The following is a 144,179-nucleotide window of genomic DNA, read 5'->3' as shown; positions in this document are numbered from 1 at the left end:
CAGCAACCCATGCTGGATCATAGCCAACTTTACCCGATCTTCACGTGATTTAACCATGGTTTGGGGTATCCTAGGAATTTTAATACCAAGTCTTGGGTTAGTTTTCCCCTATAAATAGAGGATAAAACCATAATAAGAAGACTTTGGTTCTACGTTGATTTGAGCTTAAAAGTTAGAGAGAGAAGGTCTTACTTTTCTCCGTCAATCCTACTTGCCGTGGCATTTCTCCTCAACAAGCCTGAGGGAGTGGTGTTATAAGCATCCGAGAGGAGCTAGTTTGCTGGGGGCAGTTTGTGGTGGTCGAAGGAAGCTCCGACAGTGCACGTCGAAGGCTTTTTCTCCTTCCCTTAGTTCTTTGCTTTCATATTTTGTTATTTGGGTTGTAAGGAACGGATAAAACTTGCTTTGTGCTTATTTATTTCAAACCCCACCATGAAATAATCCTATTTGGTGGGAGTTCATTTGGATATTTAAGTTTTATTTCAATGAATGGTTGCTTTTCTATGCTATAATATTTTTTGTTTATGAAACTTAGTGCCTTGAGGTTGTAGGAGCTACGAGAGTAGCCATTCTTTAGAAGATTCTTTGGGTTCGAGAGAATACCGAGATAACACATCCTTAGTGTTCGAGAGAAACTAGGGAGGAATTATATAAACAAGGGGTTCTAGGTAGTAACTAGGCCTAATCCACCTTAAAAATAAGGCTAGGATTTCATTCGACTAAAAGGAGTTGTGCATGAATGATAGGTTAGATGTTAATGCTACCACAAAAAGGTATTGCCAAGACATGTCCTGTTATCTGGACCAATAGGATCACTGCAGGGTTTTACGCCAACCGGTTTTGCCAAGGCATCTTCAATCTGTTGAGTTCCTTACTAGAGATAGCATAGGGCACCTTAGTATACTCTGTCGGGTAGAAGAGGCATAGAGATAAGAAGATCATTCTGAGAAGTAAACTTAGGTTTTCCAGAGTGACTCCTATCACTCATTCCCATGGTAGCTTGTCGTTTGAGAAAGACAAAGTCCTATTAATCAGTTCGTATATTTACATTTTATTTTGCCTTGACATTTCCAATTGTTTGCACTCAACACAATTTAATTTGCCACGACATTTCTATCCAAATTACCACGACATACCCATTTGCTACCATATTACCACCATTCTATTTCCACATCAGTCATTCAATTTCGCCACATCATTCACATTTGTACATACCATTACTAACTTTACTTAGGTGACAAAGTAAAGTGCTTTGACAAACTTATTTAATTTTCTCTAATCTCTGTGGAGACGATACTCACTTATCATTGTATTACTTGTTTGATTGTGTATACTTGCACACATATCCGCACCCATTTATAGTACTAACAAATAACGGACAAGTTTTTGGCGCCGTTGCCGGGGATTGACAATTGGAAGTTAAATTGTTCTGTCATAGCATTTTAATTTTACTTGTTTATTTTTCTTTTATACATAGTTTTTCTTTTTATTTTTCTTATCTCTTTCAGGTTTTTCTTGGTGTATGACGAGAGGACATCCTGACGAGCCATTAGAACCGGTTGAACTTGAGATCGAAAGGCTTTTTAGGAGAAGAAGACGTGCTCAACGTGAATATGTATCAAATCGGAAATCAAGGCATTGGTAATGAGGATGATCAGAATGCCGAGGCAAATCCAAATGTTGGGAATACAGGCATACCTCGTGCCATTTGTGATCACTTAAACCCTATATTAGATGACTTAAAATCCTGGAATTGTGGCACTAGAGATTCAAGTAGCCCACTTCGAGCTCAAACCTGTCATGTTCAATATGTTGAACTCCATAGGGTAATTTGGGGGCATGCCAAATAAAGATGCCAGGCAACATATTAGTAATTTCTTGGAGGTGTGCGATTCTTTTCATCAACAAGGAGTACATGAATTTGTGTTGAAGTTAAAATTATTTTCATATTCTTTGCGTGACCGAGCAAGGGCTTGGTTGAGTGGCGTTCTAGCGGGTTTAATAGAGTCATGGACTGATCTGTTCAAGAATTTTTTGTTGTGGTATAATCCTCTAAACATGAACACCCAACTGAGGAACGACATCACTTCTTTTCCTCAGGCTGATGTTGAGTCGACGTATGAATATTGGGATCGTTACAAATGATTGCTTCGCAAATGTTTGAATCATGGTTTTCAAGATTGGACACAAGTGGTGATGTTCTATAATGGAGTAAATGCACCTACGAGGATGATGATAGATGCCTCAGCAAATGGGACATTACTCGACAAATCACCAGCAGAGGCATTTGACATTCTGGATAGGATTGCCACCAGCGATTATCAATTTCCATCCACAAGGCTTGAACTTGGGTGTAAATCACATTCATCTTTCGAGCTAGATTCTAAGGATTCGGTGTCTGCCCAATTTGTTGCTATCACCAATATGTTGAAGAATTTGCAAAGGCCAAGCGAAATTAGAGAAGTGAAGGTAACCAATTCAACATGTTTATTATGCCACGACAATCACAATGAGAGTGACTGCCCGACCAATCAAGAATCCATTAGGAAACTTCAACGGAGGCAACAATAACCCTATTCCAACACATATAATCCTGGATGGAGTCAACATCCAAACTTTTCATGGGGAAATCAAGGAACCAACAATGCTCATCAACTAGCTCTGCAGTAGAATTTCAATGATTCCCAGGGTTTTCAGTCGAATATACCATGGCATAATTCTAACAAGAAAGGGCCATGTTCATCTAATACCAGTTCTTTGGAGGCCACAATGCAAGAATTCATAGCAACAATAAAGACAATGCTGCAAGACCATGCTGCAAGACCATGCGAACTCCATCAAAAATCAAGGAGCCCTGCTTCAAAGCCATAGTTCATCTTTGAGGGCGTTAGAGAGTCAGGTTGGTCAAATTACCGCGGCATTACAAGAACGAAGACCAGGACATCTATCGAGTGAGACTGAAGTCAAAAAACCTCATGGCAAAGAACAATGCAGTGTGCTAACTCTACGAAGTGGTACAAAAATTAATGTTGAAGATACGTTTGGGGGAAGATCAAAGGTTAGTTCACCCCTGTGATAGTACAAGCTGATCAAGAAGTGTTAGAAGAAGCACCAGTAGAAGAGGATAAAGATGAGGGCTCATCAGGTAAAATGACTGATGGGGCAAACAAAAATGCCAAGGCAACTTCTGTTCACACCCCATCAGTACAAGAAGTCAGACCCCCACCTCCTTTTCTGCAAAGACTGAAGAAGCACAACGAAGATATTCTATTCAAGAAGTTTGTTGACATTCTGAGTCAACTTCAAATCAATGTTCCTTTTTTGGAGGCTATAGAACAAATGTCGTTATATGCTAAATTCCTCAAGGAAATTGTTACCAAGAAGTGAAATGTTGAGCAGTATGAGACAATTGCCACGGCAAAAGAATTTTGCTCTTCTTTAAGCAAGCTACCACCAAAGAGACATGATCCACGCAATTTTATCATCCCATGTTCGATAGGAGACAAATTCGTTGGGAATGCACTATGTGACCTTGGCTCAAGTGTGAACTTGATGCCTAAGTAATTTTCCTAAAGATTGGGATAGGAAATGCAAGACCTACCTCTGTCTTCTTGGAATTGGCCGATCATTTGCATGTTCATCCCGAAGGGCGAATCGAAGATGTCATCATACGGGATGACAAATTTATTTTTCCTGTCGATTTTCTGATTCTGGCCTGTGAGGTTGATGCCACAATACCCATAATCTTGGGGAGACCCTTCCTAGCTATCGGTCGTATTCTCATCGACTGCGAGAGGGTCGATCTGACCATGAGAGTGGCCGACCAATGTGTCACTATGAATGTTTTCTGATCTATAAAATACGTGGATGATTCTGAAGAATGCCAGAGCATTTTAGAAGTGGATATAGTAATTGCAAAAGAAGCAGATCAATTTTTCCATGACAATTTCATTCAATTGGAAAGTGATGAGAGGCTACTGAAGACTTAAAGGCTGAAGAGCCTATTGATTTTTCATCAAAGGAACATCAGGCTAGCTTCCTCAAAGCTAGCCCAGGTACGCGCTTTGAACCTTTGAATTTTGAAGAGTTTGTTCCTCCTAAGCCCTCATTACAGCATGCTCCTACCCTAGAACTAAAGAATTTGCCACATCATCTTAAATATGCTTATTTGGGTAGTAACGAAACCTTACATGTGATTATTTCCTCTGCCCTTACTCCTAACCAATAATCTAGTTTGTTAAGTGTTTTGTCACAACATATGAGAGCGTTAGGATGGATGATTGAAGATCTGAAGGGAATAAGTCCAAAATCTGCATGCATAAAATCCTGCTGGAAGAATGCCATGGCAAATCCATAGAGCAACAATGAAGATTAAACCCAATCATGAAGCAAGTTGTGATGAAACAATTTCTCAAATTGCTTGATACTGGACTGATTTACCTTATTGTAGATAGTTCGTGGGTGAGTCCTGTCCAATGTGTGCCAAAGAAAGGAGGCACGGCCGTGGTGGCAAGTGAAGACAATTTTTACCTACACGTACTTTCACCGGATGGCGTATCAACATGGACTACCACAAACTCAACAAGGCCACCAAGAAGGATCACTTCCATTTGTCGTTCATCGATCAAATGCTGGATCAACTTGTTGGGAAGGTATTTTATTGTTTCTGGGAAGGATACTCGGGCTATAATCAAATTTCCATCGCAGCGGAGGACCAAGAGAAGATAACATTTACGTGTCCCTATGTCACTTATGCTTTTCAAAGAATGCCTTTTAGACTCTGTAATGCCCCGATAACTTTTTAGCGCTGCATGCAAGCCATATTTTCTGACATGGTTGAGGATTTTCTGAAATTTTTATAGATGATTTTTCTATTTCTGGAGATGACTTTTAAAAATACCTTGGCGATTTGGCGAAGGTATTGAAGCGATGCGAGGACGCCGATCTCATGCTGAAATGTGAAAAATGCCACTTCATGGTGACTGAAGGCATTGTTCTAGCTAAAAATTTATGCAAAGGGCATTGAAGTGGATAAAGCCAAGATCGAGGTGATTGAGAAGCTACTCTCACCAACTTCTGTCAAGGGCATTCAGAGTTTCCTTGGACATGTTGGTTTTTATAGACGATTCATCAAGGACTTCTCCATAATATCCAAGCCCTTGTGCACCCTGCTGCAATAGAACCAGCCATTTGTGTTTGATCTGAAATGCCATGGCGCATTCAAAGAGCTGAAGCAAAGACTTATCTCTGCACGATCGTAGTTCCCCCATATTGGACGGCACCGTTCGAGTTAAGGTACGATGCAAGTTATTTTTCCGTGGGAGCTGTGCTTGGGCAACGTAGAGGTAAAATTTTTCATGTTATATATTATGTTAGCCGTACCTTGAATAAGGCACAACTAAACTATACTACCACTGAGAAAGAATTACTTGCCCTGGTATTTGCATTTGACAAGTTTAGGCCATACTTGATAGGCACCAAACTCATAGCTCACACCGATCAATCGATCATAAAATACTTACTGAACAAGAAAGATAACAAGCCTAGACTGATTAGGTGGATATTAATACTGCAAGAGTTCGACTTAGAGGTAATCGATAGGAAAGGTACTGAAAACCAGGTTGCAGACCATTTATCTAGGCTAGAAAACATTTCAGAATACGATGACATTTTTTATATTAAGGAAGAATTTCCTAATGAGAAAATTTTATATGCCATGACAATTCCGTGGTACGCTGACCTTGTTAATTTTCTTGTTAGTGGTGTTTTTCCTTATTAATTGAATAGCCAGGGAAAAAGAAGTCTCTGCATAATGCCAAGTTCTATTTTTGGGACGAGTCGTACTTGTTCAAACAATACACCGATCAAATGATTCGACAATGTGTCCCCGAAGATGAGCAACGAGAAATCCCACACCACTGCCACACAATACCCTGTGGAGGGCATTTTGGAGGTGCGAGGATTGCTGCAAAGGTCATCCATTTAGGCTTCTATTGTCCATCACTGTTTAAAGATGCCCACGAGTTTTTCAAAGCATACGATAGATGCCAGCTCACTGGGACCATTTCCAGATGACACGAAATGCCACTGCAAAATATTTTGGAGATAGAGCTCTTTGACGTTTGGGGCATTAATTTCATGGGACCATTCCCATCTTATTTTAAAGACTTATACATCTTGCTTGCAATGGATTACGTGTCTAAGTGGATTGAAGCGATTACCACACCGAGGAATGACTCTATGATGGTTCTCAAGTTCATTCACAAGAACATCTTTACTCGATTTAGAGTACGAGAGACATCATCAGTGATGAGGGCACCCACTTTGATAATAAGCTAATTGCCAAGGTATTACAGAAATATGGAGTGCGACATAAGATTGCCACGACATATCACCCAGAAACAAATGGGCAAGCTGAATTGTCCAACCAAGAAATCAAGCAAATTCTCGAGAAGGTGGTGAACCATAGACAAAAAATTTGGTCCCCAATACTGGACGAAGAGCTCTGGGCCTACCAGACAACATTCAAAACACCCCTAGGAATGTCGCCCTTCAAGATGGTATATGGAAAAGCCTACCACCTGCCAATTGAACTAGAACATAAGGCATACTAGACGATCAAAAAGCTAAACTTTGACACACAACTAGTTGGGGAAAAATGGTTGCTCGATCTGAATGAAATGGAAGTGTTTCGAGCGCAAGCATATGAAAATGCCAAGCTCTACAAAGAAAAAACCAATTAGTGGCATGACATAATGCTTTTGCCATGGCATTTTAATATTGGCCAAAAAGTTCTCTTATTTAACTCTAGGTTCAAACTCTTCCCTGGCAAACTGAAGTCACGTTGTTCGGGACCATTTGAAGTCCACCATGTTTACCCTTATGACGCTGTAGATATCAAGAACATGGACGATGGGTCCATCTTTAAAGTCAATGGCCAGTGCCTGAGGGCTTACTAAGGAGTCCCACCATTGCGTGACAAGTCTGCGCTTCTCTTGCACGATGTTGATACTTGCCAAGCATCTTAAGATGCAGTGACATTTTATATTTCCTCCTGTGCATAAATAATTTTTTTTTGCTATTATTTTATTATATTTTCTTTTAAGTAATTTTTTTATTTTGTTTTGTTGCAAGACCTATCCATGTAGCCGACACATGAGGCGTACGGTGAAAGCAAATGAATTTGGGTGGCAACAAAAAGGAAAAAAGAGGGAAAACTATTTTCATTTTTTACTTTAAGGTTAAGTTTTTCACTTTTCCTTTGACTTTTTCCTGCCTATACCCCACCGACTAATTAAATACATCCCCCCCAAAATCTTTTTTTTGTTCTTATCTCTTTTTCTTTTTCACTTTACTTTTAACTTCACTTTCTTTCATCTTCTTCTTCCCTTCTTTTTTACGCAGAACCCTCTATAGCAACCAAAGCTCCAAGCTTTTAACTCCTTATTTGTTTTGTGCTATCATAATGGTGCGATCCCGCCTCTCCACTTTCGTTGCTACCTCTCCACCACACTTCGTGGATAACGTTGCTCGAGATCGGTTCTAAAACATCAAGAATCGATAGATATTTTTCGAATTGGGATTTGTCTTCTCGGATGAGGAGGATGCCGATTTAGGCAGTGATGTGTTGCAGTCGTCAACACACACAAGTGGCAAAAATTTACGAAGCACCCTGCAAATGTAACGCGTCGTTGGTGAAGAAATTTTACACCAATATCACTGAGCCAAACCAACATGTCGTTGTGGTTCGTGGTATTTTCAAACTATTTACTACCTCTGCTATTATCGTTACTTTAAATTGCAGGCTGTTGAAGACCGTCACACCACTTTCGTAAGAAGAATATAATGAAACATACCAAGGCATTATGGAAGACCTTTGTCTTCCTGACACCCAATGGAATGGCTAGCAACTGAGCCATAGGATGCTAGACCGAGAAAGGTTGCTGCCGCAAGCCAAGTTGTGGAATCACTTTATGAAGCACAAGCTTCTACCCACTTCCCACAACACTACTGTTTCCTGTCAGCGGATGCTTATCTTGCATTCAATTATTTTTGGGCATGCCATTGACGTAGGGAAAATCATTGTGGAGTAAGCTCACTTATGCCTGAAGACCGCCATAGGATGCTAGACCGAGAAAGGTTGCTGCCAGCAAGCCAGTTGTGGAATCACTTTATGAAGCACAAGCTTCTACCACTTCCCACAACCTACTGTTTCCTGTCAGCGATGCTTATCTTGCATTCAATTATTTTTGGGCATGCCATTGACGTAGGGAAAATCATTGTGAGTAAGCTCACTTATGCCTGAAGTGACCTGCAAGTGGTGGTATTTCTGAATCTCATCACGACTTTATGCCATAAAAAGAGAGGTACTGAGAACATTTCTACAGATTTTACCTGGCATCGCTGGTATTACCAAGGCCAAGATCCCTATGTTGTTGGGCTTGAAGGAAGCCAAAGGGAAAGAGAATGAGGCGACCACGTCTCGCGCTGCTACAGCTCCACTTGCCAAGGCAAAACCAGATGCCCTCGAGGAGGCCATTCAGCGTACTCTAGAGCAAGTCAGGCAGTTGTCCGACAAACTGATGACCTACTCTGCATACGCCAGCAAGAAGATGCATTTCTCACCTACGCCTTCTGGAGATTCTCCCGCATACCAATATCAACATCCTGTCTTCCCTGAAACGCTTGTTCCACCAACTGAGAATGCCAAGCATCCGCAGATGTTCCCCATCCTGCCATTGACGATGCTCACCAATCGGCCAGTGAAAAAGTTAACTAGCCCACCAAGCAGAAGATCCCGCTGACCCTGATCCATTCCATCCTGTGTCGCTAGCTGAAGATCGAGAAGCCAGCCTCCAACTCGCACATGTTTCCATATCCCCGTAATTGTTGAACCCCTGGCGGTGGAACATCCTGACATACCGTAACCTACCGAGCTAATGGAATAGGACACCCTGAAGTACCGCAGCTTACCAAATCAATGAAGGAAGACCATTCCAAGATGCCACACAAGTTCCTTTATGAAGAAGCAGACGCCACTTGAAGAAGGCATCTAAGCGCAGGGAACCCCAGCTCTCAACCTGTCCCAGAAGTCCCAGTACTCCTCTAGCTGCACCAACTTCTGACTCTGAACACTCTAGCCCCGCAAAACTGAGAAAGCACACCCGTCTTACGACCACTGCCCCCACACACATAAAGTCAGGTACCTTGCATTGCATTGCATTTTATTTCATGTAGTTTTTTCTTAGTCTAGTCAACATTGAGGACAATGCTTCTCTTAATTTAGGGGAAGTAGGGTTCTCAATCATTGCATGTATTATTAAAATAAATATGCCATGACATTAGTAAGTGTTTGAATAGTTTTTGGAATTAGTTAAGGATGCCCGATGATAAATTCTTGTTGGATAGAATAAAATTTACATGACTGATTGAGGAGGATAAAACACACTCTAGGATTTCCTTCTTTGAAACCCTTGAATACACGATTGTATGTTTTCCATGCTTGAAAAACTTAGAATTTTTTTATAGAGAATTCTTAAATGTCGTGGCATAAAAATGTGAATGATGAAAACCCCGCATAAAAAAAATGAATGAATGAGTGAAGTTATAAATAAATGCCTCGACATATCTGTAGAGGGACACTCCACTATGCCATAGAATATGAGTGAATGAAAGTAGTCACGGGATGACTCTACCTAACTAGCTCGAGGGTGGAAGGTATGCTCCCTGGGATGGTAGGTGTGATAGGTTGACTCCCCTCGTAGCTGAGTTAATGAAGGAAAAGAAAACAATATGGGAGTAAAATTTGTAATTGTCATGGCAAATTAAGAAAGCTTGCTTAGAAAAGTTTTAGGTTTGTTAAGTATGGACTGGATACAAACACGTACACACCCACATAAAGAATCATGCCCTAGGGGACAGTACTTGATTTCTCAACTTAGTCTAGCATGTTGAAGCCAAATGTGTTGAGTGCTGAAATTTTATCCCATAAAACTATTCTGCTTCTGAACTTGTCATGGTATTTTTGTTTTGCTTAATACTATCCATTGCTTAAGGATAACCAATAGCTTAAGTTTGGGGGCATGATAACTCCGTAAAAAGGTCACATTTTGGGACATTTTCACTTAAGTTATTGAATGTGTAAGAGCTCATTTAGGACCATGTAGATGCATTAGAAGTATATAGTTGCATGTGGTGGAATTCAGTTTGCAGCGGCATTTTATTTTGTAAGCGGTGCTGCCTTATGGGAAAGGTGCTTGTCTAATGATGTGCAAGAATTGAGAGTAAGGAAAAGAGGAAATGAAATGCCGTGACATAAGGAGATTACTGAGCATAATGAAAATGACGAGTTGGATTGGCATTTCGAGAACGAACAAAGTGAAAGAAGATATTTTTGAAGCCAGTTATCCCCTACTTTCACGACACCTCTGCCAGAGAAATCTACCTCGAAGATCCGCCTGGAGGGATTAGCGCTGCTACAGCCGATCTTGCTGACTGTGACGCATGCTCTGCAGATCCTGTCTGTCCTTGAGCTTCTACAGCGGGATTATGCCGGGTACTCAGCTAGCAACCCATGCTAAATCATAGCCAGCTCTGCCCGATCTTCACGTGATTTAACCATGGTTTGGGGTATCCTAGGAATTTTAACAACAAGTCCTAGGGTTAATTTTCCCCTATAAATAGAGGATGAAGCCACAATAAAGAAGACTTTGGTTCCCCATTGATTTGAGCTTAAAATTAGAGAGAGAAGGTCTTACTTTTCTCCGTCAATCCTACTTGTCGTGGCATTTATCCTTGACAAACCTGAGGGAGTGACGTTCTAAGAATCCGAGAGGAGCTAGTTCGTTGGGGGCAGTTCGTGGTGGCTGAGCGAAGCTCCGACAGTGCACGTCGAAGGATTTTTCTCCTTCCCTTAGTTCTTTGCTTTCATATTTTGTTATTTGGGTTGTAAGGAACGAAAAACATTCTTTGTGCTTGTTTATTTGAACCCCACCATGAACTAATCTTATTTGGTGGGAGTTCATTTGAATATTTAAGTTTTATTTCAATTAGTGGTTGTTTTTTTATGCTATAATCTATTTTGTTTATGAAACTTAGTGCCTTAAGGTTGTAGAGCTACGTGAGTAGACATTCCTTAGGAGATTCTTTGGATTCGAGAGAATATCGAGATAACACATCCTTAGTGTTCGAGAGAACTAGGGAGGAACTACATAAACAAGGGGTTCTAGGTAGTAACTATAATCCACTTTGATATAAGGCTAGGATTTCATTCGACTAAAAGAGTTGTGCATGAACGATAGGTTAGATGTTAATGCTGTCGCAAAAGGTATACCGAGACATCCTGTTATCTGAAATAGGATCATTGCATGGTTTACGCCAACCGGTTTTGCTAGGGCATCTTCATCTGTCGAGTCCCTTACTAGATAGCATAGGGCACCTTAGTATACTCTGTCAGGCAAAAGAGCATAGAGATAAGATCATTTTGAGAAGTAAACTTAGGTTTCTAGAGTGACTCCAGTCACTCATTCCCATAGTAGCTTGTCGTATGAGAAAGACAAGTCTTTTTAATCAGCTCGTATATTACATTTTATTTTGCCTTGACATTTCCAATTGTTTGCACTCAACACAATTTAATTTGCCATGACATTTCCATCCAATTACCATGACATACCCATTTACTACCACATTGCCACCATTCTTCTCCACATCTCATTCAATTTTGCCACAACATTCACATTTGTACATACATTACTAACTTTACTTAGGTGACAAAGTAAAGTGCTTTGACAAACTTATTTAATTTTCCAATCCATGTGGAGACGATACTCACTTATCACTGTATTCTTGTTCGATTATGTATACTTGCACATATATCCACCCATTTATAGTACTCACAAAGCGGACAAAAACAAAACAAAAAGAATAGATGAAAGGTAATTGAAACGATCAGTTTTTTCCTTCTTCTTCATTTTTTCATTCGAACGAAGGGTTTTTTTTTTCTTCTCTTTTTTCTACTATTCGAAATAGTGAACAACTTTGTTTTTTATGGATCAAGAATGATAAAAGATCTCAAGTCTCAAAAGGGTGTGAAAATAGAGGAAGAATAAAAGAAAGGCTTCAGGTTTAATTATGAGGTGTAAAACAAAAAATGGGAAATAGGCTCAAATGTGGTTCACTAGTGGATATGTAAATAGGTAGGCTTTTTTGGAAAAGTGGGTTTATCCTAGATGCCCCTATCACTTTAAAACATTATGCCAAACATGTAGTATCGATATGCATTGTGATTACAAGTTCTAGAATATCCTAATTAGTCTGGCACACTTAAATAAAACAATGAGCAATAAGAAAATGTATGCTCGTTAGGCTTGAATCTCACAGAAAAGTTTATATGAACTGAGTCAAGTTCATCTCCATCAACAAATCATGAATTAACTATACTCAACAAAAAATCACCATCTATACCAATCACCATCATGTAAATTAAATTCGATCAAAACATGTTCACAATCCAAATGAAGCAAGTGTATAAAGTGGAGTTCGAGACTAGCAACCAACAATCCCAACATCAATATTATAATAACTCAATTTCAAACAATCAAACAAGTCAAGGAAAATTTTGATATGCTTATCTTTCCCCCCTCACTTAATATGTTTGTCCCAAAACATATATCAAATTTAAAAACAAAGAGAGGGAAAAGGAATACTCCTAATCTAGTGGTGATCACGACCACGACCACGTCGATACGAGCCTGAGCGAAGATAAGAAAACCTCAGCAAGTTTGGATTCAATAGTGTTAAGGTGACTAGATACGCCTTGCATCTCCTCTCGTATATCGGTTGTGTGCTGGCTGCCAGAGGTGGTTCAGTCCTCCCAAGTAAACACACCCATTACAAGGTGTAATAGTGCTGAGAGGTATAATGTGAAGGTAGGAAGTGCCTACGAGAAGTCCCATTGAGTACAAACATCTAACATCAAGTGGATCCACAGCAAAAGCATGAGTAAAATTCACAGTGTCAAAGGTTAATGGAAATACGAGATGCCAAATGTGTATATAAGGTCCAAGGATCAAGGATCGATTGGTTCATACAACTCGCGCGAACCCCGAGCGAACCAATATCCTAAATCTACCTTTGTTCCGATTTACATACACCTTAAGAAAAAAAAATTCAATCTTAGACAAGATGTAATATCATTACGACCAAAATAGTTGTAAGCAAAATCGGTGTATGTAACGGACCAGGGTCGTGAATATGCCATACCCTTGTAATGCGTGCATTGAATGCCTGCCAAACCTATAAGTACTTTATAAGCCATATCAGTATCGAAGTCCTGTGAAATATCATGCAAAGATGTCAGAAAATGGTTTGTGACATCAGTCGTGAACCCCATAGAGAAGTTAAAATCATTTATTGACATCCTAAAGTATTACCCAAACAATAACATCAGGTGTATTCATGGAAATGACACGACGATGTAGAAAAAAAAAGTGGTATAGAACTCAAAGACTAACTTGTAATAAGTAGCACATATAATATTTGAATAGAGAGTCCAACCAAAAGCATCAAAATAATGCATCACAACATCACGTAAATGTAAAGTGTCATGTGTACGAGACGAAATATACTTACAAACTTGAAACCTATGATGAAATGATATCAAAACTCCTTGCGTTGTCACCTATCAAAATCGAGGTAACCTTGCAGAAGCTCCTCGGGTGGTACATAGTAGCTTCGACCTCTTCGATTCCTTTCATCGAAAGGATAAAAAATTTCATCTGGTGGCACTTTAGTTTCATCCGAGCATGCATCAAAGGACGAAGGTTGGGGCTGCCCAGATGAGCTGAGAGGTGAGGAAGGCATTGGTCCATGTGAGGACGTAGGGCTCGGATGTGGTAGTACACCACCCAGGAAATTGAAGTCGTTCTTAAAATCTTCATAATAGCCAAAAATAGGATACGACATTAGTAACGTTCAATACTAACAGGTTAAGAATTTACCTCATGTTGTTCAGGCGTAGCAAATGGTGGGGACTCGACATCTGACGTGGAATACATTCCCGAGCCCTATCACATTGAGTAAAACATCAGAGATGCCAAATAGTTGTTCTTGGATTGTTTAGACCGGTAACATGATGGTGGAAGGTGGAATGGCCGATTAACGGAGGGGAAGTGACGATTTTGGGTGTACGTGTTGGGGTCCTCGGTGGTGATCCTTGTGCCATCACTCACCATGTTGAGGAGGTGGTGGCGTGGTTAGCAGGTCAGAGCCACTTGGGATGTCGAGGAAAGCCAGAGCGGCATGGTGGTGCATCCTCCAAGGTTGAGTGGAGACATGGCGCCTTGCTGTTCTTGGTTGCGTGTTCGCACCATGGTGAAAAGAAAGAGAGTAGTCGACGTGTGGGGGAGGCGACGAGCGTCGGTACAACTTGGTGTAACCAGTTGCAGTTTATGGTTTATGGTGAGGTGGCCGATCTGAAAAGAAATAAAGAAAGAATGGGGTGTGCGGCTGGAAAGATTGAAGAGAGAAATTGTTGGGTTTGTTTAGTGGAGCTAGGTCACGTGAGAAATTAAAAGAGAAAGGGAGAGTTTGAATTTGATTCAAACTAAAAAGGTAGAATGGAAAAATATGGGTGTGTTGGGATTGGTTTAAAATTGTAAAGGCGTAGATAGTTATAGATAAAGTGGGGGCCATCAAAAATTTTGAAACAAAATTAACTCCAAGAATTTGGAATTTTCGTAGAAGAGGGAACCAAAAATTTAACTTGGGGAATGCTAACGTGCGCCACATAGGATTGCTCTATGCTAACGTGCGCTTGTTTCTTGTTTCTTTACGTGAGACAATGCCCCTTCATTATGTCGATCGAATTTGAACCTGTTCAGAAAAAAATAAAAATTAAGCATTTGATAAATAAAATAAATTGAATGAAGTAAGTTTTCTAAAAATAAAATGAAATTAAAATGAAAATAAAATGAAATGAGTTGCCTCCCATCAAGTGTCTTTGTTTAACGTCGTTAGCTCGACGACCTAATTTTTCATATGGCAGGTTCATCTAAATTAATTTCTTCTACTATACCAACAGGAGCATTCTCATAATACAGCTTCAATCTTTGACCATTAACTTTAAACTGAACTCCTGAGTTATTTTCAACTTCAACAACATCGTAAGGAATACTTGAGTCACTGTAAATGGTCTGAGCCATTTTGATTTGAGTTTCCTTGCAAAAACTTTAAATTTAGAGTTAAATAAAAGAACCTTTTGACAGATAGTAAATGTTTTTTCTTTAAAAATTCGAGCACTGACATAAGTGATAACTCTGTAAAAGGCCACATTTTGGGGCCTTTTAATTTAAGTTATTGAATGTTTAAAGGCTCATTTAGGACCATGTAGATGCATTTAGAAGCATTTAGTTGCATGTGGTGGATTTCGGTTTGCCGTGGCATTTTATTTTTACAGCGGTGCTACGTTATGGGAAAGGTACTTGTCTGATGATGTGTAGGTATTGAGAGCAAGGAAAAGAGGAAAGAAAATGCCGTGACATAAGGAGAATACTAAGAAAATGAATTTTCCAAGTTCAACTGGCATTTCGAAAGTGCTTAAAGTGCGGAAGATATTTTTGAAGCTAGCTGTCCGAGAGCTCTGCCCGAGAAATCCACCTCGAAGATCCCCTGGAGGGATCGGCTCTGCCAGCTGGTTCTGCTGATGACGCCACCTGACCCTGCAGATCCTGTATGTCCTTGGGCTTCTATCACAGGATTATGCCGGTCACTCAACCAACTACCTAGGCTGTATCATCACCTGTCTTGCCCGACTCCCAAGCAAAGTTAACCATGGTTTAGGGGAAGTCAACTCTTAGTTCAAGGGTTAATTTTCACCTATAAATAGAGGATGAAACCACATTATTAGAGACTTTAGTTACACACTGGTTTGAGCTTAAAAGTTAGAGTGAGAAGGTCTCACCTCTCACAGTTAATCCGTCTTGCCGTGGCATTTCTCCTTGACTAGCAGAAGGGAGTGGCGTTCTGAGCATCCGAGGAGCCAGTCCGCTGGGAGCAGTTCTTGGTGGCCGAGAGGAGCATTGGGCAGTGCACGTCGAAGATTTCTCCCCCCTCTTAATTCTTTGCTTTCATATTTTGTCGTTAGGTTGTAAGGAACAAATGAAACTTGTCTTGAACTTGTTTATTTCGAACCCCACCATGAACTAATCCTTTTGGTGGGAGTTCGCTTGGATGTCTAAGTTTATTTTCAATGGTTGTTTTTTATGTTTTAATCTATTTTGTTTATGAAACTTAATGCTTTGAGGTTGTAGGTACGAGTAGCGTTTCCTTAGAAGGTGTTTAGGGTTCGAGAATGCCTAGGCAAAATATCTTTAGTCTTCGAGAGAAGCTAGGGAGGAACTACATAAACAAAGGGGTTCTAGACAGTAACTAGGCCTAGTCCATCTTAGATAAGAATAGGATTTCTTCGACTAAAACGAGTTGAGCATAACCGATAGGTTAGATGTTAATGCTGCCGCAAAAAGGTATTGCTGAGACATATCCTGTTATCTGAATCAATAGGATCACTGCAGGGGTTTACGCCAATCGGATTTGCCAGGGCATCTTTAATCTTTCGAGTCCCTTCCTAGAGATAGCCGAGGGAACTTTAATAGACTCTGTCGAGCAGTTAAGCATAGAGGAAATACCATTCAGAAATAACTTAGGTTTTCCTAGTGACTCCCATCGTTCATTCCCATTGCTGCTAGTTGTGTGAAAGCTAAAATCCTATGAATTAAATACAGTATTTGTATTTTTATTTTGCATTGACATTTCCATTTTACTTGCACGTATTATAATTTCATTTGCCATGACATATCCAATTACTACCACCACCATCATTCCATTTCCACATCAGTCATTCCATTTGCCACAACTTTATCATTTGTATATACCATCACTAACTTTACTTAGGTGACAAAGTAAAGTGCCTTGACAAACCTATTTGATTTACCTATTTCCCTGTGGAGACGATACTCGACTTTTCACTTTATTACTTGTTCGATTGTGTATACTTGCACACATATCCGCACCCATATTTAGTACTCACAAAGAGCGGACAAGTTTTTTGGCGCCGTTGCCGGGGAGTTGGCAACTGGAAGTTAAATTGATTTGTCATAGCATTCTTATTTTGCTTGTTCATATTTTCTTTTTAGTTAGCTTAATTTTTTTTATTTTCCTTAATTTTTCTTCATTTATTTTTCTAGGTACATGACCCAAGTAATCCTGAAGAGTCATTAGAACCTATTGATCTTGAAATCGAGAGGCTTTTTAGACACAAAAGACGCTCTCAACGTGTAAACATGTACCAACTTGGAAATCAAGGCATTGGCCATGAGGAGGATCAGAATGTCGGTGCAAATTTAAATGATGGCAATGCAGCCAGACCTCGCGCCATTCGTGATCATTTAAATCAAATCTTAGAAGATTTAAATTTTGGAATTATGGCCCAAATATTCATGCAGACCATTTCGAGCTTAAACCCATCATGTTCAATATGTTGAACTCTATAGGACAGTTTGGGGGCATGCCAAATGAAGATGCCAGACAATATATCGTAACTTCTTGGAGGTGTGATTCTTTCCGCCAACAAGGGGTGAACAAAGATGTTATGAAATTAAAGCTATTTCCTTATTCCCTACGTGACCGAGCAAGGACGTGGTTGAGTGGCGTTCCAGCGGGTTCAATGGAGTCATGGACTAATCATGGCAATCACAATGAGAGTGACTGTCCAACCAATCAAGAATCCATTAACTTCGTGGGCAATTTTAATCAAGGCAACAATAACCCCTATTCTAATACATATAATCCTGGATGGCGTCAGCATCCAAACTTTTCGTGGGGAAATCAAGGATCCAGTAATGCCCATTAACCAGCTCGACAATAGAATTTCAATGACTCACAGGGTTATCAATCGAATATGCCATGGCATAATTCTAACAAGGGAGGACCATCTTCATTAAATACAAGTTCTTTGGAGGCCATAATGCAAGAGTTTATTGCGACGACAAAGACAATGTTGCAAGACCATGCAACCTCCATAAAAAATCTAGGAGCTGCTTCAGAGCCACAGTTCGTCGCTGAGGGCTTGGAGAGTCAAATTGGTCAAATTACCGCGACATTACAAGAATGCAAACCAGGATAATTACTGAGTGACACTGAAGTCACTAAACCTCATGGCAAAGAGAGATGCAGTGTGCTAACTCTCCGAAGTGGTACAGAAATTAACTCTGAAGATAAGTTTGGGGGAAGATCGAAGGATGAGTCAACCCCTGTGACCGAGCAAGCTAATAATGAAGTGCATGAAGAAGTACCAGTGGAAAGGAAATGGTTGAGGAGTCTTCAAGTAAAGAAACTGATAGGGAAAAAAGATGCCAAGACAACTTCTGTTCACCCCATCAGGACAGGAAGCCAGACCCCCACCTCATTTTCCGCAAAGATTAAGAAGCACAACGAAGATATTCAGTTTAAAAAGTTCGTTGAACATTATGAGTCTGCAAATCAATGTTCCTTTTCTAGAGGCTATGGAACAAATGCCCACCTATTCCAAATTTTTAAAGGAAATCGTTACCAAGAAGAGAAAGGTTGAGCAGTATGAAACAATTGCCACGACAAAAGAATTTTGCTCTTCCTTAAGTAAGCTTCCACCAAAGAGACATGATCCGGCATCTTCATCATTCCATGTTCAATAGGAGATAAATTTGTTGGGAAGGCATTATGTGACCTTGGCTCAAGTTTGAACTTGATGCCTAAGTCAATATTTGTCAAGCTTGGGATAGAAATGCAGACCCCCTCAGTTATCTTGCAATTAGCTGATCGTTCGCCACGTTCGACCAGAGGGGAGAATTGAAGATGTCATCATAAGGGTTAACAAGTTCGTTTTTCCTATTGATTTTCTGATTCTGGACTGTGAGGTTGACGCCACAGCACCCATCATCTTAGGGAGACCCTTCCTAGCTCTCGGTCATTTTCTCATCGATTGCGAGATGGGCGAGCTGACCATGCGAGTGGCCGATCAAAAGTCACTATGAATGTCTTCCGATCGCTTAAGTACATGGATGATTCTGAAGAATGTCAGAGCATTTTGGAATTGGAGACAGTAATAACAAAGAAGCAGATCAATTTTGCCAGGATAATTTTATTCAGCTGGGACCTGATGAGAGGCTACTGGAAGACTTAAGGCCATATCGCCTCATGAATTTTCATCCGAGGAACAACAGGTTAGCTTTCTCAAGGCTAGACCAGGTACGCATTTTGAACCTTTAAAGTTTGAAGAGTTTGTTCCTCCCAAGCCCACATTACAACATGCTCTTACCCTAGAACTTAAGAAATTGCCACAACTTAAATATGCTTATTTCGGTAGTAATAAAACTTGACTGTGATTGTTTCCTCTGCCCTTAGTCCTAACAAAGAATCGATTTTGTTAAGTGCTTTATCACAGCATAAGAAAACGTTAGGATGGACGATGACAGATCTCAAGGAAAGTCCAATAATCTGCATGCACAAAATCTGCTGGAAGAATGCCATGGCAAATCCATAGAGCCACAGCGAAGATTGAACCCATCATGAAGCAAGTTGTGATGAAGGAGATTCTTAAATGGCTTGATGCGGGAGTAATTTACCCCATTTCGGATAGTTCATGGGTAAGTCCCGTTCAATGTGTACCCAAGAAGGGAGGCATGACCGTGGTGATGAGTGAAGACAATGAATTGATACCTACTCGCACGGTCACCAGATGGCGAATCTGCATGGACTACCGTAAGCTTAACAAGGCCACCAAGAAGGATCTAGGCCACAAGATTTCTGCAAAGGGAATTGAGGTAGACAAGACCAAGATCGAGGTGATCGAGAAACTTCCCCCCACTAAACTCGGTTAAGGGCATTCAGAGTTTCATTGGACATGCTAAATTTTATCGAAGATTCATCAAGGACTTCTCCGTAGTATCCAAGCCCTTGTGCACCCTACTACAACAGAATCAACCATTTTTGTTCGATCAAAAATGCCATGGTGCATTCAAAGAGCTGAAGCAAAGACTTATCTCTACACCGATCGTAGTTCCCCCAGATTGGATGGCACCGTTCGAATTAATGTGCAATGCCAGTGATTTTGCCGTAGGAGTTGTGCTCGGACAACGTAGAGGTAAAATTTTTCATGTGATTTATTTTGCTAGCCGTACCTTAAATGATGCACAATTGAATTACACTACTACTGAAGAAGAATTACTAGCCGTGGTATTTGCATTTGACAAGTTTAGGCCATACTTGATAGGCACAAAAGTCGTAGTTCACACCGATCATTCCACTATAAATATTTAGTGAACAAGAAAGATGCCAAGCCTAGACTTATATATGTATTACTACTGCAAGAATTCGACTTAGAGGTAGTTGATAGGAAAGGTACTGAAAATCAGGTTGCAGACCACCTATCTAGGCTAGAGAACATTTCAGAATTCCATGACATTTTTGATATTAAAGAAGAATTCAGTGACGAGAAAATTTTATATGCCACAACAATTTCGTGGTACGACCTTGTTAATTTTCTTGTTAGCGGTGTTTTTCCTTATGAACTAAATAGCCAGGGAAAGAAGAAGTTTCTGCATGATGCCAAGTTCTACTTTTGGGATGATCCGTACTTGTTCAAGCAATGTGCCGATCAAATGATTAGGCGGTGTGTCCCCGAAGAGGAGCAACGCAATGTCTTATACCATTGCCACACAACAACCTATGGAGGATTTTGGAGGTTCAAGGACTACTGCAAAGGTCCTCCAATCGGGCTTCTATTGGTCATTGTTATTTAAGATGCCCATGAATTTTACAAAGCGTGCGACAGATGCCAGCGCACTGGAAACCTTTCCAGGCGACATGAAATGCCACTGCAAAATATTTTGGAGATAGAACTTTTCGATGTTTGGGGCATTGATTTTATGGGACCATTCCCATCTTCTTTTGGGGATTTATACATTTTGCTTGTGGTGGATTATGTCTCGAAGTGGGTTGAAGCAATTCATACGCCGAGGAACGACTCGAAGATGGTGCTCAAGTTCCTTCACAAGAACATATTCACGCGATTTGGAGTATCGAGAGCCATCGTTAGTGATGAGGGCACCCATTTCGGCAATAATTAACTGTCAAGGCATTACATAAATGGAGTGCGACATAAGATTGCCAAGGCATATCACCCGCAGACGAATGGGCAAGCTGAAGTGTCCAATCACGAAGTCAAGCAAATCCTTGAGAAGGTGGTGAACCCTCGAAGGAAGGACTGGTCTCCCAAGCTCAATGAAGCATTATGGGCCTATAGGACGACATTCAAAACGCCTCTGGAATGTCACCTTTTAAGATGGTATATGGAAAAGTCTGCCACCTCCCAGCTGAATTAGAACACAAGGCATACTGGGCAATCAAGAAGCTGAACTTCGACGCACAACTCGCTGGGGAGAAAACGATTGCTCGATTTAAATGAAATGGGGAGTTTTCGAACACAAGCATATGAAAATGCCAAGCTCTACAAGGAAAAGACTAAGAAGTGGCATGAAAAAAATCTTTTGCCACGGCATTTTCATGAAGGCCAGAGTATTGCTGTTCAACTCAAGGCTCAAACTCTTCCATGGCAAACTAAAGTCACGTTGGTCGGGACCATTTGAAGTTCACCATGTTTATCCATATGCTGTTGATATCAAGACATGGATGATGGATCCATTTTTAAATTTAATGGCTAGCGCCTGAAGGCCTACCAAGGAATCCCACCTACATGTGACAAATCAGCGCTGCTCTTGCATGATGACATGGGTCCGGCATCTTAAGGATGCCATGACATTTTAAATTTACTACTGTGCATAAATATTTTTACTATTCCATTTTAGTTTATCTCATTTTTAATTAATTATGTTTATTTTATTTTTGTGCAAGATACTTCCCACATGACCATCACGTGAAGAGTATGGAGGAAGCTTGTGAAAGTTGGGCGGCAAAGTGAGTAAAATGAGGGAACTTTTTCACTTTTACCTAGGATTAATTTTTTTTTTAACTTTTAATTTTTCTTCTTCCCGCCTAGACCCCACCGTTTCTCCTTTTATCCCCCATAATCTCATTTCTTGTTTTATCTTCATTTCCTTTTCATTTTCCCTTAACTTTTTCTATCTTATCTTCTTCTTCTTCTCTTTGACCGAAACCTCCATAACCGTCCAAAGCCCCAAGCTTTTTCTTTCTTTTCTCATTTTCTATTTTAACGATGGCCTGTTCCCGTCCCCTTGCACAACCTTTGCCACCACGGTTTGTGGATGATTCTGCCCGCGAACAGTTCCAAACAATCAAGAATTGGCGAGTATTTTTTGAGTTGGGGTTTGTCTTCTCCGAGGAGAGGACGCCTTAGGGAGTGAGGTTCTCGACGTTGTTACCACGCATAAGTGGTAGAAATTTTCCAAGCAACCCGCAGCCGTTAACGCTACTCTATTGAAGGAGTTTTACTCCAACATATCCGAGCCAAACTAGCATGCCGTGACGGTTCGCGACATTTCTATTCGTTTTACTCCTATAGCCATTAACCGTTACTTTAAACTGCAGGGTACTGTAGATCATCATACATCTTTTACGCAAGAAGCTGACAATGAAACTTACCAAGGCATACTGGAGGATCTCTGTCTTCCAGACACACAATGGAATGGGCAGCAAATGAGCCGCAAGACCGTGGATCGGGAGAGGCTCCTTCCACAAGTGAAGTTGTGGAATCATTTCATGAAGCTAAAACTTTTACCCCTTCCCACAACACGACGTGACTTGCCAGCGAATGCTTCTGCTTCACTCGATCATCTTTGGGCGAGCCATTGATATAGGGCATATTATAGTGGAGCATACTCATCTGTGCCTGAAGCGCCCTGCAAGTGCCTTGGTATTTCCAAATCTCATCACCACATTATACTTTAAAGAAGGTCCTCGAAGAAATGTTTGATGAGATTTTACCGGGTTTTGCTGGGATCACCAAAGCAAAAATCCCCTTGTTGTTGGGATTGAAAGAAGCAAAGGGGAAGGAAAAAGGCATCCACATCTCGCGTATCACCATCTCCACAAGGTAATTCAGATGCATGGCGCAAGCAGTCCAACGCACACAAAGATCATGTCGGGCAGTCTGAAAACTGATGATATATTTCGGCTATGCCAAATGCCGAGATGAATTTCTCACCAGTGCCTTGATGGAATTCCTCCCGCACACAAACTTTACTATTCCTGCCTTCCCAGACATACTCGTGCCACCGAATGAGAATGCCGAGGCATCTACAGAAGCACCTCGTCCTACCTATACCGATGTCCCTCAATCGCATGGTACAGAGAGTCCCCAACCTGCTGAACATGAAGAGCCTGATGCCGAAGAGACCGATGATCCTGACCCAGTCCATGTTTAGCACCCCTATGCAGATCAAGAAGCCAACCTCCATCTCGCTAATATCCCGGAGCCAGCACAACTTGTTGAACCTTTGGCTGTCGAACAAACTGAAGTACCACAACCCACTAAGTCAACCGATGAGTCACAATTTGAGATGCCACGGCAAGCTCCTTTGTGTAGGAGCCAACGTCGCCTTAGGAAGGCATCTCAGCATCAGGAGCCCCACTCCCCCGTTCCAGAAGGTCCTAGCACTTCTCCAGCCGAACCTGTGTCTGACTCAGAGCACTCTAACCCTGCCAAGCTACGAAAGCGCACTCGCCGTGCAACTGCTGCACCACCACTCGTTTAAAGACAAGGTACCCTGCATTTGCATTGCATTCATAGCATGTATTTTTATTTTCCTTAGTTTTAGTAAGCATTGGGGACAATGCTTCTCTTAAGTTTGGGGGAAGTAGGGTTCTCGCATCACTGCATGATAGTATAGTAAAATAAATATGCCATGACATTAGTAATTGCCTGAATAGTTTTCTGGAATTAGTTATGCCCGATGATGATGAATTTGATGGCTAGAATAGAATGTACATGACTGGTTGAGGATGATAGAACCAACCCTATGACTTGTTTCTTTGAAACCTTGAATACACGATTGTATGATTTCCATGCTTGAGAAACTTAGAAATTTTTTATAAGAGAATTCTTAAAATGTCTTGGCATAAAACTTTGACTGATGAAAGCTGAAAAAAATATGAGGTTATGAATAAATGCCTAGGCATATCTGTAGAGGGACACTCCGCTATGCCATGGCATATAAGTGAATGGAAGATGTCATAGGATGACTGTATCTGACTAGCTCGAGGGTGGAAGGTATGCTCCCTTTCACCTAGTATGGGATGATAGAGTGATGGGCTGACTCCCCTCATAGCAGAAGTAATAAAAGAAACGAAAGGCAATGTGGGAGCTGATTTTAGAAAATTCATGGAAAATTAGGAAAGCTTGCTTAATTTTTTAAAAATTTGTTAAGCATGGACTGGATATAACACACACACACCCACACAAAGAATCTTGCCCTAGGGGATAGTACTAGTTTTCTCAAACCTAGTCTAGCATGTTGAGGCCATATGTACTGAGGGCTGAAATTTTATCCCATAAGACTATTCTGCTTCTGAACTTGTCCTGGTATATTTGTTTTTCTTATTACTATCCATTGCTTAGGATAAGCAATAGCTTAAGTTTGGGGTGTGATAACTCCGTAAAAGGCCATATTTTGGGGCCTTTTAATTATTAATGTTTAAAGGCTCATTTAGGACCATGTAGATGCATTTAGAAGCATTTAGTTGCATGTGGTGGATTTCGGTTTGCTATGGCATTTTATTTTTACAGCGGTGCTACGTTATGAAAGGTACTTCTCTGATGATGTGCAGGTATTGAGAGCAAGGAAAAGAAAGAAATGCGTGACATAAGGAGATTACTGAGCAAAATGAATTTGCCAAGTTCAACCGGCATTTTGAAAGTGCTTAAAGTGCGGGAAGATATTTTTGAAGCTAGCTAATCGAGAGCTCTGCCCGAGAAATCCACCTCGAAGATCCGCCTGGAGGGATCGACGCTCTGCCAGCTGATTCTGCTGATGACGCCGCCTGACCCTGCAGATCCTCTATTGGGCTTCTATCATGGATTATGCCGGTCACTTAACCAGTGCCTAGGTTTGTATCATCACCTGCCTTGCCCGACTCTCAAGCAAAGTTAACCATGGTTTGGGAAGTCAACTCTTAGTTCAAGGGTTAATTCTTCCCTATAAATAGAGGATGAAACCACATTGTTAGAGACTTCAGTTATACACTTGTTTGAACTTAAAAAGTTAGAGTGAGAAGGTCTCACATCTCACAGTCAATCCGTCTTGCCGTGGCATTTCTCCTTGACTAGCAGAAGGGAGTGGCATTCTGAGCATCCGAGAGGAGACAGTCCGCTAGGAGCAGTTCTTGGTGGCCGAGAGGAGCATTGGGCAGTGCACGTCGAAGGCTTTCTCTCCTCCCCTTAATTATTTTCTTTAATATTTTTCGTTGGGTTGTAAGGAACGAATGTAAGTCTTGAATTTCGAACCCCACCATGAACTAACTTGGTTGTTCTTGTCTAAATTTCAATGAATGGTTGTTTATTAGAGTAGCCTTTCTTTAGATGCTGTTTAGGGTTTAAGAGAATGCCTAAGTAAAATATCTGTAGTCTTCGAGAGAAGCTAGGGAGGAACTACATAAACAAAGGGGTTCTAGACAATAACTAGGCCTAATCCATCTTAGAGATAAGAATAAGATTTTATTCGACTAAAAGGAGTAGAGCATAACCGATAGGTTAGATGTTAATGCTATCGAAAAAGGTATTGCCGAGACATATCCTGTTATCTGAATCAATAGGATCACTGCAGGGGTTTACGCCAATCGGATTTGCAAGGGCATCTTTAATCTGTCGAGTCCCTTCCTAGAGATAGCCGAGGGAACTTTAATAGACTCTGTCGGGCAGGTTAAGCATAGAGGAAATACCGTTCAGAGAAATAGACTTAGGTTTTCCTAGTGACTCCCATCATTCATTCCCATTGCTGCTAGTTGTGTGAGAAAGCTAAAGTCCTATAAATTAAATCCAGTATTTGTATTTTTATTTTGCCTTGTGATGCAAGCACGTTTTCATCTATAAATTGGAGTACTCTTGAACATCTTTATATCGCATTTACTTTATACTAGTCTTATAATAATATATGTTATTATAATACATATCATGCTAAAGATATTAGTTATGTAGTTAAAGAATAACTAAGTATGAACACAACATGCACATTGATATTTAAGCATGTTAGAATAGTCTCATAATTATATTAAGCATGATTATCACATATACATCAAGGCATCATACTTATCATTCAATTTTATTAGTTCATAAGCATTCATATTAGCTCCTAGGCTTTATACATTAGTTTACACATAATATGAGATGATATTTAGCTCATGACATGCAAACATAGCTCACAATACCATAATCATGCATGTCAGCAAGGTATTTAGCTCGTCTTAGCTCAATATCATGGACTTACATTATTTCCTTGCACATATAGGTACATATGATGAACATTGAGATAGCTTGGTAGATGATTTGGACGTCCTATGCAGCTCACAAACAGCTCACAAAGGACAAGGCAGCTCATGGAACATTAAGGAAAGCTCAATTCAGCTGGAGGAGCTCAAGGCTAGCTAAACTCAGCTAGTTGGACTATTTGGAGCTAAGTTGCCAAAAGTGATATCAATGGTAGTTGAATGTAGCTGAACATGCTGTTATGAAGCTCATAAGGATTCAGATAGGAAGCTTGTTCACAAAACAACCCATGCTTGCTAGCTAGCTCCATACTCAAGCTAGCTTGGAGGAGACACATGCACGCCTAAGAAGGGAACACATGACCAGTCATCATCCCATGCAAAGGGCTGCACCACAAGGCTCCCTAGAACACCCATGTGCTTTGCATATGATCAGCCCCCATGTGCCTTGCATTTGGTTCATTTAGGTGCCAAGATGAAGAGCTCTGTCCCTATTTTACCAAGCATCATTTCCCATCCAATTTGGCACCAACTTGAGGGGACACAAGAACTATTCAGCCAAGGATTATTTCCCTCCATATAGGACTGAAACATTATGCCATTTAGCATTTAATTATGTCATTTTATAGAGGCACAAGGGCTGGCCGAACCACCATGTATCCATTCGGCCATGCCCCTTCATTTCCTATAAATAGGAAAGCACAATTCATTTGTAAGAAGACCTTTTGTTTAATTAAAGTGAGATTATTCTCTTCCTTAAGTCCTGGTGACTTTTATCGACTTATCAAGTATAATTTATACTTGTGGCATCAACCCCTTATCTTTTCACCTTGATACTTCTGGTTCCTAGTTCTTTATAACTAGTGGGTCAAAGTACTTCATACCACTCCTTAAAAAAGCAATATAAAGTCTGGGTCTTTGCTCTATATAGCATTGGTCCTTCTTTAAGTATTCTTTAAGATATTATCCTCACAACCATCCCTTTGTTTCATAAACCATAACCATAGCCATATCAACCATCTTCCGCTTTCATCTCTCAATTAAACAACCCACCTAATCACCCATACGTTTACCACCCTTAACCATTCTGTTTTGAGCCATTCACTTTGCAGGTTGTTTTGCTTCCTTCCTAGATCCACAATCAATTTGTTAAGGCATCAGAAAAGCCTTACGTCAAGCGGTAATCAGAGCTTTGGTGGAAGAAGCAACGTGCAACAATAACAAAAACAAAAATACAAAAAGAAATGCAAGTGAAGTGCAAAGTCAAAGAAAAAGAAAATCAGAAAAGGAATTGAATCACTCCAAAAGAAAGAAAAAAATTCAGCATTCAAAAAGAAGAAAAGCAAAGAAAAGAAAAGAAAGAGAGTTGAAGCACTCATCAACAATTCTCATCAACAAGCAAGTCAAGTAAGCTGTTTAAATTGATTGTGGTGATAGAAGGTTGTAAAGTGACTTGTGTAAGTAACCCCTTTTGTTCTTTTCTTTCTATTTTTAAGCCACCCTTTCATTATATTTGTTTTTCCTTCCTACTAACCCATTTGCAACCGACGTCAAACAAGTAAAATTTACTTGATATAGTCTTGAGTAAAGTTCTCTAGAACTTGAGAAAAGAGAATCGAGAGGGAAAAGGCTGGAGAGTGTGTGAGATCCGAAGAGGACAAGTAAAAGCCATTAAAGTCCTAGAGTTGCAAACACGAGCAGATTGAGTGACATTCAAGTTTCCTTGGAGTGACTCGTGAGGCTTTGTAAGAGTACATTCTGGTAAGGTCTTTTACACATCTTACTCTTTTCTTATTTTACTAACCATGTCTCGAAGTCCAGGACGAACCCCTGAAAAAGATGCCCCTAATTTGCAAACTCAAGCAATCATGCATGAAATGGCCAGATTGCTGAAATTAGAATTGGAGCCTTTGCATGATCGTATGGACCAATTTGAAGCATCCTTAGGTAACCGAAGAGTAAATAGCCCTAGAATGGAAGAAGAAATCGAAGAAGAGGAAGCTGAAGTAACATCAGTAGCAAGAAGAGATGTTCATCGAAATGAGAATGACAACTTCAGCAACATTAAAGTGACCATTCCTCCATTTCAAGGACGAACTGATCCAGAAGCCTATCTTGATTGGGTAATCAAAAGTGAACACATTTTTGAATGCCAAAATTATACGGAGCAAAAGAAGGTCAGGCTTGCTGCTATGGAATTCGTGGATTATGCTTAGTTTGGTGTGATCAATTGGTAAGTTCAAGAAGACGAAATGGTGAACGCCCCATTACTATATGGGAAGAAATGAAAACTATTATGAGGAAAAGGTTCATGCCTACTCACTATCACCGAGATCTTTATCATAAACTACAAAACATAAAACAAGGAAGCAAGAGCGTTGAAGATTATTTCAAAGATATGGAGATAGCTATGATCCGAGCCAATGTGGATGAAGATAGAGAAACAACAATGGCAAGGTTCTTATCTGGCCTAAATCTTGATATTGCTAGCCTTGTTAAACTTCAGCATTATGTAGAGATTGAAGAGATGGTGCATGTAGCTATGAAAATTGAACGACAACTTAAAAGGAAATCCTATACTAGGAGCAGTCCAAATTCGGCCACCAAGTGGAAGCAGGAACCCATCACCTTCAAGAAACCAATTCTAGCACAAGAAAAGGATCAAATAGAAGTTTCCAAAGTAAAACAAGTGGGAGAATCTAGTAAGGGTAAAGAAAAACAAACCGATACTTTCGAAAGATCCAGAGACATCAAATGTTTCAAATGTTTTGGGAAAGGACATGTTGCTAGTCAATGTCCCAACCGAAATGCCATGATGGTACTTGAAAATGGAGATATTGTATCGGATTCTGATGAGCCTATTTTTGATGAGGAATCTGAAACAGTGCAAGATGAAGAAACTGAAGAAAATGCAGATCATGGTGAGATGCTTGTTTCGAAAAGGTGCCTACAATAAAAAACATCCCAAGAGGATATTCAAAGAAACAATATTTTCCATACAAGATGCCATGTCAAGGATAAGGTTTGCACAATGATTATCGATGGAGGAAGTTGCATAAATGTAGCCAACACTCTTATGGTTGAAAAACTTGGATTGGCAACGTCAAAGCATCATACTCCATATAAACTCCAATGGCTCAATGAAGGAGGTGAGTTAAACGTTACCAAACAGGTTCTAATTCCTTTTTCAGTTGGCAAGTACAAGGATGAGGTGCTTTGTGACATTGTCCCTATGCATGTTAGCCACATCTTACTTGGAAGACCATGGCAGTATGACAAAAGGGCCATACATGATTGTTATCACAATCAATACACTTTTAAGCATGATGGACACAAGGTAACCTTGGTGCCTTTAACGCCTAAAGAAGTACAACAAGATCAATTGCATATGCGAAAGAGTGTACAAGCATGGCGCAAAGACAAAACCCCAACGAAGAATGAAGAGGAACAAAACAAGAAACCAAACTTCTTCATAGAGAAACATGATGGTTCAATGCTGGAAAATGAAGGATCTCCTACGAAAAATGGTGATGTTTGGGACTTAAAGTCACAACTCTTCGCCAATGGTATTAATCTTCAAAAGGTAAGTACCCCTTCATTTGAAACCTATTCTCTCCTCACTTTTCAGGACCAACCACATGAAAGGTCACTTCCAAAAGGAATATCCTTAAAAAAAGATCACTCCCAAAAGGTACCTGTTAGTAAATCATATTCCAAAGAAAAGCCTAAAGGGAAATCTTACGAAAGAGTACCTAATGGAAGAACAAAAACGTTCAAAGGATACTTTCTTTTAGCAAAGAGACGTAAAGCTATGCAAGAACAGAATGAACTCGATTTGAGGACAAATCACCCTAAAGAAGGGGGAATGATGCAAGCACGTTTTCATCTATAAAGGGAGTAATCTTGAACATCTTTATATCACATTTACTTTATACTAGTCTTATAATATATGTTATTATAATACATATCATGCTAAAGATATTAGTTATGTAGTTAAAGAATAACTAAGTATGAACACAGTATACACATTGATATTTAAGCATGTTAGAATAGTCTCACAATTATATTAAGCATGATTATCACATATACATCAAGGCATCATACTTATCATTCAATTTTATTAGTTCATAAGCATTCATATTAGCTCCTAGGCTTTATACATTAGTTTACACATAATATGATATGATATATTTAGCTCATGACATGTAAACATAGCTCACAATACCATAATCATGCATGTCAGCAAGGTATTTAGCTCGTCTTAGCTCAATATCATGGACTTACATTATTTTCTTGCACATATAGGTACAATGGAGTGTGATGAATGTTGAGATAGCTTGGTAGATGATTTGGACGTCCTATGCAGCTCACAAACAGCTCACAAAGGACAAGGCAGCTCATGGAACATTAAGGAAAGCTCAATTCAGCTGGAGGAGCTCAAGGCTAGCTAAACTCAGCTAGTTTGACTATTTGGAGCTAAGTTGCCAAAAGTGATATCAATGGTAGCTGAATGTAGCTGAACATGCTGTTATGAAGCTCATAAGGATTCAAATAAGAAGCTTGTTCACAAAACAACCCATGCTTGCTAGCTAGCTCCATACTCAAGCTAGCTTGGAGGAGACACATGCACGCCTAAGAAGGGAACACATGACCAGTCATCATCCCATGCAAAGGGCTGCACCACAAGGCTCCCTAGAACACCCATGTGCTTTGCATATGATCAGCCCCCATGTGCCTCATTTGGTTCATTTAGGCGCCAAGATGAAGAGCTCTCTTCCTATTTTACCAAGCATCATTTCCCATCCAATTTGGCACCAACTTGAGGGGACACAAGAACTATTCAGCCAATGATTATTTCCCTCCATATAGGACTGAAACATTATGCCATTTAGCATTTAATTATGTCATTTTATAGATGCACAAGGGCTAGCCGAACCACTATGTATCCATTCGGCCATGCCCCTCAATTTCCTATAAATAGGAAAGCACAATTCATTTGTAAGCAGACCTTTTGTTTAATTAAAGTGAGATTATTCTCTTCCTTAAGTCCTGGTGACTTTTATCGACTTATCAAGTATAATTTATACTTGTGGCATCAACCCATTCTGTTTTCACCTTGATACTTCTGGTTCCTAGTTCTTTATAACTAGTGGGTCAAAGTACTTCATACCACCCCTTAAAGAAGCATTATAAAGTCTGGGTCTTTGCTCTATATAGCATTGGTTCTTCTTTCAGTCTTCTTTAAGATACTATTCTCACAACCATCCCTTTGTTTCATAAACTATAACCATAGCCATATCAACCATCTTCTGCTTCCATCTCTAAATTAAACAACCCACCTAATCACCCATACGTTTACCACCCTTAACCATTCTATTTTGAGCCATTCACTTTGCAGGTTGTTTTGCTTCTTTCCTAGATCCACAATCAATTTTCTAAAGGCATCAGAAGAGCCTTACATCACCTTGACATTTCCATTTTACTTGCACGTATTATAATTTCATTTACCACGACATATCCAATTGCTACCACACCACCATCATTCCATTTCCACATCAGTCATTCCATTTTGCCACAGCATTATCATTTGTATATACCATCACTAACTTTACTTAGGTAACAAAGTAAAGTGCCTTGACAAACCTATTTGATTTCCCTAATTCCCTGGGGAGACGATACTCGACTTATCACTTTATTACTTGTTCGATTGTGTATACTTTCACACATATCCGCACCCATATTTAGTACTCACAAAGAGCGGACAATAAGCATTTTTCAAATTTCCTCAAGTTCTTGAATATGTAATTTTCGAGCTTCTCCAACCGCATCCATGTCCATGTTATATTGTTTAACAACCCATTAAGCTATATTTTCTAACTCAACCGGTAAATGGCATGGTTTACCGAAAACAAACTGGTATGGTGACATCCCAATGAGGCCTTTATAAGCGGTTTGATATGCCCAAAGGGCATCCGTTAATTTTAAACTTCAATCCTTTAGGTTTGGTTTAATAATTTTTTGAAGAATTTTTTTAATTTCTCGATTCAATACTTCTGCCTATCCATTTGTTTATGGATGGTAGGTGGTAGCAATTCTTTGAGTTACTCCAGATTTCTTCATTAGCTATTCAATTACTCGATTGATGAAGTGAGTTCCTGTATCGCTTATTATAGCCCGTGGCGTGCCAAACCTGGAAAATTAGTATTTTTCAAAAAATTAACTGTAGTTTTAGCATTATTATTCTGAGTGGCCTTAGTTTCCACCCATTTAGAAATATAATCTACAACTAAAATAATATAAGTATTACCAAATAATGAAATATAAAGACCCATATAATCGATTCCCCAAACATAAAAAATTGCACAAACTTGTATAGGATTAAGAGGCATTTCATTCCTACGGTTTAAATTACCTGTATGTTGACATCTCTCACTAGTTTTACAGAACAAATAAGAATACCGAAAGATGTGAGGCCAAAAGAAACCACATTCAAGAATTTTATGAGTTGTACGTTTTGGCCCAAAATGACCACCACAAGAGTAAGAGAGACAAAATTGTAAAATTAAATCTACCTCATTTTTGGCAATACATCACCGAATTACCTGATCCGAGCAGTGCTTCCATAAATAAGAATCATCCCAAATAATGGTAACTTACCTGTTGAAAATCTAATGGTAACTTACCTGTGTCCAAATAATTAACAATATCCGCAATCCATGGAGTTATGCTTTGCGACACCATTAGTTTTTCTTCAGGAGATTCTTCTCTAAGTGGTGGGTCAGATGTGGAAAGGGGAATTCAACTCAAGTGATCCGCTACCAGGTTTTCGTATCATTTTTTGTCTTTGATTTCTAAGTTAAACTCCTGTAAAGAAGGATCCATCGAATAAGCCTCGTTTTTACTTCCTTTTTGCTCATCAAATACCTAAAAGTTGAATGATCAGAAAAACAATAATTTTAGTGCCAAGCAAATAAGATCTAAATTTTTCTAAAGAAAAAATTATAGAATAAAGTTCTTTTTCCGTAGTTGAATAATTTTTTGAGCCGATTCTAAAGTTCGAAATGCATAGGCTATGACATGTGGCTCTTTCCCTATTTTTTGGCCAAGAACAGCTCCAACGCTAGTATCCGATGCATCACACATAAGTTCAAAGGGGTAATTCCAATATGGTGGTTGAACAATTGGAGCTGAAATAAGCTTTTCCTTTAATGAATCGAAAGACGCCTTGCATTTTGAATCAAAATTAAAATCTTGATCCCTTTAGAGAAGATTGCATAAAGGTTGTTCTATCTTGGAAAAGTCTTTCATAAACATACGGTAAAATTCTGCATGGCCATGAAAAGAACGTATTTCCCTCATAGTTGTGGGGTAAGGAAGTGAGCGTATAATATCTGTTTTAGCTTTATCAACCACAATCCCTATTGAGGAAATAATTTAACCTAAAATTAACCCTTTATCAACCATAAAATGGCATTTTTCATAGTTTAAAAAAGGTTATACTCTAAGCATCTTTTAAGCACATTAGTTAAATTATCAAGATATTTGCTAAAACAATCACCATAAATTGTGAAGTCATCCATAAAGACTTTGATGCCCTTATCAACATAGTCGGAAAAATATACTTAACATGCATCTTTGGAAGGTGGCTGCTGTGTTACAAAGAACAAAGGGCATTCATCTATATGAAAATATACCGAAGGGACAAGTAAAAATAATTTTTTCTTGATCCTCGGGTGCGACTGGGATTTGGAAAAAACCTGAAAACCCATCAAGGCAACAGTAATGAGTTTTTCCAGCTAATCTTTAAATCATTTGGTCTATAAAGGGAAGAGGAAAATTATCTTTTTGAGTAAGATAGTTCAGCTTCCTGTAATCAATACAGGTTCACCATCCATTTTGTACTCTTGTTGGCACTAATTCCCCTTCTTGATTTTCGACCACCGTGACTCCTGTTTTCTTGGGAACCACATGAATCGGACTTACCCAATTATTATCCGATATTGGATAGATTACGTCAGCGTGAAGGAATTTCTGAATTTCCTTCTTTACTACTTCCATCATCGGTGGATTTAAATGGCGTTGTCCTTCTCATGATGGCTTTGCTCCTTCTTCGATTTTGATCTTGTGCATGCAAGTCGAGGGACTTAATCCTTTAATATCGGAAATGATCCATCATATGGCTTCTTTGTGAGAATGCAACACTGTTACCAAAGCTTCTTTTTCTCATTTAAATAATTTTTTCGAGATGATCACTAGTAAGGTTCCATTTTCGCCTAAAAAGGCATATTTCAAATGTTTCAGTAACTGCTTTAATTCTACCTCAGGTGCATGCAAAACAGAAGGTAAAATTTTAGTTTTATAGGAATGTAAAAATAAATCATAATGATTTAATAAATATTTTCAAACTCCTTTTTTTCCTCTTTGTGACAAAGTTTAAGATCCCTGAAAATATTATAAGAAAAATTTGATTCAATATATTCATCAATTAAAGAATCAAAAATATCAATAGAGTTAATTCTTTCAACTCGATTCGGATATTTCATTGCTTTGTAAACATAAAATTCAACGATCTCACCATCAGATTCCATTGTCAGTATACCACTTCTAACATCGATCTTTTTATGTACAGTGCTTAGGAAAGGTCGGTCTGAGAGTACTGCAGAATAAGAATCCAACCTATCATGTTCCATGTCAATGGCATAGAAATCTGTAGGAAAAAATAATACATCGACCTTTACTAAGAATTTTCTATCTTTCCTACTAGATAAATCACAGACCAATCAACCAATTGTATGGTTATTCATGTTTCCTTCAAAGGCTCATTAGTAATCATTTTAGAAATAGAAAATGGAATAACGTTGATTGAAGCCCCTAAGTCACACATTGCACTTTTAATTTTAAAATTACCAATTTTACATGGTATGGTGAGCATACCTTGATGCTTCATCTTTGGCGGGAGCTTTCGTTGAAAAATTCCAGAAACAAGTTCTCCTAAATTTACCTTTTCGTGCCCCATGAATTTCCTCTTTGTAGTGCAAAGTTCTTTTAAAAATCGAGCATACCTTGGTACTTTTCGAATTACTTCAAGAAGAGGTATACTAACTTCAATTTTTTGGAACACCCCTAAGATCTCAATTTTTTCAGCTCTTTTATAACGCTTTATCAACCTTGATGAGAAGGTTGGTGGCTTGATTTCATGAGAAGAAGAAGGAGGATGTGTTGCAGACGTACATTTTATTGCTGGAGGTGGCGTTTCTTCTTGCTCTTCCTGATGTGGGCCTTTTCTTCTAGAACTTCAGGTGAGATGACTTTTTCGGGCAGCCGAACACTCCTTATTCATACTCTTATCAAAATCATCCAATCCAACATCCACATTTCAGTCAAAATCGAAGAAATTAAAAGAAAAGATTCGAACCACTTACCCACGCCGACGACCGATAAAAACGCCAACAATGATTGGTTGGGGCAGGATGTTGGTGCAATTGGGGTTAACGACATTGGTTAAGGTGATCAGACGGAGACATAGTCGGGGGAAAATAGGAGTCAGTGGGGTTTAGGGATTTTGGGGAAAAATAGGAATTTTTTTTGGGGGGTTTTGTTCAAACCCAATCGGGGGAGAAAGAAATTAACCGGTTTATTTTTCACCATTATCAGAAATTGGAAAAATTATGGACGAGGTACCTATATTTTCTGTAACTTCCTAAATCTGCAATAAGTTCCAAAAAACTATAATTTGACCCCTATTTTGGGGTGTGACAATTCTCCCCTCCTTAAAAGAATTTCGTCCTCGAAATTCACTCAAATCACGGAAATGCAGATATGAAGCTTCCATCTGTTCTTCCTTATCTTCCAGTAGCTTTTACAGAAGTACAAATCCTCTACTAATCCTTAATAAGCTAAGTATACTTTCTCGTCTAAACTCAACCTCAATCCAATAAAAGAATCAGAAAAAAATTATCCTTATGGAATCAATTCAACCTTTGTTACGAGGTTATGATCATAGAGTGATAACATATCCCAGTTTCATTTCGGAAGTCCGGTCAAAATTTCTCAGATAAGTAACTCTCATATTACTCTTGAGACCCTTTACAGAATTTAGACAAATGTTATTGATATTCCTTTATGCATAGGTCGAGCCTTAGCAGATAGAAAAATTAGGTTAGCTCGTTATAGGGAGGGGCTTGATTTTGGAGTTCCAGCCTAGAGAAGTACGATTGTAATATAGGGGCATGTACTAACTAGACATCTTTTAACATTTAACCAACCAATATATCTAGAAATGTTTGATACAATATAGGCTATGATACCACTAAATATAACCCCCTCAGACCGATGCGGTGGCCCGATCTGATCCGAGGTGTCACATAAGGGCCACCGGAGCGATCCACCGTAAAAATCTCAAAAAAATAATTTTTTATTAAAACATGTAAAATCATAAAATCATTTATAATTAAAAAAGTAAATTTACCAGTATTAAAAAATAAAAAAAATTTCAGACTCATGTGTAAAACAAATTACAAGCTACATGCCCCTTAATCACATGTACCATACTCCGCAAGCAACGCCGGTGGAAGTCCCCTACTGAAGTTAATAGCTGCACTAGTACAATTCTTTTAACCTGAAAGGTTGAGTAACAAAGTGAGCTTTGGAAAGCTCAGTAATACACTACTACCAGTTGATGCTACAAGACATGAAGATAAATGTAGAATAATAAAATTCCATATTGAATCAGACGTATACAGGTTTTTGGAATAAGCTGGGTTCCCCTGGAAGATCATCGAGTAGAAGCCATGGAGATCTCAGTTCATAAGAAACATTCATAGTATTAAGTTTTCAGGAGATCGAATAAGATATTTAGTTTGTTCTAATCAAAACTAGTGAAAAGATATAAATCTTTTAAAACCATAGTGGAACCCTCCAACCAAATACCATTATGCAATTCCGTAGAACTGCATCCATAAGGGCTTATCCTAAGCCCACATCAAAGGGGGCCAACCTAAGGGTATGTCTTGGGGCCTATGGGCCTTTCCAAGGGTACCCTTAGGCCAATAAGGTCTTACCAATTTGATCAGGGTTGTGCCTCCATACTCCAGAATCCTATCCATATAAAAATCCAGTATAAAGCAGTTTTAATAATAATTCGTAATATCAGGATCGTGATCCAGTAAATCTCATAAGCGTAACCATGAAGTAAACTATATAACTACCCTCAACCCGTACGCAATAAGTAGTCATATGATTAATATAATTGGAATGCCTTGGGGCCTATGAGCCTACCCAAAGGTCACTTTAAGTCTGTAAGGATTTACCTGCTTGATCAGAGTTGTACCTCCATTCTCCAGTCTACCAAGATAATGTCTCAATAGAACAGTTCGAGTATAACCCGTGAAAACAGTAAACCATAGTTCATAAACCAGTAAATTCCATGATTCCATAAATCAAGATCAACTCATATTTTCTAGTGAAAATAGGAAACTCGATAATATATTTCAGGGACTATAATTAATAAACCAGTAAATTCTATGGTTGCATAAATCATGAACAATTCATAGTTTTTGATGAAAACTGAAATCAAATATCACATACCATGTTGTCATGGTTAATAAACCAGTAAATCAATACTTTCGTTAAAACTCATTTCAAAACATATAAAACCTTCATGTAGTACATGTGGAACACACTAGAGATCCAAGTATTTCTTTGAGACACTAGGTAGTTATCAGAATGAATAACATGAAATTGATGTAATTTGATCAGATTCCAGGAACGAGGTCTTTTTGAAGTGAATTGATTACTAACTGATTTAGTCAGACATTTAAGGTTTATACTTTAGAATCCACTATGATTTATGTATATCAATGAGGAACCTTATACAAAATAATTATAGATTCAGATTTATTGAGAGTGATTCCATTACCTAACAATCAGGGGTATTCAAGATTAGGCATTGAATTAACATGATTTTATTCTAATTAAACCAAATGGGGGTATTCAGGATCCTTTTCATATGAGATACTTGTCTGTTTAGATATGACCGGAGTGATTTGAGCTGATAAGGGAAAATCGAAGATTCAAAACATTTACCATTTATATTGATCGATCGGATTATCGAACAACTCCCAGAACTGATGCCTGTTGACTGGCCAATTTCTTTCCCTTATATGGTATTCACTCTTTAATACCAAAAATTAATTGTCCATAGATTATCTTCAGAATCATCACTGAATATATATTAGGGGAACGAACAAATATTCCAATGGTCTTTATTTTATTCCCACGCTGCAACACTATCAGGAAAATGTTAACATACTTGATTCGTGGTTCATAACCCAGGGGGACAATAAACCATATAAGCTCATCAGTGTTTCCAGACTTATCCAAATCACTCACTTAGTCCTAAGTCATTGAGGTTACTTAGGTCATTTAATATTTGAGGTTGATTTATTCTTTTTAGATCTGAAAGTATTATTCAATACAGTGCTTAGATGTTCCTTGGGTCATTTCACACTTTAGGTCATTTTGGTCATTCTACATTTTAAGTATATCATCATAATTCTATTCAATTCTGTTAGTGGCATACTTTTTATACATTAGACTTGAATACAATCTAATTTCTTTAGTGTTCAGTGTATTTTTCTTTTTTGATTAATTAGGTTATTATATTTATTAGGAAACTCGAGGACATTTCAATAATTACTTTCAATTCAATCATATACAATTTTTCTGAAAATTAGTCAAATATATCCTTTTAGAGTTATTCTTCGCCATCCAAAGTAGTCTTGGTCCTTTTCAAGTACAAGGGCATTTTCATAATTTTGTCCCATTTTGCTCTTTTCGATAACTTCATATCCAGTTAATCCTGGTATTTAATCTTTTAAGAGAATTGATCAAACTTCATGGATCTTGAAACGATTCATTTATTATTAGATCAATGAACTTATATTTTCTTTCGATTGATCTTTGAATTTCTCTTTATTGAGCCCTCTGAGTCTTATACCGTTTTCTGTCCTAATTCTAATTTTACACCTGAGTCCATTGATAATTAAATACATCTAATGTATCAATCAATTTCATTCATGAAATTACTGTTGGGACCATCTGCGCACCCCACGGCGCAGCAGAAACAAAACTCGACGGTCTCACCAGCGATCCTAGTACATAAAACCAAAACCAGGAGGAAGGGATGCGAATACTTACAGTGGGTTCCTTGAAAAACAACAAGGACAACAACGACTAATGGTGGTGTCGATCGGTTTGAATCTTAAGCCTCCACGAAATCTCGTCTTGGCTTCTACTTAGTTAACCAGATTGAAAGCAATATTTGTTTTCCCCAAAACTATTTTGAGAAAAATGGCTGAAGATTATGTGTGTTCTGAAACGGCTTCTAGACCTAACACATCCTTTTATATCAGAGTTACCCTAATCATATTAGGGATTTTATTATTTCAAATTAATTAAATCTTTATTTAATTAATTGGAATTAAATATTCGGGATTATTAAAACATATGTATATCAAACATACATATATTAACTCTATATATATTTTTGTAATGTACTACATATTGTACATCTTTGCTCATTTCAATCCTAGGGTGTGACCCTGTAGGTTCTTGTAACGTTAGCAGTAATTATTAGAATAATTCTAATATTACATACAATGAGTGACATCTAGCAATATATCATTGTCACCTAAGTTACAATAAAATATGATTCGACATATCATCTTGGTGATTAACTCTTTTATGTATTCATCCTTATATCCTTTATATCTAGAATAGACACAAGTCTTGGAATAGTCATACTTGTATAGCCCATCTATTGTTTCTTGATATCTAGAGTAGACTTTAATTAACGAATAGTTTGTGATATCTTATATCAACTTATTCGAGCATGGCCATGCGTGTCTAGTCTCACTCAATCAAGTGGCCTGTGATATATTTCCTATTATGTAGGTAGGACAAATCCTATCTTAATCATACACACCCACTACATATATTGAGATATATTTCATAATAGTCTCTATAGATCAACCAGTTACGGAGCTTGTTGAATTGCATCAAAACATACAATAATATATGTTGGGATAGTATTGATATCAAGTCTGAGGATTATACATATAGTCATCACCATGAGCAATGTTATGACTGTCACATAATAATCCAAGACATATGTTAATGGTGGGTCAATCCAATACATTATTCTCTAACAATATAATCATGTATCAATTCTGACATCTCTACGTCAATGACAACTTGTTGTCATCAATCAATAACATGTTAGTCTTAAGCGTATTATTATTTTCCTTGCCCATAATAATACTTGACTAAGGATCTTTTAATAATAACAATTATGTCACTACATGGACTTTATTATCTTCCAGTTTATGTTAAGCACATATATATAACTGAAAATAATAACGACAATGCCTTTATTCAATAAAATCGGTAAATAAAAGTATTATTACAATCATCATATGATTAGTCTTTGGACATACTCTAACAATCTCCCACTAGCACTAAGACCAATCACTCACATATATAATACCGAGTGACTCAGTGTGACGATCATGCCTTTGCTGTGTAAGAGGCTTCGTTAAGGGATCATCAATGTTGTCATTCATGTGTACTCTGTATATTTCCACATCTCCTCGATCTATGATCTCTCGAATGAGATGAAAACAGCTAAGAATATGTTTGGATGGTTGATGAGATCTGGGTTCCTTTGCTTGTGCAATGGCTCCATTATTGTCACAACAGAGTTCTACAACATCTAATATGTTGGGATCAACCCCTAATTCTGATATGATCTTCTTGATCCAAACAACCTCTATTGCTGCTTCACTAGCTGTAATGTATTCAACCTTTGTTGTAGAATCAGCTACTGTGTCTTGCTTCGAACTTTTCCAGCTCACAACACCTCCATTAAGACAAAACACAAAACCAGATTGCGATCGTGAGTCATCCTTATCAGTTTGGAAGCTGGAATCAGTATAACCTTTTATACTAAGCTCTTCATCCCCTCCATAGACAATAAATTTATCTTTAGTTCTTCTTAAGTACTTAAGGATATTTTTAACTGCAACCAAGTGATTTTCACCAGGGTTTGCTTGATATTGACTCGTCATGCATAAAACATACGATACATCTGGTCGAGTACATATCATGACATACATGATAGAACCAATAGTTGAAGCATATATAATCTTATTCATCCTTTCTCTTTCTTGTGGAGTTGAATGAAACATTTCCTTGGAAAGAGAAATGACATGACTCATAGGCAAAAATCCTTTCTTGGATTCTTCCATACCGAACCTTTTTAGCACTTTGTCTATATATGTACTTTGACTCATACCTAGAATTCATCTTGATCTATCTTTATAGATCTTAACTCCTAAGATATACGCTGCCTTACCCAAATCTTTCATAGAAAAACAACTACCTAACCAAGTCTTAACAGACTATAAAGTAGGTTTATCATTTCCTATTATGAGTATTTCATCTACATACAAGATTAGGAAAGAAACAATGCTTCCACTAGTCTTTTTATAAACACAAGGCTCATATTCATTTATGATAAAACCAAACTCTTTGATTGTATCATTGAAAAGAAGATTACAGCTTCGAGAAGCTTGCTTTAGTCCATAAATAGACCTCTGTAGCTTACAAACCTTTCCAACATTTCCTGGAATGACATAACCTTTTGGTTGTGTCATATACATATCCTCTTCAAGTTTTCCATTAAGGAAAGCGGTTGTGATGTCCATTTTCCAGATTTCATAATCATGGAATGCAACTATTGCGAGCAAGGTTCAGATGGACTTAAACATTGCTATAGGGGAAAATGTTTCGTCATAGTCTGCCCCATGAATTTTTCGATAACCTTTAACGACTAATCTCCCTTTTTTATGTTTATACATTACCATCCATGTCAGTTTTCTTCTTGAAAATCGATTTACACCTATAGGTTTGACCCCTTCAGGCGTTTCAACCAAAGTCTATACTAGGTTTACTGACATGGAATCCATCTCAGATCTCATGGTTTCAAGTCATTTCTTAGAATCTGGGCTAGACACTGCCTCTTCTTAAGTCATGGGCTAATCTTGATCCATAAGAAGAACATCTCCATGTGTAATAATGAGAAATCCAAATCTCTCAGGTGCATGACGTTCTCTTGTGGATCTACGCAGTGGTTGTATTTCTAAATCTGTTGAATGCTCCTCAATAACTTGTGAAACATGCTCAACTTCAGGTTCATTGGTCTGTTGTTCTTGAACTTCTCCAAGTTCAATATTTATACCATTCCCTTTCTTTGAGAGAAATTCTCTTTCGAGAAAAACTCTTGTTTGAGCAACAAACACTTTGTTCTTGTTAGGGTTGAAGAAATAATATCTCTTAGTTTCTTTAGGATATAAAAAAATATACACTTATGAGATTTATGTTTGAGCTTTGTAGACATTTGATGATTTACATAAGCTTTACAATCCCAAATCTTTCTAAAAAACATACTAGGACGCTTCCCAGTCCATATCTCGTATGGTTTCTTTTGAACCAATTTAGATAGAACATGATTTAGTGTTAAAGTGGTTGTTTCAAGTGCATGTCCCCAAAAAAAGGTCAGAAGATCACTATGACTCATCATCAATTAAACCATGTCTAACAATGTTTGATTCTTCTTTCATAAACTCCATTCCACTGTGGTGTACCAAGTGATGTAAGTTGTGAGACAATCCCACATTCTTTCACGAGTTAATCAAACTCTATGCTTAAGTATTTTCCACCTCGATCTGATCGTAGTGCCTTAATACTATTGCCTAGTTGATTTTGTACTTTATTTTTAAATTCCTTAAACTTTTCAAGGGCTTTAGATTTATGGCGCAAAAGATAAATATGCCCATATCGACTAAATTCATCGGTGCAAGTAATGAAGTAATGGAATCCACCTATGGCCTGTGTATTCATCGGTCCATATACATCACTATGTATTAACCCCAATAAATCACTTGCTCGCTCACCTTTACTATAAAAAGTAGCCTTAGTCATTTTTCCTAACAAGCAAGATTCACATACATCATATTGTTAGAATACAAACGAATCTAAGAATCCATCTATATGGAGTTTTGATATGCTTTTCTCACTTATATGGTCAAAACGATAATGCCAAATATAAGTTTGATTTGAGTCATTTGTTTTTTATCTCTTAGTATTTACGTTATAAATGGTGTTTTCTTGATCCAAAATATAGAGACCATTAACCAATTGTGTCGAACCATAAAAAACATTATCGAGATAAAAAGAACAAAAATTATCCTTAATAATAATATCAAAACCAATCTTGTCCAAACAAGAAATAGAAATAATGTTCTTAGTCAAACTAGGCACAAAATAATAATCCTCTAAATTTAAATCAACTCCACTAGGCAAAGATAAAACATATGTCCCTATAGCTAATGCAGCAACTCTTGCTCCATTTCCCACTCGTAGGTCCATGTCTCCTTTAGCCAGATTCCTTCTCTTTTGCAGTCACTGTATAGAAGTACAAATATGAGAACCACAACTGGTATCTAATACCCAAGAAATAGATGTTGACAAATTAGCATCAATAACATAAATACCTGAAATAAACGTTCCGTTTGCTTTTGCCTTCTTGAACTCTTCAAGTTAAACAGGGCAGTTTCTCTTCCAGTGTCCGGTCTTATCGCAATGGAAACATTTTCCTTCCTTGCTAACTCCCCTTTTGGGTTTCAATGCATTTTTCCCTTTCGGTTTTGCCTTACCATTGCCCTTAGACTTTGCCACTACATTTTTATTTCCTTTTCCTTTGTCCTTATGGACCATCAGAATGGGCTTAGGTCCAATCTTTTTCATGTTTTTTTTACAGTTTGTAACATGCCAAGTAACTGTGGCAAAGTCTTGTTAATTTCATTCATGTTGAAATTAAGGAAAAATTGGCTAAAGCTATCTGGAAACGATTGCAGGATAAAATCGGTAGCCAATTCATCTTTGAGAGGAAATCCCAACTTTTCTAACGTTTGGATGTAGCCCATAATCTTTATAACATGATCTCCTACAGGAGTTCCCTATGCCATTTTGTATTAAAATAGAGGTTTAGAGGTTTTATATCTCTCTTGACGTGCTTGCCCTTCATATATTTCTTTGAGATTTTGAATCATCTCATATGCAACCATGTCCTCATGTTGCTTTTGAAGCTCAAGAGTCATGGTGGTAAGCATTAGACATCCAACATCTAACATATCATCCATGTATTTCTTGAATTTATCTTTTTAGCTCTTGAAGCAATAGTTGTCGGTTCATCAGGAACAGGTTCTTCAATGACATATTCTTTTCTTTCCTATTTGAGAACAATTCTAAAATTATGAAAGCAATCAAGGAAGTTTATGCCATTAAGTTTATCCTTCTCAAGGAGTGATCGCAGTGATTAAGTGTTGTTTGCCATTAAATTTACAACAATGGAAATATTAAAGTAAGTAAATTTACCGAATTAAAATTCATAAATAGGTCTTTATTTATGAATTACTCCCACTATTTTATTCTAAATTAAAAACCCTCTCAATTTTAATTTCGAAAAAATTCAACGGAAATTTTCTAGTGAGTAAGGATCCATAATACATCAATTTCCTAAATCAGCTTTAGCTTTTCTTTTAGGATATTAATTATTTAGGTAAGTAACACTTTACTAGTTACATATCATGTAACTCCTCTTTTTGGTGAACAACTCTTGTTCAAGTCATCTCATGACTTATCCAAATATTTAACCTCTAGGTTTCTAATCCTATTAGAATAACCTAGTTAAGTTATTACTAATATCTCAACCGGTGAATATCACTTGCTTATTCTTCGCGTTTAACCAAGATAAATTTATGTGCCAATGCTTTGGCAAAGCCCACACAATATCGATCGAAGCCTTAAGAGGGTAAATATTGGGCAGTTAAGTTAAATTAGATTATAAAGAGGGATTTGCGTAATTATCTCATCATTGTTCGTTTTAATATTAGGCCCTTATTGATCTCATCAATATTCATTCTTATTTTATCATTTGATGCATTGAATACATAAAAAATATAGAAATAAATAAGATACAATAGTTAGAGCCCAAAAACAAAACTCGACGGTCTCATCAGGAATCCAAGTACATAAAACCGAAATCAGGAGGAAGGGATGCGAATACTTACAGTGGGTTCCTTGAAAATAACAACGACATCAACAACTAATGGTGGTGTTGATCGGTTCGAATCGTAAGCCTCCACGAAATCATGTCTTTGCCTCTACTTAGTTCACCTGATTTAGAGCAATATTTGTTTTCCCTAAAACCGTTTTGAAAAAAATGGCTGAAGATTATGTGTGTTCTGAAATGGCTTCTAGACCTAACACATCCTTTTATATCCTAATCATATTAGGGATTTTATTATTTCAAATTAATTAAATCTTTATTTAATTAATTTGAATTAAATATTCGGGATTATTAAAACACATGTATATCAAACATATATATATTAACTCTAGATATATTTTAGTAACGTATAACAAATTGTACATCTTTTCTCATTTCAATCCTAAGCAAATTCCACTAAAGGAAAATACATTTCCCATGATTCTTTAAACTTAATCACACATGCCCTTAGCATATCCTCTAATATCTGAATAGTTCGTTCTACTGTTCATTTGTTTGAGGATGAAAAGTTATACTGAAATTCAAGTGAGTACCCAATGCCTCATGTAAGGACTTCCAAAATTTGTTTGTGATATCTCACATCAACTTATTCGAGCATGGCCATGCGTTTCTAGTCTCACTCAATCAAGTGGCCTGTGATATATTATGTAGGAATGACAAATCTTATCATAATCATACACACCCACTACATATATTGAGATATATTCAATAAAAGTCTATATAGAGCAACCAATTATGGAGCTTTTTTAACTGCATCAAAACATACAACAATATATGTTGGGATAATATTGATATCAAGTCCGAGGATCATACATATAGTCATTACCATGAGAAATGTTATGATTGTCACATAATAATCCAAGACATATACTCATGGTGGGTCAATCCAATAAATATTTCTCTAACAATATAATCATGTATCAATTATGAAATCTCTATGTCAATGACAAATCATTGCCATCAATCAATAACATGTTAGTCTTAAGCATATTATTATTGTCCATGCCCATAATAATACTTGACTAGTGATCTTTTAATAATAACAATTATGTCATTATATGGACTTTATTATCTTTCAGTTTATGTTAAAAACATATATATAACTAAAAATAATAGCGGAAATACCTTTATTCAATAAAATCGGTAAATAAAAGTATTATTAAAATCATCATATTATTGGTCTTTGTGCATACTCTAACAATTACCATCAATCTATGAGTCCGAAAAGCATACAAAAGGTACTAGAGTATTACCTCGATTTTTATGCCATACTGATTGACCATTTAAACTCCATTCGATCACCCTTAAACTTGAATTTAATGTCACATATTTCCATTGATACAAAGCAACCAAATTTATGTTAGAAATTGAACTCAATTGAGAAACCATATTGAATTCCAAAGGTAAAACATCGAAAAACGGTTTACCGAGTGCGAATATGGAAAAACAGACTTTGGATTCGGACTCACGACGTCAAAAAACATAAAATGGGACCTTTTCAAAAAAGATGACTTTTTGGTTAACGATCAACAGTCAAAGTAATCTGGTCAAAGTTAACGGGTAAAAGTCAACAGGTTGACTCGGACAAGTTGACTACGACCGAATTGACTCGGTGACTGGACTGGACCAAGCAGGTCGGGTCGGACATTGAGTTAGGTAGGCGGGTCGTCACGATTCTGGAATCTTCCCCAAGCCAGAACAAACCCCATGCGCTAACGACGACGCACGAAGACACATGCGGTGGTGACAGAGGCTGATCCAGGCAGTCGAACACTCCTTGTTCATACACTTATCAAAATCATCCAATCTGACATCCACATTTCAGTCAAAATCGAAGAAATTAAAAGAAAAAGGACCAAACTGCTTACCTACACCATCGGCCGGTGAAAACGACGATAATGATTCGACCAACCAATCGGTCATTTTACAGATCTAAAAGTTTCATTCAATACAGTTTTTAGATGTTCCTTGGGTCATTTCACACTTTAAGGCATTTTGGTCATTTTACATTTTAGGCATATCATCATAATTTTGTTCAATTCTGTTAGTGGCATACTTTCGATACATTAGGCTTAAATACAATCTAATTCCTTTAGCGTTCAGGGTGTTTTGCTCTTTTGATAAATATAGGTTATTATATTTATTACGAAACTCGAGGACATTTTAGTAATTACCTTAAATTTGATTGTATACAATCTGATAATTAGTCAAATTTATCCTTTAAGAGTTATTCTTCGCCATCCAGAGTAGTTTTAGTCATTTTCAAGTACAAGGGCATTTTTGTAATTTTATCCCATTTTGCTCTTTTCGATAACTTCATATCCAATTATTCCTGGTATTTAATATTTAAAGAGAATTTATCAAACTTCATGGATCTTGAAACTAATTCATTTATTATTGGATCACTGAACTTATAATTATTTTTGATTGATCTTACAATTTCTCTTTATTGAGCCGTCTGAGTCTTATACCGTTTTCTACCCTTATTCCAATTTTACAACTGAGTCCACTGATAATTAAATACATATAATGTATCAATCAATTTCATACATACAATTACCATCCATCAATGAGTCTGAAAAGCATACAAAAGGTAGTTAAGTATTACCTCAATTTTTGTGCCATACCGATTGACCATTTAAACTCCATTCGATCACCCTCTAACTTGAATTTAATGTCCTTTATTTCCTCGGATACAAAGCAATCTAATTTAAGTCAGAAACTGAACTCAATTGAGAAACCATATTGAATTTCGAATGTAAAACATAAAAAAATGGCTTATAGGGAGCGAATTTGGCAAAACAGACTTTGGATTCAGACTCAAGACGTTGAAAAAAAAAATGGGACCTTTTCAAAAAAGTTGAATTTTTTATCAATGGTCAACGTCAACGGGTTGACTCAGACTGAGTTGACTCAGTGACGGGACTGGACTAAGCGAGTCAAGTCAAATCGGATAGATGGGTCAGGGAGGCGGGTCAACACGGTTCTGGAATCTTCCCTAAGCTAGAACAAACCCTATACTTATACGACAACGCATGAAGGCGCATACGGTGGTAACGGAGGCTGATCCGGGCGGGCGAACACTTCTTTTTCATACACTTATCAAAATCATCCAATCCAACAACCATATTTCACTCAAAATCGACGAAATTAAAAGAAAAGTTTCGAGCTACTTACCCATACCGGTGGCCGGTGAAAACGATGACAATGATTCGACCCACCAATCGGGTTTTGAGCGGAACCGACCTGAGAACACAACGAGAGGACTGGTGAGACTTGCCGACGGCTAGAACGGCCAGAATCATCGAAATGAGCGGCGATCGGCTTGGTTTCTTCGAAGCTCTCCTCGTATAATTCCCGACGAGCGTCGATCGATATGGGGTTGATGATAGTCGGGGTTTGGTTAGGGCGAGATGTCAGTTTGATTAGGGTTAGTGATATCAACTAAGGTGGTCAGACGAATTTTGGGGGAAATTAGGAAACTTTTTTGGGGTTTTGGTACTATCCCAATCGGAGGAGAAAGAAATTAACCGGTTTATTTTTCACCATTATAAGAAAATTGACAAATTATGGACGAGGTGCATGTATTTTATGTAGATTCCTAAATCTGCAATAAGTTCCAAAAACCTATAATTTGACCCCTATTTTGGGGTGTGACAATTCTTCCCTCCTTAAAAGAATTTGGTTCTCGAAATTCACTCAAGTCACAAAAATGCATAAATGAAGCTTCCATCAGTTCTTCCATAGCTTCTAGTTGCTTTTATAGAAGTACAAGCCCTCTACTAATCCTTAACAGCTAAGTATACTTTCTCGTCTAAACTCACCCTCATTCCAATAAAAGAATCATAACAAAATTATCCTTGTAGAAACAATTCAACCTTGGTTACGAGGTTAGGTTTATAGAGCGATAACATATCCCAATTTCATTTCGGGTGTCAGGTCAAAATTTCTCAAATAAGTAACTCACATTACTCGTGAGACCCTTTATAGAATTTAGACAAATATTGCTGATATTCCTTTATGCATAGGTCGAGCCCTAGCAGATAGAAAACTTAGGTTAGCTCGTTACAGGGAGGGACTAGACCTTGGAGTTTCGGCCTAGAGAAGTACAATTGCAATCCAGGGGCATGTACTGACTAGACATCTTTTAACATTCGACCGTCTGGTCTATCTAGAAATATTTGACATAACCTAGGCTCTGATACCACAAAATATAACCCCTCAGACCGATACAGGTGTCCCGATCTGATCTGGGGTGTCACATTAGGGCCACCGGAGTAACCCACCTAAAAAATCTCAGAAAAATAAATTTTTATTAAATCATGTAAAATCATAAAATCATTTATAATTACAAAAGTAAAATTTATCAATATTTAGAAATAAAACAAATTTCATACTCATATGCAAAACAAATTACAAGCTACATGCCCCCTAATTACATGCACCGTACTCCACAAGCAACGCCGGTGGAAGTCCCCTACTGAAGTCAATAGTTGCACTGGTACAATTCTTTTAACTTGAAAGGGTGAGTAACAAAGTGAGCTTTGGGAAGCTCAGAAATACACTACTACCAGTTGATGCTGCAGGACATACATATAAATGTATAATAATAAAATTCCTTATTAAATTAGACGTATACGGGGTTTTCAGAATAAGCTGGGGTTCCATTGGTAGTTCATCAAGTAGAAGCCATGGAGATCTCAATTCATAAGAAACATTCATATTATAATGTTTTTAGGAGATTGAATAGGATATCTAGTGTGTTCCAATCAAAACTAGTTAAAAGATATAAATCTTTTAAAACCATAGTGGAACCCTCCAACCAAACTCCATTATATAGTTCCCCATAACTACATCCATAAGGGCTTACCCTAAGCACACAACAAATAGGGCCAACCTAAGGGTATTCCTTGGGGCCTGTGGTCCTACCCAAGGGTATCCTTAGGTTCGTAAGGTCTTACTAGCTGGATCAGGGCTGTGCCTCCATACTCCAGAATCTTATCTATATAAAAGTCCAGTAGAAAAATATTTTAACCGTAATTCGTAATATATGGATCGTGATCCAGTAAATCTCATAAGCGTAACCATGAAGTAAACCATATAACTTCCCTCCACCCGTACGCCATAAGTAGTCACATGATTAACTTAAGGGGAATACCTTGGGGCCTAAGAGTCTACCCAAAGGCCACCTTAAGTCTGTAAGGATTTACTAGCTTGATTAGAGTTGTACCTCCATATTCTAGTCTACCCAGATAATGTCCCAATAGAATAGTTTGGGTATAACCCGTGAAAACAAAAAACCATAGTTCATAAACCAGTAAATTCCATGATTCCATAAATCAGGATCAATTCATATTTTCCAGTGAAAACATGAAACTCGATAACACATTTCAGGTACCATAATTCATAAACCAGAAAATTCCATGATTCCATAAATCATGAACAATTCCATAAATCATGAATAATTCATAGTTTTTGATGAAAACAGAAAACAAAAATCAGATATCACATACCATGTTGCCATGGTTCATAAACTAGTAAATCAATAATTTTGTTAAAACTCATTTCAAAACACATAAAACAGTCATGTAGACATGTGGAACACACTACAGATCCAAGTATTTCTTTGAGACACTAGGTAGTTATCAGAATGGATAACATGAAACTGATGTTATTTGATCGGATTCCAGGAACGATGTCTTATTGAAATGAGTCTATTACTAACTGATATAGTCAGACATTTAAGGTATATAATTTAGAATCTCATTATGATTCATGTACATCAGGAAAGTGTTCAGGAACCTATATACAGAATAATTCTAGATTCAGATTTATTGAGAGTGATTCTATTACCCAACTGAACTGATGCATGTTGAATTAACAGGATTTTAGTCCAATTGAACCAAATGGGGGTATTCGGTATCCTTTGCATCTAAGATACTTGTGTGTTCAGATATGACTGTAGTGATTTGAGCTGATAAGGGAGAAACGAAGATTCAGAACATTCACCGTTTATATTGATCGATCGGATTATCGAACAACTCCCAGAACTGATGCCTGTTGACTGGTCAATTTCTTGCCCTTCCAGGGTATTCACTCTTTAATACTAAAAATTTATTCTCTAAAGATCATCTTTAGAATCATCACTGAATAGATCTTAAAGGAACGAACAGATATTCCAATGGTCTTTATTTCATTCCCACGCTGCAACACTATCAGGAAAATACCAATATACTTGATTTGTGGTTCATAACCCACGTGGACAGTACACCATGTAAGCTCATCAGTGTTTCCAAACTTATCCAAATCACTCACTAGTCCTAAGTCATTGAGTTTACTTAGGTCATTTAATATTTGAGGTTGATTTATTCTTTTCAGATCTGAAAGTATTGTTCAATATAGTGCTTAGATGTTCCTTGGGTCATTTCACACTTTAGGGTATTTTGGTCATTTTACATTTTAAGCATATCATCATAATTCTGTTCAATTTTGTTAGTGGCATACTTTCGATACATTAGGCTTGAATATAATATAATTCCTTTAACGTTAGGGTATTTTTCTCTTTTGATCAATATAGGTTATTATATTTATTATGAAGCTCGAGGACATTTCAGGAATTACTTTAAAGTCGATCGTATACAATTTTTCTAATAGTTTGTCAAATTTATCCTTTCAGAGTTATTATTCGCCATCTGGAGTAGTCTTGGTCCTTTTCAAGTACAAGGGCATTTTCATAATTTTATCTCATTTTGCTCTTTTCGATATCTTCATATCCAGTTAATCCCGATATTTAATATTTTAAGAGAATTTATCAAACTTCATGGATCTTGAAACCGATTCATTTATTATTGGATCACTGAACTTGTAATTATTTTTTATTGATCTTCCAATTTCTCTTTATCGAGCAATCTGAGTCTTATACCGTTTTCTATCCTTATTCCAATTTTACGACTGAGTCCGTTGATAATTAAATACATCTAATGTATTAATAAATTTCATTCATGCAATTACCATCCATCAATGAGTCTGAAAAGCATACAAAAGGTAATAAAGTATTTTCTCAATTTTTGTGCCATACCGATCGACCATTTAAACTCCATTAGATCACCCTCGAACTTGAATTTAACGTCATATATTTCCTTGGATACAAAGAAACCGAATTTACATCAGAAACTGAACTCAATTGAGAAACCATAGTTAATTCCGAAGGTAAAACATCGAAAAATGGGTGCGAATTTGGCAAAATGGACTTCATATTCGAACTCTTGAAGTCGAAAAACATAAAATGAGACTTTTTTCAAAAAAAAGTTAACTTTTTGGTCAACGGTCAACGGTAAAAGTAAATGGGTGAAAGTCAACGGGTTGACTCAGACGGAGTTGACTCGGTAACTTGACTGACCAAGCGGGTCGACCCAATTTTGGAATCTTCCCTAAGCCAGAACAAACCACACGCGCATACGACGGCGCGTGGAGGCATGTGCGATGGTGACGAAGGCTGATGTGGGCGGCCGAACACTCCCTATTCATACACTTATCAAAATCATCCAATCCAACATCCACATTTATGTCAAAATCGACGAAATTAAAAGAAAAGGTTTGAACCGCTTACCCACGCCAGCGGCTAGTGAAAATGATGGCAATGATTCGACCTACCAATCAGGTTTTGAGCGGAACCGACCGGAGAAGACAATAGGGAGAGCGGTGAGACTCACCGACGGCTAGAACGGCCGAAATCATCGAAATGAGCAGCGGTCGGCTTGGGTTTATTCGAAGCTCTCCTCGTTCGATTTCTGACCAGCGGTAGTCGATACAGGGTTGATAACAGTCAGGGTTTGGTTGAGGCAGGATGCTAGTTCGATTAGGGTTAATGACATTAGCTAAGGTGGTCAGATGACGACATAATCAAGGAAATAGGAGTCAGTGGGGTTTAGGGATTTTGGGGAAAATTGCGAAAATATTTTTGGGGTTTTGGTTCTAACCCAATCGGGGGAGAAAGAAATTAACCGATTTATTTTTTACCATTATAAAAAAATGGACAAAATTATGGACGTGGTGCCTATATTTTCTGTAACTTCCTAAATCTGCAATAAGTTCCAAAAACCTAATATTATTCTTGATAATTATGTTATTCTTTACAAAAAACCCATGTTGGTGAAATAATCATAACTAATAAGAGCACACACTCACGAGCATCATGAAACTGTTTGAGTCGATTTCTAGTTGTTTTGGGATTTGATAGTGATCAGTAGAATTTGCCAAGGTTTTGAGGTGAAACATGCATGGCAAGTGCAGTTGTCAACAGTTCAATATGTCATGGGCAAGTGTTGTTGTTGCATTGCTTGAGAACAAGCAATAATTCAAGTTGAGGGTTGTCACCTCTACAAAAGGGTAATATTTCTGCTCATTTTGTTGCATATTTATGTTTCATTGCATACATTTAGTGTTAGTTTCATTGTTATTTTTGTGGTATGTGTTTTGTTGTAGTGTGTTGCATGGTACAGATGTGGCATGAGATGTGGGCAATACGAGAGATGCTGAGGAACAGGAAGTGCTGGGAAGCATAGTTTGTCGTGGACAGAAAATGTTGTGGTAATCAAGGGAAGAGAAATGCCTTGTCAAGAGGAGCAGACCACCGCCAGAAAATTGAACTAGTCCAGCTGCATATTTGACCCAATTTTTGGAAGTCAAAACAAGGAACAGTAGACTAAAAAAGGGATAAGATAAAGTTTTCAATTCTTAAAAATATTATCTCCTCTATGAAGCAAGGTACGGTCGACTATTAAAAGATCAAGGGTGTTTCCAAAAATTCTAAGCAAGTTGGATTGGAATTCTTCTATACTCAAGTCGAAGCTCTTCGACGGACACTAAAGGACTTAAAAATCACCTTTTTCTTCATTTTCTAGTTTTTCTTTTTACTTTGATTATGTGTGTTGGTTTATTTCTAAAAACAATATTCACTCTGCCATGAACTAATATTAGTTGGTGTAGGTTTTTGGGATTTATATTTTTGTAAACGTTTGATCGTATTTATGCATGGTTTAGCCCCCTTTGAATGTTCATTCATTGATTATTGTGTTTATGATTGAGTTATTTAGAAATGAATGATTATTTAAATTATTGTTTAAATTAACGAATGCTGGTTTTCAAACACTAGAGTGTTGAGAACTAATCTCCCTATGAAAAGAGAAGAATTTATTCGACTAAAAGGAGTGCGACCTAAGAACGGTGTAATTACTTTGGCTAATGTAAGTCTGTATTACCAAAGGCAATTATTGTCGCAGATCTTCTTCTAGACATTATCAGAAGGGTATTTTTTGTAACTTTGTAAAGCATCTAGAATGACATGACTTGCCATAGGCATTTTCAATCGGAAGCATTAGCATAATTCCATAACCATGCAAATTCACTTGCTGAGGGTATAACCTGTCGGTGGCAATTGACTTGTCGTGACAATTACTTTATTTCTTTATCTTTTAGTATTAGTTTTATTTGATTTCATACAAACCCATTTACTTGTCGGTGGCAAGTGCAGTTTTATTTGATTTGTTGGTGAATTTGATGTTGTAAGAATGTTTCATTTAACATTTTTTGTTTATGAAGATACTACAAAGGTTACATTATTATTTCAGAATGTTAGAAAATATTTATTTAAAAAAAATGTAGATTTTGAGTAGGTCGTATCAATATTATTCTCCTAGTATCATTATTTTTTTAAGCAAAAATTCCAATTTAGTTGATTTAGTATTAGTATGAGCCATTGTATTAGTATCGAATGCAAAGTTTCGATACTAAACTTTACAGTACTATTCGTTTATATTGTGAAATTTTAGGTTTTTAATTACATCCATGCTTGGAAACGACTGATATACCCTTATATATTTGTATGTTTTGTAATTTAGTATTATTTTATGTATGATGAGTATGTTTAATTGATTTTGGGGAGGATTTATTTATTGGCAGAGAAAATAAAAAATATTTGAATAAATACAAGATAAGAAGGTTTTTGTACTCGAAAATATTCTCGAATTAATTCAGAGGTCTAATCATTTAGAGTAATTTGTTTTTTCTCAATAATATGGATTTATTTTGATATTTTGAATTTAAGTAATAATATTTATAAGAGATGAGAAGGAACTTAAATAATTTAAGAAATAAAAAAATGATAATCTCAAAGGAGATTTCAGTCTCAAATGTTTAGTTCGTCAGCTTCTTAGACTCGTCAATTTTTCAAATTTATAATATTCTAATTTCCATGATATTGGTAGTTGGATAACGGACCAAGTGAATAAGGAGTGATCAAAATCATTTAAATTCCTTTTAAAAAAATACATCCCATAACATATTTAAACCCCTTCACGGCCCTTTTTACATCTATATTTATTCTCTCAAAAACCATAAATATTTTTAAAGAAGATTGAGTTATATTACCCATAACAATTATTTTTATTTTCTTTTAAGATATAGTTAAAGGAGGGCATAACTTCTTTTCCTTTGAACACAAGCAAGAAAAAGTCCATTTTGGATTCTAAAGCTCAACTCATCTTAGATTTAGATACACATTTAATTAAACTTTTTTTATTATTTAAAAAATGTTCATTTAAATGTTTAATATTATTGTTTAAAATTGCTTTTAAACCAAAAGTAATAGTTACTCAATTAACAGTAGGGAAAGATCAACCAATGTGAATAAAATTACCATCATAATAATGAGAGCAGTTGAATGATATGTAGGCAATGATGATGCTTGGGAAGAATAGATTTTTTCCCATTCAGTTTAGAAGCAGACAAGTTGGCCCATCTGTACAAAGTAAGGGATGAGAGTTCGAGCAACGAAAACTATGAGCTGATAATACAAAAGAACTGAAACCTAGGCTAATAAGAAATATGTCGAGTCATCTCTATTTCTGCTGAAACAAAAAGTGAATGATTTTTTTTTAAATGTTGCCTCTTTTGAATGCCTATCTCTTAATGTTACAAAAGGTTAAGAATATTGTGTGACCGTACAGTTTTCGTAGTATTCCTGCCCAAAAACAAAATGAATAGAAAACTAAAATGATTAAACAGAATACAAAATGCCATTTCTTGGATGCATAGAATGATATGGTATTAAAATGAACAAGTACAAGAATTCATACTAGCAATAAAGGTCGTGGCATTCACATCTTTGAAAAATCATGTAAAAAATAGAGGTATATCAACATGAAATTTTATACGCCACAGATAACTTTCAAACAACTATGCAACATACTTGATCAAATAAGGCCACAACAACCACATTAAGAAACATTGTTCGATGCATGTAGTGGAAATGAAAATTATGAACTGAATTAACATAATTATGCTAAATAAATGAAATGATTAACAATAAACATCAATGAGCAAAGTACCTGAGATCATTGTCACCAAGTAGACCTTAACTGTCAAAACAACCATTGCCATACTGAACCATTGTTTAGCTGGATATCATAACTTTATCGATCGCTTTGCGTTGGGAATTTTCTATAGAATAAACAAGAAGATTTCCATCTTTTGTCCCGGATAAGAAACATTCTTCTGGAGTCACAGATAGAGATGTTATTATCTTCCCAACCCCACTAAATCGTTTCACAACCTCAAGTGTGTCCATAGTGCGAACAAAAATATGTCCTTGGTCACCAGCACAGACCAAAAACTCGCCACATCCACTGAGTTCAACACAATTGAGGCGCCCATTGGCCTCAGAAGAGGCAAGATGTTTTCCATTAATAGAATAAAGATGTAAGCTAAGATCTCCATCGGCATAAAGTACAATCCGTCCATGCTGAGAAGTTGCAAGTTTTGACAATGCACTGCGAGATGGATGCTGCAGGGATCTTACATATCTTCCATCTCGCAGAGTATGGAAAACACAAATTCCATCATTTGACCCACTAATCACTATGTCAAGCTCTACACTAACATACAAGCACGTAATTATATCATCATGACCAGAAAGAATATGCAAGGGAGTTTCAGCATCTTTGTGCTGTCGAATGCTCTGAACAATTCTTCCATCACTCAAAGATATGACTTGGAAGCTATTTTCCCAATTTCCACATGAAATTAAAAAGTTCTTTGGTGTATGTATTGTATGTGCACCAAGTTCAACATTTTCTGCTATAGGACTCCCAATTTTACGAGGAGAAAGAATATCAGAACCAACTCCAAAGAAAAGATCCTGAGAAGTTTGAAAAAATATAGAGTAATTCAAGACATCCTAATGATTCAATTAAGAAAAAAAAAACAAAGATAATGTCAAAGATAGAGAACCTGAGAACCTGAGAAGGTGAAATTTCCACCGAACTGAAGTTGGGTTGTCAACCACATCTTAACAGATAAAGTAAGCCCCTGGTTCACAATGACAATGTTTGAGACCATTAATCCCACATACAAAGCAGCTGATGTTGGATAACTCGTACAAGGAAGAATAAATGTCAAATTAATAGAATCGGGTGCGAAAGATAGAGGATGAGCAATTGAAATTGGAGCCCTCTTCTTGGGTGACTTTTATAGAAAATCTGCATTGGTGTCTGACCAAAATTTGCAATCTGGTCTTTAATTGCTGGTCTATGTAGATCATCTCCCATGGAGTCCAGATCTACAGCACCTTCGCAAGTTAAATAATAGAAGATATTAGCAGCCTGCAATCCGTTCATTTTAACTGAAATCAATTGGGAGAAAAAGTTGAAGAAAGTAAAGTTATTGAAAGATATTCTTTCCGTAAAATACCTCAACTGCTGGTTCACCACGTTGCTTGTAACCAAACACCAAATCAATCTAGTGGTGGAGATTTGAGCTAACATACTCACTTTATAGGGCCTCTCTATTTTTACTTATGAACAATTCAGGTTAACCCTATGAGAAATAAAAAACAATGTATTGAGAAATCAAATTCACCCTAGAAAATGTCTGAAACATAGCATTCATGACAGGAATTCACATACCTTAGCCCATGGAGGGAGAGAAACATCACTTATAGGATTTCCATCTTGTTTCACCTCAAGATGATAAGAGTTTGAATTAATAAGAAACTCGGGCATGTAATAGAACTCAGGAATCAACTCCTTCACGTCACTTGTATTAGAAAGGCAATTATTTTATGTAGCTTCAATGCTTCGAAAAAGACGATCTGCATGGTCAAATTTACCACCCTGATGAAAAATGATGAATTAGTTAAGCTTGCATGCTATGGCTTGACCACTAATTGACTGATAGAAAGGAAAAAAAGGATAGAGAACCATGTCACATACAAGAAATAATGAATGAAAAGTGAATATCATTCATAGGTTAGCATCAGATTTAAAACCATCATACTGTTACAAATATGTGAATTGAATCATGTCATAAGGTGATTGGCAAGGAAATTGAGTCTTCCCTTTATCTCAATGTCTGTAGAGAACAGTTGTTATTGATAATCCAAACTCATCAATGGGAGATCAAACGTTAGGAATCATTTGAGATACTTGGAAGTTATATATCTTTCTAAGGTTTGGACAAATTTAATTTGCCTTTATTTTATTCATTATCCCTTTAAATAGAGATTGCTTATTATAATAATTAAAATATATATCAAACTAAATAAAGTCTTAGAAAAAAAAAATTATATTTTATGACTCCTAGAACATAAAGACTTCTTTTATTCTAAGAATCCTACCTAACCACTTCTATTAAGCATCCACAACAAACTTTTATTTTGAAGAAAAAGCTTTTCGCCAAGATCTAAATCAAGATACTTGAAGATATAACTAGCCGAATAAATATTAACTTTAGTTTCTGGTTCTAAATCATTCTACATCCAATTCCATCAATAAAATTCTTAGGTCTCATTTGGGTAATTCTGTTGTACGACAACCTAATTTAAGGCTAAAAATAGCAGAGAATGCGAGCAACCGAAAATGTTATAAAAAATATAACATTTTCGGTTGGGAGCAGCCTAAAATATTAATTCTTTTTCTAATTTTTCGGTTGCCAACCAAAATATTATGAAGAAGGTAACATCTTTCGGCTGCATTTATTCTCTATTGTTCCTTAACATTAAATTAGATTATTGTTCCTTGGACTCTCTCATGACTTTATTATATTACATTCATTACATTTATTATATCTTTCTAGTGTAGACATCAATATTTTTATCTAAAAATTATCAAAATTCTTCGAAATTCCATTATACCAAATAATTATCTAATTATTATATATAAAAAAACCTATGCATGATTTTTCTATTAGTAATGGAAACTTCTCAACCGATATTTTTTTATGTACTAAACTTTCCCTCATATGGAGGAGTATTGTTGTAAGTAGTGTTTAAGTTAAACTCTGAATCCTAACTTATCTCTAAAACTATCTCCTAATTTGTAGAAAAGATGACTCATATTTTATCTAGGTCTCTAATTCATGAATATAAAATCTCATGTATCCTCTTGTGTAATATGCAATTATTCATTGAATAAAAATAATTTCATAATCGAAAAACCACTGTTTATCAGAATCGGAAAACTTTGTTTCTACATGGTATTAGTTGCCGGCGTCGATCCCAGCCTTCCTACTGCCGCAGTTCGTCATCCATCCGGCCAGCAGTGTGCCTTCTGTGCAATGTCGTCCTTCCAATTGTGAAATCCTGTCAACACACCACCTATCATAGCGTTGTTATTCTCTCATTGCCGCACCCTTAGCAGCACCGTCCTCATCGCACCCCTATTTTCCTCGTATTGCCATCCTCATCGTAATGCCACCCTCTTTGCAGCACAACTCTTTTGCAGCGCCGTCTTCCTTACTGTGTAACCACAGTAGTGTTGTTTCTGTTGTAGTGTTGCTCTCCTCACCGTACTATTCTTGTCGTGTAGCCGGTCAGCACTGCCCTCATCACAGCGGCGACCCTTCCCGTTCCTTTGTTTGGTGCATGTTCTGCCGCCGTTTAGTACCGATTCTAGCATTGTTACTAAATGTTCGGCCAGCACTGTCTCCTCGCCGTACAACCCATTCGACACTCATCCTAGCGTTGATCTCCTTAAATCTCCGATTACCACTTATAGCAGTGTTCCCTGCTAGTTCGCGACATATCCCAAGCTCTCAATTCCCCGGCAGTCATGGCATATCCTTCTCCGTCTAACCTGTCATCCGAGGCTAAAACTTCCATTGTTCATTCGTCTCCTTCTGACTCGGTTCCCTCGTCCATTACTTTTCATCATCTAAATGGTGAGAATTACATTGCCTTGTCTCAATCTGTGCATCTGTTCATAACCAGTCATCGAAAAAAACAATATCTCTCTAACAATATCCCGATCCTCGATCCCTCCGACCCCCAATACGACACTTGTCTCACCGATAACACCACGTTTATGTTCTGGCTCCTCAACTCTATACTGCCTGACAATAGCGTAAACTTCATGCTTTACACCACGCCTCGATATGTTAAACGCTTCCAAGGAGACGTACTATAATCAGGAAAACTCGTCCGCTCTATTTTCCATTGAATGTTGAATCAACGACTTGAAGCAGAGTGATCTCACTGTTACCCAATACTTCACTCAGTTGTCTCGCTTATGGCAGCAAATTGATCTATTTGAGTCTTCGGATTGGCAAACCGGTGCATATGCCAAACACTACAGAGGGCTACTTGAAAAACGACGTATTTTTCAATTCTTATCGGGACTGTCCGTCTCTCTTGTTGATGTTCGTGGCAAGATTCTGGGCATCAGACCACTTATTTCTCTTTGCGAGGTATTCTTTGACGTTCTCCGTGAAGAACTTCAAATACCCATTCATCTGGTTACACCCATGTCAAGAAAGGTCGTACCTGGTGTGATCACTGTCGGAAACCTGATAATGTTCTTGATAAATGCTAGAAGCTCCATGGCCTTCCAGCCAACTGGAATCCATCCAAATTCTCCTCCCGTCCATCGCATAGTAACTCTGCTTAATGACATTGAAGGGTAGTTCCTTTTCTCGTCAATAGCTGAACGATCTAGGGCAAATGTTTGGTCATTTACAGATTCCCCCTGCTACTAAGTCGAAGTCTGCCTGCACTGTTAGTGAAGGTAGTTCTCCTTTTACATTCTTATCCCCTTCACCAGGTTGTGTCTCTTGGATTGTTGATTCTGGAGCAAGTGATCATATGACGGGCAACTTCAGTTTATTTTCCACATTTCACAAAAATGGTATCTCATGCAGTGTTCGTACTGCTGGTGGCTCCCTATCACCAGTTAAGATCTATGGCTCAGTTCGCATTAATAGCCACATTACTCTGTCTACCGTTCTATTTGTTTCAAGTTTAACTTGCAATATTATTTCGATTAGCAAATTATCTACCTATTTGGGTTGTACTTTTCATTTTACTCGTGATTATTGTGAATTTCAGGATTTGACCTCGGGGATGGTGATTGGTACTGCTAGGCGTCTTGGTGGAATCTACATCCTTGACACTCCTCCTTATACTCGAGTTCTCAACCATTCACCTGCACCATTTATCTCTTCTTTTGTTTCAGTTTCTCCCACAGATGCGACTGGCGACATTATGTTATGGTATTTTTTGTTAGGTCACCCAAGTTTTTCTTATCTTGCAAAATTGTTTCCCAAATTATTTATTAATAAAATCCCGCATCATTTTCTTGTGACATTTTCTCTCTTTAAAAACATATTTGAAGTTCTTATCCCCATTCTCCCTCTCGCTTGCCTAAACCTTTTTCCTTAATTCATAGTGACATTTGCGACCTTCATGAGTTACGTGTTTACATGGAATTCGTTGGTTTATTACTTTTATTGATGACCACTCTTGTACCACTTGGACCATTCTTATGAAGGACAAATATGAGTCTTGTACCATCTTCAAACGATTCCAAAAAATGGTTGAAACACAATTCCAAAGTTCCATTGGCTTTCTTAAATTTGATAATGGTGGAGAATACCTCTCTCAATCGTTGGTATCCTTCTTCTAGGAAAACAAAATAGTCCACATCACATCCTGTGTTGACACTCCATAACACAATAGGGTCATCAAACGTAAAAACCATCATCTTCTTGAGGTAACCTGAGCACTCTTTTTTTCTTATAATGCTTCGAAATACCTTTGGGGTAAATCTCTCTTAACAACTATTTTTCTAATCAATCGTTTGCCTAGTAAGATTTTTACCTTTAAGAGTCCATCGAATATCTTTTCCACTAAATTACCTCACTTCAAACCTTTTAACTCTTCTGTTCCTCTTTGTGTCTTTGGTTATACTGCCTTTGTCAATGAACACAATCTTTATAAATCTAAACTTGATCATCGGGCAATTCGGTGTGTCTTTGTTGGTTATTCATCCCACTAGAAAGGTTATCATTGATACTCTCCTTTTACAAAATGGTTATTCATATATGTGGATGTCACTTTTCAATAACATAAATCGTTCTTTTCAAAAATAGAAATCCAGGGGAGAGTAAGTCCAAATTTCAATTTTTACCAATTATTATTGAGTTACCCATCAGTCAATCTTCTAATAAAAAACTACCACTCCACAACGTCCTAGCACCATCACATCTGATAATGAAAACCAATCCATTAATACCATCGACTCTCATAAAACACCTAGACCATCTATCGATATTCTCATCTACAAAAGACGACCCAAACAAGCCCTACCTTCCACACCGTATCCAATGCATTGTCAAGAGCCAAAACCGGGTTTAAATTCATCGACAGACAAAGTAGATAGTGACCAAAGTAAGTTGGATGTGGTAATTGATACTAGTGTGTTACTAATTGCTCAAAGAAAGGGAGTTAGACGATGTACAACTCATCCTATTAGTAAATTTGTTGCTTATGGTAAATTAATGTCTGGTTTTAAGACTTTCACAACTTAGGTTGATGATATTCACATTCCAGAAACCATACATGAGGCATTAAAAAGTTCTAAGTGGAAGAAGACAGTTGAAGAAGAAATTTTAGCTCTAGAAAACAACAAAACCTGGGTCATTGTTAATCTACCTAAAGATAAAAAACCAGTCAACTGTAAATGTGTCTTTACTGTGAAATTCAAGGAAGATGGAAAAATTTAGAGATATAAGGCTAGACTTGTGGCTAAAGGGTTCACTCAGACTTATGGAGTTGACTATTAGGAGACCTTTACTCCAGTTGCAAAATTCAACACTGTTCGAGTTCTATTATCCTTGGCAGTGAACAAGGATTGAATACTTTACCAACTAGACGTAAAAAATGCATTTCTCAATGGCTATCTTGAAGAAGTGGTCTATATGCAAGTTCAATTAGGAATTCATTCTGGAATAACTGGGTATGTAAATTACTAAAATCCTTCTATGGTCTAAAACAATCACTTCGAGCTTGGTTTGATATATTCACGATGGTAATATTACAAGATAACTACAAACAGTGTCAATCCGATCACACTCTATTTGTAAAAACTGCTCTTGATAAGAAGAAGTCAATCTTGATTATCTACGTTGATGATATCATAATCACGGGTGATGACTTGGTAGAAATTGAGAAGTTGAAGACATTAAAAGAAAAAGAGTTTGAAACCAAAGATTTGGGAACTCTGAGATATTTCATAGGCATGGCGGTAGCGAGATCATGAGAAAAAATTGTCATAAATCAAAGAAAGTATATTCTAGACTTAATTTTTGAAAATAGAATTACTAATTGTAAGCCCTAGAAAACTCCTATGGAAGTTAACTTGAAATTGAGTAAAGATGGAAACCCGGTAAACAAGGAACATTATCAGAGGCTAGTTGGTAAACTCATTTATCTATCTCTAACTAGACCTGACATTACTTTTCCTATTAGCATTGTTAGTCAATACATGAATTATCAAAGAGAATAACATCTAGAGGCTATTAATCGAATCTTAAGATATATAAAGATGACACCAGAACATGGGTTGATTTTTAGAAAATATGTTGACAAAACAATCAAAATCTTCTCAGATTCAAGCTGGGCTGGAGAATTAACAAATAGAAGGTCAACCACGGGATATTTCTCAATTGTGTAGGGAAAACTAGTGACATGGAGAAGCAAGAAACAACCAGTTGTCTCCAGAAGTAGTGCAGAAGCAGAATATAGGGCGATAGCACTCGGAATGTGTTAAGGAATTTGGTTACAAAGACTATTAACTGAACTAGAGATGCGCGACAACAACAATTTTGAACTTCAGAGTGACAACAAATCTACGATAAGCATTGCAAAGAATCCGGTGCACCACAACATAACAAAACATGTGGAGATTGATATACACTTTGTTGCAGAAAAAATAAATGGAAAAACTGTGAAACTAAACTACGTTCCTTCACAAAACCCTTAATCCTAACTTATCTCTAAAACTATCTCCTAATTTGTAGAAAAGATGACTCATATTTTATCTAGGTCTCTAATTCATGTATATAAAATCCCATGTATTCTCTTGTGTAATATACAATTATTCTTTGAATAAAAATAATTTCAGAATCGAAAAACCCTGTTTACCAAAACTAGAAAACTCTGTTTCTACAGTTGTTACTATATGTTACAGAGTATTACGCAGATTATTAAGTTAATTCCCAGACTAATTTATATTCCATTAAATGTAATATATTATGTTGCCTAGTTTAGCTATATTAGTTGTTTACATATAGCCCTTTCTACTGATGAATATAATATATAGAAATATATTCTCTCTTATTTCTATATGGTATCATATGGTATAAAATATTCAAGTGATTAAAATTTTTTGGGTATGTTTGTGTACTAAAAGAAAGGGGTGTTTTTTGGTCGATTTTCGTTGGCATCTTCCGGAGGCCCCTCTCTCAACACCACCAGCTCTAGGAGGTTCGCCGTGCACCGATCGGTTGATCTGGAAAGTCTATTCACCAAACTCCCAGTGCATGAGCCTCACACCCCGCTTCAACCATTCGTGAGTTCTTCACACGTCGACATGTGATAGCGCATGATATTGTTTTTCCGTCGCTGATTTCTTTCGTCGTCGTCTATACTCGATTCCATCCACACCCTGTCGTCGTCCCGTGTTTCTGGTTTGTTTTTATTTTGGGTTGGGCGTTGCCTTCATTTTTTAAGTACTGTTTGGTTGCATGTTTAAGTCTCTACTATTGGTTCTTTGATAAACAATAATATGGGTGATAAAATGTTAAATTTATGTCTAATATAGTTATGGTTACTTCTAAAATTATTGACCATAAGGTAAATGGTTTTAATTTTCTTGAGTAGAGCTGTACGATTGTGTTGTATTTTCTAAGTCTTTATATGGGCAGTCACTTGACTAATCATCCTCCTATGGATGATTCTCGACTTCCTTGGATAAGAGAGGATGCTCTCTTATATATCCATATTCGTAACTATATTGACTGTGAGGTGGTGGGTATGGTTTGTCACAGTAAGACCGTGAAACAATTGATGAACTATTTGTAATTTTTATATTCTGGTAAAAGAAATCTCTCTCGTATCTATTATGTTTGTCAGAGTTTTACAGGGTTGATAAAGAAGATCGAATCCTGATAAGTTATTTTATGGACTTTAGGAAGACATACCAAGAACTTAATATGTTGCTCCCTTTCAGTGTCGATATAGAAGTCCAACATAGTTAAAGAGAAAATGACGGTTATGAGTTTTCTTGTTAGTCTTCTACCAGAATTTGAGGCTGCCAAATCTCAAATATTTTCTAGTCTTGAAGATGTTTTTAGGAGAGTTTTTCGTACCAAAAATTCTTTATACGTCTTGTCTTCTCAGCCCACTAGTGTTCCCCTTAGTCGTGCTACCTTTTTCGATTCAGGAAAATAACAGTACAAAAGTGGTGCACCAAATAGAAACATGGAATCAAGATCCAATAGACCTAATCAATAATTTAGAGTTCGGGGACAAGAGCATGGAGAAGTTGTGTGTCACTATTGTCATAAACTGAGACATATCAAACATGATTGTCAGAAGTTGCAATCCAAGAAAACACAATTTGCTCATGTGAATATAGTGTAAAAACTTTTTCACCAGTTGTTACAATATTTTCCAATGAGTATTGCAAGATCCCAAAAATTCGTTAAAATAAATTGTTGAGAAATTTCAGTGCATGAACGTGAGTTCTCAAGTGTGCGAGAACTAGTGCTGAAATTTACCCATTTTTTAGGGTATTTGGTTACCCACACATTCTCTTCCAGTTTTTATTTTTCAATTTTAAAAAACTTCTCACTGTTAATTCTCTCCCCCCCTCTCTCCACCAGTTTTTTTGGTTTTTCTTCGATTCGTCACTAACCGTGAGGTGGTGTTCGACACCTCCGGTACCATTATGATTATCTCGTTAGTCTCATCCGTTCGATGTCCTTAGATTTTCGTTCTCCGTTGTCGTTTGCAACCAGTGAAGGTTTGAATACTCAAGTTTCATTAAAACCACATCTCTGTCAATCATTTTGGAAAAATGGCGTTTGTAAGAGACTCCTCGTTCCTTAAAATATATTTTTTTAAAATTTTAATTATTTTTTGCCACCGAAAAAGGCCCCACGTGCCATCATACGTGAGTGGGCTTCGTTCTGTCGGTTCAGACAATGAACCAATATGACCGAATCACTGACTAAACTAGTTGACATGTTGACCCAAACGGTTGACTTTGACCTGACCCATTGACCATTGACTTGATCATATATTTTTCTGAAAACCACTACCTTTATGTTTTTCTGACGTCCTAAGTCCATTTTTGTAGCCTGTTTTGCAAAATTATAACCAGAAAGCCCTATTTTTCTCCATTTATTGCTTAAAGTCATAATTATATTAAGTAAATTGCGAGAATTTAGACTCACTTTTTGATATAATTTTCTGAAGGTGCTCATACGTCTTCGCATCGCTCTCTACTAGATCTCAATCAATTTTGTTCTTCTCAGTTTAATTCTACGCACTCGTCTCGAGATACATGCAAGTGTTATTTAATGACTCTGTAGTTTACTTTCTTTTAGATGTTTGTCATTCGTATTCATAGAGTGATATTATTTTTAGTTTCCCATTTCTTAAGCTCTAGTGCAACTGATCATGGGAAGCGTAAGGCTTAGCCAGTGTTGATTAATTATTATAGGTGCATCCCCTTAACCTGTTTGATAAATATAATATGTTATGCTATTATGTTGTGTGTTCCTATCTGTAAGCATGTTCGTAAATTGAATATAATAATATTACACCACATTCAATATATATTGATACATTCTTGATTCTATATAGGATTGTATCCCTGTTGTGATTTTACATGTGATTATATCCCCATTCTGATTCTACATGAGATTATATCATCGTCCTGATTTTGGATGGAATTATATCACCGTCCTGATTTTGCATGGGATTATATCATGTGTCGATTTTGCATGAGATTATATCCCCAATCTGATTCTATATGGGATTATATCCCTATCCTAATTCTGCATGGGATTACTTCCCGTCCTAATTCTACAAGATATTACATTCATGTCCTGATTTTACATGGGATTACATCTCTATCTTGATGTTGTATTGGATTATATCCCTGTTATGTTTTTGCATGTGGTCCTCTATAGAGGGCAACATCTCGTCCTATTTTTTATTTCTAATGAGTTTCTCCCTGGAGGTTAACTCTAGCTCCTCTTCAGAGGGTAACGTCCCCATCCTTATTTCTGTTTTCTATATTGGATCCACTTTGGAGGTCTCATGTTCATTTTAACATGTAAGTTTTCCATTTTTTTCATGTATGACGATAGATAAGGTTGTGAGAAACTCTATAAGATTTTCTAGTAATAAATATATGGTTTTACTGTTACTCGATTATTTTATTATTTTTATATCATGCCTGAAATATGTAAATTATTATTTGTATTTCGAGCGTACACTGAACCTTGTAGCTCCCTCTATTTCTGTTTATATTTTCATATTATCTAAATGTGTAACCGGTTTGGCTATCGGAGTAGTCTCGATTTAATACTGTGTGAGGTTAAATTTTTTCTTTCAACTTCATTAAATTGTGACATGAATTTATTTTTGATTTTATTACTGATAAATATTTTTATTTAAAATGATTTATCAAACAAATTTTCATCTGTAAACTATTTATGAGGTCAACGTGGTTCCCCTAATTCAACTGTCTCTTAGGCCTAGTCTAGGGGATTACATTTAGTAATATTATAGCACATGTTTAAATTCACAAACTATGTATCCCATTATAATTATGAAATATTTTTTTAAACAAATTTATAAAAGGATTTTCATAGCAAAATTATTTTTGAAAAAAAAAATCATGCCACAAAATTTTCAAGTATTTTATGAAATTATCGAGACTTCAATGCCATTATGGATAGTTACTACTTTGCTTTAATCATTGTTCAATACTTGATTTATAGCCATAAGTCTGGTAGGGATATTGATGTTGTTTAGAGACCTTTATTGATTACTTCAATTGTAATATCTCAACTTTATCGATTAATTGTTAGTTAATTAACGATCGTCATTCACTGTTAAGGAATTTTTCTATAGTTGATTTAGGTGTAGTGAAATAGTAATTAATTCAATTTTAATGATTTGATCTGACAATGTCTTATGCCAATTACCATGCTTAGGAAGTAACTTGTTTTAAAAAAATCATCCATACTTGGTTCTTAGTATCATATCATGACCGAAATCTCTAGATCTGTTATGAAATCCTTCTTAAAAAGCAACTCGTATGGATCATATATGCCCTATAATTAAATGTTCTTCCAAGTTCATCTGTAATTACGAGTTCTGTTAAAATTTTAGTTTTATATGATAATTTGAGTATATTAATGAACTCCTGTAATAGCACTAGGTTTGACTTTATTTTAATTCTCACTCAAACATATCGTGATTCACTCTAAAAGAATGATTTTGGCCGATATTATATCTATAATCCTAGGACTGCTAATGATTTATGTAATGTTTTACATTCGTAAGTGAAATATTATTTTGGTTTGAATTATTTGATCTCCTTCAAACTTTTCTTAAATCTATTTCTATATTTGCTTATGGCTTACTCACATGGATTAATGGATATATTCTAAAAATCAAAAGGATATAACATCATTATCACTCTGATTCAATCTATCTTAAAGGGAAAGAGTCAATTTTGAATATTATTCTAGAAATCATACAGATTTAGAGTGAGAATGGCAGTGAGTAACTGTAGACTTTTTTAGTGGATTACCTTTGACTATGTCCAAGTAAGATTTAGTGTTTGTTTTATCAATCATCTCTACAAGTCAGTTTATTTTATTCTAATTCGAATTAATTATATTCCTAATAACTAACTTGATTGTTTATTTTTAAGATTGTTCATCTTTGTGAGGTTTCCTTATCCAAATGTTTTACCGAGATTTGAGATTTACGTCATGATTCTAAAAGACTCTTCTAGAGGCTCTGTATACATAATTAGAACTTCAGTACAACTTATTATCTGTAGTTTGATGGTCTGTTGGAGCTGGTTATTCAAATTCTGAAAGATAGGTTGAAATATTGTATTATAGAGTTTTTCAAACTCAATGTTGATGGCTCTATTAATCAATTGAAGGCTCAACTTGTTGCCAAAGGATTTGCTTATACCTATGGAGTGAATTATTATGATACATTTTCTATTATTGCTAAATTGGCCTTTGCATCAGTTGGATATAAAGAATACCTTTTGATAACTCTACGAAAAGGCCATACTTAGGGTCTTTTCACTTAAGTTATTGACTATCTAAGAGATCATATAGGATCATATAGATGCAATTAGGAGCATATAGTTGCATGTGGTGGAAATATATTTTGTCGTTGTATTTTATTTTGTAAATGGTGTTGCGTTATGGGGAAGGTGTTTTGTTAGATAATGTGCATGATTTGGGAGTAAGGATAAACAAAAGGGAATTATCGTGACATGATGAGACTGTTGAGCAGAAAGAAAATGTCAACTCGAACGATATTTTGGATGTAGAAAAGATGAAATATGATATTTTCAAGAACCAACTGTCATTTTCTTCACGTGCCCTCAACCTCTAGTCACCTAGGAGGGAACATCTTCCACTTGGGTAGGCTGATTTTATTGGGACCACGCCCAGCTGTAATCTACCCATAAGGGGACCATGCCCAGCTACCCTGGAGGGGGCCACTGCCACAACTGCTCACCCCCTCACGTGAAGAGAACCTGATTGGGATATCCTAGGAATTTTAACACAAATTTCTAGGTTTATTCCCCCTATAAATAGAGATGAAGCCACCAAAAGAAAAAGACTTTACACACGCCGGCTTGAGCTTAATTTTAGAGAGAAAAATGTCTCTTTTTTTCGTCAATCATTTTCGGAGTTGCATTCCTTCATTAACAAGCTAAAGGAAGTGGCGAGCTAGGCATCCGAGAGGAGTTAACGAGTTGGGGCAGTTCGTGGTGGCCGAGGGGAGCTCCGACAGTGCACATAGAATGCTTTTCCTCCATCACTTTGTTGTTTACTCTTTTTTATCTTATCTCGGTTGTATGGAACAGATTAATTTCATGCCTCATTGCTTGGAATATTCAAACCCGACCATGAAATAGTCTTATTTGGTGGGTGTTCCTTATGGATATTTAAGTTTTATTTTAATGGATAGTTGTTTTTGTATGCTGTTATTTGTTTTGTTTATGATGTTTAATGCCTTAAGGTTGTAGGAACTATGAGAGTAGCAATTCCTTAGGAGATTGCTTAGTGTTCAAGAGAATGACTAAGTAGCATATCCTTAATGTTAGAGATAAACTAGGGATGATCCACATAAGGAAGGGGTTCTAGATAGTAACTAGGCCTAATCCAACCTTAGACGTAAGGCTAGGATTTCAATCGGCTAAAAGGAGTAGTGTTTGGTCGAGAGGTTATATGCTAGTGCTGCCACTAAGTGGTATTGTCATGATATATTCTGTTATCTGAACCAATAGGATCCCTGCACTTGCTAACGCTAATAGGTTTTTCCATGACATCCTGAACCTGTTCATTCCTGTAGTATCTTGTTGTGTGAGGAGTCTAAAGTCATTATAGTCAAATCCAGTTTTTACATTTCGTTTTGCCTTTACATTTTCAAATGATTCCACTAAACTCAATTTAATTTTGCCAAGACATTTCCATCCACTTTTGCACGACACTTCCACTTGCTACCATATTCCCTTAAACCATCAATTCATTCCTACTAATATCCATTTCATTTTGCCACATAATTCTCATTTGTATATAACATCACTAACTATACTAAGGTGAACTAATAAATTGTTGTTATTAAGCTTATAAATTTCCTCCAATCCCTGTGGATACGATACTCACTTATCACTATATTACTTGTTCAATTGTAAATACTTGTACATATTTTCACGACCATATTAATAGTCACAATTTGCGAACAAGTTTTTGGCGCCGTTGTCGGGGACTGGCAATTGAAAGTTAATTAGTTTTGTCATAGCATTTTTATTTTACGTTTTCATTTTTATATATAGTTTTACTTGTTATTTTCTTTATCTTTTTCTAGTTTTTCTTGGTTTATGATCAGAAGGAACTCTAACGAGCCATTAGAAGACGTGCTCAATATGCAACCATGCATCAAATTGGAAATCAAGGTATTGACCATGAGAAAAATCAGAATGCTGAGGCAATTCCAAATGCTGAGAATGTAGCCAAACCTCATGCCATTCGTGATCACTTAAATTTTATCTTGGACGACTTAAATCCAGGAATTGTAGTACCCGAGATTCAGTGACCTATTTCGAGCTCAAACATGTCGTGTTCAATATGTTAAATTCCATAGGGCAATTTAGGGGCATGACAAATGAAGATGCCAGACAACATATTCATAACTTCTTGGAGGTGTGCGATTCTTTCCGTCAACAAGGAGTGCAAGAAGATGAATTAAAGTTAAAGCTATTTCCATATTCTCTGCGTGACCGAGCAAGGGCTTGGTTGAATGGCATTCCAATGGGTTCGATGGAGTCTTGTACTAATATGTGCAAAATTTTTTTACTGTGGAATAATCCACCGAACATGAACACCCAACTGAGGAACAACATCACTTCCTTTCGTCAAGCTGATGACGAATCAATGTATGAATGCTGGAATCGGTATAAAGGATTGCTTCGTAAATGTTTAAATCATGGTTTTCAAGTTTAGACTCAAGTGGTAATGTTCTATAATGGAGTAAATGCGCCCACGAGGATGATGCTAGATGCCTCGATAAATGGGAAATTGCTCGATAAGTCACATGCAGAGGCATTCTGGATAGGAATGACAATAATGATTATCAATTCCCATCTACAGACTTGGAATTGGGCAAAAATTACATGGAGCATTTGAGTTTAACACTAAAGATTCTATGTCCGTCCAACTTGGTGCTATTACCAATATGTTAAAGAATTTAGAAAGACCAAATAAGGTGAAAGAAGTTAAGACAACCAATTCATCATGTTTATTATGCCATGGCAATCACTATGAGAGTGAGTGCCCGACCAATCAAGAATCCATCAACTATGTAGGAAACTACAATCGAGGCAATAATAATCCCTATTCTAACACCTATAATCCTGGATGGCATCAACATCTAAACTTCTAGTGGGGAAATCAAGGAACCAGCAACATTAGTCGGCCCATTCGACAGCAGAATTTCAATGACTCCCAACGTTTTCAAACGAATATTCCATGTCATAATTCTAACAAGGGAGTTCCATCTTCATCCAACATAAGTTCTTTGAAGGCCACAATGCAAGAGTTTATAGTAACCACGAAGACTATGCTGCAAGACCATGTGACCTCTATAAAAAAACCAAGGAGCTTTGCTTCAAAGCCGCAGCTCATCTTTGAGGGCATTGGAGGGTCAGGTTGGTCAAATTATCACGACATTACAAGAACGTCAACCATGTCGTCTTCTGAGTGACACTGAAGTCACAAAAACTCATGGTAAAGAGTAATGCAATGAACTCACTCTACAGAGTGGCACCCAAATCAATGTTCAAGACAAGTTTAGGGGAAGGCTGAAGAATGATTTACCCCTATAACCGTACAAGCTAAGCGTGAATTGCCAGAAGAGACGCAAGTGGAAGAGGATAAGGATGAGGGTTCATATAGTAAAGCAACTGAGGGAGCAAACACAAATGCCACGACAAATTTTGTTCACATCTCTTCATTAAAGGAAGTCAGACCCCCACATTTATGTTCATTTTCTTGAAGCTATAGAACAAATGCCAATATATGCTAAATTCCTCAAAGATATTATTACCAATAAAAGAAAAGCTGAGAAGTACGAGACAGTTCCACGGCTAAAGCATACTACTATGCCTTAAGCAAGCTGCCTCCAAAGGATCTAGGCAGTTTTATCATTCCATGTTCGATAGGAAAAAATTATGTTAGGGAGGCACTATGTGACCTTGGCTCAAGCGTGAACTTAATGCCTAAGTCAATCTTCGTGAAGCTTGAAATAGTAAATGCGAGACCTACCTCTGTTATCTTGTAATTAGCCGACCACTCCCATGTTCATCCCGAGGGGTGAGTAGAGGATGTCATTGTAAAGGTAGAAAAATTTGTGTTTCCAGTGGACTTTCTTATACTGGATTACGAGGTTGATGCCATGACAACCATAATCTTGGGGACCTAGCTATTGAGCATTTTCTTATCGACTGTGAGAAGGGTGAGCTTACCATGAGAGTGGCAGACCAATGTGTCACTGTTAAAGTTTTTCGTAATCTCAAGTACATAGATGAATCTGAAGAATACCAGAGTATTTTCGAAGCAGTTTCATTGATAGCAGGAGAGGCTGATCAATTTTAGCATGATAATTTCATTCAGCTGGAAAATTATGAGAGGCTTATTAAAGAAGAAAGTGTCGAGGAGCCCAATAACTTTTCTTTGGAGGAGCAGTAGGCTAGCTTTCTCATAGCTAGTCTAGGTACACATTTTGAACCTCTTGATTTCGATGAGTTTGTTCCTCCTAATCCCTCATTACAACATGCACCTACCCTAGAGTTTAAGAATTTGCTACATCATCTTAAATATGCTTATCTAGGTAGTAATGAAATTTTACTTGTTATTATATCTTCTACCCTTACTCCTAAGCAAGAATGTAGTTTGCTAAGTTTTTTTGTCACAACACAAGAAAGCGTTAGGATGGATTATAGCGGATATGAAGGGGATAAGTCTCACCATTTATATGCACAAAATCCTACTGGAAGAATGACATGGTAAATCCATAGAACCACAAAGAAGATTAAACCAAATCATGAAGAAAGTCATGATGAAAGAAATTCCCAAATGGTTTGATGTTGGAGTGATTTACCCCATCTCTAATAGTTCTTGGGTGAGTCTCGTCCAATGTGTGCCAAAGAAGGGAGGCACGACTATGGTGACAAGTGAAGAAAATGAGTTGTTACCAACATGCACTGTTACCAGGTGGAGGATATGCATGGACTACCGTAAACAAAACAAGGCCACCAAGAAAGACCACTTCCCTTTTCCTTTCATCAATAAAATGCTGGATCGACTAGTTGGAAAGGCATATTACTGCTTCTTGGACGGATACTTGGGGTATAATCAAATTGCCATCGCACCAAGAGAAGACTACGTTCACGTGTCCCTATGGCAAACTTAATGGAGTTTCCCTTTGATGAGTTTAAAATAATTTTAGGCATGGATTGGTTGTCTCCACATCATGGATGGGTAGATTATCACTGAAAATGATTGTTCTAAAAGGATGCGGAAGGCCCCGAGATTATAGTGATTGGTGAGAAAGCGAAGTCACCCTCCAATGTGTTATCAACCATGACAACAAAGAAAATGATTTCAAAAGGATGTGTAGCTTTTCTAGCCAATATGATAGATACTCGAGTGATAGAAATGAGATTGAAAGATATTCCCACAATTAAGGAGTTTCCCGAGGTTTTTCCGGAAGTGTTACCGGGTATACCTCTGGATCATAAGGAAAAATTCAGAATTGAGGTTTACCCGGGTATCGAACCTATTTCTATGGCTCCGTATAGAATGACTCCAATAGAGTTATGGGAATTAAAAGCACAATTGCAAGAGCTACTTGATAAAGGATTCATCAGACCAAACGTTTCTCCTTAGGGAGCACCTGTACTATTTATGAAAAAGAATGACCGGTTTATGCGGTTATGTATTAACTTTCGTCAGTTGAATAAAGTAACGATAAAGAACAAGTATCATATTCTGAGGATTGATGACCTGTTTAAATAGTAGAAAGGTGAAACGGTGATCTCTAAGATAGATATGAGGTCAGGGTACCATCAGTTAAAGATCGAAAAGGAGGATATTTCCATGATGACTTTTCAAACTCGGTATGGACACTATGAATTTGTGGTAATGCCGTTTGGATTAATAAATGCTCCTACAACATTTATAGATTTATTGAATAGAGTATTCCAACCGTACTTGGATTAGTTAGTGGTAGTTTTTATAGATGATATTCTGGTGTATTCCAAGTCAAGGGAGGAACATGATGCTCATCTTCGGGTGGTTCTTCAAATACTTCATGAAGAGAAGTTGTATGCGAAGATGTCCAAATGCAAATTTTGGTTAGCTGAGATTGCTTTCCTTGGTCATATAGTCTTTGAAGAAGGCATAAGAGTAGATCCCAAAAAGATTCAAGCCATTGTGGATTGGCAACCCCCAAAGAATGTTGCTGAAGTTCGAAGTTTCTTGGGGCTTACTTGTTATTATAGGTACTTTGTGAAGAAGTTTTCGATATTAGATCTTCCACTTACTAAATTTTTAAGAAAAGGATGCCTTTTGTCTGGACGGAAAGATGCCAGAAAAGTTTTGAAAAGTTAAAGAGAATAGTAACTGAGGCTCTAGTGCTCGTGCAACCTGAGTCGGGTAAAGAATATATTGTTTACAGTGATGAATCCCATAATGGATTAGGATGTCTGCTGATGCAATAAGATAAATTCATGGCCTATGGCTTAACACAGCTGAAGAATTATAAGAGAAATTACCCAACTCATGATTTGGAATTGGCAGCCGTAGTGTTTTCTTTGAAAATTTGGCGTCATTATCTATACAGTGAGCGCTGCCATGTTTACACAGATCATATAATCTAAAGTATTTGTTGACTCAAAAAGAGTAGAATTTAAGGTAGAGAAGATTGTGCTTTGATTGTTGAATTAAAGTTAAGGTTGATCTTTTTGTATCAGGTTAAAGAGTTGCAAGGTATAGATAAGAAATGCTTAATAAGATTGATGCAAGTAGAAAAAGGAGAAGCCAAAAATTTTGAAATAAGGGATAATGGATGTTTATATTATCGTGGAAGAATTTGCATCCCTGATGATGATGAATTGAGGAAAGATATTCTTGCTAAGGCACATTTTAGCCCTTTGACGATGCACCCAGGTAGAAATAAGATGTATAAGGATTTAAAAGTTGTTACTGGTAGTCTGGCATTAAAAGAGTTGTCATAGAGTTTTTTCCCAAATGTTTGAAATGTTAGCAAGTGAAAGTTGAACATAAAGTGCCATCCGGGTTACCTCATCCAATATCCATTCCTGAGTGGAAATGGAAGCGAGTCACAATGGATTTTGTTTCAGGGCTACCACTGTTACTGGGTAAAAAGGACTCGATTTCGTAATAGTAGATAGATTGACCAAGATATCCCATTTTATCCCAGTTCAAGTAGATTATTCAATGGATAATTATGCGGAGTTTTATATAAATGAGATAGTTAGACTGCACAGAGTGCTGATATCGATAGTGTCCGATCGAGACCCAAGGTTTACTTCGAGATTTTTAAAGTCCTTGCACGAGGCAATGGGTACTTGATTAAACTTTAGTACAGCTTTTCATCCGTAGACAGATGGGTAGTCGGAAAGAGCTATTCAGATACTTGAGGATATGTTAAGGGTGTGCATGATTGAATTTAAGAGATCATGGGAAAAGTATTTGCCTTTAGCGAAATTTGTATGTAAAATAGTTATCGAGAAAGTATTAAGATGGCTCCGTATGAACTTTTATATGGGAGAAAATGCAAAACACCATTAAATTGGTTTGAATTGAAAGATCTAGATCTGGTTGGCCCGAATTTGATGAAAAATATAGAGTAAAAAGTAAAAGTTTTCAGAGAAATATAAAGATAGCCTCATATCGCCAGAAGTCTTATGTTTATTTAAAAAGAAAAGAAATCGAATTTCAAGTGGTAGACAAAGTATTTATGAAGGTTTCGCCTTGGAAGTAGGTATTACGTTTTGGGCGAAAAGGAAAGTTGAGTTCGAGATTCATTAGACCGTATGAGGTATTAGGAAGGGTTGGACCCGTAGCTTATCAATTAGCTTTGCATCCGGATATGGACAAGATCCAATGTATTTCATGTATTGATGCTTAGGAGGTACAGATCCGATCCATCCCATGTTATCACTCCTAAAGAAATAGAGATCCGACCATATTTTACGTATAAGGCAGAACCAATACGAATCTTGGCTAAGGAAAACAAAGAATTGCATAACAAAAGGATTCCATTGGTTAAAGTGCTATGGCATAATAATAAGGTAGAAGAGGCTACCTGGGAAAAAGAGGAGGATATGAAAAAGCAGTTTCCAAATCTCTTCATTTTAGGTGTTTCTTTAAATTCGAGGATGAATTTTTCTTAAGGGGGAATTATAATGCCCTAAATATCGAATTAGGGACTTTTTTGAAAAGATTTAAAATATGAGAATATATTTGATAAATTTATAAAAGATGAGAAATGATTTAGATGAGTGGTTTACTAAAGTGTAACAATGATAAGAAAAAGGGCATTTTTGTCTTTTATAGGAGAATGAATTTTAAATTCATTTTCTTTAGTGTATATTAAAAAGAAGAAAAAGAGAAATGAAGGGATCCAAAAAGCTATCCTCCTTTCCTTCTCCTTCCTGTGGAAAAAGATCTCATCCATAGCTAAAGGTGTGTTTTCAATTTACTAGTTTATTCCTTTGTTTTTGGTTGGGTTTTGAAGCTTTGAGTATTCTAGAAGCTTAAAGAATTATTAAAGGGGATCAAAACTAAGTTATGGATGAGATAATAGATTTTGAAGAAAATGGGTTTTTGAATGATATGATAAAATATTATTGTTTATGGATGTTTACTGGTAGATTTGACTTGTCAAGAGGTAAATAAGAGATTAGAAGCATTGGATAGGATTAAGAACACATTAGGAAAAATGGTGTGATTCTTAGAATTGAATGTTCTTGGAAGATGTTAGATGTTTTAAGAAATAAAATGACGAAAAATTAGTTTGTATAATTAAAGAAGAGTTTAATAGGATTGTAGGGTGTAAGCATAACTAAATTTAACCATATTTGGGTGATAATCGAGCTGAAAACTAGAAATTATGGGTACGCGTATTGGTACTAATAAAACAATACTGATACTACAAGCTAAAATAGGAGAATCTGCTACGTAGTATCGATACTGATTAAATCAGTATTGATACCATTTCGAAACTGAACGCAAAAATAGTATCGATACCATAGCATAGTATCGGTACCATTGTATGGTAGTATCGATACCATGGTATGGGTATCGATACTGAGGAGCCAGAAACTGTAAGATAGGCCGATAATGTGTTAGAAAAGTTAATAATAGGTTCTATTGAGTAATGTTTAGGAAATATACTAACAATTGATATTGTATATGTATTTACTGGATGCTTGAGTAGATTGAAATCAAGTTCCCGAGTCTAGGAAAACGAAGGGCAAGGGCAAATTACCTACGTGATCAGCGTTGCATTTTGGATACGGTAGCGAGGCAAGCCAGGTAAGTGCAATTAAGTGTGTAACTATATGATGTACTAATCATGTATGTATGACTGTTAAAAATGTATGTGGTGATTACCAAATAGGCATTATGTGTGCAAATCCATGAAATTCATCATGAGTTTATGAATAACCTTACACGCTTTATATGTGCAAATCCACGGAATTCATCATGAATTGATGAATAACCTTACAGGCACTATGTGTGTAAATCCACGGAATTCATTATGAGTTTATGAATAACTGTACAGTCCCTATGTGTGCAAATCCACGGAATTTATCATGAGTTGATGAATAACCGTACAGGCACTATGTATGAAAACCACGGAATTCATCATGAGTAGATGAATTACCGTATAGGCACTACTCATGCATTCTAATAAATGAACATGAATAGAAAGTGGGTAAATTACTATATTAGCACTAATGGTACAAAGTTGTAAGGTTTACAATAAATTGTAAAGAGTTTCTCGATATTAGAATTGTTACCCTATAGTTATGTTTATAAGTTGCTTATGATTAAGTATGCCTCACTAAGTAATACTTAACGTGTGTTTATTTCACGTGTAGGTTGAATACCAGCTAAGTAAGGAGATCATCAGATATCAAATCAGAGTCGCCTCATCAGTAACAGTATGACATACCTGTCTACTTTTGATATATTTTAGTCATAATAGGTTTAGTAAAAACGCTCTGAAAAGCTTTTGAATTAAACTACTGTAAAACGGTGAAATGTGGATCATCTCTTTTATTTGTCTATTTAAGTTAAATGTATGTTTTAATTATAAGTAAATTATAATGGTTTATAAAATAAACAAAATTGTACGGATTTTTAAATGGGAAATTGATTTAAAAGTGATGTGACATCTGTAGCTCATATATATAAAGGTATACGGGAGATGGGTGTTACAAATAAAGTCAGAAATAACAAGATACCGTGAGGAATACCAAATACGAAGCGCTCGAAGATCAAATCATGTTGACAACACATAGAGAAAGAAAAATAGATATAACAACAAAAAACATAAAAAAGATTGAAAAGAGAAAATGAAAAAAGAAGAAAAAGAAGAAAAAGGAAAAAAGAAGAAAAAGAGAGAAAAAGAAAAGAAAAAATAAACAAAAGAAAAAAAAAGAGAAAAAGAAGAAAATAGACAAATCCAACACTTTAAGTCGAGCGGTTCAAAGATCTCAAATCAATTTGCCAGAAGATCATAGAACAAAGGAAAATAAAAAGAGAATAAAAGAAACACAAGCAGATTCAAGTTAAGCAATACAAGATTGAAGACAACATGACGAATTGATCCTTGGTTCGTTAACCCTTAAACACTTATTTGAGCCTATTTATCCATTTTTTTCATAACAATGAGCCCTGACCTACATTATATGCCTAAAAAGTCCCTTCTAATCATACATGGATTTATAAGTGGAGAGACTATCTTCAAATTTCATTCTGCCCCTCAGGGTTAATTTTATTTGCAAAAAATAGTTTTCTAAAATCTTTAACGCATGATAGGGAAAAATAATAAAATGAGGGTTCAAGACGTAAAAGTTTAGATAACGTCTTGAAACCAAAGGAGAATTCAAGTTGAAAACTGGAAAGGCAGCTCGAACACGAAGATTGTTAACCACTGTATAGAAGGACAATCTTATACATCTCTTGATAAAGCATTGCACAATCCAAAGGAGCTCACGAGGGCTAATAACCAGTGAACATTTCCAGAAGAGAAGCATGAAAGATGCTTCATCATATCAATGAACACCATAATTCAGAACACAATAAGCCGACGTGAAATACATTACCTTCCCCAAATTAACCTGAAACATATTACCTACCCAAGTCAGCCTAAGCCTTTTATCAACATTAATCTTTACACTTTTCAAATGTATATAATTTTTGAAGATTTTAAAGAAAATTTGACTTATTTGATATTCAGTGAACTATTGTTTTACAATTTGTTTTGATTGTGAGCCGGAAGAAAATAAAATGCTTTTGAATTTTACTAAACATTTTTTCACATTTCTAAAATAAAAGAAAAGAGAAAAACATTTTCAAACAAAACAATCTCGAGTGAAAAAGGTCCTTGAGGCTGGTGAGGCTCATTCTGCCTCTATCGAAGAAAAAGAAAGAAATGATGCCAGAATAATGAAGCATTTCTTAAAAGCAAATAGTTTGAGAGGTCATAAGAACTAGAGGACAGAACTTCAAACACTTCATTGTGACATTGTCAGAAGTATATGATCGCCTTAATTGAAGGTGACACATATCCCGGCTCATAGCAAAAATGAAAGATAGTTATGTTAGAAGAATTGATCAATTCTTAAGTGTCAATCCGATTATGGCATCATGAAAGGAAACCCTCAAGATATTCGATAACACTGTTGTTTGGTGACACCAGAGTGAGACCATTCAAGATTAAGATTTTGGCACGAAGAGAGCCACGAGTACCCACATTGGGGCATTACCTAAACCAGATGTAATTAAGATCACAAGATTCAAACCAAACATACATTATGAATGACCCTCATCGCTTGGAGTGGCAGGGTCGAAAGATGAACACAAAAAAAGCTTACCTTGAAATGAACCATTCACGTTTCAGTTAGCCAAGGACTCTTGAGAAAAAATTTTGATTGAAAAATCGAGTCAAAGATGTGTAAGGTGCCCAGTTGTTTTCCTGATCACAACAAGAATTCAAGAGAGGTAGCACTTGTTCTATAATCATGTTAAAGAAGCCAGACAAAAGATAGAAGATGGGAGGGACATGATTGTTCAAGACTAAGTCTGACCATGCTGATGTTGGGGATAGACTTCATACAAGAGTGATCAAGTGAAGGAAGATCGAGATCTCTATTTGGAAGTCAAAAAAGGGTTACTGATAAACATTTTTGAATATAAGAGAGTCATGAATTAAATGTAGATACATATTGCATTCACATTTTATGCATCAAAGCATATTTTTACAGAATTTTCAAGAAAAGAAGAGAAGGAAAAGACATAGTTGAAGCCTTAAAGGAAGGGAGTTATATTCCGAGTGGTAGGACCTCAAAAATTAAGGAACCAAATCTAAAAAGAATCATTACTTTGACATGGGGGCGGGTTACCCAAACAACATGATATTTTCAAGGTATTTTTTTAAAAGAAGCTAAGCCTAATTTTTAGGGGTTTCTTGATGTTTTCAAATGAGTTTTTAAAAACTAATCCTGATTTTCAAGGGTTTCTTGATGATAATTTTTAATGATTTTTTTTTAAAAAAAGCTTATCCTAATTTTTAGGGGTTCCTTGATGACAGCTAAGAAAGTAAGCTTGATTTTCAAGTGTTTCTTGATGAGTAAGTCCTTCTGGCCATCAGTAAGTCTTTCGAGCATGATTCTTAAATCATTTGGGTCATTTATAAGTCTTTCGAGCAAGATGATAAGTCTTTTGGGCCATCCATAAGACCTTCGGGCCGGATGTTTTCAAATGAGTTTTTAGAAACTAAGCCTGATTTTCAGGGGATTCTTGATGATTATCTACAAAGAGGTTTTAAAAGGAAGCTAATCCTAATTTTAGGGGTTCCTTGACAACTAAGAAACTAAGCTTGATTTTCAAGAGTTTCTTGATGAGTAAGTCCTTCGGGACAATAGTAAGTCTTTTGATCATGATGATTAAATCCTTCGGGTCATCTATAAGTCTTTCGAGCAAGATGATAAGTCCTTCGGGCCATCCATAAGACCTTTGGGAATGTTGTTTTCAAAATATTTTTAGAAACTAAGCCTGATTTTCAGGGGTTTCTTGATGATTATCTCCAAAGAATTTTTAAAGAATGCTATAACTAATTTTACGGGTTTCTTGATAACTATAAACGAATCTTTTTGAAGAAGCTAAATTTATCAAGGGAAAAAAATTTACTGGGGCAAGATGCGCCCATTCACAATTCAAGATTCGCAAGAATACACTCAGGTGCGATAGATAAAGAAGACAATCAAACCAGGAAAAGAACGAAGACTGCTTTAGCAATGAAAAATGCTCTTGTAACCATTTCCAACAGATCAAGAAAACCTACATTCATACATGAATTTGCATCTTTGCATCTACATTTCATCATTTCATACACATGATAAATTTTGATTTCCCTCTTATGAGGATGTATGTAAAGTTTATTTTGAAAAACTATTTTGTCTTTCTTAGGATCATTTTTTTTATAGAGAATTGTTTGAGTCCTTCTTTGGACCGTTTTTATGGGATGCCGCATGAGTCTTTCTTAAGATTTTTCCTTGGAAGCATTTTCAATAATTTATTTCTTCAAACTTGACGTTTTTAGGTCACTTTAATGAGAATGACCAGTTTTGTTTCCAAGATGGACCCAAAAAAGATAAAAACTTAGCAATTTACAACATTAAGGAATTCAAAGAGCCAACAAAGATTTAATTTCACGACTTCAGCATAGAATCAATCCATATTTTTCACCATTGAAAGAAATGGATCTCAGCAAAATTCGATTACCTTTGGGTCAATACCTTTGGGTACTTCAAACACAATTATTACTGACACATGATAATCTTTTGCACATTTGAAAATCTTCAAAGTCAATATTTTAAATAGAGAGTTCATAATGAGAAGAACTCATCCAACGATGGAGAAGAAGTTCATAATGAGAAGAACTTGTTCAATCTTGCATCAACATTTCTAGTGGAGAGTTCATAATGAGAAGAACTCATCCAACGAGGGAGAAGAAGTTTATAATTAGAAGAACTTGTTCAACCTTGTATCAACATTTCCAGCAGGGAGATCATAATGAGAAGAACTCATCCGACGAGTAAGAATAAGTTCATAATGAGAAGAATTCATCCGACGAGTGAGAATAAGTTCATAATGAGAAGAACTTGTTCAACCTTACATCAACATTCCAGTGTGGAGCTCTTAATGAGAAGAACTCATCCAACGAGGGATAAGAAGTTCATAATGGGAAGAACTTGTTCAACCTTACATCAACATTTCCAGTGGGGAGTTTATAATGAGAATAACTCATCCAAAGAGGGAGAAGAAATTCATAATGAGAAGAACTTGTTCAACCTTGCATCAAAATTTCCAGTGGAGAGTTCATAATGAGAAGAACTCATCCAATGAGGGAGAATAAGTTCATAATGAGAATAACTTGTTCAACCTTGCATCAACATTTCCAGCAGAGAGTTCATAATGAGAGGAACTTATATGACGAGGGAGAAAAAGTTCATAATGAGAAGAACTTGTTCAACCTTACATGAACATTTCCAGTGGGGAGTTCATAATGAGAAGAACTCATCCGACGAGGGAGAAGAAGTTCATAATGAGAAGAACTTGTTCAACCTTACATCAACATTTCCAGTGGGGAGTTCATAATGAGAAGAGCTCATCCAACGAGGGATAAGAAGTTTATAATGAGAATAACTTATTCAACCTTGGCTCAACATTTCCAGTGGATAGTTCTTAATGAGAAGAACTCATCCAATGAAGAAGAAGAAGTTCATAATGAGAAGAACTTGTTCAACCTTGACTCAACATTTTCAATGGAGAGTTCATAATGAGAAGAACTCATCCGATGAGGGAGAAGAAATTTATAATAAGAATAACGTATTCAACCTTTGTTTGATTCATCACATATGGAGTTGAATTAGCAACACCTCACTCGAGGGATCAACATTTCAGTGGAGAGTTCATAATGAGAAGAACTCATCCAACAATAGAGAAGAAGTTCATAATGAGAAGAACTTGTTCAACCTTGGTTCAACTCCATCAAAAAAGGAGGTGGATCAACATTTTGAGTGAAGAGATCATAATGAGAAGAACTCATCCGATGAGGGAGAACAAGTTCATATTGAGAAGAACTTGTTCAACCTTGGTCATTCCATCATAGAAGAAAGTGGATTGACATCCCCAGAGAAAAGTTTAGAATAAGAAGAACTCGACTTATCCGATGAAATTGGAGCTCAAGATTTTAGCAGTTCAGGCTAGATAAAAAAATGGTGCATACTATTTTTGCTCTATTCCTATTCCACAACAATGAGCAAAGAGGGGCAGCTGTAAACATGTAATACCCCAAATATCATGCAGTGACTTTATTGAAAAGATTTAAAATAGGATGATCAATTTGAATAAATGATAAGGGATAAGAAATTATTTAGAAATTGTGCTTAGGACCAATTAAGAACAATGGATGAATAAAGAGGGTATTTTGGTCCTTTAAGGGGAAATAAATTTAAAATTCATTTTTATTAGGGATTTAAGAGGGAAAAAGGGGAAAGTTAAAACTAAAATAAGTCATTTCTTCTTCTTCTTCTCCCGTGTTCACGTGCTATCCCCATAGCCAATGTAAGTTTTCTATGAGTTAGTTTATCCTTTAGTTTATGGAAAAGTTTTGAAACCTTAAGTGATATATAGGCTTAAGGAAAGTTCAAGGATAATTAAAACTAAGTGATTAGTGAAATATTGAGGATTGAAGGAAATGGGTTTTTGAATGATATGTTGGAATATGAGTTTTTATTAATGTTTACTAGTATATTTGACTTGTCAAAGAAATAAATAAGAGATTAGAAGCCTTGGATGTGATTAAAAACATGTTAGAAAAAGTGGTTTGATTCTCGATTTGAGATGTTCTTTGGAGATTTTAGATGTTATAAGAAGTTAAATGAAGTAAATTTAGTTTGGATAAGTAAAGAAGAGTTTAATAGTATTGTTGGAGATAAAAATAAGGGAATTTGACCAAATTTGTGTAAAAATCGAGCTGAAAAATGGAAAATATGGGTAAGGGTATCAGTATGTTCTTCCAGTACCGATACTATAGGTCTAAATTGGGGAAATCATATGAACAGTATCGATATGATGCAATTAGTATCGATATTGATGTGGGTATCTATATTATGAGGAATATATCGATACCATGGATTTCGGAATGCATAAATGGTATCGATACTGCAAGGGAGAATCGATACCATAGTATAGGTACCGATACTATTGAGTCTGTAAAATTAAAATAGGATGAATTTTGATAGAAATTGAATATAATAGTACTTTTAAGTATTATTAATAGTATAAATGTTAAAGAGTATACTAACATTGACATGGTATGTGTACTTAATGGATGCTTTTGTAGATTGTAACCAAGCTCCCGAGTCAAGCAAGAAAAAGGGCAAAGATAAAGTTCCTGAATAGCTAGACATCCTTAAAGCAATATTAACTAGGCATACCAGGTGAGTGCATTTATTATGAACATTAAGAGTTATAAATGTATGTTGTTAAAGGTATATGTTGATGAACGATAGGCACTATGTGTGCAAACCACATATTCATCATATGTTGATGAACGACCATATAGGAACTATGTGTGCAACCCACGGAATCCATCATATGTTAATGAACACCCGTATAGGAACTATGTGTGCAACCCACAGAATCCATCATATGTTGATGAACGACCGTATATGCACTATGTGTGCAACCCAAAAAATTCATCATATGTTGATGAACAGCCGTATAGGCACTATGTGTGAAACCAATGGAGTTCATCATATGTTGATGAACGACTGTATAGGCACTAAGTGTGCAACCCACGGAATTCATTATATGTTGATGAACGACCGTATCGCATTACGTATACATCTCAAAGAAATTATAATGATTTGAAAATAATGAATTTGTATTTGATAGATATGATATAATGATGTATTGATCTTATCTCATAAGTATTCTTGCCTCACTAAGTAAATACTTAACATGTGTTTATTTCACGCGTAGGTAAAAGCTGAGATTAGAAGTAAAGAGTACCGAGCAACTCCAAGTATCAAGGAATATACTGCAATATCAGTAAGACATCCTATGATGAAATTTTTGACTTAGTTTAGTGGCATTTACCTATGAAAGTCCATAAGCTCTATAAATATTTTGGAAATTGGTTTGTAATAGATTAACTAGATCGTTTTATATTGATTTTAAATATGGATAACATGAACTAGTATTGCTAATCGGAGTTGGCGTGTTTAATATATTATTAAATAGTTTTATTTAAAGAGAACAAAAAGTTTTACTAATTTTAAGTATAGAGAATGTTCAAAAGTCAGGTGATATTTGTGACTCGTGTACAGAAACATAAACGAAAAATGGGTGTTACAAAACACTATTTTTTATTGTTATTTGTTTTGTTATTTTATCATTATTTTATATATAAAAAATATTATTATATGTTGCAGTTGGGGTTATTAATACCCCAACCGCCATTTGTATCAATCACACTGGCTTTCCCCGAAAAGATGGAATGAAAAGAATTTTTTTGATTTTTTGCTCTCCATTTTTTTTTTGCTTTCTTTTTCTCCAGTTTTACTTTACCTTCAGCTTTCTTTTTCCTTTCTCATTTGCTTTGCTTTTTCATGATTCATGAATTAAAGGGAGAGTGACCACCATTGAGCGATGATCGACATGTGAGAGAGGCCGGCTCGTGGCTTAGCAACGTCGGTTGTTGCGGTGGTTGGCGAAGGACTGGGAGTTTCAACCGAGGGGTCGATCGTTGGAAGTTTGTTTTTGGGGTTCGATTTTGTGAGTGATGAGCGTCGGAGGGGGCCTTTTTACGTCGTCTAAGTCGCTAGTCGGAGCAAGGTGGGGGTTACAAAGGCTTGGTGGTCGGCGTTGGGGGTCGGTTTTAAGCCTCTGGGCTTGGTGAAGAGAAAGAACGAAAGAGAGAGATAACAGGGAGGTTTTTCGGTCGTTCAAGGAGTCCGGCTGGTCCTCCTCCGTCGTAGTAGGAGTTGGCGGTTAGTGTAGGTTGACCACCGGCCCGGTGGTCGGTGTCTGAGGGCTGGTGAACGGCGGCCGAGAGAGAGTTAGAGCTTTGGCAAGCTTCTGGGTAGTTTATGTAAATGGGGGATAGTTTTTGCTTTATGGAAAAAGGTAAATCGCGTATCAGGTCCCTTATTTTTAGGAGTTTTCTATTTTGTTAACTTATTTTAGAGGGTCAATTTGCAGTCCAGGTCCTCCCAGTTTCAACGAGTTTTACGTTTTGGTCACTATTAAGTTAAAATCATCTTCAAGCTCCTCTTATTTTAGTTTCTTTTGCACTTTGGTCATTTACTTTGTTATTTATTTCGAATATGCTTATTGATTTTATTAACTTTTGATTTGATCATTATTTTTGCTATTTTATTCGTTATAATTTAGCTGATGTTTTATTATTTGTTGTATTTTGGTCACTGGATCTTTCTTTTCTAACTTATTGCACTTTTATCATTCTGTTTTATTATATTTTAATTTAGTCACTATTATTATTTCTAATTGGTTTGAATTTAGTTACTGGTTTTTACATTTATTCATTTTAGCCACTGTTTGGATTATGCTTCTTATTTTATTATGATTTGGATGTGATATTTACAGTTTATTCATTTTAGTCACTTATTTATTTCTTATTTAACTACTAACTTTTATTTCCTTGCATTTTATTAGCTGTTATTTTATTTTATGCAATTAGGTCCTTATATTTAGGTTTTTTTATGTGGTTATTTTCTGTTTTTTATATTTGTTGTTTTAATTATTTTAATTAAGTTTATTAAATGTTTTATTTCATACCTTTAATTCTTATATTTAGTTTTAAATTAGATTAATATTCGAATCAAGTTTAAAAATTATGACGACACTTCAGTTATTAATTAGGGAGCAATTCGAGACAAGTTTTTACATAAGATGCCCGATTACTCAAATGGATCGCTCGCTTTTAAAATTTATTATTAATTAATATTTTCTAAAAATACTTTAGGTTTAATAATATAGACAAAAATTAAGTTTTAATTAGTCCCCCAACTTTAGAAATTATTAATTTAGGTCCTTTTTCTTTTAAGTCTTTTAGAACTTGGTATTTTTAGTCCTTTGACTTTTTAGTCCCCAAACTTCGATTAGTGTTTTAATTTTGACATAATTAAATAGGTTAAATAGAGCTTATACTTTAGGTTATATTTCATTCTAGTCCTTTAAATTTAGGGAATAATTCGAGTTGGCCCTTGCCTTAATGCTCGAGGGACCATCTCAATTATTCGATTCGATAATTGATTAAAATCAAATAGGTTTAATATTAGAGCATACACTTTTAGGTTTAGTCCCCTAGGCTCCTTAATTTTCATAATTTGATACCTTAAGCTAGAAAAAACCTTTAATTTACCTTAGCTTAATTAGGATTAATTAAAATTTTATTTGATTTTATTTTATTTTCAAACCTAAGGCAATGTTCACCTATTATGGAATTAATGGTACATATCCCACAAGTATGCTTAGGGGTGACTACTAGTGATTCCTGAAATAGGTCGACATCCTTTTTAAAGATCATATCATGATTTCTAAAAACGAGGCAATATTCAGTTATTAGGCACAATAGCTGATATCTAGCATTTACGCTTGGGAGAGAATGCTAAATGTATTGATAAACGAATACACTTTTCAACTTTGCATCCATAATGATTTTTAAATTAAATAAAGATCGAACTCAAAATTTTTAATTTTAAATATAGAGTAATCAACAAGGTACCAATTTTTGGGTGTTTGTAGGAGTGTTAATCATTTCCCACGCGTAACCGACTTCCGAAGCTGATTTCTGGATTTTTGCAGACCCCAAAACTCGATATTTTGATATAAATAATTTTTTTTATTAAAATAACATGGTTTTTATGGTATCTCAATTGCACCTTAAATGATTTGTGGCAACTCCTCACATTTAAAAATATTTTCAAAGAGAAAACCCCGAAGTTGGTATCGATCTTTCAACGCCCGGGCGAAAAACGGTGTCGAGACATTCGATGGAGGTAATAAAGCACAATCCCCATGCTTGAGTAGTGGGAACCATAATAGAAACTGCATTAGGAAGTAGAAACCCAACAACACATTAGAAAAGTAAACTAAAGCAAAATCTATATAAAAAACAATGAATATCTTCAAGTTAGTATTGTGATTACCTAGGTATATCTGGATCACAAAAGTTTCGATATCTTTCTTCAAACACCTAAGTTATGAAGAAAAATGTTTGGATACATTGAAGGGGAAGAAAAAGATTATAATAGAGGAATGAACATTAAGTAACTCATTCTATAAACCTAAGCTGAAAAGAACTGACCTCAAACCTTTTTGAGTCTGGAGCTCCAACAGGCTTAGAGAGATCTTGAAAAGTTACCGACTTTTTAAAATCAAGAACCTCAGATAAGTAATCTGCTAAAATCCAAGGAAACACGGGATACTGACTCAAATCGTTATAGGTTCTTCCTGAGAGTGTGTTGAGAATCATCAAATACTCAAAATTGGATATATCCCTTCTCTTCCATCTTTCCATAGCAGTTTCTGCCGTTTCCGTACTGCCGCACGTCTATCAACAAATGTAATAGTGGCACTCTTGTCCCTACTACTTCCTCTTGGAAACAACAACTCATTTCTGGTAGAAACTATCAGTGTTCCAATATCTTTCGAATTCTTTTGTGAAGCAAAATTTATAAATATGGGAGCAACTGAATCACTGAAGAAAATCTCAACTGCAGTGTATCTAAGAAAATATCGAGTCCAATGAGCAGCTTTTATCTATGTTCAAGAAATCAAATGAGATATTAAAATGGAGGAAGACATACAAGCAATGCAACCAAAAAAGGGAGGAAAAGAAACGAAGAAACCAATGGTTCCTACCTTGCCAATATTCCATCTTCGATGCCGCTTAACTGTTTATAATTGCTTATGCAAATTTTCTTCATCTACATTTTCAGGAGAAGCCCATTTCTGAGAATATATATCTTGATTGGTGGACCACTTAAAAGAATTTACCTTTTGATCAGCCTTTTCTAACTGTGAATGACTTGATGCATTTAAGTTCTTGAAAACCGAAGACCCTATAGTACCTTTGACCAAGAATTTACCAAAGAAATGCAAGACATGTTTCATGACTGCCAATTGACCTGCCAATTTTCTTTTTGGTGTTACAAGCACACACGGGAGTGACATAAGAACCTGCATCATCAAACCACAAATTGCCATTTAGTAACTTTATATGTTTAATTGAGAAGAAACGATATTTGCTTGTTGTTATAATACAGATGATACACCTCACTAGTTTCTGTTTCTACAGGTGATGAAAACTCTTTTCTGGCTGGTACAATGTCAATATGATCAATATTGCGTTTAACTGATTCTGTAGTGTGAATGTTAGAAGGAGCATCAGGAATAATGAAGTGCTTGCTCGTTTCAAAACCACTGCCACCAGGTCCTGAGCTGCCCTTATCGGTTATCTTGTGTACACCTTTGAGTAGAAACTTCATTTGCTCAGGCATGTGCCCCACAAACTTTCTTTGCTCTCACTACTTGGCAGAGTAGCTTCATTACAGGGGGAAGTGGAAGGAGAATGACACAACTGATCATCAAAATGATAATTCCGCCTTAACTTTGGTCTACGTCGTTGTGTAGCTTCAGTCTCGTCAAGTTTCCAATGTATCACAACACGATTTGGAAATGGATTAGCAGATCAAGGACCCCTTTTATCGATTAAAGTTCGAAACATGTGCATCCATTTTTCCTGTCAGAGAGAAACCTATTTACATGCATATGAGCAGGAAATACAACATAACTAATTCATGGAGAAATAAGCGGAGAACTAAATGAAAGAGCAAGTTCTACAACAGAATATTTTTAGCATACGACAATAATTTGCTCCTCCTCATGTGCAAGCAGGAATGCATTCCTTCTACTCTCATCTGAAGCAAGAATAGTGTGTAAGCTACTTTCTATCTCACCTTCAAATGCCTTTTGGTTATTGATTTCTGAAAAGGAATTTTCATTCATTTTGGAACGAAGCTCCTGCAAGTGTCTGCTACGGTCCGATTCCAACACCTTAATATACTTAGATTCTTCAGCAACCTGAAATAAAAAGGTCAAGAACCGAATGGTGGATAACAAGGAAAAGTGGTGGTGGTGGGGGAGCATAAAACCAGACGGCAAACCAATGAAAAAGAAATATCACAAAACAAGCTAGAAAATTCACAGTACTAGGATCTTATTAGTTATCTTTAGGCAATGGCAACATTAGTAAAATTTTAATGTGATGCACATACCATTTCTTCACGTGGCTTATTTGCATTAAACCTTGGAGATAATCTCACAAGAATGTTTCTCAATTCATAAAAATAAAATGTTTTTAATAGAGACATTAAAGTGAAACATAAAGTTCTCTTCTTTCTTCAATCAAAAGAAAGTTCATATAGTATCATATGGGTTGAAATATCAAATATACTTGGAACAATGATTTTTTTTCTTTAGTGGTTTCCATGTGAAGTCTCGAATAAACCATATAAAATTTGGAAACAAAAACAATAGGTCTCAATCTTGGAATATAGCAGATCCAGAAAAACATTCATGGAATTTCCCAAGTCCATGATATTGTCCACCATTTGAAATACAAGAAAGTGTCGTACAATTAAAACATCGAAACAAATAATTACCAAAAGAGATGATAAATTTAAAATTTAGAACAAACCGCGGAAAGCAGTCGATCTTTGTGAATTAAATTGTTCAAAGGTCCTATTTCTCTTGACTGGCTGCTAGACTCAACTAAGTCATCCTTACCAACCATGCAAGCGGCAAGCATTGACTTTCCATACAGTTTCTCGAATCGCATGTGCTATAAGATTAACTCGTGCATCATTCAAATTTCCATACCGGTATCGTACAAGAAGCAAAGACCTGCACATCATATTATTTTAATATCCAACCTTAAAACTAATATAACCAGTTGTATGACACAAAATTTAGAGACCTGGGAATAGGTTAAAAACTAATACCAGATGAAGAGTTGTAGTCTATTTTTGCTTTGCTCATCATCGGTTCCCAAAAAGGAAGGTAGAAGTGAAATGAATCGTTGGACACATCGTGATGCTCTTTCTAGGGAAGATTTGCTGAGATATACAATTAATAGTCGAAACACAATTCTTGGACACCTTTCCCCCCTTAAAGCCATAGAGCTTTATTAACATTTTTATTTGTTCTTCCACTCAATGTATTGCCAAAGCCTCCGGATATGACAACAGCAGCCATTTCTGTGGCAGGGATATTAAAAGATTCTACCAAGTCGCGTGCTCTTTGACCCAAAGATGGACAACTTGATACGGTAATTCTAGGCACCATTTTGCTCAGACCCTTTCCATTCATCGCAGTAATAACAATCCATAAATTGTCAAATAAGTTCCACCACTTGTCATTAGTTATGTCATCTTCACTTGTTATTGATTGCTCGGAAGCCAATGGGTTTCTGACAAGGAAAGCTCGTCAGTGTCATGCAAAATAAAAGCAAAACACAATACAGTGACTACACAAACAAATTAATACCACAAATTGAAGAAATCCTAAAATCTCAACAAACTATGCATATTGCATTCCAACTAAAGCACAATTAATAATACGAAATATATTAGTTCCAAAGGCAATGGATAAAATCGAGCTAGCAGTGCCCATACACTTTGTCCTCAAATTCTCCTCGCAAGACCTTATGTAACAAAGGCGTATAATCCTTTAGGCCTTCTACCATTACAGAATCCATAATGACTCTGAAGTAATAGATGGAACTGTAAGGAAAAATATAACACATTAACATAATTCATACGTGGAATAGCAAGATATAAAAGTAACAAAACTGTCTAGCCTAAAATACTTATATGTTAAGAGTTAGTAAAACAAATATTGATTAGTTTTTCATGAAAAGATTGAAATCATAAATTTCTAGATGTTTTAATGTCTCAATTTCATATATTTTAGAGCAAACTAAAAGACTGAAAAGATACCAGAAGTTTATTGCCAATGTCAGAGATAAGCATCTCATCAACCAAACGAAGAAAGTACAGTATGTTGTCTCGACAAGGATGTGAACTAAAAATATTCTCTTTGGAAGATAAATCTGCTAGCCGTTGAGTCAAGTTGTCATATATGTCACAAAGCAAGTATTGGCATGATGTGCTACCCTGAAAATAATAGAAATCAAAGTAAATTGTCCACCAATGGGCTAAAAAAATCATAAATTGATAAAAAATAAATGAATATTCTCAGTAGTACGGCAAGGAATTTGACGTACTTGCTCACAGGGCAGAAGAAGAAAATTCGTAGTTCCCTCTAATTGTTGCCATCCACCTTTTATAAGTTTAATGTAGTGAAAAGGACAACAGAAAAAACCTTAATCACAATAATTTTTTCATTTTCCTCATCGTGATCATAATATCTTGAATCAGTTCTATAGTGTTTTACAACGTCAAGTTTCATAGAAGCTGTTAATCAAGCATTCCAACCATATTCCTATTGCAAAACTTGAAAATTTTAGAAACACTTTTAAAAGAAGACATTGAACAAATACATATTTTAATAATAATAAAAAAAAACAATTACATATGAATTATTAATTGTATGCAATACCATTAATGCTTCTATATTCAAAGAATTTGAATCGAGAAGGTCAAGTAGATCACTAATTATTTTTATTCTTGCAGATTCATCTTTGCAGCCAGATAGGAATCTGAATATCAGAACCAACATTTGAGGAAAGAAAAAGTGAGAATTTTTTCCTCTCGTCCTCAGATTGTTTATCATACTAGTCTTTTGTAATACCTGTAAACAAAAAATTTCAAGGGACATGTTAGGTATGAAAAAAAATATAAGAGAGTTATCCAAAACAGAGGCACATGTTAAAGAACAACAAAAAGAAAAACTAAAACATACTAAACTAAAAGACAAATGAGATAAACTTCCATGGTTGGTTGATCACCTGTTTGGGTCTAGCACCACCTAGGAGAACGTCAAAGAAGGTCGCACACAAATTATCCGTCTGTGGAAACTTAAACAACCTGTCAGATATAGCTGAGAAAAGTAATTGCAACCTTGAGCTGAATTTCTTATTGTTTTCTGAAAGAGGTTTCGTTCTTCCTAGAAGAAGATTGAAAATCCTTGTCGCCTTTTTCTCTGATGGAAAACCAACCAAAAGTCTTCCCCAAAACTGCAAGCTGAGCAATCTAATAGGCTCATATTCCCTATGCAAAAAATAAAAATAAAATTGGAGGGTCACTATAAGACATTAACTCTTAATCATTGATTTAAAATAGATCATGTTTATTGTTTCCCATTAAGACATTTCAGGAATGCTTTGATTAGTGAAAAAGACTAACTGAAAAATACTTGAGCATGCACTTGGTTCATAAACTTGAACGTTTTCACCAACTGCATACTATTCTAATCAACAGTTAGAACGAAAGAATAGTTAAAAGTTCTAAAAAATTGCAATATGCAATAGCATCATAACATAGTGAAAAAAGAAAAACAAATCAAACAAAAGAAGATTGAATTTAAATTGAATACGAGGATATTTGCGAGAGATGTTCATTGTCCTGGTTTTACACGTTTCCTGGGCTGTTGGAGATTAGAGGAGAGCTGTGTTTGTCCTGCTTTTTGTGCGTCTCCTGGACTGTTGGAGGTAAATTATCCAATCAATATGCAGGCCGGTGGAATCCCTCTGTAGTGTGATTAGGGTCTTTGTTTGCATAGTGATTTGGTTGTTGTTTTAGTGTAATAGTGTCCGTATGCTTTTAATTTCTTTGTTTGCCTTGGTAATTGTTGTAGTGGGTATCTTTGGATTGTTTTTTGTATTGTTCTTGGTGTATTCAGTTCGGTCAAATTATCCTTTGTCGAGGAAAAAATTATTTGAGAAAATAAGTCTCGTCTCTTCACTAAATATTGTAGATTGTAGCCGCATAACTTAATTGTTGAGTTTTATTTTCTATTTTCTTTGTACTCTATCGTATCTAATAAAGGGATTAAATAGGATATTGATAAGACCAAGTTAACTCCTAGTAGGACACAAAATTAGAATTATATTCCTATTATATACCCTTGTAAAAATCGCCTATATAAGGTCTTGCCTATATAATCGCTTTTTAAGAGAGAATGGAATTCAGTTTCTTTTTTGTTTCAAAAACCTTTTTCTCTATTTCTACGTGATATCATACTAGTATTTTTTTTCTAGCACTGAATACTATGGTAGACCCGCCTATTAGAAATATCGTTATTTCGAGAATAAATAATAATAATAATAATAGTAATATTCAAATATCATTATAAAATTAAAGATAAAAAATGAGTTTACTCTATCTTAGAGTTGTTAGAAGTATAACAGTCTGAGATCATAATCACATATGAGATGATAAAACAAAGGAAATTAAACTTATTAAATAATAATAAATTGGTATAGAAAGAAATACTCTATCTGATAGATCAATCGATTGGAAACGAGTTAAGGCCTATCGATACATAGTTTTTTTAAGACAAATTTTCGACCACTCCTTTAGTGTCTGAGATCATTGGTTGTATGTCTCCCAAGATACAACAACTAGATAATCAACATACAATAGCACAATTGTAGAGATCACAAACTATACCATTGCATTTATCTATCACCGAAAAACTAAAGGAGAAAAGCTTGAAAGCTTATTGAAAACTTGTCAACTTGTGCACTTTTTTAACCTAAAAGGTTAGCACAATATTTATTGGGGTCTCTCAAAAGAAAAATAATCCTTCCAGAATTTTAATATCTTATTCTAATCTAATATAAATTCATATTAATATATTTGTATTTTAATTGAATATAAATTCATAAATAATATATTCATATTTCAATTGAATATAAATTCGTAAATAATATATTTGAATTTTAATTGAATATAAATCCTTAAATAATAGAGCATTATCCTATTAATATTCGAATTTAAAGAATTAACACAATATCTTTTTAATTCGAAATGTTCGAATAGATATATCATATTTAAGGGGAATTCAATAATCAAATTCATCAATGAGTTTAACACATTTTTCCAACAATCCACCACATGAATAGAACTGGTGATGTTATCAAAACATTTTGACTCGATGTGGTGTTGGATTCTACAACTGATAATTGTTCAGGATAGGTAGGTGTCCTCCTTTGAACCTTCTCTTGTGATAGTATATTTACTTTACTGGCTAACTAGTAGATGTGATCTCCTTGAACGTTCTGTCATTTGTGTAAACGAGACATACTTCACTTAGATACCTCTCTGACAAGAATTTTAGTTTTCGTGGATATGTCTATATAGTCGTGAACATCATTTGGTTCTGCAAGAGTTTGAAAGAACTATGCCCAATAGTCTCTTTGAAGCAACCCACTTCACTCTCAGTCATATATGTTGCTCGACTCACTAAAGCACACAATGGTCATTAAAAGCTTTACTTAACCTATATCACTTTGATCACTGTTTACATCATAGGAACGAACTTGGGATAAAACATACCAGCAGTGCCCGTACACGGTTTATGCAATTAGGTTGTTCCTTTGACCCTAGATTATATGATCTCCAGTCAACTAGGTAGGGGTTTCCTTAAAATAAAGCCTTTAAATTTCATGGGCTTTAGTCACATTTTTTTAGATGTTTTCTCAATTTGATCTCGATTTAACCATTTGGTTAGTGGATATGTGATGTTTTGATCTTACAAAATCAATAGAGATAACTCCATTTCAGTCAGTTATTTATGGTATTATGTCGACAACACATATGTCTCCACTTATCGATATACTTGAAATTCTATTCTAGTCACAGTATATGCGTATTGTGGGAACATGTTTTATTCATTCAAAAATATCCTCTAAAAAAATTTAAAGTCATTTAGCTTATTCTCCTTACTTGTCTAGAGCTACAAACTCATACTCTATTGCAAATTTGGTTATAATTGTTTTCTTGGGGATTTTCATGACACGACTCCTCTAAACGTGAAAGCATATCCACTTGTACCTTTGGTATCTTGAATACCATATATCCAGCTGCATTGATGTATCCTTTTAAGACAGTAGGATAGAAAAAGAAAATACAATCAATTGTTTATTACCTATTTTTATTTGTTTTGGTAATAAGACCATTACCTTCGGAATACATCCCTACATTTTCAAGTATTGGTATGAAGGTTTTTGAGCTTTCCATAACTCATATGGTGTCTTGTCCTTATTCTTTTGGTGAAACCTTATTTAAAATGTAATAATTGACTGAACAACTTCTCCTCTTCCCTACATGTTCTGTAACAACCTAGAACTTTCAAGTATTGCGCTATTCTTTCTTTTAATGTTTGATTTTTCTTTCGGCTATTCCATTTGATCGAGGAGTGTATAATGATATTACTTTTTAAATAATATCATATTATGAATAATATTTATCAAATGATTCCAAATATTCACCACCATAATCATTTCTCATCATCTTAATCTTTTTATTAAGTTGTTTTTATTTTCTTGTTTATAGGGAATGGATTTCTTTATAACATTGCTTTTACTCTTTTTGCAAATACACATAGCAATACTTTTTCTATCATCAATTGAGGTAATAGAATATTTATTCCTCTTCATATGTGTCATTATTATGAATTTTAATATCTTGGTCACTAAAATTTTCTTAATGTCAACATCTTCAATTTTATATTTTATGGTCCAATGTCATTCATTATTCTTTATCCATTTTATGTATATTGTACACTTTATATAGTGTATTTGACAATCCATTCAAGATTTTAGTTCTAACATAGGAAGTCAAAATGCTCATAGGCTTTAACAATAGTAAATAAGATAACATTTACCTCATTCTCTCTAATAATAGGAGGATCATCCGATATTTGATCATATTCAACATGATAAAATAAAATTGTAGAAATAGGATTCATGAAAAATATGTTTTTTTATTTCTTATTGTAAATTGAGAAGTTACAATAGGGCTTTTTTTATATAAGTTTAGTTGAGTGTCCTAGATAGGATAGAATTCCTGCAAAATAGTTTTCTAGAGTTACTAATAAAATAAATACTAATAATATTTAATACCCCCAAAATTTTGGTTAGTGACTAAAATGTAAGTTTTGAAAGTTTGGTGGCTAAAGTAAAAATTGGGAAACGTTTAGGGACCTAAGTGTTAATTTTCCCAAAAATAAATTTTATTCTATAAATAGATAGTTTACTCTTGAGAGTGGGGTTTTTTTAAAATCATATTCTTGATATGGACATTGTGTTAAAAATTAGAAAGTGTTAAAGTCTGGTAAAAATTCAATAGATCGGATCGAATAGAAATTTTGAGAAAATTTGAAGGATGATAAATTAAGCTTAGAAATATTATTTCCAAATTTTAAAATTATGGAAAATAATATGGATCATTGGATTTGAATATTTATTTCCATGTTCAATTTGGACGTTGGATCAAAGTGGCAAGATTGCAATTTTTGGAAAGTTGCTTTATAAAATTGGAAAAGGATAAAATATTTTGCTAAACTTTGACTTTGGAAAGATGATAAGGTTATGTGGCTTGGTATTATTGTAAATATCAAGTTTCATTAATGGTCAAATGGGCATTTCACATTAAATGAATTTTTTCAATTCATTTAAGCTTAAATTAAGGCCAAATTAACATGAAAGGAAGTAAGCATTTCATTAAAACTTAGCCATTTTCATCTCCATTTCATGCTCCCCATGAACAAGGCAAGATAATTTTTATTTTTCATTTTTGTGCAATTTTCTTTGGATTTTGGATAATTCCGTAAAATACAAAATTATTATATTAGAAAAATGATATCATTTTGTACCATTATTGTTTGCTAATTTGGTTGTGTTCAAAGATCACAAATTCTAGGGTTTATGTTCATATTAGGGTTTATGGAATTGATGAAGAATTTTGATGTTATTGAGGTTGTAGAATCATTTCCAAGCATGATTGATGATTCAAATCACTTGTACATGATCATATAAACATATAAAGTTTCAACCAAACCCTAGCTTTAAAGGAAAGATGTGTTTTGATGAAATTAATTTAGGGTATTGATTGTAGAGATTGTATAAGGTTGAATCGTAGTTGATTTCGTGCTTGAATCGAATCAAAATCGAGCAAAATCATGAAAACCCTAGTCTTGGAACTTTGAAGTATTCAACCTTGGCTTAAATGGATGCGAAAAATTTTGGAAGAATTATGTAAGGACTAGAAATGATGTGAGAAGTATTTTAAAAGCCTTGAAAAATATTAGGACCATTATGTAATTTTTGACAAGTTGGGGACCAAATCGACAATTTTGGAAAAGTTTTGGATTGTTGTGTAAGTGTTCAATAGTTGATGTAATATTCTGGAAATTATTGTTTGAGTGTTAAAATTGAAGTTAGGATGTGAAATTGGATTATTTTGGAAAGCTTGTGAAAGTTAAAGTTTAAATCACAAATATGAGAAGGTTGTGAGCTTAAGTGAAAATGTTGTGTGAAGTTGGGATAAAAAGGAGCTTGAATGGTCAATTTCAAAGTGTGTTGATCATCATTTATGTTGTGACATGGAAATTATATCGAATAAGCATCAGAAAAATTGTTAGGAATTTATTTTCCAAAGTATGCCTATGTTAGTAAGTTTTAACATTTGGTTTGAATTTGTATATGTTTGGTAATTATGTTCGCTTATAGATTGAGTGCTTGAAATCAATATCAAATATTATTAAATCTAAGGAGAAGCTTAAGGATGAAATGACTAATTCTAAGGAAGGTTGCAAGTTAAGTACCCCAGGTGGGTGCAAATTTAATTTGTACTTATGTTATCGAATAAATATTGGCTTGCAATGAGCTAGTGACAGAGTTAATATGGTAAGGAGTGACTCATAAAATGTTATGTGATTTGTGATGCATGCATATATGTGCATTTGGTGAGCTAATAGAATTAGTGAACAAGTTGAAAATGCATATCTGCTTAGAATTTATGTTATGGAAACTAAGTTTAGAAATTGCCATAAATTCTACAAAAAAGATTAGAGGATGATTTTATATCGTTGGATTTATATCAGTATAGTTTTTTTACAAAAAAGGGAAACTGATTTCAGGTATATACAAAAAGATATGAATTTTTAATCGATGATAGGTCAGAAAACGGGGCAGAAGATTCTGCTCAAAATAGATTCTACAGTCAACTTTGAAAATTTACCATAAATTTTACAAATTGAAATAAAAGAAAGTGTCTTATATGATTAGATTAGTATTCAAGTCTAGTTTTCTTGGTAAAAACATAATAATTTTGAGTGAGTATATTAATACATAATATATTTCTTTAAAGGTAGTGCAAACTGCTAGAATATGATATTATGACAAATTTTTGGATTTAACCGAATTAGAAGAAATTATCAAGTTAAAGCTTAGTGAGACTTGTATTTTGACTTGTATATAATGGCAAAAGGAGTGCAATGCATGCATAACATTATACATGGATGTTCTATACATCATCGGGTAGGACTTGCGACGAGTCTACCTTAATTAAGTTGGCATGATATTTATGTCATTCCACATATATTTGACATATTCTAAATATGTCAAAGGTTGTATATAGAATGCATTGATGACTGTTTATTACATATGATGTTATCAGGAATACATATGATGTTTATCATAAATGTTATTTTGGGTATGAAGTGCCCAAAGGTTAAATGATATTAATATACATTGCCATGGATGGAATAAAAAAATAGACTATATGCCCAAGTAAGTCATTAAGGGATAGGGTATAGTTGGCATGTCATAGAGTATATCAACTGTATGTTTATATTAGCACTAGTGTGTAAGGACACTAATTGCAGGTGGAGGGCACAACTTTATGTGTCATATCCGGATTAGCACTAGAGTGTAAACCTAGTGTAGGTGGTGGGCATGACCTTATGTGTCATATCCGGATTTAGCACTACGGTGCATATATTTGACTCGAATACCCAGGGTCCTCAGGGTTTAAATTGGGCTACGGTTTATTGGTTAATAAATGGTAAAAATGCAAATAAGGTTACGACCTTGTGGATTAGATGGCAAGTATATTGGTAAGAAACTTGATATCTGGTTATATCATGTTAATATATGGTAACATGGTTGGAATACATGTAAAGAGATCATATTACATTGAATATGGTTATTCATTTAAATTTACGTGTTGCACTGCTTTAAATATTGATACGATTGCCTCACTAAGTGTATACTTAGTGTGTGATGATTTTCATGCGTAGGAAAAAAGAGGAAAATGAGTAAGGAGCTGAGTTTGGCATCAATCACCAAGGAAATATTTACAGGTAACAATGATGACATCCTACTGTGTTCTAAAAGTCTTAGCTGGCATGTATACGAGAATGAAATGTCTGCAATTTCATAATATAGTTAGTATTAAATATAATTAATAGTATGAATAAATATTATAATATTAAACTATGCTTAGCAAAATTTAATTTGGGTTTTAAATCAAACATGTTAGACAATCTTATTTATTTTATGAAAATAGAACATAACTATCTATCACTGCTTGAAACTAGTTTTGAATTGGTAACCAACAATATTATATTACAATTTTCTCTGAATAATTATTTTATAATAATTGTTCAAGTTATGAAACTTGAGATGTTTGAATGAAACAAAATTTTACTCAGTTCAATTAAATAAATGTTTGATGTTACATCTGTAACTCATATTGGTTCGTGTATACGGGTTAATGGTGTTACATAATTAATCATAATCGTAATATAACTCATAAAATACTAATAATTAATCCTAATCGTAATATAAATCACACCCTTTCAAGATGGGGAGTAAATATTATAGAGATCCAACTTAGATGTAATCTTGTTGAAGTTGATCCATGGAAGCGCCTTAATCAAGACATCGATTAGTTGATCTTTTGAAGAGACATAATTTAGTTTTACTGTCCTTCCATTCACCTTTTCAGTAATGAATTGTCTGTTGATCTCCACATGTTTGGTTTTGTCGTGATGAACTGAGTTATTAGCAGTACTTATAGTTGACTTACTATCACTCTGAAGCTCAAAGTAGGTTATATTACTGTCCGCGAATTGTGACTACTATATATGATCGCGAAAATATGTGCAAGTATACACAATCAAACAAGTAATACAGTGATGAGTAAGTATCGTATCCACATGGATTGAAGGAAATTTATAAGCTTAATCACAACAATTTACTATTTCACCTAAGTATAGTTAGTGATGTTATTTACAAATGAGAATGATGTGGCAAGATGAAATGGATGTTGTGGAAATGGAATGATGGTAATATGGTACCAAATGGAGATGTTGTGGCAAAGTGGATGGAGATGTCGTAGAAAATTATATTGTGTTGAGTGCAATCAAATGAGAATGTAAAGGCAAAACAAATGTATACACTGGACTTGAATAAAATGACATGATAATCCTCACACAACAAGCTACTATAGGAATGAATGATAGGAGTCACTTTGGAAGCTTAAGTCCATGTTTTCAGGATGGTCTTACTTCTATGCCTTATTTTTGCTAACATAGTTTACGAATGAGTCCCTATGCTATCTCTAGTCAACGGACTCGACAGGTTCAAGATGCCATGGTAACCTATTTGTGTTAGCAAGTGTAGGGATCCTATAGGTTCAGATAACATGATATGTCACAATAATACCTTTTAGAGGCAACACTAGTATCTAACCTCTCGACCAAGCACTACTCCTTTTAGTCGATTGAAATCCTAGCCTTATGTCTAAGGTTGATTAGGCATAGTTCCTATCTAGAATCCCTTGCTTATGTCGATCCTCCCTAGTTTCTCTCAAACACTAAGGATATGCTACTTAGTCATTCTCTCGAGCACTAAGAAATCTCCTAAGGAATGGCTACTCTTATAGCTACTACAACCTTAAGGCATTAAACATCATAAACAAAACAAATAACATCATACAAAAACAATCATCCATTAAAATAAAACATAAATATCCCAAAAGAACTCCCACAAATAAGACTAGTTCATGGTGGGGTTTGAATATTCAAAGCAACGAGGCATGAAATTAATATGTTCCATACAACCCAAATAAGATAAATAAAAGTAACCATAAAAGGGATGGAGGAAAAGCCTTCAAGGCGCGCTGCCAGAGCTCTTCTCGGCCACCACGAACTGCCCTAGCTCGCTAGCTCCTCTAGGACGCCTAGCTCACCACTCCATTGAGCTTGCTAATGGTGCCACGACAATTGCGATTGACCGAAAAAGGATGAACCTTTTTCTTCCAGCCGCCTCTTCACTCTTTTCTAAAAAATCAAGTCTCTTAATCTGGTGGCTTTATCTTCTATTTATAGTGGTGAATAAACCTAGGATTTTATGTTAAAATTCATAGGCTACCCTAAGTTGGTTTCTTTCACATGAAGGATGAGGTAGATGTAACAGTGGTCCCCTCTAGGGTAGTTGGGTGTGGTCCCCTCCTGGGTAGCTTGCAGCTGGGTGTGGTCCCTATAGAATCAGACGACCCAGGTGGTAGATGTCTCATCTTTGGTGACTGGTGGTTGAGGGTACCTTAAGACAAGGACAATAGACTTATAAAAATATCATATTTCATATTTTCCATTTCAAAAACACTGTCCGATTTGGCATATGCATTTTGCTAAGTGGTCTCATCATGTCACGACAATTCCTTTTTGTTTATTATTGCTCCCAAATCTTGCACATCATCAAACAAAACACCTTCCCCATATCGCAACATTAATTTCAAAATAAAATGCCGTGACAAAATATATTTCCACCGCATGCAACTATATGCTCCTAAATGCATCTATATGATCCTATATGGGCTCTTAGGTAGACAATTATTTAAGTGAAAATGCCCTAAATATGGCCTTTTTATGGAGTTATCACACCCCAAACTTAAGCTATTGTTTGTCCTCAAGTAATGTATAATATTAAGAAAAATAAAAAATACCATGTCAAGTTCAGTTTCAAGCTAGTCATGTGGTATAGAATTTTAGCCCTCAGCACAGTTTGCTTCAACACGCTAGACTAGCTTGAGAAATCAAGTATTGTCCCCTAGGGAAATATACTTTGTGTGAGTGTGTGCGTTTGATTGTATCAAGTCCATGCTTACCAAATCTATAAAATTTCTAAGTAAGCTCTCTTGTTTTGCCACGCCATTTACAAGTTTACTCTCACATTGTTTTCTTTTTCTTCTTTAACACTACTACGAGGGGATTCATCCCATCAGACCTACCATCCCACACTCTAGGTGAAAGGGAGCATACCTTCCACCCCCGAGCTAGTCAGGTAGAGTCATCCCGTGACTACTTTCATTTACTCATATGTCGTGGCTGTCATTTATTTAAATGCAGTTTCCAGGCAATGCCATGACATAGAGGAGTGTCCCTTTACATATATGCCAAAGCATTTATTCACAATTTCATTTTCTTCATTCATTTTTTCATTTCATGCGAGGTTTTCATCATTCATTATCAAAGTTTTATGCCAATGCATGCAATAGTTCTCTTATAATTTTGTTAGGTTCCTTAAGCATGAAAAACATACAATCGTGTATCAAAAGTTTCAAAGGAGCATGTCCTAGAGTTGGTTCTATCATCCTCAACAGTCATGTACATTCAATTCTAGCCATAAACAGTTCATCATCATTGGGCATCATTAATTTATTCAAAAAAAACTAACTTGAACACTTACTAATGTCATGGCATATTCATTATAGTAATACTATCATGCAGTAACTTGGGAACCCTACCTCCCCCAAACTTGAGAGAAGCATTGTCCTCAATGCTCACTAAAAACTAAGGTAAAACTTGACTACATGTTATGCAATGCAATGCAAGGTACCTTGACTATTTATGGTGGTGGTGCTATGGTTGTTGTGTGATGTAGGCGCTTACGCAATGGGGGTGGAGGTGGATTGTTTAGAATCTAATGTTGGTGCTGTAAGGGGTCCTAAGGTCTTCTGGGATCGAGGTGAATTGAGGTTCCTCACGTTCAGACATATTCTTCAAACGACGTCGACTCTTGTGCAAAGGGAATTAATGCAGCATTTTCGATTGTGTTGTATCGTGTGGCTTCGTGAGCTACGACGATGCTATCAGAGTTGGTAGTTATGACTCATTCTCTTGTCTCTTGGTTTTAGGCACTGTGTGGATTGGGTCAACATCTCCCCGCTCAACCTCATTACATCCTCATCCTATTACTTGATATAGGCAGAGAATGTCATCAGGTTGCTGGTCAGATTTACCACTTGGTCTTAGGTCTTCTTGGCTAGTAGTATTGCAATTTATCGTGGCATTTCTGCATATGGGTCGACATCATCAGCAATGTAAACATTTGTGCCAATACCAATTGAGTCTTTTTTCTAAGTGGGTGCAACTACTATAGGGGATTTACCATTGTCTACTTGTTTGGGAGTCTGTTCTTTCTGAAACATCTTAAATAGTTATGGCATTTTTTTGTCACGTTCGATCAGAGCACCAATATAGACCAAAATGCCCCACACATATAATAATTCCACCTTAAAAATATTTTTCCCTGGCATTTTATATCTTTTACATATGAATTGTAAGACCTTTACAGTAGTCATCTCTTCTTCAAAGTGCTCTCGGCATGAAGCTGAATGATAGTGGAATGAGATATCTTTTAGCTCCTTTTTACTGTGGCAACTTGTAATCATTTGGGTAGCAAATTCTTTGAAGAGGTCAGTGTCATCCCTATGACAATAGCTACCATCTTGTATGACCTTGTTCTTTCCTAGGCTATTCAAGTAAAGAAACAAAACAACACTAACGAGAAAATTAACAATGTCAGAATACCACAAAATTACCGCGGCAAATAATAATTTCTCATTAGGGAATTTTTCCTTAATCTCCATTTCATTCCTTATTTCTTTTATAATTTCTAGCTTAGACAGATGCGTAGTTACTTGGGTTTAAGATGGGTAAATTTAATAGAATCTAAGTTTCAAATTTTATACATGATCTAGCTATGGGTAAGCTAGATTAACTCATCTCTTTTGGAATATCCTTGAGCTCGTCTTTTTCTTCTTCATCAAGCTTCAAGTGATTATCAGTGCATAAAAGTTTGTTGTGGCAAAATTCTACAACTTTCCTTTAGTCATCAACTCCTACTGATAGGGGCTTTTCTTTTTCCATGGAAAATTTTTTCTTGTCTTCATTGGTTGCACTCTTCAAACCCTTATCCTTATTTTCCAGCGAATGTGAATCTTCTTGCACATTCGGATCTTTGTGCACAATCTCATTTCTCCCCTCAAACTTAGCATCTTTATAGAATTTGGTGCCACTTCTCGGATCTTCGTGCGCTCTTCGGACACTCGCTCTCATGGTGATTACCATGGCATAATAGACATGTTGAGTTGGTTTCTTTCACTTCTTTCACCTCACTTGATTGTTGCAAATTCTTCAACATATTGGTGATGGCAGAAAGTTGGGTGAACACAGAATTTGTAGTATCCAACTCAAATGTCCCAAGCTCTTTTCGCCTGACTCTAAGCTTTAAAGATGAAAACTGATAATCATTGTTGGCAATCCTATCCAGAATGTCGAATGCCTCTGTAGGTGATTTATCGAGCAATGTCCCATTTTTCGAGGCATCTAGTATCATCTTCGTGGGTGAATTGACTCCATTGTAGAACATCACAAGTTAAGTCCAGTCGTGGAATCCATGATTGGGGCACTTACGAAGCAAACTTTTGTATCGGTCCCAACACTCATACATAGACTCTTCATCACCTTGGTGTGATACTATGACATTCCTAAGATGGTTTTTCATATTCGGTATATTATGCCACAATAAATTCTTTTTGCACAAGTCTACCCATGACCTTATCGAGCCAGAAGGTACTCCATTAAGCCATGCCATGGCATGATCTTTCAAAGAATACGGAAATAACTTCAATTTTAACACATCTTCATGCACACCTTGTTGTCAAAAGGAGTCACAGACATAAAAAAGTGCCTGAACATGTTGCCTTGCATCCTCATGAGGAGCACCACCAAACTGTCTAATCAACTCCAACATGTCGAACATAACCGGTTCGACCTCAAAGTGAGCTGTCTAAATCTTGGGTGCCACAATTCCAGGATTTAGGTCATTTAGGATAGGGTTTAAGTGATCTCGAATAGTACGAGGCCTAGTTGTATTCCCAACATTTGGAATTACCTCGACATTATGATCTTCCTCTTGATCGATTCCTTGATTTCCAATTTGATACATCTTTTCTTGAGCACGTTGAGTACGTAAAATAAAAACTTTAAAAAGAAAAGGAAAATAACAAGTAAAAATATACAAAAAATGAACAAATAAAATAAAAATGCTATGACAAAATTAATTAACTTTCAATTGCCAATCCCTGACAACGGCGCCAAAATCTTGTCCGCGAATTGTGACTACTATATATGATCGCGAAAATATGTGCAAGTATACACAATGGAACAAGTAATACAATGATGAGTGAGTATCGTATGCACAATGATTGGAGAAAATTTATAAGCTAAATCACAATAATTTATTATTTCACCTTAGTATAGTTAGTGATGTTATTTATAAATGAGAATGTTATGGCAAGATGAAATGGATGTTGTGGAAATAGAATGATGGTAATATGATAGCAAATGGAGATGTCGTGGCATAGTGGATGAAGATGTCATGGCAGATTATATTGTGTTCAGTGCAATCAAATGAGAATGTAAAGGCAAAACAAAATGTAAACACTGGACTTGAATAAAATGACTTGTGAATCCTCATAGAACAAGCTACTATTGGAATAAATTATAGGATTCACTTTATAAACTTAAGTCTATCTTTTCAAGATGGTATTACTTCTATGCCTTATTTACCCAATAAAGTTTACGAATGGTGCCTTATGCTATCTCTTGTCAAGCGACTCGACAGGTTCAAGATGCTATTGGTAAATCTATTGGAGTTAGCAAGTGCAAGGATCCTATAGGTTCAGATAACATGATATGTCACGACAATACCTTTTAGAGGCAACACTAGCATCTAACCTCTCGACCGAGCACTACTCCTTTTAGTCGATTGAAATCCTAACCTTATGTCTAAGGTTGGATTAGGCCTATTTACTATCTAGAACCCCTTACTTATGTGGATCCTTCCTAGTTTCTCTCAAACACTAAGGTTATGCTACTTAGTCATTCTCTCAAACACTAAGCAATCTTCTAAGGAATGACTACTCTCATAGCTCCTCTAACCTTAAGGCATTAAACATCATAAAAAAAACAAATAACAATATAAAAAACAAACATCCATTAAAATAAATCTTAAATATCCATAAAGAACTCCCACCAAATAAAACTAGTCCATGGTGGGGTTCGAATATTCCAAGAAACAAGGCATGAAATTAATCTGTTCCATACAACCAAAATAAGATAAATGAAAGTAAACAACAAAGGGATGGAGAAAAATCCTTTGATGTGTGCTACCAGTGCTCCCCTCGGCCACCACGAACTGCCCTAGCTCGATAGCTCCTATCGGACGCCTAGCTCGTCACTCCCTCGAGCTTTCTAATGGAGAAATGTCATGGCAAAAGTGATTGCCGGAAAAAAGAGTAACATTTTTCTTCCAGCCGCCTCTTCACTCTTTTCTCAAAAATAAAGTCTCTTAATCTGGTGGCTTCATCTCCTATTTATAGTGGTGAATAAACCTAGAGTTTTTTTGTTGAAATTCCTAGGCTACCCCAAGCTGGTTTCTTTCACGTAAGAGATTAGGCAGATGCAGCAGTGGTCCCCTCTAGGGCACTTGGGTGTGGTCCCCTCCTGGGTAGGTTACAGCTGGACGTTGTCCAGATAGGATCAGCTTGTAGCTAGGTGTGGTCCCGATAGAATCAGATGACCCAGGTGGCAGATGTCTCCTCTCGGGTGACTGGTGGTTGAGGGAACCTGAAGACAAGGACAGTTGGCTCATAAAAATATCATTTTTCATCTTTTCCACTTCCAAAATGTCGTTCAGTTTGGTATTTGCATTCTGCTCAGCAATCTCATCATGTTACGACAATTCCTTTTTTCTTATCCTTTCTCCCAAATCTTGTACATCATCAAACAAAACACCTTCCCTATAACGCAACATCGATTTCAAAATAAAATGTCGCAACAAAATATATTTCCACCACATGCAACTATATGCTCCTAAATGAATCTATATGATCCTATATGTGCTCTTAGACAGTCAGTAATTTAAGTGAAAAGGCCCTAAATATGGAATTTTTACGGAGTTATCAATTACTCACCTTTAGTTCAGTTATGAGTCTTTGTAACCAAACATCTTCACAAATTTCCAGTGCTTATCACTTGATATTCTACTTCAGCACTACTTCTAGAAACCACTTGTTTCTTACTTCTCCACGTCACCAAGTTTCCCAAAACAAACGAATAATAATCCGTAGTTGATCTCATATCTGTTAATTCTCCGGCCCAGCTTGAATCATAGAAAATCTTGATTGTTCTATCTTTATGTTTTTTGCAAATTAATCCATGTCTTGGTTTCATATTTAAATATCTCAAAATTTAAAATGCCATGTATAAATATTATGCTCTAGGATCATTCATGATTGACTAACAATGCTAACAGAGAAGGCTATGGCTAGCTAGTAAGTGTCAGATAGATGAGTTTACCAACTAACATATGATATTGATCTTTATTTACTGGTTTTTTATTTTTCCTAAGCTTCAGATTTTCTTCCATAGAAGTTTCTGAAGGCTTGCAACTAGCCATTCTGGTTTCAAAGAGTAAGTCTAGAATGTACTTTCGTTAGTTTATGAAAATTCCTTCTCTCTAGCTTGCCATTTCCATGCCTAAAAATATCTCATGATCTCCAAGTCCTTGATTTTGAATTCTCTTGTTAGTAACGCCTTCAATTTCTCGATTTCTCCTCAGTTATCACATGTGATGATGATGTCATCTACGTAGACAATTAAAACTGTCTTTTTCTTGTTTAGAGTGGTTTTAAAAAACAAAGTATGATTAGATTAACATTCTTTATAATTTTCTTGTAAAAGTAATTTCATGAATCTGTCGGACCAGGCACGAGGAGATTGTTTTAGACCATATAGAGGCTTCAACAATTTGCATACTTGTTGATTTCTAGATTATACTTGTACCCCTGTTGGAATCTGCATATAGACCTCTTCTTCAAGATTAGCATAGAGGAATGTGTTTTTAAAATCTATTTGATGAAGTATATTGTCATTATTTACTGCTAAGGACAATAGTACTCTTATAGTATTGAGATTCGCAACTGGGGCAAAATTCTCTTGATGGTCTACTCCATGAGTCTGAGTAAACCCCTTTGCACTAGTCTATCCTTACACTGCCATCTACCTTGTATTTCACGGTAAAATCCCATTTGTAGCTAATTGGTTTCTTGTATTTAGGAAGATCAACAATTACCAATGTTTTGTTGCTTTCAATATAAGATAATTCTTCTACTATCTTCTTTCATTCGAGATTTTTTAAAGCTTCTTTTATGGTTTATGGAATGTGGATGCTCTCAATCTTAGTTGTAAATGTCTTAAAAATTGATGTTAGTTTTCTTTAAGAAACAAATTTATCAATAGGATGAGTTGTGCCTCCTCGTACTCCCTCTCTTTGAGTAATTGGTAAGTTAATGGTATTAACCAAAACATCGAAATTACCTTCTTCATTTTCCAATGATTTTAAACCTGGTTTTGGATCTTGCCAGTACACAGGTCTTGTGGGAACATGGATGTGTTTGGGTCACCATTTGTAGGTAAGAAGATCAGTTTGAGAAATAAGTGATGGCACAAATGGATTTGGTGTTTTAGGAGAGTTCAATGGGTTAATGGTTTGGTGTTTGTTTTGAATGTCAGGTGTGGTAGTGGTGTTAGGTGGATTTGGTGTTTTTGGATAGTTCAATTTGTCTTTTTTGGTTACTCCTATCTTCAAAAGGGTTATTGGGGTTATTCTCCTTCCACTAAGAAATTCTTTACATTTATGGATGTCACCTTCCTTGAACATAAACCTTTATTTTCTAAATCTAAAATCCAAGGGGAAGAGTGATTGTGAATTTCAGTTTTCTTGACATTGAAAACATAGACAAACCCATTAACCCAATGGACTCTAAACACACCAAATCCACCTAACACCATTACCATACATAACATTGAACATAAACCTTTCTTCTCTGCTAAAATCCAGGGAAAAAGTGTGAATTTCAGCTTTTTCCAATTAATATCGAATTACCCATCAACCTCTCATCCACCGAACCTACCAAAACACAACACCTAACACCACTATCATTATCTGACTTAAATATGCCAATAGAACTCTAAAATTGGTTCTCAATCATCTTGTGGAACCATTTAAAAATATCTCCAGCCTCAGATTTAACACCATTTAAGCTTTTAACACGAGAGGGGCCCCAAATGTCACTATGTATCTTTGAAAAATGCTTGGAAGAATGATATGGAGAAGGAGGATATGTGTTACGAATATGTTTAGCAAGATGACAAATATCACAAGAAAAAGATGCATGATTTTTATGAATAAAGAGTGGAAAACAACTTGGCCAGATAAATAAAACTGGCGTGACCTAACCTAAAATGCCTAAAAACAATATCAAGAGACACATCATGAGGTGATGGGGATATTGAAACAAATGATGACATACTAGTATAGAGTTTTTGGTTTGGTGGAGGGGCATCAAGAATGAAAAGTCCACCATGACGCATAGCAGTACCAATCACTATTCCAAGGCTCAAATCCTGAATTTTGTAAATATTAAAGTTAAATCGAGAAGTGCAACACAAATCCGTAAACAATTTACCAACTGAAAGAAGATTGCAAGGAAAACTCGAAACATAAAGAATAGGAGATAAAATAATATGTTGATTAATCTGAATAAAACCACTAACCACAATCGATGGAAGTGAACCATCAGTCATTCGAAAACTAAAAGAAGAAATTGCTTTCGCAAAATTCTAAAAAAGAGTGAAGTCTCCCGTCATGTGGTTAGTAGCTCCTGAATCAATAATCCATGAATTAAAGCTCAAAAATAACAGAGCAAAGTTAGATTTAACTATTTTTCTTCTAGGAGTCATTTGAAACAGAAATTTGGTACCAAAGAGAATGATTTAAAGGGTTTTTGAAATCTGATCTCCCATGATTACATTGAGTTATAAACACAGATTCCAGATTCAAAGACACTTCTAATTAGCAGGTTTGTAGTTAATTTATTCAAATTGTAATCACGATTAACGAGAGGGAGATTCAATGAATGAGCAAAGCAGCATCGACAAACGAGGATTGCACCCTGATACGGGTTGGTGAGAGAACGAGTGCGGGTGATGATATACGACAAAGCAAAGTAGCAATCTGTTGATCGGAATGGTAGAAAATTTAATGGAGAAAGACGACAAGAAAAACGATTATGAAAGTAATCAGACGATAAAGACCGCTGACAACTGATTCCATATAGAAATAGGATTCATGATAAATATGTTTTTTTTATTTCTTATCATAAATTGAAAAGTTACAACAGGGGTATTACAAGTTTAGTTGAGTGTCCTAGATAGGATAAAATTCCTACAAAATAGTTTTATAGAGTTACTAATAAAATAAAATACTAATAATTAATCCTAATTGTAATATAACTCATAAAATACTAATAATTAATTCTAATCATAATATAACTCACAACAACATTTTATTTTTCATGTCGTGAAATTCTATCCGTAAAATTTTACAAATTTCTCGTTGTGGCTCACGATCATTGACACCGTTGTATTTTAATTCAAAGCATAAGAACTAATGCTCTAGATCGCAAGTTTGGTGAATTGATGGGATAACCCATTTTTGGTTTAAAACACGGAATTCTAATTAATAATAATTCTAACAATCAGTCGAAAACAAATTTTGGTTTGTTCTACCAACAAAATTTAGTTAGAAACTTAAATTTTGAAACAAATTAATAACAAAGTTGTCACTTTCAAAAGATTTATATTATAAATAGTAATAGAATAAATTCTATTAAAATTTCGATTGATTTAAAACATAGAACCAAAAATTACAATAAAACAAAAAAATATTGATTTTTGTTTATTTTCAATTTTGTTGCCAGATAGAATCAACATTGTGAAGAAAAATCAGTAACCAATGTTAATTCAACGAAAATTCCTGTTATAGAAATTTGTCCATTTTGATAGGAGAGTTCAAAGTTTCGAGGCAAGATGACGCCAGACAGAATAGCGATTATCCTGTAGGTTGGTTCCAATAGATGATTCACAAGAAAAAATTCACCCAAAACCAGAGACAACAATTCTCTAGGGTTTAACTAAATATTATAAAATCAAACAATCCAAAAATCAGTCCACAAGCCGGACTGTTATAGCCAAAAATCGTGTTTATCCGAATTTTACCAAAAATAGAAAAACCCCGAAAATCACTCTAAATTAAAATTCAAAATAAAATAAACAATCTACAAAAAATCTGGCCCAAATCGGATTTAAATTGACTTCCTAACTGACAAGCAAAATATTACCATAAATAGTAAAAAATAAATAAAACTAGTGATTCGGACGGGAAAACGGAAGAATTTGAGGTCGAAAAAAGGCCACATGGAGCCATGTTCGACGTGGACAGCGTGCGCGTCAAAAGGGGCTTTCCGAATTGGGGTCTTATGCGCGATTCTGACACCCGTAGCCAAAGTTATGGTCAAAAGACTGAAACACACTCAAAATAGCCCCAATGAGGAACATATCACAATCAACTCCCGCTTTTGCGCTGATCTGCCAACTCATGGTATCTCAGCGCCATCAATGTGCAATCTAATAGCTCAACATCATTTGTCTTGGATCCCCCTACATCACAAGACTGGTAACAAAAGGATTCAGCCAATCCGTATAGAATTGACAACCAAGAAACTTTTTCATCAATAGAAAAATTGACATTGTTAGAGACTCTAACAATTGGAGTACTATTTCGCCATTTACAAGTAGTAAATGAAGATTGACCGCTCTTTCAATTAGACATTATAAACATCCTCCTAAATGGAAACCTTGAAGAATATTTCTACACAGAAATTCCAACAGGCTTTGAAAAATACTCTAAAACCCACAAGGTATGTGAATTGAAGAAACCATTGTATAGGTTTACCAAAGCTTTGGTCAAAATGGCTACCAACAATGTTCGTTTGATCACACACTTTTCTTGAAAATGTCTCTAGAAAGGAAAATGACTATTCTCATAATGTATATGGTTGATATGATCAAAATTGGTGATGACTCTAGAGACATTAACAAATTTAAAGGTCTTTTGGATAGAATATTAGAAGCTAAAGACCTTGGTTCACTCAAATATTTTTTAGGAATAGAGGTAGCTAGATCATAAACCCGAATTGTTATCTCTTAAAGAAAGTATATAATAGGTTGAGTTATTAAAATTGGTATATTGGGATGCATATCAACCGAGACTCCTATAAAAACTAATTTAAAATTAAGGATTTCATGAGAGTTCCAGTAAACAAAGATTAGTACCAAAGGCTTGTTATTAAGTTTATTTATTGTTGAGATTCAAAGCAGCAGCCGACTGCTTGAATTGGGGGGGGGGCTGCTTATTTTTTTATTATTTTGTAATAGGGTTAATTACAAAATTGAATCATTGAACTTTAGGGTATTTACAAAGATTAGTCCCTAAGTTTCAACTATAAATACCCTAGCTCATTTAGCTTCAAAATCATCCCAAAATCTTCTAGTTCTCTCTTAAGTGTGTTGTGTAAACACCTGTAAATTTTCTCTTAGTAAAAGATCTGCAGCAGCCTGGAGACGTAAGCACAATTGACTGAACTCCGTTATCAATTTCGGGTATTACTTTTCTGCTTTTATTTCGCATTCTCACTAATCTGGTTATAAGGAAATTACTCGTACTCGGTTTATTTCCTAACAACTGGTATCAGAGCTTTTGGTTGTGAATTTTGCCAATTTTTCTGCGAGGTTACTATTCACATGAATAGTGAATTTCGTGAATAGTGAAATTTTGTCGGCGATACGAATTTGTCGGCGGAGGTGTTCAAATAGACAGCGGTTCGCAGAAATTGTCAAAAACGATTCAAAGAAGCCAGATTCGAGTGGGAGCGATGGCTGCAGACGAAGGGAAGGTGAAAATTGAAAAGTTCGATGGTGCGGACTTTGGCTTTTGGAAGATGCAGATCGAAGATTTTCTGTACCAGAAAAATCTATATCAACCCCTCTCAGGAAAGCAACCAGAGGGCATGAAGGATGAAGATTGGGCTCTTCTCGACAGACAAGCCCTCGGAGTTATCCGACTAACGTTATCCCGCAATGTTGCTTTCAACATAGCAAAAGAAAAGACCACAGCGAGTCTTATGGCGGCTCTCTCCAGTCTGTATGAGAAGCCATCGGCCTCAAACAAAGTTCATTTGATGAGGCGATTATTCAATTTGTGGATGACGGAAGGGGCATCGGTGGCACAACACCTAAATGAACTCAACACAATCACAACCCAATTGAGTTCAGTGGAAATTGAGTTCGATGATGAAGTTCGAGCTTTAATTCTCTTATCATCTCTACCAGACAGTTGGAATGCTACTGTTACAACACTCAGCAGCTCGTCGGGAAACAACAAATTGAAATTCGACGATGTTCGGGATCTGGTATTGAGTGAAGAAATTCGACGGAGAGAATCGGGTGAAACATCAACCTCCTCATCCTTGCACACGGAGTCTAGAGGAAGAACTTCAGAAAGATATTCAAATCGTGGCAGATCAAAATCCAGACGGGAAAAATCCAAAACGGGAAAGAAAGATTTTACCTGTTATAATTGTGGCAAGAAAGGTCACTTTAAAAGAGATTGTCGAGCACTGAAGAAAGATACAGGTGCACAGGAATCTGCCAACGTGACAGGTGATGCCATGATTCTAAGCATCAACAGTCCGATTGAATCATGGATCTTGGATTCAGGGGCATCTTTCCACTCCACCCCATGCCAAGAAATCATGGAGAACTATGTTAGTGGTGATTTTGGGAAGGTTCATCTTGCTGATGATGAAACCATGAAGATCGTCGGAAAAGTAGATATCCGACTAAAGCTGCCAAACCAGACCACCTGGAAGCTGACAGGAGTGAGACATATTCCTGTCCTCAAAATAAATCTGATTTCTGTTGGACAGCTTGATGGAGAATGATATAGTACAACCTTTTCAGGCTGTAAATGGAAGATTACCAAAGGAGCACTCGTCATTGCTCGTGGTAAGAAGACTAGTACTCTCTATGTAACCTCAAATTTAGAGAATATCATTGCAGTAGCAGATGCTGATGGAAAATCAAACCTATGGCACCAAAGGCTTGGCCATATGAGCGAGAAAGGGATGAAGACACTTTTGTCAAAAGGGAAGCTGCCGGATCTAAAGAATGTAGATGTCGGACTATGCGAGGATTGTATCTTTGGCAAACAAAAGAAAGTCAGTTTTGCAAAGATTGGCAAGACACCCAAGGCAGAAAGGTTAGAATTGATTCATACTGATGTATGGGGACCATCCCCAATTCCATATCTTGCAGGCTCACTATATTATGTCACCTTCATCGATGATTCAACAAGGAAGGTGTGGGTTTATTTTTTGAAGAAGAAATCAGAAGTCTTTAATACCTTCAAAAATTGGAAAGCCATGGTGGAAAATGAGAATGGTTTGAAAGTCAAGCAGTTGAGGTCTGACAATGGAGGAGAGTACAGAGACAGTAGATTCAGAGATTTCTGCGCAAACAATGGGATCAAGATGGAGACAACAGTTCCCATAACACCGCAGCAGAATGGCGTAGCAGAGCGCATGAACAGAACTCTGAATGAACGTGCCAGAAGCATGAGGATACATGCTGGATTGCCCAAATTTCTATAGGCTGAAGCTATCAACACTGCAGCTTACCTGATCAACTGTGGGCCCTCAGTTCCTTTGGGTGGCGGAATACCAGAGGAAGCTTGGAGCAATAAAGAAATAAACCTTTCACACTTAAGAGTGTTTGGTTGTATTTCTTATGTACACATAAACTCTGCTGAAAGAAGTAAACTTGATGCCAAGTCCAACAAATGTGTCTTTGTTGGTTACGGTGGTGATGAGTTCGGTTACCGGTTTTAAGACTAAGAAAATCGGAAGATCATCAGAAGTAGAGACGTCATTTTCAATGAGAATGTGATGAACAAAGACAAGTCAACCGCAGAATCAAGTAATACCAAGGCTGAAACAAAGGAATTTGCTGAGTTCGAGGAGATTTCTGGAAATGATGTTCAGATCAGTCCTGAAGCAGTTCAAGAGGAAGAATCAGGCACACCAGAACTGAGACGCTCCTCCAGAATTCCTAAACCAACCCAACGGTATTCGCCTTCTTTGCACTACTTGTTGCTGACTGACAATGGTGAACCAGAGTGCTATGATGAAGTGATGCAAGTGGATGATTCAGTCAAGTGGGAGTCTTCCATGAAAGATGAGATGGACTCGCTTATGTCAAATCAGACGTGTGAATTAGCTGAATTACCACCAGGCAAGAGAGCGCTCCATAACAAGTGGATTTACAGGATCAAAGAAGAGCACGATGGGAGCAAACGCTACAAAGCAAGATTGGTAGTCAAAGGTTTTCAGCAAAAAGAAGGTATTGACTATAATGAAATTTTCTCTCCAGTCATGAAACTGTCTACAATCATACTGGTGTTGAAAATTGTAACTGCAGAAAATTTACATCTTGAGCAGTTAGATGTAAAGACAGCTTTCCTTCATGGTGATTTGGAGGAAGAAATCTATATGAGGCAGCCAGAAGGTTTCACAAAGGCAGGCAAGAAAAACCTGGTATGCAGGTTGAAGAAGAGCTTGTATGGTTTAAAACAAGCTCCCAGACAGTGGTACAAGAAGTTCGATAGCTTCATGGGCAGCAGTGGTTTTACCAGATGCCAAGTAGATCATTGTTGCTACATCAAGAGGTTAGACAACAGCTTCATTATTTTATTGTTGTACGTTGATGACATGCTCGTTGCAGGTTCAGACATGCAAGAGATTATAAACTTGAAGAAAAAATTGTCGAAGCAGTTTGCTATGAAGGATCTGGGCGTTGCAAAGCAGATTCTTGGGATGAGGATCAAGAGAGACACAAAGTCGGGGACTTTGATGTTATCACAGGCTGAGTACATCAACAAAGTACTCTCCAGGTTCAACATGCAAGATGCTAAACCAGTAAGTACACCTTTAGGTGTTCATTTCAGACTCTCCAAAGACCAATCACCAAAGACGGAGGAAGAACGTGCACACATGGTGAAGGTGCCGTATGCCTCAGTAATTGGAAGTCTGATGTATGCCATGGTTTGTACCAGACCAGATATTGCTCATGCAGTGGGAGCTGCTAGCAGGTACATGAATAATCCTGGCAAGATACATTGGGAAGCAGTCAAATGGATCCTTAGATATCTACGAGGTACCACAAACAAAGCACTTTGTTTCAAAGGTGGAGATACAATACTGACAGGCTATGTAGATGCTGACTTAGCCGGAAATGTCGACATAAGAAGGAGCACTACAGGGTATGTCTATACGTTAGGAGGTACTGCACTGAGTTGGGTTTCTCAACTACAGAAGATAGTTGCTCTCTCCACAACCGAAGCAGAATATGTCGCTGTTACGGAAGCCAGCAAGGAGATGGTCTGGCTCCAAAGTTTCTTGGAAGAGTTAGGCAAGAAACAAGAAAACAATGTCTTGTATTGCGACAGTCAAAGTGTTATCCATCTAGCAAAGAATCCGTTTTTTCATTCCAGAACGAAGAACATACAATTTCGATATCATTTTATCCGGTCTCTTCTGGAAGATGGGATTTTGAAACTTGAAAAGATTAGTGGAGCTCAAAATCCGGCAGACATGTTGACAAAGACGGTGACCACAGACAAACTGAAGTTGTGTTAAACTTCAGTTGGCATGCTAGAGTAACAAGACTAGAAAAGCTGCTGCATTGATCGAGGTGTGAAGACAGATTAAAATCAGTCTTCAAGTGGGAGATTGTTGAAATTCAAAGCAGCAGCTGGCTGCTTGAATTGGGGGGGGGTGCTTATTTTTTTAGGGTTAATTACAAAATTGAATCATTGAACTTTAGGGTATTTACAAAGATTAGTCCATAAGTTTCAACTATAAATACCCTAGCTCATTTAGCTTTAAAATCATCCCAAAATCTTCTAGTTCTCTCTCAAGTGTGTTGTGTAAACACCTGTAAATTTTCTCTTAGTAAAAGATCTGCAGCAGCCCGGAGACGTAAGTACAATTGGCTGAACTCCGTTATCAATTTCGGGTATTATTTTTCTGCTTTTATTTCGCATTCTCACTAATCTGGTTATAAGGAAATTACTCGTACTCGGTTTATTTCCTAACATTTATTTATCTCTAATTAGACCAGACATTTTTCTATAGTAAGAATTGTGAGCCTATGAAATACATTAGGGAAGAGCAACTTAAAGTAATTAACATAATTTTAAGATATTAGATATCTAAAGATGACATTTGGACACAAACTGTTATTCAAGAAAATGAGAATTTTAAGGTAGAAATAGTTTTTATGCTAGTTGGGCTAGAGATTTAATTGACAGAATATCCACGAGTGGTTACTGCTTATTTTTATGTTAAAATTTAGTTACATGGAGAAGTAAGAAACAAGAAGTGCTGTTGAGAAGTAGTGTTGAAGCATAACACTTGGAATTTAGGAAGGAATGTGGATACAAAGATTATTGAAAGTATTGAAGTTGGACTTCAATGGACAGTTCGAGGTACAAAGCGACAACCAATCTGCCATCGAATTGTCATGAATATTATCGACCATGACAAAACTAAACATGTGAAAATCAATAAACGTTTAATTTACAGAAAGTCAACAATTCTAAAATTAAATTAAGTTCCTACACAATAACTTGCAAACGTTCTTTCTAAGGCCCTTTTAAGAACAAACTTTGATGAGCTCATATGCAAGTTGTGACTCTATAATATTTACACACTAACTACACGGAGAGCATAGATTGTAGTCATATAACTTAGTTAGGGTTTTAATTTAACCTAATTGTTAGATTTTTATTTTTTGTTTTCTTTGCACGTTACGTCTTATGCAACTAAGAAATTAGATAGGGTATTAATTAGATAAAGTTAACTCCTAGTAGAACACTAAATTAGAATTATATTCTTGATAAAAATTAGGGTTGAACTCAATTATATTTGATAATGAGAGATTACACTAACATATATACACTTCAGAGGATTCAAACTAAGAAACTCTACACTAGAAAGCTGATTAATCCTATATATACTAACCTAAAACTAATTCCCTATAATCATGGATTACAATGGCTAGAAAATCTCCTAGCTAATTACAGCTATACACATCAACTTTCCTCTTTAGAGATTGGATTTTTAACTCTCCCTTAAGCTAGTTAATGGATATCATCTATTCCAATCTTGTCCTCACTTAACTTTGATATGTTTTGTAAGATCATGTTGAAATGGATTATGTTCATATTAATATCTGATTTATTGTCACAATAGAGCATCAGTGGACCTTCTCACATAACTTTTAAATCTTACAAGACAATCTTTAGCCATAATAATTTGTAAATCCAAGTGCCATTATGTTTTTGACATTATGTTTTTTACTCCTCTAGGTCATAAGGTTGCCTCCTAGTAAAATACAATAAAATGATATTGATTTTTTATCAACTGTAAACCCTTTATAATCGACATTAGTGTAGGCTTTAAGTGTTAGTTTTTCCCCTTTCTTAAATAATTTTTTTTTACCTGGCGTGTCTTTCAAGTAATGCATAATTTGATATGCAACCCTAAGATGTGTTTCTTTAGGGTTGTGCATGAACTGGCTTACAATATTGGTCGCATAGGCTATATCTCTGTGTTTCACATAGCCAAAGAAATTTCTCATATCACCATGTAGAGCATGCAAATGAATATGTGTATGTTGGATAGTTTCTTCAAGAGCAAGCAATCTTGCCTCGGCATTGAATGGTTTGTCATCCCCATACTCCTCATTAGTAGTTTCCTTAGACTCAGGGTTATCCAAACCCAACAACAATGGCAAACTGACTCTTTTTATGCCTGAGACACCATATAAAACTTCATAAAAATTACTCCCACTAACCTTTTACTTGTTCAGTAATGCTGTAACAAGATTAGGAAAGACCAACGCACTAGCTTTCTTACTTAAGCAATCATGCACTTGTTCAAAAATTATCTTACCCACAAAAATAGTATGTGTAACCATAATAGAGGGAAAAACAATTAATCGTTGGAGGGTTACCATTGTGTTATAGGCGGTCGGCATAAGCTTATGCTTCATGAAATGGTTCCACAATTTTGCTCGTGGTTGAAGACATTCCCTATTAACAGAGTAACAATTGGTTTGTCGACCTTCTAAGGGGTATTCAAAAAACACAAATCCTCCAAAACTCTATCGTAAGTTGCACTGTCAGTATCTCTCTCAAAAATTGCATGTTGATCTTCAACACCCTGTAAATGAAAATATCGATTAATTGCATACGGTATGAAACAAATGTATTTACCATGGACAAAAATGGAATGTTTATTTGGCTTAGAAATATTGGCATAAAACTCCTTCACTAAAGAATCATTAACGGGCATGGGGTGTCTCACAAACTTGTTCCATTTTAATGGCTCAACAATGTCCATCACATCTGGCCCAAAGTCACCATCTTGCTCATAAGTGAAAACGAACCCAAACTCAAAGAAAATCTTACGATTTTTGAAATTCAAAAATCGCACCTTTGCTTCATCATTTTCGAACTGCCTCTGTAGGTATTGTACGCACCATTTTTGTAGCATTTTGAAGGAAGAAAAATGAAAAGGAGTGAGCTTTGTGTGCTTGAATATTTTCGGCTATGGAGGAAAATGAGAGAAGAAGAAATTGTAAGGAAAAGTTAAAGGAAATATTGAAAAAGATGGAGTGAGTGGACGATTGAAAAGAAATGAGTGGATGGGGTAAATCGGTAATGGAAAAATATAAAGTAAACTGTAAAATTAAATGTAATGTGAAAAGATAATGCAGAGAGAGAAGTAAAAATAAGGAAATAAAATAAAAAATGAATAAAGTAAAAAGAATATTTCCCCATTTAATTGATTTGTCTTTCTCTCCCTTGATAACTGCTCTACGTATGGCTGCAGTACTCTGGGTTCCCTACAAAACAAAACATCGATATAATTTCCTAGAAAAAAGAACTAAAAATAAAAATAAAATGGACAAAAAATAAATTCATTATTTATGCACAAGAAATGGAATTCAATGTTGTGGCATTGAAATTTGGTTTTCAGTTGGGCACACTCAAGCACCGTGTAGGTACATCACTTCATTGTCACGTAGAGGTGTAACTCCATTGTAAGCTTTCAAACACTGGTCATTGACTTTGAAAATTGTCCCATCATCTATGTTCTTGATGTCAACACCTCCAGGGGAATAAAAATGATGCACCTCAAATGGTCCTGACCATCGATATTTAAGCTTCCCAAGGAAAAGTTTAAGTATGGAATTTTAAAGCAGCACTTGTTGCCCAACATTAAAATGCCTTGGCATTAGTTTTTGGTCGTGTCACTTCTTGGTTTTCTTCCTTGTATATCCGTGTATTTTTATATGCTTGTGTTATGAACTCTTTCATTTCATTAAGTTCCAGTAGTCTCTACTCCCCAGCTAACTGAGCATCAAAATTCAATCGCTTAATGGCCCAGTACGCCTTATGTTCAAGATTAACAAGGAGATGACATGTTTTCCCATACACCAACTTGAATGATAACATGCCTAGAGAAGTTTTGAATGTTGTTCTATATGCTCAAAGTGCCTCATCTAACTTTGGTGACCAATCCTTCCACCTTGGGTTCACTACTTTTTCTTAAATCTATTTGATCTCGTGGTTGGATATCTCAGCTTGACCATTTGTCTGTGGATGATATGTCATGGAAATCTTATGATGAACTTTATATCTTCTTAGTACCTTGGCAATCAACTTGTTATCGAAGTGAGTTACCTCGTCACCAATGATGACTCAAGGTACTCCAAACCGAGTGAAGATATTCTTGTGCAAAAACTTGAGTTCAGTTTTAGAGTAATTCTTTTATGTTGCTATTGCTTCCACCCACTTGGATACATAATCCACAGCAAGAAAGATGTATAGATCACCTCCAGAAGATGGGAATGGTCCCATGAATTAGATGCCCCAAACATTAAACACCTCTATTTCCAAAATACCTTGCAGTGGCATTTATTGTTGTCTGCATATGTTTCCAGTGCATTGGCATCGATCGTAAGATTTGTAAAATGTTTGAGCATCTCTAAATAGAGTTAACCAATAAAAACCTGATTATAGGACCTTGGCAGTAGTCCTTGCTCCTCCAAAATGGCCTCCACTAGGGGTCGTGTGACAATGGTATAAAATGTCTCATTGCTCTTCTTCAGGTACACATCGTCTAATGTGCTAGTAAGCACAATGCTTGAACAAATATGGCTCATCCCAAAAATAATACCTTGCATCATGCTTGAATTTCTTTTTTCCCTATCTGTTCAAATCAAAAGGCAGTATTCCACTAATAAGAAAATTAACAAGGTCAACGTACCACGGGATTACCGCGGCATATAAAATTTTCTCATCGGGAAATTCCTCTTGAATATCTACAATGTCATGGCATTCATAATTGTTCTCTAGCCTAGATATATAATCAGTAACTTGGTTCTCAATACCTTTTCTATCTACAACTTCTAAGTCGAATTCTTGCAAAAGTAAGATCCACCTAAAAAGTCTAGGCTATACATTTTTTTTGCTCAATAAGTATTTTATAGCCGAGTGATTAGTGTGAACATAATTGTGCTTTATCAAAAGCAATTCTTTTTCAATGGCGGTGTAGTTCAATTGTGCTTTATTCAAGGTATAACTAGCATATTATATAACATGAAAAAGTTTACCTCGACATTACCCCAAAATAGCTCCTACAACATAATTGCTCGCATCACACATCGGCTCAAATGGTGATGTCCAATAGGGAAGAACTACAATAGGCATTGAGATCAATCGTTGCTTCTTCTCAGTGAATGCGCCGAGGCATAACTTATCAAACACAAAGGGTTGGTTATGTTGAAGCAATGTGCACAAGGGCTTAGAAATCTTGAAAAAGTCCTTGATAAATCTTCTATAAAATCCAGTGTGTCCAAGAAAACACTTTATGCTCTTGACAGAGGTTGGTGGTGGAAATTTTTCAATCACTTCAATTTTTTCTTTATCCACATCAATGCCCTTGTTAGATATATTTTGCACTAATACAATGCCTTCAGTTACAATGAAGTGATATTTCTCCCAATTTAAAACCAAATCAGCCTCCTCATATTTTTTTTTGAGAAGTTTTTCCAGATTGCCGATGAGTCACTCAAAATCAGCTCCAGAAATAGAGAAGTCATCCATGAATATCTCAAGGAAGTCCTCAACAATATTAGAAAAAATTGCTTGCATTCAACACTGAAAAGTTGTTAGAGCATTACAGAGTCCAAAAGGCATCCTCCTAAAAGCAAAAGTGTCATAGGGACAAGTGAATGTAGTTTTCTTCTGGTCCTTTGATGCGATGGCAATTTAATTGTACCCAGAATATCCATCTAAAAAGCAGTAGAATGCTTTTCTTGCCAATCTATTTAACATTTGGTTAATAAAGGGTAGAGAAAAATGGTCATTCTTTGTAGCTTTGTTGAGTTATGATAATCCATACATATTCTCTAGCCAGTTACAATGCGAGTGGGTAATAGCTCATTAACCTTATTTGTAACCACAGACGTGCCACCTTTCTTTGCTATATATTGGATAGGGTTTACCCACGAGCTATTTGATATAGGGTAAATCACTCCAGCATCAAGCCATTTCAGAATTTCTTTTATTACTACTTTCTTTATAACAGGATTGAGTTTTTTTTGTGATTCTATCGAATTGTTGTGGCATTCCTTTAGCAAGATCTTGTGCATGCAAATCGTGGGACTAATTCCCTTCAAATCAGCCATAGTCCAACCAAGTGCTTTTTTATGCTGCATCAAAACACTTAATAAACTTTTCTCTTGGTTAGTAGTAAGGTTAGAGGAAATAATCACATATAAAGTGTTTTCGCTACCCAAGTAAACATATATAAGATGCCCTGGAAAGGGTTTAAGCTCTATGGTAGGTGCATGTAATAACTATGGCTTAAGAGGAATAAATTCATCAAAATTCAGGGGTTCAAAATTCATACCTGATCTAGCTAGTAGTAAACTAGATTTTCCATCCCAATTGGCAATTTGTCGTAGTCCTATAAGCTTTCATCATCAATTGAATATTCTTTGTGTACTAACTGAAAGAAATTGTTCTGGAAAAGATGTTTGGTTTGTTCCTCAATTAATTAGTTCAATTCAGACATGCCTTGGTATTCTTCATGGTCATCATCATACTTGAGTGTACGAAAGACATTGACAATCACACACTGATTAAAATACGACCAGTGGTGAGGAAAGGTCTACCTAGAATGATGGTTCCTTGGCATAAACTTCACAGTCAAGAATAAGGAAGTCAACTGGAAACACAAATTTATCCACCCTTACTATGACATCCTCGAATCTCCCTTCAGGTCTAACATGGGATAGGTGGACAAGTTGTAAAATCACAAAGGTGGGTTTTGCATCTCTTATTCCAAATTTCAAGAATATAGATTTGATCATTAAGTTCACACTTGAACCAATATCACATAGTGCCTTTCCCACAAAATTAGAACAGGAAATAATGAAGTTGCCTGGATCATTTTACTTTGGTGGCAACTTACTCAATTAAATATAAAATTCTGTTGTCGTGGCAACTGTCTCATACTTCTCTATTTTTCTCTTCTTGGTGCAAATTTTCTTAAGAAATTTGGTATATGTCTGCATCTGTTCAATAGCTTCCTAGAGAGGTACGTTGATATTAAGATGATCAAGAATGTCCACAAATTTCTTGAACTAAACTTCATCATTATGCTTCTTCAATCTTTACGGGAAGGGTGGTGGGGGTCTAGCTTCCTTAACTGCAGAAGTAGGAATCTCTTTCACTGTGGCATCATAATTTTGTATTTAGCTTCAACCAGTTCGATAATAGGGGTAGAATTATCATGTTGTGTCCCCCAACCTTAACTTGTTGGATAATTTTCGTTCCACTCCTAAGAGTTAACATATTACAATGTTATTTTCCACGCGTTTTAGTGACTTCAGTGTCACTTGGCAAATTTCCTTATTGACGATCTTGAAATGCCACATCAATCTGACCAACTTGACCTTCCCAAGCTCTTAAAGATGAACTATTACTTTGAAGTAAGGCGCCTTAACTATGAAGTAAAGCTCGTTGATTCTTAATTAAAGTATAATGGTCTTACATCATTGTCTTCATAGTAGATATGAAATATTGAATTGTATATTCCAAAGAACTAATGCTAGCTAAAGAAGAAGCTCTTTTGCTGGTATTATTCCATGGCATACCATTTTGGTAGCCTTGAGATTCAGTGTGATTCTGCTGACGAGTGGATTAACTGGCATTATGGGCTCCTTGATTTCACCATGAAAAATCTTGGTATTGCTGCCATCCTGCATTATAAGTGTTATAATAAAGATTATTATTTTCTCGATTGAAATTAGCTACAAAGTTGATAGACTCGTGGTTGGTTGGGCATTCGCGCTCGTGGTGATTGCCTTGGCATAACAGACATGTCGTGCTAGGTGCATTCACTTCCTTTACCTCAGTGGAGCGTTGTAAATTTTTTAGCATATTAGTAATAGCTGAGAGTTGAGCGGACACCGAGTCCTTAGTATCTAACTCGAATGTTCTAGGTGCTTTCCTCCCACTCTCAAGCCTTGAGGAAAGAAATTTATAGTTATTATTAGCAATTTTATCCAAAATAGCAAATACCTCAGTAGATGATTAATCCATCAATGTCCCACTTGCCAAGGCATCAAGCATCATCCTCGTGGGTGTATTGACTCCATTATAAAACATAACTACTTGACTCCATTCTTGAAAACCATGATTTGAACACTTTCAAAGTAAACTCTTGTAACGATCCCAACACTTATACATAGATTCCTCGTTTTCCTGGAGAAATGATGCTATATCATTCCTCAGTTGAGTGTTTATGTTTAGTGGGTTATATCGCAATAAGAAGCTCTTACAAAGGTCGGCCCATGATTCCATTGAACCGGATAAAACACCACTCAACCAAGCCCTTGCTTGGTCACACAAAGAATATGGAAACAACTTAATTTCAGCATATCCGCGTGCACTCCTTGTTGGCGAAAAGAATCACAGGCCTCCAAGAAATTACAAATATGATGCCTGGCATCTTTAGTTGGCATGCCCCCAAACTGCCTTATGAAATTCAACATATTAAACATGATTGGTTTAAGCTCAATTTTGAGTGCCACAATTACAAGATTCAGATCATCTAGCATCATATTTAAATGATCACGAATAACACGAGGCCTATCAGTAGGTCCAATATTTTGTAATGCCTCGGCATTCTGATTTCTATCATCTTAACCAATGCCCTAATTTCCAATTTGATACATCGAGCACGTTGAGCACGTCTCTTCTGTCTAAAGAGTCTTTCAATCTCATGTTCTATTGGTTCCAATGGCTCGTCAGAATGTCTTCAAGGCGTACACTAAATAAACCTGAAAATGAATAAAGCAAAAACATCAAGTAAACTATACAAAAAATAAAGAAGCAAAAATAAAATGCTCTGGAAAAACTAATTAACTTCACGCTTCCAATCCCTGGAAACGGTGTCAAAAACTTGTTGCGTGTTGTGAGTATTATAAAATTATACGCAAATAATATACAAGTATACACAATCATTCAAGTAATAAAGTGATAAGTGAGTATCATCTCCATAAGAATTGGTGGAAATTATAATGTTTAACCAAAGCAAGCACTACTCTATCTAAGTATAGTTAATGATGATATGTACCAATGAAGAATGTCACGACAATGAAAAGTATATGTTGGTGGATATGGATTGATAGTATGATGTCGTAGAGGATGAAAATGTAGTGGCAAGAGCATATTAAAATGTTGAAAATGATAGAAATGTTTAGACAATGAAAAACGGTAAGAACAGTAAATAAATAATAGTTTGATAATACTCACACAACAAGTTGCCTAGGGGAATGAATGGTAGGGATTGATTTAAGAATTCTAAAACTTATCTCTCAAGAAGATTTAATCTATCTCAACTTTACTTTCTCGATGGAGTTTGCTAAAAATGCTCCCGCTAACTCTAGTCAAAGGAACCTAATAGAATAAAATTCCATGGTATCTCCTCGGTCTCAACTATAGCAGCCTACGCTATTAATAAAAACTACCCCTCTTAGTCTCTCTCAAGCACTAAGGGATTAGGATATAGTATTACTATGTCGGGTTTAAGCTTAAGAAAATACTACACCCCATTGCTTATGCGGATCTTATTTGTGTTTCTCTCGAATACTACAAGTATTAATGACCAAGTTTCTCTCGAACTCCTAGTCTTCATCTAAGTAATGAACACTCGCATGACTCCTACAAACTTAGAAGATGAAACATTCATAAGAAAAACAAGTAAATGCAAAAGATAAATTTAAATCTATCATTAAAACAAAATTAAGCATCCATAAAATCAACCCCACCAAATAAGGTTAGTTCATAGTGGGGTTCTAATCATCCATGAAATAAAACATGAAAATCATTCGTTCCAACAACCCAATATCAAATGAAAAATAACAACCAAGGGGAAGGGAGAAGAAGCCTTCGACACGCGCAGCTAGAGCTCTCCTCGACCACCACTACTCGCCTTAGCTTGATAGCTCCTCTCAGATGCCTAGCTCACCACTCCTTGGAGCTCGTTAATGAAGAAACACCACTAAGAGAATATAAGAAATGATACAATAGAGAAGGTGAAAAAAACTCTCGTTGAAGATGGTGAGTGTGTCACCCCCTTTTCTCTCTCATATGAGGTGTATTAAATAATAAAAAATATCCAAGGGTATTAATAGGATTTAACACTCCAAATACACATCATACTCCTAGAGTCACTCCTTGGGTGTGAGTTTTATCCTCCCATGTGGCAGTGGTCCCCAGCAGGCGGTTATAACCATCACATACGTGCCTTGTCAATTCTCATTTAAAAAAAATATATGTTTGTCTTTTCCTGCGTCAGAAATGCTAAGGCATTTCTATATGCTTCAGTAACGTGTGATGTCACATCATTCCTTCCTAGTTCAACCTTTTGCTTGTTATTTCCTTCACAATATAAACAACCACACATTTCCCTTATATAACACCTTTATAAGATAAAATAACACAATCACCACTAATGCAACTATATGCATCTAAAATGACCTAAATGTGCTTTTAAACAAATAATAACTTAAGTGAAAAAGGCCTTAAAAGTATCCTTTTTTAGAGTCTTATCAGTAACACCCACAGATCGATGCGGGTGACCTGATCCGATCCGAGTGTCACATTAAGGCCACCGGAGCGACCCATAGTAAAAATTTCGAAAAAATTTAAAATTTCTGTTAAAACGTGTAAAATCATAAAACAAATTATACTTAAAATATAAGTTCAGAAAACCATTCATATATAATAAACATAATTTAAATCATAAATGTTTCAGTCTCGGATATAAAAATATAATACCACTTACATACCCCCTAAACACATGCACCGTACTCCTCAAGAACGCTAGTGGAGCTCCAACTGGTGTCGATAGTTGCACTGGATCAATTATTTTAACTTGAAATAGTGGGTAACATAATGAGTTTTGGGAAGCTCAGTAATACATAACAGCCAAATGATGCTGTAAGACATGTAGATAATGGACAAGCAAAATTTTTGTATTGATTCATACATCTATAGATTTTTGTGATAAGATGAGGTCCCACTGATATTTTAGGTAGTAAAAGACATGAAGCTTACAATTCAAAGAGAATGTTTAGAGAACTAGGTTCAGGAGATCAGAATAAGGTGTCTAGTGTGTTCCCACAAACCCAGTGAAAAAGTATAAATCTTTTAAAAACAGTAATGTTTAAAACGTATTTTTTTTAAAACCGTAGTAAAACCCTCCAACCAAGCACCAATATGCAATTCCCTAGAACTGCATCAATAAGGACTTACCCTAGGCCCATTGGGCTTAGGTGTCGATCTAAGGGAACACCTTGGGTCCATAAGGTCTTACCCTAGTCGAAGCATAGGTGCCCAGTTGAGAGAGTACCCTCATGTCCATAAAGACTTACCTAAAGCACATAGCAAAGTTGACACCTTAAGCGAGTTCCTTAGGGTCCATAAGGTCTTACCACTAGCCCATTAGGCTAGGAGCCCACTAAATGGTCATTTTAGATACGTAAGAAATTGCCAACTTGATCAGTCTGAACCTATATAAGGAATTACCAATTTGACCAAGCTGATCCTACCGTAAGAAATTACCAATTCGATCGGTATGAACCTGTATAAGGAATTACCAGTTTGATCAAGTTAAACCTGCAGATCATACCAGATCCCATAGTACCCCGAAGAAAAACATTTTTCAGAAAAAAATTAGTGGTAGCTAGAAATCAGAGTTCAGACATATCAATTAAGTAAAAAATGGTATCCAAAGATCATGAGTCAGACAGGCAGACTTAAAACTTCAGTAAAACAAAAGTCTCGATAAAACACTTTTTAGAACAGATAAAACAATCATATAACACATAAGGAACAAACTAGAGGATCCAATTATTTTTTGAAGGTACATGTATTTATCAAGTAGAGAGCCATGAAACTTTTGTAAACTAATTAAATTCATAAATGAGATCCATAGAAAAGGGTTTGATAACTGATAGATTCATCAATTATTCGGGACATACTTTATCAAGATCACATAGTATTCGAATATTTTTTAGAGGCACTGTGAAATCAGAATCCTTTGCATCAGAGTTACTTGTGATTTCAGATCTGACAAGTGTTTCCATTATCCAAAAATTAGGGGCATTTGGACATTTAAAAACAAGTCATCTGAATCATATTCAATTTACCACTTAATCACATAACTTGTAATTTAATTTTTATCAGTATTCCAATTCCTTAAACGAGTCATCTGAGTCATATTCAATTTACTAACATCACACCATAACCGATTCGAGTCCAGAAATAATTAACTATACTTAAATGATCAATAATATTTATGCATGCAACTCATACCAACGTGTTCCTTAAAGCATGCAAGAAGGTAGTAATGTATTACATCGACTTATTTGCCATATCGATTGGCCATTTAAACTCCATTCGATCACCCTAAAACTTTAATTCCATGTCCAATAATTTCTTGGATAAATAGCAAACGAATTTATGTCAGAAACTGAACTTAATAGAAAAACCAAATTGAATCCAAAGATAAAACACTGAAAAATGGCTTACCAGTGCGAATTTGACAAAAAGGAATTCGGATTTGGATTTAAGACGTCAAAAAATATAAAATTGGACTTTTCAAAAAATTTGACTTTTTTGTCAAAGTCAAAATCAACAGTCAACGGTCATACCAGTTAAAGTCAATGGCCATACCGGTCAACAATCAATGAGTCAGGTCAAAGTCAACGGGATTAGGTCGGGTTGGGTCGGTTCAGACCAGTCTAGGTCAGTTCAAGAAGAATCCAGAGCTACGAACAAGCCCCATGGGCACGCGGCGGCGTGTGGTGGAGCATGATGAGGATAACGAGGGCAGTTCCCATGGTCGATCCTTTCGGGAGTTCCAAAAATAATAAAAAACCGAGACAAAAATACGCGAAATTAAAACCAAACTTACTCACGCCAGTGATAGGAAAAAATGACGACAAAGGTGGCGGTCTCGGTCGGGGTTTGGTCTAAAACACCTAGGGAGTCTGGTGCTGAGGGAGATGAGACGAGACAGTCGTCGGATCGGCCAGAATCATGAAAATCCATGCATGTTTTGTGGTTTTTGTTTAAACTTCACAACGGGTTTCACGGTGAACAGTGTCAATTTTGGACGGGGTGTTTGGGGTACTGTTTTGCTCATCGGTCGATGGCAAGCCTAACTGAGGTGATGGCGTAAGCAAGGGTGGCCGAACGGTAAAGATTTGGGGAGGTCGGAGAGGTTTTAATTTGGGGTATAGGGATTTGGGTTTTAATTTTAGGGATTAGCTTACTCAACAAGGGAGGGGTATATTTTTCTCTTACCAAGAAAAATGGTAAAATTCAGGGTTAAGTCCCTAAACTTCTCAAAAGTTCCAAAACAGAGCTGCAACTTTTAAATATTTAGAATTTGGTCCTCAATTTTTCCCTTGTTATGATTTTAATTCGATTCTTTAAATTAATCAAATCTAGCCCCTAAATTAGGGTATGACATGCATTGAGTGTCTTAAAAGAAGCAATTGTTTTTTCTGCTGATAGTGGTAATATTCGAAGCAAACTTTTTGCAAGAACACCAACAATCTCGGGGTTGTTCAAGAGACTCTAGCAAAGCAGACAATTCAAGCTGTCACAACATAGAGAGAAAGTTAGAAGACAAGCAAACTCAGAAGCTCAAAAATACAATCTAATGATGAATAAATATTTTATGTTACTACTACAAGTGCAGAACAAACTGGAACATTCATACTTATCAAGTTATGGACACTCCCATTAGAAGTTGCCACCGACTCCACAAATGTTATCAATTCCATATGAAAGTTTCAACCCCACTATACTTTAGTTGAACAAAATTGATCTAAATTGCTCTGACAAGTATAATACTTTTCAAGAGACTCCTCATCGTTCGTGCTAAACTCTTCAGTAAATTCCTCTTTTGAAGATCCAAAATATAAAAAGTTCTCAGAGAATATAAGGTCCCATATTAGCTCTTTGCCAAACACTTCGAGCAATGCCGAAGAAGAGCTATGAACCTTCCTGAAGACCTTCAGAACGTAATACTACAAGGTACTGATGAAGACCCTTCGGGAAGAGAAACAATGGGGGTAATAAGGGGGAAGGTTAAAGATCAGAAGATGAAAGAATTCTATAGGAAAATAGAATCATCACTTGCATGTGTCTTCGTACTGCTAAATAGAAACAGAAAATCAATGAGAAACCTTACCATAAATGGCTTTGAGATTCATTTATATTTGAACAAGCCTTGATAGAGGGGAAAACCATAAACAAAACTTTAATGACCCATTTAACTGAAAGTTCAGCATAAAATGAAGAAACTGATGTGGTAATCTGACCAGAGGTTGTTTGGTCATAATGAAATTTAACATCTTCTGGAGTTAAAAGGAATGAACAAAGAACCCTGCTCAGTTTGACAAAATAATCATTTCAAAGATGAGAATAAGATGTCATCTTAGGTAAATGAATAGAAGACTCCATCAAAGAACTGGATATCTGAGTGCAATCCTACTGCAGTACAAAATCCTTCTTCTGTTGCTTGTACTCTTTAAGCATGAAAGCAGGTGAACAAAAGCGATTAGTGTTAGAAGTCTAAGTTAGTTATTTTTCTATTTTGTAACTGATTGACAGTTAGTTAGTTAGATTAAATTATATATATACATGTATTATTTCTATTCTAATAGATGAGGTATTATAGAGTACATGTATTTCCATTTTCAACATGGTATCAGTTTCCAAGCCATTTCTTTTTGGGTTCTCTATTTGGCCCATTTACCACTAACCGTTCTAGCCTGTCATTCATCTGCAGCAGATTCGTTTCATTTCCAGCAGCCCTCTCATTTTATTTTTCCCTAAATTGATTTCTATTAGGGTTCATGGCGATCACAGTTGATCCAAATCACCCTCTCTTCTTACATCCGTCTGATACACCTTGTTTTCAACTGGTGTCCCTTCAGCTCACTGGCGTTGAAAACTATAGTCTCTGGAGCCGTTCCATGCGTATCGCGCTTCTCGCCAAGAACAAGCTTGGTTTTGTCGATGGAAGCTATCAACGAGACGATTATGAAGGTTTGATGCAGTCTCAATGAGAGCATTGCAATGCTCTTGTACTATCATGGATCCTCAATTCTGTCAGCCATGATCTATCAGCTGGCATCGTTTTTGCCTCGACCGTAGAATCTGTTTGGAAGGATCTTAAGGAGCGTTTTGACAAAATTGATGGTTCCAGAGTTTTTTACTTACATCGGTCGATTGCAACTCTCGTTCAAGGTGACTCGTCTGTCTCCGTTTACTTCACTCGTCTCAAACTCCTGTGGGATGAGTACTCTGCTCTTGTCCCCTTCACTTCTTGCGATTGTGACGCTGCACAACAAAATTCGGCGCATATAGCTCAACAGCGTCTTTTTCAATTTCTTATGGGCCTCAATGAGACCTACTCTGTGATTCGGAGTCAATCCTTATCATGAAACCCCTCTCTACCGTCAATCATGCGTACTCCATGATAACTCAATAAGAACTGCACCGAATCCAATTGTCTGCTACACCTCTTGAAGCTTCTGTCATGTTCACAGCCGCCTCCAAAGGAAGTGAATGAAGGCGGTTCAATGGAACCTGCGAGTACTGCAAGGTCAAGGGACACAGCCGTGATCGGTGTTATCGTTCTAATTGGTTTTCCACCAGACTTAAAGTTCAACAGAAAGAAGGCTTCTCCGGTTGCTATGATAGCCAATTCTGTACACATAGTGATGGAGGGACTGAGAATAATTTAACGATTTCCTCTCCTGTCTCGATTGTTCCCACCTTTACCTCTGAGCAATACAATCAGATCTTGCATCTGTTGAACAAAAGCTCAACCGTAGATTCTAGTGTGAATCTTGCAGGTACTGTTGATTGTAATTTAACTTCTTTCAGCAATGCTTGCGTTCGTTGGATAGTTGATACTGGTGCAACTGATCATATTTTGTTTGATTTCAAGGGTTTTCAATTTCCTGTTTCATGTTCTGTCTATCGCTATGTTGAGCGCACAAAGCATATAGAAATTGACTGCCATTTTGTAAGGGAGAAAATACAAGAAGGGCTTATCAAGACAGAGTTTGTATCTTCTTCAGAGCAATTACAGATATATTTACTAAAGCTCTTGGTGTACAACAACATGAATATCTTGTATCCAAGTTGGGGGTAAAAGATATCTTCTACCCACCAACTTGAGGGGGAGTGTTAGAAGTCTAAGTTAGTTATTTTCTGTTTTGTAACTGATTGACAGTTAGTTAGTTAGATTAAATTGTATATATACCTGTATTATTTCTATTTTAATAGATGAGGTATTACACAGTACATGTATTTCCATTTTCAACAACTAGCAAATTTCTGGATTCTTCCTTCTTCATATAGGAACTACATGTTATTCACATTCTCAAAGCCGATTTACTTGTTAAGGACATTAACATGTGTTCATGAACAATTGATAACATAAAATGTTAAATATTGGCCAATAAATCGAGAACTGAACACCCTGTTGTCACGGATTCACTTGATAAGTAGAATACTCTTTTGAAAACTTTGGAGGAATAGAAAAAACAAAAACTATTTGTTTTATACACTGACCAAAAATAAAATTTAAGACAATATTACCACTCTAAAATATGGCTTTAGTGTCAGTTTGTCAAAGGCAAATGATGTGGAACGGAAACTTAACCTGTAATACTAAAACGTATTGCATGCTAAAAGATAACATAATAAACAATTATGTCTTCAAGAGAGTGGAATAATTGCAGCTAGTATACAAAAGATTAAGAAACTTCATTTCACAAAGACAAAATTAAAGCATTAACTTGCAAATAACAAAACTCCATAAGATTCTAAATGCAAGAGAAGTCATATACAGGATACAAAGTTTCCCTAAGAACTTCCAAAGAAAGAACATGGAGCTCAAAATTTTCCAGCAATGTGGTTTGCTCACTGCATAAAAATTAACAACCAGAATAAAAGATCAAGAAAAAGAAGTAGGTATAAAATGTTCAGTTAAAACTTCAAACAATTTTCTTCAAGCATTTAAGGAATAAAAAATATAAATTTAAGGCTTTCAGAATGGAAAGAATTAATGAACATTTCTTAAGATCCTTATGCTTCAGCTTCCCAAAGAAAACAATACAATTCCAACATAAACTAAGCATAAATAAAATAGCCTACTCTTCTATCACCAGACAAAAGCCAAGTTTAGCAACCCTAGACCCACTTGGATAATGTGGAAACATATAAATAACATATGTTTACAAGTAGCCATTAATTAAACAGACAAAAAAAAAAGATTTAAATGTAGGATACATAACAGAGTAGAAATTTAATAAAATGTAAACCAAGAACTTAGAGTGTAGAAAATACAGATTGTAATGAAGAGAAAACAGTAAACTTTCTCTATTTTCAGTTTAATAATTTCATTTAAAACATAAGTCTTTTATAGAGACTTAATACGTAAAATTTCACTTTAAATATGACTACATTAGATATTAGATGTTATAGACTTAGAGTAATATTAAGCAACTATGAGATAATTACAAAATAGTCTTTAATCTATAACTAATTATCTACAAGTCTACAATCTACACTCCTGCTGAAACTGGTGTCTATATATTGCAGAACCTCAGCTTTGATATTATTTTTCTAAGCTATCTCTTGGTAGTGTCTTAGTAAGAACATCAAATAGCTGGTCTCTGTAGAAACAAAAAAAAAAACAGTTTCACTCCTCCATGATTGAGATTCTCTAAGATGAAATGTCGATAAACATCCACATGCTAAGTCCTATCATGGTGGACTAGGTTTTTAACAATACTTATTGTTAATTGGCTATCGATGTTGAGTTTAATGTTTTCACATTGGTTAAGCCCTAATTACGTAAGTAGTCTTTTCAGTCATATACCTTCCCAAATTTTAAATGCTAAAGCTTTATGCTCAGTCTTAGAATTATTGTTTGCTACAACTGACTACTTCTTGTGCATCCATGTTGTTAAGTGTATAAAAGTACTATATTTTCTACCATTTTCCCATAATTATTGCTAGATCCAGTCTCTTTTTATCTGCATTATTAGTTATTCATGCATGATTCCATAATTTTCCTTCAATGCTGAGTCGATCTTACATTTTATCTCTTTTTGTGGAAAACATGTTGGTGTGTGTTATTTTTTGCAGGACAATGATGATTGGATAAATCCACCTCACTTAAGATAAACACGAAAAACAAGGAATAAATCTTAAAAGATTGGATTTCCAAGCAGAATTTAAAGAGGAGAAGAAGTCTAAATTGTAAGAAAGTTTGAGGATAAAGATAAAATGGAATTAATAGCTCTTTTATTCCAACTAAAACTCTCATTCAACAACAATCAAACTAACCTAATCATCTATAAATAAGAAAGAAATCACAATCTATAGGAGGGTGAAGAACTAGAAAAAAAAGCTGAGTGCACATCTTCTTCATTGTTTCTTCTTGATTTGTGTTGGGGAATTTTATTTTGTATTTCTTTTGCACTCAGTCATCAACTAAACTAAATTGGCTTGGGTTGTTAGGTTTTTGTGTTTGTGAAAACCTTTGGATTGTTTAGGTTCATTGATTGTAGTTTAATTTCAAAGTTTGTTCATTCTTGTTTCTTAATTTGATTTTGAGTGAATGGGAGAGAATCTAGAGAATTGTCCATTTATCTAATACCGAGAGAGTTCGATTCAAGAAATGAATGAGCATGATCTTCATTCAAAAAGGAATGTTGGTGAAGGTTTATCCATCTTAGGGATATGATTCAGATTTCAATGGATAAAAAGAGCGCAAGATCGATTATTGTTCATATATGGTTAACTTATAGATGTATCACCAAGGCATGCACAATTGGCAAGTTCTTCTGGTTAGGGATGACAAGAAGACATTGAAGAACGTTTCGCCGAGCTTTGAAGGAAGGAACCTAGTTGCTTAGGCAATTGAACCATTTTTAGTTAACAAGAGAATCGAGTTACCTTGGTAATCAATTACCTAGACTATCCAAACGGTCATCACACCGCAACTCACGATAACTCGACCTGTTCTCTTATTTGATCACAATATACTTTTATTTACTTGATTATTTATTTTACTTATTATTCAAACTTCTACTATTACCAATTTATTTCTTTTACAGTGCAATAAGTTAAATATAGAGTTACACCAATCCATTTGGAGAAAATATCTATTCTATACTATAACTTGCGATGTGTACACTTGCACCAATTACGAAGCACTTAAATCATTCAATAAGTTTTTGGCGCCGTTGTTGGGGATTGAAAATAGTGAATTTGATTTTTATTTCTCACACCTTAATTTTTTATTTTATTTTGTTTTTTTTATATTCAAGGGGATTATAATTTTTTGGTTTTGCCTCTGTGTATGAACAGGATGAGACCAACATCACCATAATAAACATTTGAACCCGAAATAGAGTAACAATAAATTGCATAATGATATTACTTCTTTTCGGCAGGCATATGATGAATCATGCATGAGGCTTGGGAGCGATACAGGGAGCTTTTGCAGAAATGTTTCACTCATGGATTCCAAATATGGACACAAGTGATAATGTTCCATAACTCACTGAATACATCAACAAGGGTAATGCTAGTTGCTTTGGCAAATGGTATACTCCTCGACAAGTTACCGGATAAAGCAATGGAGATCTTGAACCATCTTTCCAAGAATGATTATCATTCCCAACTACTATAAGATGAGGTGTCATACGTAATGCCACAAAAAACGAGCTTGATTCATTGGACACTATTTTCACGCATTGGCTACCTTAATCAAATTGGTTAAGAATATGCAGTGACCTAGCAATCCAAAAGAGATCAAGGTAGTAAATTCATTTTGTGATATATGTAATGGTAATCATGATTCTTTTGAGTGTTCACGGAACCCAGAATCTAACTTCTATGTTGGAGACTATAATTGGAACTACAATGTGATGTCCAACACAAATACTCCAACCTGGAAGAAGCACCCTAATTTCTCATGGAGTAACCCGAACAATGCTCTCAATCAAACAATCAGAATACACAAGCATCGAGATTCCATCAGAACATGCCAAGGCAACAGATGTCGCAACAACAATCAACACCATCTAGTTCTTTGGAAGATTTTCTCCAATTTTTTTATGAAAAAAACTAAAACTTATCATAGTTAAGAAGAGTAATTTCATGAAAAGGACCGATACTTTTATTAACAGGAATGAGATGAGGCTGCAGAAATAAGAGGCAGCTTTGAAAACTTGGAGACACATGTTGGACAACTTGTGCATATTTTGAATACAAGACCACTAGGCGGGTTAACCAACTATATTAAGGTCGCAAAGGGATTAGGCAACAAGTGTAAGGTAATCACCACTCGGAGCGGACGAAAGCTAACTGAAACCCATACACATCCCACAATGAGAACTCAAGCAGTAGAACAAACCCATATCCAGAAAGATGCATCCAACAACAATGTTCTTGCTACAAATTCCAGATACCGCAGTAAATCCATCGATCAATTCCAAATAGACGAGAAGGATAAGGAGATAAAAAATCCACCACCATTCCCTTAGAGGCTGAAAAGAAGAAACAATAATATTTTAAGAAAATTTAGACATCTTGAAGCAAGTCTATATCAACTTTCCATTGGTTGAGGTGTCGAGAAAATGCCGAATGACTCTAAGTCCTTTAAAGACATTGTCTCTAAATGAATAAGGCTAGAAGAGTTTGAAACAATTGATGTGATAGAGGGATGTATGCCCATGTTGGATAATTGAATGCCACGCAAACTAAAAGATCCTGAGAGTTTCACAATACCATGTGCAATCGTAATCACTACATTGGGAAGGCGTTATACGACCTTGGAGCGAGCATAAATATTATGCCTAAATCTATTTTCCAATTATTGGGTATCGAGAATGCGAGACCTACGACAGTTATGCTACAACTTGCCGACATATCCTATGTGCAACCAGAGGGAAAAATTAAAGATATATTGCTAAGAATTAATAAATTTATTTTTCTCGCTAACTTCATTGTTCTAGATTGTGAAGCAGGTGAGTTCACACCTATTATCCTTGGAAGACCATTCGTAGCAACAAGAAGAACCTTTTGATGTCAAAAGGGGGTAACTCACTATTAGAGTGAACGACTAGCAAGAAAAAATGGATGTTTTTAATACCTTAAAGTATACTGACGATCCAGAAGAATGCCAAGTCATTCACGCCACCACTAAATGCAATTTTAAAGTAGAGGAGAATTACCACAACAATTTTATTGATGGAGGAAGTTGAAGAGCTAGAAGATGAAGAATAAGATGAACAAAATTGAATAGTAAGTCAACCAGGTAAATATTTCAAACCATTGAACTACCCAGTAAGGAAGGTAAACTCAAAAAATCTTTTGAGTAACCTTCCATTTTAGAACTAAAATCATTGTCAGGGCAATTAGTATTGCTCTTCAATCCTTGATTAATATTTTTGAGATGGTCCAGACCATTTAAGGTAGTGAAACCTTTCTCCCATGGTATCGTAATGATCAAGTCCACCATCGATGGACATGAGTTTAAAGTTAATAGACAACGATTAAAGAACTATACCAACACCCATGTTGAGCACGACAAGGAAGTGGTTACCCTCGGAGATGCATGAATATGTTCTCCTTTGATATTTTTTTTATTTATTCAATTTTTTTATTTTCTCTTTTAAGTTGCATCTGGATCTCTATTTATTTTAGTCTTTATCTGTTAATTTATTTTTTTATCCTTATTTAATTTATATTTTTTTCTTTGAATTTTAGGATACGAGTTCAAAAATAGGAAAAGTTGGACTAAAGGATGGAGTTTATCTTTTGAAGAGACTAATGGGGTTAATTTTGAGGGATTACCCTATTTTCCAGCCACCTAACCCTTTGAATTCCCTTTAATTTCCCTTCACCGTATTTTCACTCCATTTTTACTCCATTGCTTTCCCATCCACTCTTGATTGGAACCTTTACTCATTTATATTCTTTGAACTCTAAGTTTTTCTTTAAATACCATTGTTTCCTTTCACTTTACAACCTTACAAAAAAAAACCATGACTACAAATTTTAAAAACATGATATACCCGATGTCTTCTAAATGCTTCAAACCACTAGTAACATGCTCCCAACCACCGCGAGCCAACAAGCGAACCAAACAACCGGCTAGAAAGACACTCATCAATCAAGTGACGACCTTTCTGACTAACCCATTTGCTTTGCATTGTATTAAGGACAATGCCCCTCTCAAGTTTGGAGGATTGTTTTATAATTAGTTGCATTCAATTAGTCATCCAATAAAGTTGCATATAGCTTCATATATTACTTGCAATGGCTTTTGTTTGATTAAACTACTTAGACTTATTAATATCAAAAGATGAACTTTTCCACTACACTTAATTGATAGAACCTTTAATTTTAGGTTTTGCACGATAATACTTAGGATTTTACTATGATGATAAATATAATTTGACATGGCTGTTACTTGTTGATTAAGGGACACTTAGTGAAATTAGGTTGCTTAAAAAGTAGGTAAATTTAAAAGAAAATTATGAAAATAATTTCTTGCTACAGGTGCTCGAAACCGGCTCTAGTTATTATACATTAAGAATTGCTAGAGGTGCCCAAAATTGGCTCTAGTTGTTACATTCAAGAAACATTAGACGTGCCCGAAGTTGTCTCTAGTCGACTAAATTTTTTTGCTTTGCTAGAGGTTCTCGAAATTGGCTCTAATAAACAAATAAAAGTTTCGATAAATAATTTGATAAAACCTATTGTTCACATGAAGTCTTATTAGTTGACTTGTACACAACTACACACAGAAATTATCACGAGCATCATAGTTTGATTCCGAGTAATTTTTGTGCTATCCCAAAAATCAAAAGGTCATTATACTTTGTGCCACGATTAAGAGGATTGAATTAAAAATGAAGCATGTTTTTCATGGTCGAGGTCTTAGCAGGTAATTATTAGTTTTGCATTGCTTTAGGACAAGTCGTAGTTTGAGTTTGAGGTATGTTAAGTGTATAAAAGTACTATATTTTCTACAATTTTTCCTTATAATTATTGCTTGATTCAGGCTCCTCTTATCTACATTATTAGTTATTCATGCATGATTCCATAATTTTCCTTCACCACTAAGTCGATCTTAACTTTTATCATTTTTGTGGAAAAGATGTTGTTGGTGTGTGTTATTTTGTGCAAGATAATGATGACTGGATAAATCCATCACACTTAATATAAGAACGACAAAACAAGGGATAAATCCTAAAAGTTTGGATTTCCATGTAGAATTTAAAGAGGATAAGAAGTCTAAATTGCAAGGAAGTTTGAGGATAAAGATGAAAGAGAATTAATAGATCTTTTATTCCAACTAAAACTCTCATTTGATAACAATCGAATTGACCTAATCATTTCCTATAAATAAGAAAGAAATCACAATCTGCAAGAGGGTGGTCGACTAGAAAGAAAGGTTGAGGCAAATCTTCTTCATTATTTCTTCTTGATTCATGTTGAGGAATTTTTATTTTGTATTTCTTTGCACTCAGCCATCAACTAAACTGAATTGGCTTGGGTTATTGGGTTTTTGTGGTTGTGAAAAAATTTGGATTTTTTAGGTTTTTTTTAAACAGGGTAATTTGTATTAAGGAGTGTTACAAAGTACACCACCTCAAGGACCTCATTAAAAAACCTCCCTAAACCTAGTTGGAGGAAAAAGAGTGAACCTTAAGGTGGTAAGGATGAAATACACAACAAATTCTAATTTTTCACAGCCCACACACACTCAACACACACCAAAAACAAACCAATGAAAAATAGAGGACTATAACTGGAACAAGAGCGCATACGCCTACACCAATGCAAAAAAACAACAACTGGACGAACCGACAATAGCAACCCGAACTAAAACTATGCCAGGCACTGTGAGTTGGATATATTCACTTTCTGAATCAGAATAGCAGCTCC

The 144,179-nt window shown here is 35.9% G+C and overlaps 1 non-coding gene and 1 pseudogene across 1 annotated transcript; both read right to left on the bottom strand.

Annotated features, from left to right (window-relative positions):
* Window positions 1-57,128: 57,128 nt before the first annotated feature.
* On the bottom strand, window positions 57,129-123,090 carry LOC120130128 (annotated as a pseudogene).
* A 16,550-nt stretch (window positions 123,091-139,640) lies between these two features.
* On the bottom strand, window positions 139,641-139,745 carry LOC120130136. Its single transcript, XR_005516805.1, has one exon. It is a non-coding gene; the product is annotated as a small nucleolar RNA R71 (small nucleolar RNA).
* Window positions 139,746-144,179: the final 4,434 nt, after the last annotated feature.

The sequence above is a fragment of the Hibiscus syriacus genome, unplaced genomic scaffold, assembly GCF_006381635.1.
Source record: "Hibiscus syriacus cultivar Baekdansim isolate YM2019G1 unplaced genomic scaffold, ASM638163v2 tig00110514_pilon, whole genome shotgun sequence".
Taxonomy (NCBI): domain Eukaryota; kingdom Viridiplantae; phylum Streptophyta; class Magnoliopsida; order Malvales; family Malvaceae; genus Hibiscus; species Hibiscus syriacus.
Note: the sequence above shows the minus strand (reverse complement) of the source record. Positions and strands in the feature narration are given on the sequence as shown.